A 138,589-nucleotide genomic window follows, 5' to 3' on the forward strand; every position below is an offset into this window, starting at 1 on the left:
CATGCCCACATTTCTCCTCTCCCCGCCCTTGCTGCAGAGCTGGGCTGCAGCCAGCACTTCTATTTTAAGCTCCACTGTGTGTATGAGGAGGCGAGGGGTGTGCATGGCCAAGCCTTGCAGCCTGCCACAGAGAGGCCCTGCCACCCACAGCCCCACAAACTTCCCCTTCTGGTGCCTGCCTGGGGGCAGGTTGGACTAGCTGCTTTTCCCTTCCCAGCACAGGCAGGAACTGGGGCAGCTGAAGCCGGTGCAGCCTGGTGCACCATGAAGTTATCGTAAAATATCTAGGATACAGGAAGCCCTGGGGGTCCAGCCACACTCCACCACCTGCCGTGACCCAGGTGGGTGGCCAGCCTGCAAGAGAGGAAGGCAGGGCTGCGCCGGCAGAAGGATTTGCTCTGCAGGCAGCAGCTTCCCTGCCAAGCTCCCTCCACAGAGAAAAGGGGCCCAGATGCCCTATGGGATGAGCTGGGCTGGGTGCAGGCACAGAAGAACCACAGGTGCCTTGTGAGAAGCACCAGACACTTCAGGCTCCCTGAGCAGGACCAAAGCCTGCTGCAGGGGTCCCCCTCATCTGAAGTTCTTCCCCCTCTTAGCAGGGACCACCTTGCAGAGTCCTTCTCATGTAACGGCAGGCACTGCTCAAGGAAGAAGCTCCCAGACTAAGCATCTGTTTGTTTTTTAATAAAAACAACCACCTCCCCACCCCTGCTTGTGCTGTGTGTCAGTGAGACGCCTGCGGAGCCAGCAGCACCCAGGGAGAGCACCCAGAGGGGCAGGAGGGGTGCTCAGTGCCAGGCTGAGGCCGGGGCTTTGGTGGCTGGGGCATGGGGCAGCCCCAGGGCTGGCTGGAGTGGAGCCACTTGCCACAGCCTTTCTCTCCCCCGGAGAGGCAGCAAGCAGTGAGCTGGTGCTGGGAGCAGAGGCTGTGCCAGGACAGCACCTGAGAGGAGGATAAAAAGCAGGCTGAGGCTTTTCTCTCCCTCAGCTGAGGCTCACTCCTTCTTCCCAAAGAACTTCTTGAAGACGGATTTGTTCTTAGGACGAGGGGGACCAGAGGTCTTCTCCCCCAGTGTGTCCCGTGGGCTCGCCGGCTGGGCCACGAAGGAGTGGCAGCGTGCCCGGGGCATGGCTGGTGCCTGCTCCCCAATGTACAGCGTGACTGAGTAGCTGCTCCCGGCCTCCACTGGCTCCTTGGGCACGGGCACTGGGGTGATCTTCTGGTAGGTGGCTGCAAGAGGGAGCAGTCAGTGGGGAGGGCAAGGTGCCAGCAGGCACTGCCAGCCCTCCCCAAATGCGGGGCTGCAAGTCAAAGATGCAGGAATGTGGGACTGGGTGGGTGCTGGAGCACCATTGCGCCTGCCCTCAGGGTCAGTGGTGCCACCTCCTGGCAGTGACAGTGAAACCAGGGCTGTACCTGAGGTGAAAGAGTAGGATCTCCTCTTGTTGGCCACCAGCCCATAGTCCTCTTCTTGGCAGCTGTTGTCCCACAGCCCAGGAGATCCCCTGGGTGGCCACTGCTGCTCCCTGTGCCCAGCCCCACGAGCATCCTCTGAAGCAGAATGGAGACATGTCACAAGGCAAGGCCACCACAGAACACCACCCACTTGAAGAGGACAGGGAAATGTGTGGTTATCCCAGTATCCCAGGAAATGAAGGGAAGTAACTGCTCCTTCCCCCAGTCTCATTCCCAGGCATGGGGCCCCTGGGACGCCTGGCCCAGAAACCACTGAGTTCAAGATTGACCAACGGCCTTCAGCTTCCCCCAGTCGGCTCCCGTGCACCTCTCTGGGCTGGGGAGAGGAGCTGGGGGTCAGCAGGAGCCCAGTCAGGCAGAAAAGTCACCTGCTGCTGCCACAGCCCCATCGGCTGGGCCATCTTGGCTGCCCAGAGGCTGCTGCAGCTGGGCATTCAAGCAAGGTAGCACCATGATCTCCTGGCTCTTGGGGGTTGTGACCTGATGATGTCCTTGGAGGGAGCTCCCAGGGCTGGGGACCTTGCTGAAACTGGAAAGTAGGAGAGGTTTAGCAAACTACACTGGCCCAACAATGCCCTGCTTGACTGGCTGGCAACAGCAAGCATGGGAGAGACCCAGGTGGCTGGCTCTTGGCTACTTACCCCCCAGCACTGCCCTTGACACACTGTGCTGCTGCCTGGAAGTAATCCACCTCGGGGAAACCTGAGGGCACAGCAAACAACCCACAAGGTGCTGACAGCACCCAAAACCATCCCACTGAGTCAGCCCCAGCTCTGGGCACCTGTGCTTCAGGGCTGGCCCCTCTGACCTCCTGCTGTAGCACCTGCTCTTGGTCCTGCCAACCAGCCCAGGATCTCATGTTGGGTCCTGAGCCCCCTTGGGTATGGGTACAGCAGCAGGAAGAACTCAGTATTATAGATCTCCTCGCCTGGAGGGCAGACAAGGGGCTTCCAGTCTCCACACAGGAGAAGAAGGAAGATTGAGGCACAATTATAATTTTCCTGTCACTGGCTTTTTGCTGCTGAGGCTCTGCTGACGTCAGTCGTGCTATTCCTGATTTATAACTGTGTATGCAGTGTTAAAACAAAGCTTCCAAATCCTGCCTGGCAGAGAACTGCTGTTCCCAAGGCAGATTAGGAACATGCATAAATCAGAAGACAACACTGTGCTGCTGCTCTTCTGACACTCTGTGTATCTGAGGGCTTGGCAGGGGCTATATGCCCATGGTAACCACATACAGCCAGGTCCCTGCTTTGCCAGCAAGGGCTACTCACCTGAGTTTTGCTGCAGCTTGGAGACCCATTCACTCATGAGGGGCTGGGACGGGGCCCTCAGGAGGTACTCAGAGCCATCCCGCAGCCTGCGGAGGGGAGAAAAAGTCAGCAATGAGACAGACATGGAGTACAGATACCACAGCCCACACCAGGCTGGGAAAGAAGGGAAGCAGATGAGAAAGAAAGGAAGAAATCCTAATCTAGGCACCGGACTGTGCTGGACCTGACTGGAGGTGTTGGTGTGTACCTACCCAGCAGTGCAAAGCCCCTTCCACCTACGGTGGGGGGGTGTAGCTATGAGACCCCAGCTGCCTTGGGTTGGGGTGACTTACTGTAGCCTGAAGCAGTTGGTCTTCTTGGTGTACTCAGCATCTGGGGTGCAGATCGCCCCAGAGAGGTTCAAGGGAAGGGCCACCACAGAGCTCTACAACATAGAGAACAGAAAGAGCAACAGCAGAGTTGGCAGGCGCTTCCCTCCCCAGCTGCAGAGGCAAGGACACCCCACTTCCATCCTCCTCACGCCACTGCCATCCCCCTCCAGTGTTCCCTTTGCTCCTGCGGGGCTGTGCCACCCCACTTGCCCCCACCACACCTTGAGGCTGTCCCTGCGGTCCTGGTAGAAGCACAGCGTCTGTCTCATCAGCACGGCGTGGAAGAGGCCCCAGGCCCGGCAGTTGGCCTGCGGAACACAAGCAGGGGACAGCTGTGATGCCAACAAGTTCGGGAGAAGACAAGCGGTCCCCTGCCACTCAAAATGCCCCCCAGCCCTGATGGGTTCTGCCCTCCCTCTGTGGCCAGCAGCACTACCATGGTAGTACCAGGAACATCCCTGGATTCTCTCCCACCCCAAAACCTGGGCCACCCCACCACATCCCAGCACCCCAGTTCCAAAGGAGCCCCACAGCCATGCCCGTACCTTCCTCCCTCCTGTCTGCAACACATGCTTCCTTTCCAGTGTCCCTTCCATCATCTGAAACTCCATTTTACCAGGGGCAGCCTGCAAGAGGACAGAGGGTAAGTAAAGTGCTGGGGCCAGCGGTGCCAGCTCAGCCCCTGAGTGCATGGGGTGTGTCTGACCCACCCCTGGCAGGCAATGCCAAGGTGGGAATGGGACAACAGGAACCATTTTCTGGCCTGGGCAGTGGCTGTGTTGTTTGTAGGCTTCTGGGGTGAAGCAAAGGGGTCACCTGAGTCAGGGAGTCTCCAAACACAGGTCACATTTGCTGGAGCAGGTAACCCCAGCTACTGCCCCGGCGTGTCCCCTGACCCCTTGCCTGTCCCTGAGAGAGAGCCCCTGACCCACAGCTCTCACCTTGCTGGTCTCTCTCTCTTCCCCATGCCTCTGCCGATTCCAGGCACCTGGGCTGTCCAGGGGGGCTGTGGACACCAGCTCTTCTGTGCGCGGGGACTCCCTGTGCCTGCTGGGGCTGCCACTGCTGCTGTGCCCCACGTTGGGGCTCTTCTCTCCCCCTGGGCTGTGGAGGAGCCGGGCAGCGGTGGGAAGTGTGAACTTGGCCACCAGGACATTGTTGGCTGCCGAGAGGATGAGGGGCCCGCCAGCAGTGGTGTCAGGGCTGGGTAGGCTGTCTGCTCCACTCCCCCGCCGACAACGGGCACGGCTGCCTGCTGGTGGGCTGGGTGCGTGCTGCTCGCCTGCCCCATCCCAGATGGCCTGCAGCTCTTCCTCCTCTTCCTCAAATTGCCCATGGGCTGGGTGGCAAACCTCCCCAGAGCCCAGCACAGGGCTGGGGGGCTGTGGGGACCCCAGCGCCCACTTGAAGACAGAGAGTTGGGTGGAGGCAGCAGGGGAAGCCGGGCACTCCTGGGGCTGGCCACTTCCAGCTGGCTGCTGTGTGCAGGCAGCACTGAGGATGGCTCCTGCCCTGCCTGGGGTGCTGGCCAGGGATGGCCCAAGCTCCAGACGAGTGGCTTCATGATGTCTGGCCCTGCTGGTGGTGCTGGGGCTGCCGACTCGGCCCAGTCGGGCAGCCAGCTCATCACCCTCCTGGTCAACACACTGATGCAGCACACCGACACGGGATGGCCTGCTCGGCCTCAAGTCCAGGTCTCCACTGGTGCTGCCAGGGCGCTGCGGGCTCCAGCACCCCTCCCTGGCACGGTGTGCCCTGTGCTGGCTGTAGCTGGGGTTGAAGCTCACCTCCTCGAACCACGTTCCTCCCTCGCCTTTGGGGGACATCCCCAGGCCCTCATCAGGCCCCTGGGGTCTGTGCCCATCCACATCCACCTCCTCCTGCCATCCAGCCCCATGCCTGCCCACAGGATCCCACTGCCTCACTCCCTCACCCTGCCTCTGCTCCTGCCCCTCTGCCTCCTCTCGCTGCACCACCACCCCTCGGTGGCACCCCAGGACTGCCACATCCCTGGGCAGCTCCAGGCTGAGCACAGAGCCCAGGGAAACATGTGGGCATGTGGGTTTTGGGGTGGAGAGGCAGGGGTTCCCAGGGCCCGCTGCACACTCGGCCTCAATGTCCCTCACCAGTGGGTTCCTGACGTAGAGCAGCAGCTCCCCAAGCTGGGGTCCAGGAGCAGCCGCCCCTGGGCCCCCCTTCCTCCGGCCGCACTTCTGAGGCCATGTGTTGCTGGGGCCGTGGCACTCTTCAGGCGCAGGCTGCAGGGAGCTGGAGCCCATGATGCCCTGCAGAGTCAGCAGCCGAGCCTGCTCAGCCCTTGCCCGCTCCCGCCGCTGCAGGCTGTTGAAGAGGGATCCGGCCCCAGCCTTGGGCAGGGTGTGAGAGGTGGCGGGCGTCCCACTGCTGGATGCCGGAGCGTGGCGGGTGATGGCTGGCGGCCGCTTCAAGATGGAGGTTTTCCCAGTCTCCACCTGTGCCTGTGGATACAGAGAAGGAGAGGGGGGTGACCCCCATGCCCAGAGCCTCGCCACCCTGAGCTGGGAGTGGCATGGCTCCACCTCAGCCCCCCGAGGCTGCTCCCACCTCAGTGCAGACAAAGATGAGGCAGGCAGGGGAACCTCTGCCAATGACGGAGGCCCCCAGGTGTGGTACAGCAGGTGCTACTTTACTCCAAAAGCCTACAGCTCTCCCCTGTCACTGCTGCCGTCCAATCCACCACTTTTGGGTGGCTACTGAGACATAGCAGTCACTGCTACCCATCCCTGCCATCCCTGTGTGCGCCCAAGCAGCAGAACAGGTGAATGCAAGGGCAGGGGCTTATCATATTACTTTCCCCTCCTCTTGCCTGCAGACACCCTCTCCAGCCCAGCTGCAGCCCCTCTCCTGAGTTTCCACAGCTGCAAGGATGAAAGCAAAGTGTTCTGACTGCAGGAGCTGGAGCAGTGTCCCCCCTGTATCCCTTAGGCTGGAGGGTGCCCATTACCAAAACCCTCCTGGCAGTCCAGCAGCCCCTTGCCCTACCTCGATACCCTCTGGCCTCTCCAGCCCCCTACCCTGCCCCTCAGGCTACCCAGCTCAGCTGCAGAAGGGGTCCAGCAATGGCTGCCCTCCGGACTCCTCACACACAGCCCTTTGTGTGGGCTCCAGAGCAATGAATGGATGCAAGCCCCAAAAAAATACCAGGCTCCCAGCCCTGGGGTTACAAGCCATGCAACCCAGAGCAAGCACCCCTCAAAACATGCAACCCTCACATGGTCTCATCCACACTTGCCTCCTAAAGCCAGCTGCACAAGGGGCTGCTGCTGCTCCCAGCAATGGAGCTGCCAGCTTGCTCTGTGTCTCATGGTCACCAAAACCACTTACTTAGGAGGGTAAAACTGCAGCCAGCCCCATCTGAGTCCCTTCACTACATGTCCTGGCACCCACACTCTGTAGCCTGTGGCACTGGGAGGGTTTCCCCTCTCCCAAGTGACCACCAGCGGCAGGGTACAGTGGCACGGCCAGGAGGGTTGGTAGCAGCGGGTTCACGTCATGCAGCCACTCTGCCCGGCATGCAGCCTCCCTGGGGACATTACCTCTTCCACAAGCTGGCGAGGCGGCTCTCTTTTTCTCTTTAAACTACCCCAAGTGTTTCCTAAAAGCCCCTGGCAACGCTTCCAAAAGGTTTTACAGCTTGAGGGTTTAGTGGCATGGAGCTGAGCGGCAGGAGAGAGAGACACGGAGTTGAGGACAGAGCAGGCGAGGAGCCACAGCAGGACAGTGCAGGCAGAGGAGATGGTGCAAGCTGGTCCTCAGCCCTTGGGCATCACTTGGCATTGGCAGAGCCAAAGGTACCTTTCCTGGGACTGACACAGCCCCAACAGCTTGCTTGGAAACAGTCCAAGGGGGTCCCAGCATGGGGGCTACCCTGCAGCCCTCAAAGCCTCCCAGCCTGCGAGGGTACACAGCTGTGGGGAGCTGCCCTGGCGGCATGGCGGTGGCCAGCCATGGGACAGGAGCGCTGTGTGCTCAACCATGGTTCTGCTGAAGCCACCTACCAATCCCCCACGTACCGTCCACAGTGCCTCCTCCCCCAGCCGCTCACTGCCGGCCACTGGCCGTGCCTTTTTCTTCTCGCCCTTTTTGCCGATGCTGAGGATGAGGTTGACAGTCCCCCCAAGCCCACCAGGGCCCCGTGGCGGCAGCAGCAGCGTGGAGGTCTCGGTGGGATCCCAGATGACAGCCTCCTTGGGGGGTCCTGCACTGTGGGGTGTTGAGCTGCTGCGCTCCCCACAGCTCTGCTCCACTCCTGATGGCGCACCTGAGAGGGGCGATGCCGGTGGGGAGACAGCCATTCCCTCTGGCAGCCATGGCTTCGATCTTTGCAAGGGCTTTAGGAGGGAGCAGGGTTTGAACTCCACTGGGCTAAGGATGCCCTCTGGCCGAGGCTCAGCACAAGGGACATGCTGCTCCTGGGAAGAAAGGCAAGAGACACAATGTTGAGGAAGGGTTGCCAAGGCCCAGCATCTTCTCAAGGCAATTTTCTCTTTTGCCCTGTCTGAACCACAGAGAGTCCCAGAGGTAATGGCACACATCCCTCCCCTACTTCTGCATCACCCACTCGGTCTGGTGCCTCTGCTACCCTCAGCCTTGAGGCTGGTCCTTCTCCCCGACAGTCTCAACACAGCTGGGTACTCACGTGGCCAGTGGGGGACATGCCAGAGGGGCTCTCCTGGTCCCTTCTGTCCTCCTGCTTGCTCCCTGGGTCCCGCTGATGCCTCTGTGCTCGCCAGCGCACCAGCACCCAGCCCAGCATGCTCTGCAGCTCCTCCAAGCGCTCCTTTATCTGAAGGGAGGAGAGATGCTGGGCAACCTGCAGGACCCCTGGCCCAGGGACATTTGGCCTACCAGGACACCTCACTATGGAGCAGTTTAGGAAGTGTTTGTGAGTGAGATATAGTCACATCACCTCAGGTCTCAGCATCAACTGCTAGTCAAAATGCCTCTCTGGCTTGAGCAGCCCCTGGGATGTGGGGCTGGTCCCATACTGCTCACTGAGGCTCTGCACCCACACCTTGCTCTCTCCTCCAAGGACTGCCCCCAGAGGATTCTGGGGGCTGCTAAGGGTTTCCCCGACCCCATTTTCCCCATCCTTACTGTCGCACTCAGGTAGTGCTCCTCAGACACCAGCTGCTGCCCCGATGCTGCCAGCACCTCAAACTCTTTTAGCTTCCCTTCAATCCTCCTCTCCAGCTCCTCACATGGAGTCTCCTGGACGCCATGGCCGCTTGGGCTTTCAGAGAAGATCTGAGCCCGCGTGTCCTCCGTCCAGGAGCTGTGTGCACGTGAAAGATGGGTTGAGGGGGGCTGAGGAATGACCCAGCCTCTCCTCAGCCCTGCAGGGCTCCGGGAAGCCATTCCCATGCTCAGAGATGGCTGGAAGCAGCTCGCTGGGGTAGTGACAAGCCTGGTGGGAAAGGGCAAGATGCCATGGGGCCGCCCCACAGCAGGCAGGCCGTACCAGCACCCCGTACTCCGGCAATGCCATACTCTCACCAGCTCCCCCCAACTATCGCAGAAGCAATCCCAATGGCTCGTGGCCACTTACATCATGGCTAAGTAGTCCTTGAAGAAGTGTCGCAGACGGCCTGCCTGCTGCACCCGAGCCCGGGTTTCCTGCAGCAGTTCCCGCAGCTGTGTCCAGGCCTGCAGTGTCCCCTCCACCTCCCGGCTGATGGGGCACAGCCGAGCAGGGCAGAGCTCTTGCAAGTGGGCAGCTGCCCTCTCCAGCTCCTCCAGCTGCCCCTGCAGGGTTTCTGACACCACACGCTAAAGGCAGAAAATGTTCAGGATGCATCCAACCCCTCTGTGCCCAGTCTGGATTTCCCTGCACCCCAGGATGCAGGGAGGGAGGGGAGGACGCTGGCACAGGGGCTGTGGGGAATGGGCAGAGCCACCCTTGGTGGGGAGGATGGGCAGAGCAGAGGGCTGCCTGCTTTCCCCACTCTGCCCATCTGATTCACCTCGCCATCAGTGGGAAGATGAGCAAGTTGCTGGCAGCCATGTGCTGGCACACAGGAGCTTGCACAGGCTCCATCCTCTTGCCTGGCCCACGCTGGCAGAGGGCAGTGGAGTGCGGTAGGGCTTGGCTCCACTAGAAAACTCCAGCCCAGGCCACTGCCATGTGCCAAGGCTTACAACACCTGGGCCCCAGGAGGTCCAGCACCTCCCTGGGACAGCCCTAACCAGCTGTGACACCTCCCTGCCATGGGCACAGCTGGACACAGTGCTCCCCGAGTCTCACCTCCATCTCCTGCTGCTGGCTCAGCAAGCCCTGCAGCCCCTGCAGGTCCTTCTCGCTCTTCACCGCAGTGAAGCCACTCTCTGCTTGGGCAGTGTCGCGAGCCAGCGCCTCGGCTCTGCATCGAAGGGCCTCCAGGCATGGGGAAACCTCTGCCACCTGGATGGGAAGTGTGGGAGAAAGAGAGATGAGCCCTGGCATAGGATCCCCTATGCCACTACTCACCATGTGGCTCCAGCCCACCCCAGCCTGGGGGCACTCTGCTACGTGCATGCAAAAGGGCAGGGAGCACCAGCCACGGGAGGGATGGGGATATCCGCCTTTCACAGAGCAGTCCTAATGCATCCCAATACCTTTGTGTCCCACTGGGGCCAGCCAAGGTGTGTGCCCCGTCCCAACTAGCCAGCATGTCCAGTTGCAGGCAGACCACACAGCTGCCAGACCCCCTGCCTCCAGCTCCTACCAGGCGCCCCAGGTTCTCCGTCTCCGCTGCCACTTCCATGACCCGCTCCCGCTCCTTCGCTGCATCATTCAGCATCTGCACAGCCTCCTGCAGGTCTCCCAAGGGGTGGCTCATGTCCTTGTTGCTTGACGGCTGCCTGGCCTGGGCCGAGAGCAGGGGAAAAGACCCCTGCGAGCCACAATGCCCGCTCCCTGGCTGAAGCCAACAGAAACACTGGGCGTGAGGGAACTGGGGAACGACCCCAGGCAGCTGGGCCAGAGGGAGGCATCAATGGGGTCCTTCTGCCAGCCACAGACCAACCCCTGGGCCAGTCCCAGGTGCTGGCTGATCTCAAGGGACATCTGGCCCCTTTGCTCACCGCTGTAGGTCCCTGTTGGCTCCGTGCCTCCTCCTCTTGGAGGTCCTGGAGGAACTCAGACAGCACCAGGGAGTCACGCAGGTCTGCCGCCCGGCGTCGCAGGGCTGCCTGCACGTGTGCCAACCTGCAAGGACAGGTGCCTGTCACAAGTGCCAGCAGCCTCTTCACCTTGTTGGGGTGAGCATTCTCCTGTCTGCCCTTCCCAGAGACCAAAGAGGAGGCACCTTCCCCTGGGACTCACTTCTCCTCCACCATCTCCACCTTCCTCTGCATCTTCCTTGCCCCGTCATGCTCGGTGGGTGGCTCTCCCACCGCCTCCTCCCGCAGTGCCTGGAGCTTGAAGCCACAGAGCACAAGCTGCCTCTCCAACTGGCCCGTTTCCTCCAGGTCCTGGCGCAGCTCTGCTGGGCTTCTCATGGTGGCTGGCTCTGAGAGGGACCCAGCCACAGACTGCAGCCACCGCTCAGCCTGGTCCAGCTCGCCCACCAGCCTCAATGCCTGCAGGGAGAGTGGGGAGTCCATCAGCCTGGCTCTGAGCCATGGAGGGGAAGTAAAAGCCACACTGCCATCGCACTGCATGTACCCTGGGTGCTGGCAGCTCGGGTGGCACAGTTGGAGCAGTGCATAGGCTGTAAGCCTGGCCAGAGATGGCGGTGCCAACACTGCAGATCCTGTCCTCATGGGCACCAGCCTCACTTGCCAAGCCCCAGCAAGCTACTGCAACCAGGGTATGCCCCTGTTCCCACCCCAGCCCTGCCTCCACGTACCTTATCGATTTCCCGCAGCATGGTGCCATTCTCCTGGTGTTTCCTCTGCAGGTCCTCCCACAGCTCTCCCAGTTCCTGCAGCATGGCCTCCACCTGTGGGCTCCCTGGGGGCCCCCCTGGTGCCTGCCCCTCCTAGGAGGCAGGGAGGCTGTTGAGGATGTGCCCTGCCTGGTGTGCATCCCACATCCCACACTCGAGGGTGCTCACCAGGACCACAGCTCCAGGGCTAGAACTGGAGTTCAGGAGCTCCCGCTGTGTCTGAGCTGCCTCCAGGCTCTCTACATTCCCCACTGGACATGGGGGGATGCTGGGACCCGTGTTCTTCTTGTGCGGTGACACCATCTGCTGAGAAGTGGGGAGACATGGTGCATTAGTGCCCAGAACAGGGCCACAAGTGTGCATGCCCACAAGCAGCCAGAGGGGGTCAGGGCAGGGGGTTCTCCCTGCAACACTGGCTCCCCAGACCGGGCTGGAAGCAAAGGGGACTCTTAGGGAGCATTACCACATTCACTGCCGGGCAGATGTCCTGCACCTGGGCCTCCAGCTGCTGCATCCCCCATTCAGCCTCAGCCTCTCTCCTCCTCCTGCAGAGATGGGGACTGTCAGGCCAGCTTGCCCCTTGTATGGAGGAACCCCATCCCTCCCAGCTCCATCCTGCTCCCCACAGCCACTTCCACAAGCCAGTACCTTTTGCTGTCCCCTCCATGAGGGGGCTGCCCCATTGCTGGAGAGACAGGGCTGCCCTCCTCACCTCTCCCACGCTCTGCCACCTTCTCTGGCACATTCTTCAGCACCTACGGCACAAAGGCTTCCATTCCTCCTTTGCCAGTACGAAGTGTGCAACACGTTCCCACAAGCTCCCACACCTTCCCATGGTGGAGGTGCTGGAAGAAGGCTGACATCCATGCTCACCATGCTCCCAGGGCCTCTTGCCCATTTGTCTCCTGCTTCCTTCCCCATGATCCCATGACTGTGACCATCTGCTCGGGGCTCCGTGCTTGGAGCCACAGCTTCACGCCTCGGGGAACTGCTCACCAGTGCTGGAGCCTTCTCCGTCCTGGGAAAGGGGCACAAGAGAGGCCCAGGGGAGCAGAGAATGGAGAAAAGAGAGACCTTAAGTGGAGCTGGTGCCCCAGAGAGCCTTCCAGGGGTTAACCCAAGTCTTTCCCCAAGGATTGAGGCCCTGGGGCTCCTGCCAGGCTCTGCCCTACCTCAGCGCCTGCTGGAGCTGTGTCCAGCTCTCCTTGACATCTCGGTGCTTTGGGACCACTCGGGCTGCCAGGCTGGGCTGCAGGCTGAGGAGCTGAGACACAGTCACATCCAGCATCTGGAGGAGAGAGCAGCCAGGGAGCGATGGCAAGGCTGGTGAGGGACAAGCCACCGCAGCTGCAGTGTGAGTGCGTGATGGCAACCCACCACTAGCCCTGCAGGAGAGGTGGTAGATACCATGCCCGGTGCCCTGCTGCCCCTGAGGCAGCTTCTGCGTCCATCACACAGCCCTAGCCACCCCACATGGCCACAGGGTATCCATTGGGCCCCCAGCCCCGCTGGTGTCGATGCTGACCCGGGAAGGCACACATCTCCCCCTCCATCAGGATGCTCCCCAGGGCTCTGAGGACGAGGCAGAGCCTTGGACTTACCATCACTTGGCTGGCTATGTCCCTGACGTCCCGATCCCGACCTGGCTCACCCTCCCCTGGATTCCCCGTACCGCAGACATTCCTCTGCTGTAAGGAGAAGCTGCAGTAAGTGGCGGAAGGAGGATGGGGCCCTGCCATCAGCTCCGGGAGAAAGGACACTGCAAAGCTGAGCTTGCTGCTCTGGCTCGCCATCTTACATCAGGCTCCATTCCCCAGTTCTCTCCCTGAGCCCCAGGCTGAGGGCGCTGGGACCACAGCAACTCCCATGCAGGGGACTAGAGCGAGGTGCTGCCCGCTCAGTTTCACTATGGCCTTGTAATAGCCCTGCACCAGGCTGACCCCAGGTCTAGTGCCAGTACCTTGGCATGGATGGCCCCCAGCAGGGTATCTGCTTGCTGGAGGAAGGCAGCCACCTCCAGGGCCAGCTGCAGAGCCTCGTGATGCTCTTTCAGGGTCCCCTGCAGCCGCAGCCACCTGCATGGGTGCAGAGGAAGAGATGAAGGGTTCCCCCTGGGGAGCCATGCAGAGCTGGGTTGAGTGGAGGCAGGCAAGAGATTTGTGGGAGATCCTGCCTCCCAGTACATCAGCTCCTGCTGCCCAGCTCATCCCTGCTTAGCCTCTGTGTCCTCCACTCACATTTTGTTGAGGTGCTTGCGCCGGGCTGAGATGCTCCTGCTCTCACTTTTGCCTTGTTTCTCCAGCTTCTGGGCCAAGCTGTTCAGCTCCTCATGCAGGTTCTGGAACTGCTGCTCCTCCTGGCCCAAGCAGAGACAGACATCAGCATCTCCTGGCTGTCCCTCCAACCCCCATCTCAGAGACCTGTACCCCAGCATTGGGACCCCAAGGCTGGCAGGGTTCAGGGCTCCCCAGAATGCCAGCAGCCTCCCAGCAGCCTCTCACCTGCTTCAAGTCGAGGATGCGGCGGGTGAGCTGGATCTTGTCCGGGCTTTCCTGCAGAAGGGCTGCCAGGGAGGGCTTCTCCTCCTGGGCCAGGGAAGGGTGTGAGAAGGTGGGGAGCAGCCAGGCTGTTCCCCTCCCCAGACTGGGCTCCCCACGCCCCGCACCTTGTGCCTGATCCACGCCTCCAGCTGCTCAGCTTTCCTGTTGAAGTTCTGCAGGCTCCGCAGCCCCCCCAGGGCTTTGCTCTGGCTGGCAGCTGTTTGCTTCAGGAGCTGCCACTGGTCTCGCAGGGCCAGCAGCTGCCTCCGCACTCCCTCGGTGCTGGGGCTCGCCCGCCACATCAGCTGCTCGCCCATCTGTGGCACCAAGGGACGTGCTCAGCATCATGGGCTCACAAGCACCCCCCACTGTGGAGAGCCCTGGGACATGGGTGCTGAGGGGAATGGGAGCTGTGCCACCACCTGGCCTGACCTGGTTGAGCTTTATCAGTGTGTTCTCAAAATCCTTCATGTCCCGCTGCAGGGTCTGAGCCACCTCCTCCCAGTCCCGGAGGTCGCAGCCATCCTTCAGGTCCCGCAGCTTGCTGCGCACCCAGCCCTCTGCCTGCAAGGTGGCAAAAGCCACGTGGCTGGATGTTTCTGCCAAAGCCCCAAGGACGAGGCTTTGGGGACGCAAGCCCAAACCCCTCCAAAGCCACAACATGGACCGGAGGTCACCCTTTCAGCTCGCAACCCGTTCGCTCTGAGCAAGAACAGACCAGCAAAGAGGCTCAGTATGGCAAGAGTGGTGACGAAGACAGGAAGACAAGCGGCATCTCGCCTCTTTCCAGCATCTGCCTGCCCCAGCCCAGCAGAAGCAGCTGGGCCCCTCGCTGCAGGTCAGACTGCTGGTCTCTGTATGGGACACCCCTGCATGTAGCATCTCCTCTTCTCATGCTCATCTCCCCTGTATAAGCACCCATGTACCCTACCGAGCATGCATGATAGCAGCCTCCCTGCACCATCCCCATTCCCATGCTGCGAGGAAGGACAGGGGCTGGGAGGAGGAGGAGGAGGAGGGATGGGAGGAGCATGCGCACGTGGGGAGGAAGCAGGGCCCTGATGCAGGCTGACCCCCTCTCCCTGGGGCTGACAGCCAGGGAGAGGCGGCCAAACATGATCTCATGCCACAACCACGGCTTCGCTCGGGGCCGGGAGTTCAGCCCTCCCCAGCGCGCACCCCACCCCGCAGCTCACATGAAAGGCTCCCCGCACAGCCCCTCGGGCAGGTGCCCCAGCTGGCCTCACCTGCAGCATCTCCCGGTTGAACTGGGCTACCAGAGGGCTCGGGTCTAGGAGGGGGGATGCTCTTGCGCTGCTTTGCACAGTGCATCTCAGTGCGGCTGTGAGCTCCTTGCCCTTGGGGCTCTCTTTCCGGGGTGATGATAACAAAGGTCCTGCCAGCTGGGATAGGCAGAGGTGGAGGGAGTCAGTGTGCTGCCCCAGTGACCCCTCCCCATCACCTCCTAGGAGTGTTTCGGAAAACCAAATGAAGTATGTCAGCCAGCCTCATCCCTAATCCCACTCCTCCACTGACATATTTGGGGTTCTCTCCCAGGACCCCAAGGCATGGGTCCCCCGAGGCCATGCTGATGGCTTTTGCAGCCCCAGCAGTAGGTCACCAGGCTGTCCCTAGGTGCTGGACTACTCCAGGCTGGTGGGATGGCACCCAGCACCCAGGCTGGTCCCCACACCCACTTTTGAGGCAGACGTGGCACTTGTTGCCCACCCAGCCTGAGGCTGCACACCCCTGCGAGAAGCATCTGTGTCTGCAGCACCCTTTCGGTGTCATCCCAGGAGACACTGCCAGGTGATGGGATGGGAGGACCATGGGGCAGGTCCCTGACAAGCTCAGCCCACCGCTCCTTCAGGGGCACCCGGAGAACCCCATCCCAAGACAGCAGTGGCAAGGGGACAGGAAGCGCCGCATCTGCCTCTTGGGCTTGGCCTCCCAAGCAGCCAGCGCTGACAAAACCCTCTGTCAGGACTCCAGTTCTGCCAGAGGTGATGGCAAAGGTCAGCCAGCAAAAGTGCTGGCCCCACTCCAAACTCAGCCCCAGGCCCAGCTGCACACAGCCCAGGGGACAGCACAGCCACCCGGGGAACTCAGTTCCCACCCTGCTGCCCAGGGACAGGGACCTGACTGCACACTAATTGGTGGCAAAGAGGAGCCTGAGCATCTTCAAGAGAAACCTGAAGGCACAGAGCTCACTGCCTCCTGTCACTTGGTAGAAGTTGCTCCTGGGAAGGGGCTGGGATAGCCCTCTCTCCCCGAGTGACCTTGGTGCAAGCTGCCCCGTGGTGTCCCAGCTGCCCCTGAGCCCATCAGGGTGCAATCTCCCAGGAGCCTGCAGAGCAGCAAGCAGGGTTTGGGCAACTTTCAGGCTCTCTAAGCACTCTGGCATGTGCTGCCCCGTTGACGGCACAGGAATCGCTTTTCAAAGCCTTTCTGCCTAACCACAAGAATTAGAGAAATCCTCTTTTTTTTTTTTTTTTTTTTTTTTAAATAGCAACAGAGATTCTCAGGCCCTCCTGTGACTCCAGGATCTTCCATCTCCTGACATGTCCAGGGCTGAAGGAACCCATAACCCAGTTTCTCTTGGATGTGATAAAATCTCTGGGTGCTGGCCTGGGGGTTGTTCCCTTGCCCATGCCCAGCTTGTCCTGTTGCTCATTTAGAGCAGCAAGGCTGCATCAAAATCCACACCCAGGCAATGATCAGTGGCCACTCTTGCTTGCTCAGCCCCAAGCCGCACCCTTGGGGTCAGACTCTCTAATAGGTGAGGGCAGTGGGACATACCGCATGGAAGGGAGAACCTCTGTCCACTGGAGAGCAGAAACCATCGGCCCGGGGACTCCCGGTCTCCTGCTGCTCATCCTCCACATCCACATCCTTCCTGAGGAAAACCTAGAGAGGAGAAGGCACAGCCATGAGCCTGGAAGTGCTTTACTGTCCCAGCAGCCAAGGGGACAAAGGAGCGTGCCCCTGCCTGCCCCTGCCCTGATCAGAGGAGGCTGCCAGCGGTACACAGACACTGCTTGGCCGTCCTTCCTTAGGCATCCAGGACAGGTTCCTCCAGGCAGCCCCTGTGGTTCCTACCACACATTGAGCACACGGCAAGAGCTCCTAAGCTTGCTTTGCTCAGCGCCTTCTCCACCTTCACTCACACACACGCACCCATTTTCCCCTTGAATTGACTTCAAAGACAGCAGAAACCCATTCAGTGGTCACCCCAGGTCACCTAAGGACGCTCAAGGTCAGCCCCACCACTCATCTCTAGGAAAGCAGGGTAGAGGCACAAGGGTACAGAAGGACAATAACCCCACGGGCAGGAATCTGAGTCCTCTCAGCTGCTGATCCCTGACCTTGGCCTGTCTGGGAAGCAAGAGTTAAGGGGGCGGCTGACTCGCAGGGAAGGGCTCCCTCAGGACCAGGAACAGGAGAAGCAGGAGGAAGGAAGTTCAGGAGTTGCAGCCAGGCACAAAGAGGAGGTCCAGGATGAACTCCACGTTACCTTATCCTTAACAGAACCCAACGCCAGGAGGAGAGGTGCGTGGGATTGTCTGGATCATGCACAAGGGCAGTCACTCTCATCCTCTATGGGTGGATCTTTTCTTGGGCCGCTGAATATTGCAGGCCAATTTCAGGACCTCCTTCCAGTCCCACCCAAGGGCCACCTTGTTGTCTCTATAACAGCCATCCAAGCGTGCACAGGGCAGCACAAGGTAGAAGGCAACATGTGATCCCCCCCTTCCTGGTTTTCTCTGAGACCACAACAAATGGGGTCATAGGTCACACAGAGCTGGACCCAGCCCACCACTGCTCGAACCATTCCAGACTAGTGACAGTGTGCAAGGGGAACCAACCCAAGTGAAGCAGGACTCCCACACCTGCACAGAAAGTGGCTTCCTACCATCTCTGCAGGACTGAAGGAGAATTCAAACATAGATGGCATTACCCCCCACACTAGAGCTGCTACAACCAGAAGGTCTCAGAGCCCATCAAACAGACCAACAACCCTGGGAGACCAGCACCACTGGACCTTTCAAGGGGGCTGCAGAGTCTGGTTGGTGGATGCAGAGGACAGGGCACAGGACTACCCCACAACACCCCAACCAGAGCTGGAAGAGAGGGCAGGGAGCGAGGCTGAATCACAGCCCAGCTGGCACAGCAAGAGCTCAGCACCTCTGGCAGGTGGGTGCCAGAAAGAGAAGGCATCTTCTTGACCAACCATGAGGCCAGGAGGTTTGGATGTCTGTTTAGGGAATGGCAGGGAGCTAAACGTGAAGTGCTTACAGAGCATAAGACCCCAGGAAGCCCTTCTTCTAGACAGCAGCTCCCACACCAGCTGTAGCTCATGAGTCCCCTCAGGGCTTAGCCGTGGGAAAGAAGCCTGCAGGTGAGGCGGGAGCTTTATTTAAAGTCCCCATCTTGCAATCCGTCAGCCACAGGAAAACAGGGCTGCCGGCACAAGGATGACTTCATCCTTCCCACAGAGCTACTCCACTGGGACTGCCCCTCCTCCGTGGTCCCTTTGGCCAGAGCTGGGTCCTTGCTCCAACAAAACAACAAACTCTGGCAGCAACCAAAGGCCTTCCTCACTATCCGTGAGGTGCTGTCCTAACCGCTCCCCAGCAGGACCCCAGAATTCGAAACATGAACAAAGCCACATGTGAAATGAGTGCAACAGCCTCAGCTGCCTCCTCTGTGAACAAAATTAACACAGCACGTATGCTCGCCGTACTCCTATAGAAGAGAACATGCCAGTGACTTCCCACAAGCAAGACAAGTGGGAACAGACCCTCTCAGGCTGTATTGTGCTCATCCCAGAGGAGTCCCCCATTCCTACAGGGCAGGAGTGAAGGAGAGAGCCATGAACCAGGGGATGCGCTTGGGAAAGCCCTAACATGACCCGTGCAGGGGACAGTGTTCTCTTCCCTCCTCCAGCTGTCATCCTGCCTAATGCATGCTTCCCCTTGTGCTCTGGCTCTGTCTCTCCCTCCAAAAGCTCCATCTTGTAGCCTGTCCTCCCCTCCCAGCTCCACCCCCCCAGGCCGGACAGGGAAGAGGGGCCAATCCTGGCACCCTCTCAAGAGTCCTGCACCACACCACTGTTCTGAGCGTATGTTGCTACCTTATATGAAAGAGGGGAGCCCTTGTGCTGATGCCCCTTGGGCTGCGCAGACTCCGCTGCCCAGCGAGGAGCTGTCTGCGTGCCGGAGGAAGCAGCAGCTCTTATGAGGCCATGCCTGGCCTTTATTGGCAATGAAGACAAGGGTTTTGGCAGTGGGCTGTACAGCTCTCCCTAGCGCTATCCTGCCGGGAAACCAGCTGTTGCAGGTCAGGGTTAAATCCCATGGAGTTCCTGCTTGCTCTTGCCAGTGATGGTCTCCAAACCACCTTCCGCCCCATCCCAGCCACACAGGGGGTCTCCTGGGCTCTGGCACTGACTAATTCAGATCTCCATGCCTGCTAGCACTCAGACCTGAAGGGTGGGGTGCTGGGAACCCTGTGTCTTGCTCCTAGAGTTGTCTCAGCTCTGCCTGGCTGTGTGGCCCTTCGTGAGTCACTTCCCATCTCCCAGTCTCTGTTTCCCCTCCAGTGAATGGGAAAGCGAGTTCCCAGCTCCCCACACATAACTGCATCATCACGGGCATCCCGCGAGCTGAGCCCTCCATAGCCACGCTCTGGGGCAGAGCTCTTCTGGGTCATCTTAGCCCTAGGGAAAGCTCATCTTCAGCTCATCCACAAAGACTTCCTGCCCTCCAGCCTACAGTACAGAGAAGTGCATGGAGGGGATGTGGGAGAAAAGCAGCTACCCCAGGAGACCTGTAGTGAGTGCTGCCGGGAGGGCGTGGGGACAGGGCAGCAAGGATCGCCTACCAGGACACAGCCTCCCCAGGACCTATCTGTGCCTTGGCAGCCAGGAACTGGGAACCGCAGGGAAATGAGAGAGCAGAGAGCAGGGTATGGAGAGCACTTACCTTGAACTGAGATTTCCCTGGCCTGCTGTTGTTGTTGTTGTGGTTCCTTTCGCTGCCAGTCCGGCCAGGGTCCCCGGGTCCCCCTGCATTCCCCACACCAGCCTCCCCGTGCCAGTTGGACAGTGTGATCTTCTTAATGGAGCGGGTGAGGGAGTTGCGGTTCAGTCGCTCCTCGTCGGTCCCCCCTTCCTCGCCGGGGCTGGGGTTGTGGGGCTGGCTCTGGGGGACGGCGGGGCTGGCCCGGGCTTGGGCCAGGTAGAGGGAGATGCGCTCGTTGAGGCTGCGGCGGAGGCCATGGTGGTTGTCCAGAGCGGAGGCGAGGGCGATGCCGGAGCAGGCGTCCCCGGGGAAGTCGGCGGCACACTTGGGCAGCGAGAGCTTGGTGCTGATGGTGAAGGGCTGGACCTTCCTCGCCGTGCTACCGGACATCCTCGCCCTCCCTGCCGCCGCCGGCGGGCAGGGGGGCAGCCGCGGGGCCCGGCCCGGGCACCGCGGAGCGCAGCGGCAGCGCGGGACCCCGGCGGCCCGGGAGCGCCGGTGATGGAGACCGCCCGGGCGGCGCCGGCTCCTTCCCCGGGGCGGGCGGCGCCGGGGCCGCCCCTTCCCTCGGGGGCGCTCAGCGGGGCGGCCCCGCGGCGGGGGGCAGCGGCGCGGGGGGCGGCCCGGCTCCCATGGCCGGAGCGGCAAAGGCGCGGGCGACCGTCCAGCCTCGGCTGCCTGGGCGGACCCTCCGCCCCCGCCGGGGCGCGTTCCCTCCCCTCCCCGGGTCCCTCCTTCCTCGGCGGGCAGGGGAGGCGGGAGGGAGCCGCCGCGCCCTGCCCTGCCCTGCCCTTCGCCGTCCGGCTTCTGTCAGTCGTCCACCTTCTTGCGCAGGTTGAGGAGGCAGAGCAGGCAGGTGAGCAGGGCCTGGCGGCTCTCCCGGGAGCGCAACCGGCGCCCCAGGCGGCGGAGCTGCGGCAGGAGGCGCTTGCGGGCCAGCGGCAGCAGGCGGGCGAGCAGGGCGCTCAGCAGCGGGGCGGCCAGCGGCGGGACGGGCATGCTGCCCCCCGGGCCTGCGGGCGCACCGGCAGCTCCCTCTGCTCCCCGCCCCACGAGGTGCCTTGGTGGGTCGGGGGAAGCCAAGGAACTCTTCACCCTTCAGAACTTCCGACCCAAACGGGACCTGGGAGCCCGAGCGTGGTGCTCAGAGGATCTGCACCTCTCTGGGAGCAGGGTGCTGCTTGGGGGAGAAGCACTGTAAGGAACCGCTCTCCTCCTCGCCTCTTCCCCTGGTCACTCTTACCCTCCTTGGGGTCCTTCCCGCTCTGAGACACACTGCTCAGCCCTTTCTCCTTGAAGAGTCTGTACTGCTCATCTCCCCCCACGTGGAGCTTCCACCAGTCCAAGTGGCAGGAACAGCTCCAGAGCAAGGGACAACAACAGCAAAAAAATCAGCTGCCCATTTAAATCCTCCCTCCTCCCAGGCCAGACACATGCTCCCTGAGCCCAGGACCCCATTTGTCAGGGTGGCAGTGCTGTGGGAATAAGGGGGGTGAGGGAGGAACATCTGCCCACTGCAGAAATGTGGGCTGACAGGACCAGGTCCTATTTCACTACGAGGCTTTGCTGAAGCCCCTGAGCAGGCAGCTGGGTCCAAAATATGCTTGCCTGTCATTCTCTTCGAGCACCGGCAGTTGCCACCCACAAGGGCCAGGAATGCAGACCACGCGGAATGCCCCAGGGCACGAAACACTAAGGAGCAGATGGGGCGCTCCAGTGGGGAAGAGCTGTGATCTGGCTTCACACAGGGCTCCAGAGCAGGCTGGCAACCAGTGTCCTGTGCTTTCCAGCTGTGCTTCCAAGCTAAGCCTGCTTAGAGCAAGCGGCCAGGGCCCTGCAGTCCAGGGAAGCGCGAGCTAGCCAAGGTGAGGGTGCAGGCAGGAAGGTCCAGGCCTGAAGTCTGTGCCCTTCATCTTCCCTCCTGTGCCTAAACTTTGTTTTGTTCCTGGTGGCTGTCTGGCTTCATTTCCTCCCCTTGTTGTCCCCTTCAAAAACCCTGCCAAGGCCCTACTCTTGGCTCCCACTCAAGCAGAATTTAGGAGAATGAACAGACACAAGGGACCGAAAGCTACTGCTCCATCTCCCAGCCTGCCTCATGCAAGCTGTCCCTTGCCCAGCAAGTCTGATCCAAGGGTGGTTAGTTCAGCCAGGGTGACCTTTCCCAGCCCTGCGGATTCCTCTTGGGGAGCCAGCCATGGATGAGGAAAGCGGACTGGCCATGCCTCAGCACAGAGACACCATGTGCTGAAACCAGAAACAGCTTCCCGACGGCTCAGCTCCAGGGCTGGGAGCTGCAAGGACCGGGGCTGACGTCAGGCCCTTGGGACTGGCCTCCTGGAGGCTCCCGGAGCCTTCTGGGCTATGGGTCTGCTGTGGTCAGAGAGCTCCAGCGCAGGCGCACCGCTCTGCTGTGTGCTGGCACCGGCCCCGCACCGCTGTGTTATGGGGAATGGGAAGAGCCCGGGCGAAGGAAGCAGGAGCCAAAACTTTGCTGCAGCTGTGTCAGGATTTATGCCTCCCTGGGAGGCAGCTTCTCCCCTTTTATCAGGGAGACAGTGAGTGTGGTGCTTGGCCTGCTCTTGTGTCTCCTGGGTTCACTGTGCTGTAACTGACCCCAGCTTAAGTCTTTGCCTTGCTCAGTGCCTCGATTTCTCCAGCAGTAGAGCCCCAGTGGGACTATCCCTTCCCTGTGCAGAAGGCCCTTGCAGCATCCTGCATCTGAACAAGCTGGGGACCACTGGGATGAAAAGTGCAGTGACCCTGACCAGCAGTAGTGACTGCAGTGATGGAGGGGAATGGAGATCTTATTCCCCAGGGAGCCTTACCTACTCCAAGGAAAAGCTGTGCCTGAGCTGGGGGAACCGCCCGTCCTTCCCTGCCTGCTGGGATAATCCTGTCCTTTGGTGCCACAGGGAAAGGGAGGTGCTGGCCAGGTGCAGAGGTGTTGCAGCAGAAGTGTTGCAGCACATTCCTGGGGGCATTGTGTGTGAGGCTTATGTGGCAGAGACACACAAGCGGAGGGGATGGAAAATCCCTGGGAAACAAAGGGGCTTCAGTGCGTGGTCTCTGCAGAAACCTGCTCCTTCCCAGGGATCCAGCACAGGTTACAGCAGGAGGAGTTATCCTGGTGTAAGAGCCAGGTGCTTGCAACATCCCGGCACTGAGCGGAAAGTGGGGCAGGGCTTGTTTGCCAAGCTCTTGGGACTCGTAAAGAGGCAGATTTTTGTCTCTTGCCAAAATGTAGAGATGTTGCCAAGCTGCTTTCCCCATCTGGAAGGTCAGGGGCTTTAGCCTATCCTCCACAGCTGGGCAAAAGCATAGCCCAGGGAGGTGAAGGGACTTAACCCTGTTCCTTTGCTGAGTCAGACACAGAGCTGGGATGAGAATGCAACCTCCAAAGAAAATTAAATCCTGCCAGTATCTACTTCCAAGCACAAGATTTAGGCCACCAGAGTCCTGTGCCTGTGTGTTTCCTGGATCAAGGCGTGTAGAGCCTTGCTGTAACTTCTCTGATCCACAGAGGATGTTTTGCTCCTGCAGCCACTGCTCTGTCTCTCAATGCTTTTTATTGTCTATCCTTTGTCACTGTTCACCAAGGAGCTCAAAATCCCTCACTAGGTGGCTGGCTCCTTTTTTGCCAGGTACACATCAAGGCCACTTCCTTTCATGCATCCATTCCCTTTATCATACCAATCTCACAACCAAGTATCCCCTATTTAATTGCCAGGGAGGGCTAGGATCCACTTCCTGAGCCCAAACAGGGACCGTGTACCCCTCCGTAGCACTTATTTCTCTCAGATGGTCAGCAGGCAGCTGGACATCAGCAAACAAGCAGCAGGAGATGCCCCTGGGTGGCACAAGGCAAGTGTGGGGTCGTTGGAAGCCTGCGATGAAGCAGTGCTGGTGATGGGAGAAGAGGGCTGGAAGCATGGAAGCAGCCCAGCTGCAAGGGCTGTCCTCAGAATAGTGACAGAACTGTGAAAAGCTGCCCTCCTGTCTTCTCCTCCTTGCTGTTCCAAAGTCCTAGGGATCTGATTTGCTTCATGGGGAGCGAGACCCTTGTGCCGCCTCAGGGGCAGGCACAGGGGACAGAGCAACCATCAGCACTTGCCAGTGCTCAAAGTGGCTGACACATGGTGAAGGCTCTAGAGGATTTCGCAGGGAGCAGGGGTGCTGGAAAGAAGGGTATGGGCTTTGGGCATCTCCTCATGAGGTGTGTGAGATATGCTGCAAATCTTGCCCTGGGTCTGGCACTGGGAGCTAACAGAAATGGGGAAAAGAAGCTGAGAGGCAGCCGAGAGTCCTTTCTCTGAGGAGACCTCACCCTTCTGGCAGGGACCTGAGAAAGTGTTGGGGACACCAGTGGCACCCAAGCACCCAGCCCTATGCAGGAGGAATGTGTGCCATTCCTTCTGGGGAGCAACATGAGCGCTATAAATAGTTTGTTTAATGCACCATGGCCAGGCCGTGGAAAGCCCCAGCCCATGCACATTCCCTGCTGCTGGTGTTGAGACGGCAGCTGTTGAAAAAGGCCGAATCCAGCAGCTGCTGCCTGGTGCTCTCGGCCCCCACCCCATGCTCGCCCTGTGGGGTGGCTGAGCCCACAGTGTCCCTTGGCATGGACACCGAGGCTCGCCAGGGAGGTGCCAGCTCTGTGCTGGTGTTGGCACTGCTCTCAAGCTGGCAGTGGCTGCAGGATGCTCCCGCCACCCAGCTGCTGGTGCCGGAGGGGCGAGGGGGATCGGAAGAGGGCTTTCTTCCCTGACAGCCCTTGCGGCAGCAGGGACACCGCAGAGCCTGGCTGGGAGCTGTGACACCATGCTGGTGTCAGCTGCTGCCCACACGTGTGCCCTCAGCTGTGTCCCTCCACAGCCCCGGCTGGGGATGCTGGGCTGGGCCACAGCCCCCGACTTGCACAAAGGCCCCTTGTGCCCACAGGACTGACATTCCTGCAGGCCCGGGACAGAGCAAAGTGCAGCCGAGGAGGAGACAGAGCCAGAGCCCAGCTGCCAGGGCAGCTGGTGGGGCCAGGTGGGGACAAGCCGTGGTCTTGTCCCCCCACGCCGTGCCTGAAGGATGGACGTGAGCAGCTGGTGGTGAGAGAGAGGGACCCTCAGGATGGGCAGGCAGCTCTGGGCTGCAGGAGGCAGAGACACAGGGCATGGGGTGCAGGAGGAGATGCCGTGATGGTGGGGAGCAGGAGCAGTAGTGCTGTGCACCCATGGGTGCTGCCTGCCCACCTTGTGCACTCCCACCCAACATAGACCTGGGGACAGGTGTGGGACAGGTGGGACTGGGCTGGCTCTTGCTGCCTAGTGCCCACTAAGCACTGCTAAGAGCAGTTTTGGCCACATTTAGCCCCCAGCCGCTCTTGCTCTTCACCTTATGCCAGCACTTAAGGACTCCGCTGGGCCTCCTCTTTATCCCCCTTTGCAAGGAGGGGGATGAGCCAGGCTACTCTTTGTGGCATTAGCTGGCAGCTGGGGAGCCCCCGGCTGCCAACCCCCACAGATAGTTGGCTGTCAGCTGCGGGGGCCAGGGAGGGAAGGGATCTGCCAGCTGGCGCCTGAGGGAGGGAGGGAGGGTGGGGGCTTCTGGTAAGGCTATGCTGGGGGCACCTGTCATTCCAAAGCCACAGCAGCACCATGCCCTACAATCAGGTCTCTGTGTGCACAACGAGGCCCTGCAGCTGGGACAGTGATGGCAGCTCTGCCTGTTTGCCCCTGTGTCTCATCCCCCCCGAGCCCTTGTTTCCCAGAGGCTTTGGGGTTGCAAGGAGGAGTGGGGGAGCCCAAGCTGGCAAGCCTCAATGTACCCCCACCCCATCCAGGGCAGGTCAGCTCACAGGTAGCCACGAGCCAAGTGCAAGTAGCCCATGGCCACCCAGCCCTGGGGAGCCTCTGGAGGAGCAGGCAGGCTGAGGATATGCTCCCTCCTGCTGTCACACCTTGTCTCCCTTCTGTGCTCTGAGCCAGGTTGGCTCACCCCAGGGCTGGGTGCTGCCCCACCATGAGGACAGTGGTCCCAGGGACCTGGGCTGGCACAAAGGGCACCCACACAAGGGATATTGAGATGCCAGTGGCGGGGATAAAGCGCACAAGGGCAGTCTGCTTCCAAATGCTGAGCACCCCTGGGGCCATGTGGGCTGTGATGCCTCTCCGAGGTGTCAGCAAGGGGCAGGATGCACACGGGGAGGAGTCCTGCTCTGAGTCACATCGTGGAAAGCCCCACCACGCAGCCCTCCACAGCAGTTTTCCAGGAAAACTTTTGCCTCCAGCTGTAGCCTGCATGGCCAAGGGAAAACACCAGCCTCCTACAGCCCCTACCCAGTGTCACATACCTGGTGTGGTCCCTTTCCAGGGTCCAGAGCTCCAGGCTGCCCTCCACTCCCAGCCACTCCACAGTTAACTCCATCCTACCAAAGCAGACCCTCTTTCCCCTCCCCTGCTCCCCCTTCCTTTAAGAGCAGCCCGAGCTCTGCCCCCAGCAGAAAGGACCCGGGCAAGGGACAGGCCAGGGCAGCAAACCATGACCAACATTCATCCACTCCAGCACAAAGTCTGCCAGGTCAAACCCAGCCTGACTGGCTGCTTCCAGCCACTGCCAAGCCACTGGTGAGGCAGGAGGAAGGTGAGATTAAACTGCTCCAGCAGCTCCCATGGCAGAGGCACATGGCAGTACCCTAGGGAGCCATTTGGGACACTGTGGCCAGACCCAGGGCTACCCTAGGTGAGCAGGAGAGTGGCTGCACCACATCCCTGGGGCAGAGACTGAGGTGAAGCTGTCCCGGCCTCCCATCTCAGCCCGGCACTGACACACTCCTCTTCCCATCCGCACCAGAGAGCAAGCACTGGCTTTTCCTCCACTTGAAAAATCCCTAGGATAACCAAACAGCCCTGGTAACAGCACGCTGCTTGCTCTCACTTTGAAGAGCAGTGCTCCATTACACCTCCTACATGATGCTGCCGCTCTGTATCAGCATTAAGACCCACCCACAAAGGAAGAGGTGAATTTAGAAAAAAATCGTAGGGGCTATAGACCCCCACATCCCCATGACAAGACCTGTACTTGGTGATGCCCTTTCACCCATGGCCCAGGCTGGGCAAACAGTGTGCTTTGGGCTTGGCCCTGCATCTCATCCCCCCAGCCCAGGGCCGTGGCGAGGGGAGGGTGGATGCGACACCCAGGCCACACGTCCAACAGGTCTCGGTTTATTCCCGGAGTGCGCAGTGAGCGGGGTGAGGAAGCGGAGCTGCCGGGCGGGCAGCAGTGGTTAGTTATTGCTGCAGGTACATCCTCCAGTGACGACAGGGGTCTGAGGAAGCCAGCTGCCTGCCTGCCTCTACAGGGCAAAGGATGGGCTGTTGCCCACCGCCAAGCTGGAGCCACCCCATTACCCCAGAAAAAGGTGAAGGGGAGTGGAGGAGCACAGAGAAGTGCAAATATGTTGGCACTGGAGCCCATCCACACTGGGCAAAGGAGCCCAAGGTAAGAGGAGAGTGCAACAGTGTGGGAGGGTAAAGGAGGGAAAAAACCCAACTGTGTGCAGGAGAACACCCCCAAGCCACCACCCCCCTTCTCTCATGGGTGCTACCCACCCCCCCCGCCCTGTTGTGTGAGCCGTAAAAAGGGACAGCGGATGCCCCAGGAGCCCCCAGGGTTGGGAGGGGAGGCCAAACCGCTGTGATGGTGGTGGCATTGCTGTGCCCAAGTGGAAGATAAGCTTCTGCTGCACTAGAGGGTGGCACATGTTCCTGTGGCAAGGGAGCCCCCAAACATTCAGTGCTTGAATTGCAGGGCTTGACCCACTGATGGGCCAAAGGCAGGGGCATGGAGGTGGGAGTGATGTGTTGAAGGCCACGCAGAAAGAGCCAGCAGGCTCCATGCTTTGGTCGTGCTTAGTGGTGATGAGTGCAGTGCAAGGGCTTCAAGAAGAAGAGTATGGCCTTTCCTCCTCCCAGAAGGCCACTCTGGCTCCTCAGGAACATGCTGCCTCTGCCTGAGCAAGGCAGTAGCTGCTGATGCTCCCAGGCGTGTGCAGAGACAGGCAACACGTGCCAGCGGGGTTGGGACAGAACTAGAGCAAGCGGTATGAGTTCCCCCTCTCTTCCCCCTGCAGCTCCTGTCTCTCCCTGCTCTGCAGCCACTCCCCAGCCTGCTCCTTCACTCCCGCCAAGCTTGGTGCAGGGGTGCACAGGTACCCCATGCTGCTTGCCCTCATCCTGTTCTGGGGTGGGGAGAGAGGAGGGGGGAGTGGAAAGAAGTCCAGCCCAGAAGAGAAGAAGGACATCCCCTGCCTGCCTTGACCCCTGGTCCACCAGAGAGGGTGGCGTGAGGCTTGCTGAGAGGCAGGGCTGGTGGCTCAGCATGGGATGGAGCGAGGGAGAAGAGTATCCTGTGTCCACAGATCCAAGGGGAGGCACTTGGAGGGGGCCTGGCTCGCTGGGGTGTCCCAGCTGCAGCGTATCTGTTGTGGCTCCTAGCCGCACATTGTCAGCAGCAGCCACTAGGAAAGAAAGGGAGAAGGGATGAGCAGGGGCTCGTGCATTTTTGATGTGCCCTCATGTGTCAACTTTTGACAGCCTTCCAAGAAACACAGAATGACAAAATGTTTGGAATTGGAAGGGACCTCTGGAGATCATTTAGTACAACCCACCTGCTAAAGCAGGTATGCCCAGAGCAGATTGCACAGGAATGTGTCCAGGCAGGTTTTGAATGTCTCCAGAGAAGGAGACTCCACAACCTCTCTGGGCAGCCTGTTCCAGTCCTTTCACCCTTAAAGTAAAGAAGTTTCTCTTCATAGTCAGAGGGAACCTCCTGTGCTTCAGTCTGTCCCCATTGCCCCTCATCCTGTTGTTTAGGCATCACTGAAAAAAGTTTGGTCCCATCCTCTTGACAACCACCCTAAGCACGGAGCCTTCAGCAATTGCGTTTTCTCATCCCGATCTTTTATGGGTTCTTTGCCTACCCAAGGGGTTGGAGGGCTTTCTACCACCCACCCCAGGTGCTCCATTCACCCTAATGCCTTGTCACCTTGTCTCCCACCCCACCTCCCACTAGGCTGAGCTCTCACCTCAGTTAGGTTCATGACGGCAGTACCAGTGCCTTCACGGTCCATGCTGTGGAAGAACCCTGCAGGGGCACAAAAGCAAAGTGAGCAACACATCCCTCTGTCCCTGCCCTCCCTGCCCTAAAGCCACCACTCACTGAACATGGCCTCCAGCTTCACAAGGCAGCAGACAAAGTTGTCGAAGTCCACACCCATGTCAGTGTCTGCATAGCGGGCCACCACAACCTGGTGCAGCCTGTTGTTCAGCTTGAAACCTGCAAGGCAGAGAGCGATCAGCACCCCAAGAAGGCAGAAGAGGCGGGTGTAGCTATGGAAGTGCATGCCCCCACCCAAAGGGGCACCTTGTTCAGCCTCAGCAGGGAGAAGAGATGCTCTCCCTGGAGCCATATGACTAGTTATCTCACTGATCCTTCTCAGGCCTCTGCTGTGCCAGGATGGGACCCTGCAGGTCAGAGGAGGACAGAGGCTGGGACCACCTTGCGTGTGTCACTAACTCTGAGGCTGCAGCACTTGGCACAGCTGGGATGGAGAGAGCCTACTGCAGACAGGCACCACATCTCACTACCATGACAGGTTGGCTCCAAGCAAGTAGCAAAGGCTGGTTTCACTCTTCTCCAGCTACCTGGGACTGGGCTCAGACAGCAGAAGCACCCTCCCCAGCTCCCAGCCCAGCCTCATCCTTCTCCAGACCTACCCGCTGACTCCAGAGCCAGGCGCATCTCATAAGAGCTCATGGTGCCCGACTTATCCAGGTCATGCTGGCGGAAGATCATCTGCAAAAACATCACAGAGGAGGTCAAGTGCAGGCTCTCCTGTGGCTTCCAGCCTGGCTGTCCCCTCACCTTGCTGCAGTGCACCATGCCCCCTGCTCCTCCTCACCAGCCAGCTCCGGATCTTGTTCCACAGGATCTGGAACTCCACCAGCCCAAGGCGGGCACTGCCATCTTTCTGAGGAACGGAGGGTCAAGGAGAAAACAGCCAGCAAGGGGGGTGGCATAAAGGAAAAGCCATCAGATCGCAGCCATCTGACATGAGAAAAGCCTGGCCACACTTGACCTACTCAATTTTCCCCCCAACCTCCTGTCTGCTCTGCAGCATCAGCAAGATCAGAGCCTGCAACCTGGCAGGGAAAAGTGCAACACTTAGCCTAGTTGCTGTGCCACCCCCTGGGAACAGCTGTGCTGCTGCTCTAGGAAGCACATCACTGTGGTGTCCTCAGAGCAAAGCTGGGCTGGCCTGCAGCAACAGGAGATGCTGCAGGGCCAGGACAGAGTAAGGCTTGGAGGTGCTCCTCTACCCTTGCCTGACCCATCAACTGCATGTCCTTGTACAAGCAGGAACACGAGCCATGGCACCTCTTGCTTCACACCTCTCATCCTAAACTGCTGGACAGGATGGTTTGAGGGGAAAGAAGTTCAACAGCCCTCATTCACTTCCAGAAGTGCCTTGAAAACTGGATGGCATCACGTCACATCAGGCTGGGGAGCCTGGAGGAAAGGGAAGCACAGGGCACTTATTCTTGGAAGGGAAGATTGAAGGCACCGGTGGGGCTGGGCTGTGCTTCTGGTGGCAGAGCCAGGGTGCAGAGCAAGCAAGGGAACTGATGGCCCTTTCCAAAGAACCTGCTGCTAAAGTCCAGGGGTGTAGGGCAGGTGGCCCTGAAGCAACAAGGATCCCTCCCTGCCTCCCTGCACCAGCATGCCTCAGCATGGTTGGAGAGCCAAGCCTCAGCTCCTGTGGAGAAGTCTTGCTGCTGGCAGGCTGAGTACCAGGGAAGCTGGTCCCTGCCCACAGCACAAAGAAGATACATCCATCAGGTTGACCATGTTGCGGCAGGAGTCCAGGCTGAACCCATCTGTCTTCAGATCTTTGTCTGAGGAGGAAGGAGAAGGTTGAGCACATGCATCAAAACCCAACCTGCTGAGCAGGCCTGGGCTGTGAGGAGCAAGGGGCAGGAAGGGTAGCGCTTACGTCTAGCAATGACTCTGTTCAGAATAGTCCGGAGCTCGAAGACACTGATTTCCATGTCCTGCAGCAGGAGCAGAGTTAGCAGCACCCCTTGCCTGCTCTCTACCCAACTAGTGGCCATCCCCCCGCTCCTGTTTAAACATCTCTGCCTTAGTCACAAAACATCAGGGTGCCATTGCATTTTCTGCATGCCCAGAAGAGTTTGGGCCACAGCTGGATGCCTCTTCCCCAGATCTGCTCCCATCACATCACCCCTGGGGGCAGCTGGGCTGAGTCATGGCAGAGATGGACCTGTTGCAGGATTGGACTAAGCAAGCATGGGGTGGACTGGAGCTCTCCTGGCCACAGGTCCCATCCCTTCCCAAGCTAGGGCCCCCCAGAGCTCAGCACAGCTGTACCCACCTCTCCTGCCAGCTGCTGGAACATGTTCTTGAAGCCATCCTCTATGTCATCCTCAGTTATTTCCTCCTGGGGTGATGCGGGCCAGAAAGAAGAGATTAGTGGTCAAATCTGGGCTCTGCCCTGCCTCCCAGGCTCAGCAAACCCATACTGTAAGGAAAGCTCTTCTTTGTTCTTCTCACCTTTGTTACTTCCCACATCCCTATCACCGTGACCCTGACAGCCCCTCTCCAGCCACAGTGACATCCCAAACACAGGCAGCCATCTCCTGCCTGCAGCTCCCCCTCCCAAGCCCCAGCACCAACCCAACCAAAGCAGCAGCTCTTACCTCATCTGCCAGATCTGCCGAGATCTCCTCGTCCAGCTCCCTGGGGGCAGAAAGGAGGAAACCAAAGTGATGAGCAGGATTCCCAGCCAGCAAGCTCGCTGCGGTGGGGAAATGTCCCCCCGCTCAGAGACACAGGGTGTCCCCTGGCCAGGCAGGGACTCACGCTGTGTCCGACTGCTTCTCGGTGAAGACTCGCAAGATGAAGTCAGCCTCCTTGTGTGGCTCAAAGGTAGAAGGCACAACGATGTACTCGCCAGGGGGCAGCCGGATCTGGTTGCTCACTTCCCGCAGGTTGATGAAGGTCTCCGACCGTGCCCGCGACTGGTTTCGCAGGAAGAAGTCCTTCTTCAAGTGCACATGCTGGCTGCCCTGGGCCTGGGGGAATGAACTCGCTTGTGGACCACAGCCCCGCAATGGGGGAGACCCACAGGGCATAGTGGGACCAGAGCCAGCCCCATTGGACAGGACATCCCTGCCCATCCCAGCAGGAGCCATCCCTCCTGCAGGGAGATGCCCAGCACCCATTAGTGCCCTTGTCACTGTCACAAGGTGCACATGCGTGCGTGCGTGTGCCTTAACCCATTCCTGCCCACTCTTGTGCTCCCCTCCAAGACGGGGTAGGCTCTGGTGTCTCAGCAATTACCTCCTCAGGAACCTGCAGGAAGGAGAGAAAAGGGGAAACAAAACCAAGAAAAATCAGAATCCCAGTACCTGCCCCCATCCTTTACAGCGTGGAGAGCATGGGACAGCGGACATTAGCCCACAGACCAAACAAAGCAGGCGGGAAAGGTTTCCTTGAGGACTGGGATGCCAGGTCCAGGCAGCACTGGCAAGGCTGAGCTGGTCCCAAGGAAGCAGCATTGGGGTGGGGGTTACCTCGTAGACAGCGAAGCCGATGGTGTGCATGTCGCCCCCCACTCGCCGCTCCCGCCGCCGGTCCTTCTGCATCAGAGCCACCAGGAAGCTGCAGGCCACCTCATCATCCCCAGGGTCATCATCCTCTTCCAGCAGCTTGATCTTAAACTGGGGGTTGATCCAGAATGTGGCTGGGAGAAAGAGGATGTGTGGATGAGACACCCAGCTCAATTGTGCTGCCAAGAGCAGAGATACAGGGGGAAGAGGTACCTGGGTGATTCCTGCAGCCCCCGGCAGTGCTCCCCCGGCGCCATGTGCCCTCAAACACCTGTGTGTGCCACCTGCTGAGCTCGTCCTTGGTGAGGGCATCTGGGGTCAGGTTGCAGATCTCCAGCCTGGAGAACTCCCTCATGAAGTCCCGGAAAGACATCCTGTGGGAAGCAGGCAGGGGCTGGGGCCAGGGCACTGCTGGGGGGCAGGGAGGAGGGCACAAGTGCCTCTGGACCCAGACAACATTTTGGAAGAATTGAGTGACAGCAAGATCTTTTACCCTGAGCAGTTACAGCTCATTTAAAGCTGGGTTTGGGGAAGAAGGTATGTTTACCCTTCCTAGATGTTTATTGTGGATTTAGTTGGGCTCCCCCGAAGGGAGGAAAATTATTAACTAGATCAGGTGAGAAACTGCCAGCAGGCTCTCCAGTGCTGGAAGTCCAATTCATAAAGGCAGGTCATGTGTTTCAGGTGAAGCAGAACCGTGGGGTCCCCGCTTCCCTGCTCCTTGCCAGGCTGGCTGCTGAAGAAGAGCAGCACTTTGCTCTGGCACTCACCAGAACTCTCCATCCTCCATCTTCAGCTGCATCTCTTCCCTCTCATCAGGGTCAATGCTGTTCCACTCAGAGGAGCTGCATTAGCAGAAGATAGACAATTAGATGAGGACTACTAAAGGTGAATCAAGAACACTTCAGAGCAGGCCCTCAGCTGGCCCCCTCACCAATGGGAAGGGCACTGCATGCTGCAAATATACCCACAGCAGTGCTGTGCACTTGACTGATGTGCGTGCAGTGCCTGCTGGCCTGCCCATGGTGGGACTAATGTCCCATCTGTCGAACTCACCCATCGCTCCAGGCTCCAGTCCACTCCACCTGACCCCAGGGGTTCCTGATGCGGATGAGCTGTTCCTGCTGACCCCGGTAATTCACCTGTAGACCAGACACAGGAGGTTGAGCCAACGGCACTGGCCAGGCTATTTTATTGCTATTAAAGTCTCACATAGCTGACTCACATCTCTGAAGCCTGTGACAGAATAGGCATGGCCCTTCACCAGCTTCTTGAAGGTCACTGCTTCCATATCAAATGCACTTGTGATCTGAGGAGAACGTGCAAAGCTCAAGTGAATATGATTAAATTCCTGTAATGCTATCCCTACCCCTTCCCGGCACCATGTGGAGAAATCCCCTTGCTTTGTGGTGCTCCAGCCACGTGAAGCAGCAGGTACCAGCACCCTCTGCTCAAAGGCTGCTGGCTGAGGACAATGTAAAGAGATTTTCCCAGCCTGAAGACCCTGAAGATCCATCAGGGAACCACCCAAACTCCAGAAAGCAAGAAAAGGATTTCACAAGAGGCAACGGATGGAAAACCCCACTCCAGGTAACTCTCAGATGCTGATGTAAGACATGGTGGGAGTTATAGGCAGACTCTTGTTCAACAGCCCATGCTCAAGATGGACATTCCCACTCCACCCAAAGGAGCCTGTTCCCAGCAGCTGGGCTGCAGCCCCACACACTGTGCCCCCAGGCTGCTATGTTGCCTCTGGAAAGGGGGCTCTGGTAAGAGGGGAAAGAAGTAACCTCCCGCCTGGTGTCCTAGAGAAGCGACTGTTGACACAATTTCAGGCTGTGAGACCATTGCTGTGGCAGAGCCCCTGGCTCTCCCAGCACACCACTTACGTCGATGGAGCAGCCTAGCAGGGACCCCCTCTCCAGCGCCTTGCGGATGATGTGGGCCATGTTGCGTGGTGGCCGCTTGAGGTCATACATCTCTGCCACACCACCGGTGAAGTCCTCGAAGCCCTCGGTGGTGCTGCCCCCCGAGAGTGCCTCATAGCAGCCGTTCAGCCTGCGCACCAGGAAGCAAGAGGGGCACGTGAAGTGACAAGGACGTAACACACTGCTGCTCCCCAGGCATGCCGCACAAGCAGGGCCAGGGAGAGAAATTACTATCTCTGCTCTGCCTCATGCAGTGAGGCGCCCTGTCCCCCACCCACCCACATGCCCGCCACGGGGGTACCCACTTGGCATAGGCCTTCTCTAGCAGAGCACTCCAGAACTCAGTGCACTCCGCTGAGTGCACAAACAGGAGCTCCCCGTCCTTGGTGGGCAGCTGGTCATCCACCACCACGTCCACCCACTCACCAAACTGCCAGATCTAGGGGGTCAGGAGAGAGTGGGGTGAGCTTGGAGCATCACACAACTTGCTTATCCCTACCACTGAGGGATTACCTCAACCCACCGCCCTCCCTCCCACCCCAGCCCACCAGCTGTGGAGGGCCAGGAGTTCCTAGCCCACCTGGAAGTGGAAGATGCCGGCATAGTCCTCCTGGAAGCTCTGCCCATGGGGCACCACGCGGTGCAGGAGCTCCTCATTGAGCGTGAGGGAGCCGATGGCAGCCAGCAGCCAGCAGTCCCCTGGGGATGGAGAGGAGCCACTGTGAGCACCCATCACCTCCCTAGCTGGGGGGCAGGCAGTGGCTTTGCAGGAGGCTGTGGCATGCCCTCCTTGCAAATGTCTGGGGCTTCCCAGCTCAAAAAGCATGTGGAAAAATCAGAGTGTCCAGCAGACAAACGGAGCTCAGGGAGCCAGGCTCGTTCAGCCCGCCTTGGAGAGCAGCGTTAGTTCAAGGCAACTGGGAACAATCCTCCCTGACCTGGAGCCTGTATCCAGACCACCACATACAGTCAGCACCAACAGCCCCCTCCTGCAGCTGTTTATCTAGATTCTCCTGGAACTCATTTGTATGATTGCCTTCCACATCTCAGACAGCGAGTTCTGCAGAGGAACTACACTGCAATTTTCAAATTGCATTTGAAAAAGCATTTTATCAAGCTGGATGGTTAATGCTGCTGCCATGGCTTCTCAAACTGTGAGCAACATCACCGCACCTTTCCTTCCAAGTGCTCTTAACCACAAATGCTGCCCCAGGCTAGCACTGCACTTTAAATTCTTTGCCTTCATTCCCCTTTCTCTTTTGACTTTGAAGCCTGTCACACCTTAGCCTGAGTCTGGATAACCTGTACTGGGCTGTGGTTTGACAAAATGGCATTTCAGACTTTTTAATGACTAACTGAACACTGCTGCAGTGCTCTGGGCTGTTACGTGCTCCAGTCAACACCTCAAATTTGTCCTAATTACTGGATGGATTAAATGTGGTCAGCCCTGAAACCAGCGTGCTATGTGTGCTCAGGTACATGATACTCCCAGTCAAGTGCCCAACCTGACCCAGGACGACAGTCTTGGTGGTACCCAGATCTGGTTCCAATTATCACGAAATCCCAGTTGCCAGCCCTGCCAGCCTACCCAGCTCGTTAACACTGCTCTCCTTGTGTCAGTGCCTTTGCCTTGGGAGACACCCCTGGAGAAATTACAAACCACCCCTTGTACTCCACAGCTCAACTTTCAATTCCTTTCTGCCATACCACATTGCTTTGCAAGCACTTTGTCCTGACCAGCACATCCCCACTTCAGCTTGTTACTGTTATCAAGCTACCCTCCCTCACCATTTACCAAAGCACGGAGCTTTTTGGAGCAGCTCCTGGTGGTGTTGTCAGCATGTGTTCAGACATGGATCCACTCAACATCTCCCCTGATCTTAGCATGGTCAAGCTATGCACACACCAACTCAATTTTCTGAAGCCTTAACCCAGAGCCACCAGGAGGCACAGGGTGACCCCTGCCTTCCAGTTTCCACCATACTAAATGGTAAGGGAGCCCAACAGAAATGTTTGTGCAGTGGCTGGCATGAAAATGCACTGCACGGGCCTGGGGAAAGGTGCTGTAAACCACTCCACTCTCAACTTCACACAATTACGTCTTCTCCCACCGCAGAAACCCTGCCCAGCCACTGCTCTCCAGACCAGGGTCCGGGGACAGAGGTCCAGCACTCACCCAGAGCCCCCTGGCAGATGTCTGTCCTGGTTGCACCACCAACAATGAACTGAGGATCACCCACTAATTCCTGCAGGAGGAGAGAAGAATCAGATGCTGGTGCTGGATCTTGGCAGGGCCTGGGCTTCTAGGGGGCTGGCACCCACTGCAGCTCTGACTTGGGAGGGTGTATGGTCTCCAAGAGACACTCCCCATCTGCCCTCTGCCAGAGAAAATGGCTTGACTGCAACCCTGAGCCCATCACAGTAAGGGAGGGCAAGATCTGCTGCAGCCATGAGAGGACATGGCTAGATAGGCTAATGGCATTCCCCTTACACTCGTGGCAGCAGGGGATATACACTCTCAAAAGCCCCAGTCACCAAGGATGACGCATCAGTACCATGATACCCAGAAGCACTGACGTAGCCCACCCATTTTAAAACCCATTCTCTGCTGCCCCATGGAAGCAGGGCCTGCCAGAAATGATGCTTTTCTGAGCAGACACTCACGGGCCATTGCTCTAGGCCCTTGGGAAAGAAGGCTGTGAAGCACTCGAGGGAATTTGAGAACTGAGAGGAGCCAGGCCGCAGCTTGGCAAACCACATCACTGCAGGCATTGCAGGGCAGATGTCGCAGCCCAGCCCGAGAAGAAGCAAGCCCAGCACTTACCGATGGACGCTTCCACTCCACCCCCCGTGTCTTGCTGGAGTGAGGCCCAAGCTCCTTGAATCCAAGGGCAGAGGGGCCAGCTGGGAATTGGGGGTCCCTAAAGAGGGTGCCGCTCTCAAGGCACTCCTGTTTGAGGGCCTCATAGTCCTGGTTGAGGTACTTGATGGCGTTGTTGTGTTGGCCGAGCCCCTCGGCCCTCAGGCGGTCTCTCTGCAGACGGGCAGCCATCCCACCAAAGGGCATCATAGCCGGGCACCGGCAGTGCTACCTTCAGCTCCTCTCCCTGCAATGAAACAGGCACGGGTGGCATGAGGCAGGGCTCAGCACCCGTGCGATCCCCTCGGGACATCAGCCATTTCACAAGGTGCCAGGCTGGGCAGACAGATCCCAATTTCCCCACCAGCCCCCACATCAGGGACCTTCACTGTCAGCATTGCTCCAGGGTAGTGAGCAGAACTGGCACACAGAGCATCCTTGGGCTGGGTTCATGTACCAGGAGTACCTCCCCAAATCCCATCCTTGGCAGCAGACCCATTCTGAGCCATGGCCTCCAACCCAGCTATCGCAGCCGTGCTGTCTTGAGGGGACGCGGAAGGGGCAGAGCGGCTTTGAGGGACGATGGGGAGGAAGCAGCCCCTTGGCAGCCCAAACACGGCTCTCCAGTTGCTGCCGCACAGAAAGGCTGAGCCTGGAGGAATTTCAGCCGCTTTCCGCCCCCAACAGCCTCTCCTCCCAGCGCAGTTTTCCGGGACCTTCCCTCATCCCGGCTCCTCCTCGCCTGTCGCAGCCAGGAGGGCGTCACAGCTGCCCCGCAGCTTCTCCCAGCCCTGGGCGCCTCTCCCTCGAAAGCCGCCCCGGCTGCCTGAGCACTGAGTCAATAGGGTCGGGCCGGGAGGAGCCCAGCACGCAGAGACAGCTCTATCTATGGGGCCAGGGAAGGACGAGGGAAGGAAGAGGCGGGACGGCCCTTCCCAGCGCACACAGCCAGGGTGACTCAGGCTCCGGGGAAGGGACACAGTGTGCAGCAGGGCACCCCAGCACCAGGAGACTGAGGCAGGGCAGATCCCGGCCCCCCACTCTGGGAAAAGGCTTGCCGCAGGCTTTCTGCCTGGAGGGTTTAACCAGCAGCTCATGGTTGAGCACTTCAAACTGACATGACACAGCTGTCGGGCATGCCTGGCCCTGCAGCCCTGCCCCGCTGCTGTGGGGCAAGCCCCAGCTCCCCTCCCTGCACCAGCTGCCCTCGGCCCTGCTCAGGCACCCATGGCAGGAGCTGGCACTCGTGTCCACCGCAGCGCCCAAGCAGGAACGGGCCTCCGGGGGCTGTGTGGTCCAAGCCCCCATGCAAGCATGGTCATCTGCAGAAGGGCTGTGGGGCAGGTGCCACCACCATGGGCCCACCAGCATTTGCAGCTTACCCCAGCCCACTCCCCAGCCATCTCAGCTCTTGCTAGGCAGGGTTGGTGCTGAATAATCCAGAGGTTTCTCCATGTGAAGCAGTAGAGCAGTCCTCGGGTAAATAACCCAGGAGCCAGCAACCCACTCAGAGCAGTGGGCTAAGGTGCCAGTGCTGGCCTGCTGCCTCCCCATCCATTGCGTCACCTGCCCTGGGATGCTCTAAACCCACTATCCTTCTCTCAGCCCTTTTCCATCACCTCCTCCCTCTGACACCTGCTCTGCAGCCAGTACCCTGGCAACCTCTCCCAGGAGCGAGGCACTCGCTGCCCGCAGAGCTGGTGGGACAGTTCCTTTGGTCAGAGCCGCTGCCCAGCACCCAGGGCGGGTGTGGGAGGAAGAATTTCAAACGCAGCCACCCGCTCAGCCTCCAGCTCCCACCTCACCACCTCCCCAGCACCCACACCACAGCCTGCCAAGGGCTGGGCAACTTCCCCTGCCCGGCTCCGCGCACCCTCTCCTGCCCAGCCTACCGGCACTGGACATGGCTGCGGACACGGAGAGCTGCGTGCAGACCAGACATGGGCACCATGAGAGTTATTCTTAGCTCTATGGCTCAAAATACTCGGGGAAGGTTGGGCTCAGTGGCAGACGTAGGTCACGCAAGCGCAGAGCGAGAAAAAACATTTGAGACCCCAAGATGGGACAGGAACCACGTGGGGCTTCAGGCAATGGGGTCAGTTACTGACACCCCCCCACGCTGATGCTGATGGAGACTGCAGGTGGAGACACAGGGAGGAAAGGGCATGCAGAGACAAGACAAGCCCCCAGGGCACTTCTCCACACCAGGCAATATCCAACCACAATATCATACTTCCCAGTATCAGAAGCACCTCTGATCCCTCATAGGTGAGAGCAGAAATACATACTGGTCCCCACAGGGTCCCTGATAGCTCGTGTAGCTTAGCACACACTGAAAAACCCTTGGACAGTATCAATGCTGAAGTCCAGCCAAAAATCTCTGCAGACCTCTGATTCGTCAGCTGCTCTGGGAGATCGAAAGAAAGGGGGAGCTCCCTTCCTCAAAACCAACCAGGCCGAGCCCAGACACCGCATCCTGCCGCATACTCAGCTCAGGGCAAGGAGCCGCAGCCGCCCATAGAGTCCTACAGTGAGCAGGCAACAATCAGCCCCTTCCCGGGTCTCCGGGTGCAAAAGGTCCTAATTTCCTACAAGTTCCCCTTTATGTTCCCGCATCCCCTCGATGAGATGCGGCGTTGGCTTGGGGTCAGCATCGCATCTCGGGTCGCTGCGGTACCCAGTTTACACGCCGCCCTGATTGCGATGCCTCCAGGTCTCTGCGGCTGTGTTACCTAATGCAAAAATCCCCGCGGATAAAAAGGGAGGGGATAGGCAAGCCCGGAGCAGTTCAGAGCTCGGTGAGCGCAGCCGGACGGGCCCCCGCCGTCGGGCGGGTGGGGCTCCCCCACCGCGGGGCTCCGCTAAGGACTCCTGCCCGCCTGGCGGCGGGGGTCCCCCCGGTGCTAACCCCGACCTGGGGGTCGGAAAAGGGTGAGGATAGGGATGGGGGGATGGACTTACGGAAGCTGCCGCCGCCACCGCCCTGCCCGCTGCAGCCCAGCCCAGCCCGGCTCGGCCCCGCGGAAGGTGGGGTTTGGGCGGGCAGGATGTACGAGCAAAGGCGGGAGGGCGGTGGGAGGGGGAATTAAAGGCGCAGCGACCGTTCACAACTACCGGGTGGGGATTGACTGGGCCTGCTGATGCGGTCCTGGCTGCTGTCACCACCTCCCAGCTCCTGGGGATGCGGGGGGTACAGCCGGGCTGGGCGCGCTTCTCCACCTTTGCTGCAAACAAAGGGCTCAATGCACTTGGAAACTGGGGCTGGAAGGATCAGAGGAAGCAACTTTCACCTGGGAAAAGGTTTGGGGGTGACATGGCACTGGCTGGTGCTGGGGGTGACATGGCACTGGAGGTGCTGCTGGCCCCTCAGCTTTGCTAGGTGAAGCTCTGCACTGGACCTTGTCCAAGGGTTTGTTGACCTGGTGGTCCCAAGGGGTGTCACCCAACCACTGAGGTCCCTTCTCTGCCCCTTGTGTCAGGGGAGGCTATACTGGCACCACCTCACTCCTGCAAGCCCTGTCTGCCATTGCCAGCATCCACCCCACCAGCTGCCCCTTGATGCTGGGTGCCGGCAGAGCCCATCCCAAGCAGGTCCCACTGCCCTGGGGCTTCCCACAGCAGGGCTGCTGGTGCATGCCCTCCGTGACTCACAGTGTGGGTATGCTGGGTGGTGCCATTGCCAACAGAAATGCTTACAGCAGGGCCTAGCACTGCCCCATGCAACCCAGTGAGGTGCAATGTTGGTTATGTCTGGCCTAACGTGGCCCAGCATGGACAGGCACAGCTTAGCCTGGTGTGGCTTAGCCCAGCATAGACAACATGGCTCAGCACAGTGTGGTGTGGTCTGGCATGTTCAGCTCAGCTCAGTTTGGTATGGCATGGCCCAGCCTCACCTACCCCAGCCTAGGCACTGCACTGCCATCCTTTTGGTGCCAGGGCTGAACTCAGTGATCCCAACGGGTGCCACCAAACGTGGGGGTCCTTCTCCAACGCTCATGCCTGGCTGCAGCTGGGGAGGCTGTGCCTGTACCACCTCACTGCAGCACCCAGCTGCCCCCTCAGGCTTCACAGAGTGCCTGCTTTCTAACCCACCCCACTTTGCTCCAGGAGGGCAAAATCTTGCTAGGCAGGGAGCAGGTTGCACATGAAGGCAAGAGCTGTGTCCTTTGCCCAAGGGAAGGGCAACCAGGCCATTCAAATCCAGCTGTAGCATGGTCCTGCTGCCACACCTACACAGGAACGCTCCAGCCTGCGCCAGGACCCTTTCCCACTTAGGAGAGCCTGGCACAGGCAGCTTGCTCTGCCCACCCCGGTACAGAAGAGGCTTTGGGGTGCCCTGCTCTGGGGTGCCGCAGCATCCACTCCATCTTATTCTCAGGCAGAACACAGCTGCATCACTGCCTGCAGGCTGGAAGCATAAGGGGGGCCCTGGTGGGGTCCCCAGCCAGCTCTGCACCAAGCTACAGGCAGCAGTGTGCTTTCAGAAAATCAGAGATCTGCAATGCCAGGGCTTATTCCTGCTTTGGGCTTGTGCCTGGACAGCTCTGCCAGCTTTTTCTCTGGCCATGAACCCTGCCCGCTCAGATCCACCCAGGACAGTGCCCACCCTTCTTGTGACTCCATTCTCCTCCTGCTCATGTTTTGCTTCTTTACCCCTTCGTGGCCTTTAAAGCTGCTTTCACAGCTGACTGTCCTGGGGTAGGAGAGAGCTCCTGTATAATCGAGCACGCAGGCTGTACTGTGTCTTGCCCCTTGTGCTTGGGTGCAGCTTCCATCAAGCACCTGCACCATTACCTGTGAAATTTCCTTTTTCTCTTCCCTTAAGCTTCCCTTTGGAGAGATGCCTGCAGAGACTTGGCAGTGAGCACCATTCTTCTTTTGGTCTTTGGTTCTCTTTGTGCCCAGGCGTTGCCTCACCCCAGTCCTTTGGCTGCAGGCTGCCAGGGGAAGGAGAGCTCTTTTTGCCTTCACTTACACCATGCTGCTGGCACATGAAGCCACAGAACCTGAATGCAGCGAGGTGGGAACGGAACTGAGGTCACTCATCCGTCCCTCAGAGGCCTGCTCCACACCTTGCCTCTCCATTGTACCGTGCTCCAAGCAACCGCCACTGTACACAAATTAATGAACATGCAGCAGCTGCTTGGGAACCACTCCAGCCCCAGGCAGCATGGAGAGCAGCAGGGCGCAGTCCTGGGGGCCAGCTGCTTGCTGCCTGCCCCTGTGCTTTGGAGATGGCTGAGCTACAAGCAGCTTTGCATGGCCAGAAGGCACTCCCAGCCAAGCTGAGCTCCAGGGCTCTGGCACCCCTCACCCTTTCCCAAAAGCTATAGCTGCCCACCCAAGCCAGGCAAGGAGACAGGCTCCTGGATGCAGATGGCAACATACATTGCTATTGGGACCATAAGGTTGGGCTGACATCTGTCACCGAGGCTACTCCCCTCCCACACCATTCCCAAAGCATTCCAGCCCCACTTGCATGCAGCTCCTCATCCACCTGCTTTTATCAGCAAACCTTTGACACCTCTGCAAGATGGATGGAGAGCCTGCTTGGGCTGGGAGAGCCCGTGAACAGCAGCTGGGCTCCTGGCAGCCAGGCAGGGCTTGTGCTCGCACGGAGGGAGTGCACAAACCCCCCACTCCTCCTTTTGCACCACGCATGCTCCTGCATCCCTCCCGCAGCTGGGGTCCTCTCCTCCCAGGTCCCAGCCCCCAACCCGCTCCACAAAGAAAAGACTGCAAGAACAATAGCTCTTTTTTTTCCCGTTTTTCTTTTGTACACAAATATATACAGGGTATAATACACATCTCTACACAGACAGTGCCACTCGGAACATACCGCTCTCCACAGGCAAAGCCCCTCCCCAGCCACAGAGGCAGCCCCAGGCCACGGCCGTACCTACAGAGACTGGACCATCCCAGCCTGGCTGCTGGACTGGAGGCAAAGGTGGTAGGTGGGTGGAAGAGAAGCAGGATCAACATCCTCCCCGCCCCAGGCTGGGAGCAGACCAGGAGCTCCCAGCTCACATGTCCATTTCATCTCCAGCCCATCCCTGGAGGGGATAGGTGACACTCACCATGCCCGTCTGCACCCGCATGTGCTCCAGCCCCTGCAGAGCCCTGGGAGGTGGGGTGGCCTGCCCTTCCCACGCATCAAAGACCCACATCTCTTCCGCTCCATCCCCCCTTTCCTCCAGGCCTGGGATTCCTATAGAGAGGTGTACAGGAAAGTCAGCTATATCCTCCCCAGAGCAGCTCCCACTTGGCTCTGTGGGTCAAGCTCCCCTCCTCTACTGGGAGGCGAAGGGGAGAAAAGCCATGGGATGTGACCCCCCTTCCCCACAGCAGAGCTGGGCAGGGCTGACGCTTCACTTGTTCAGGTCTATTAAGGTGCTTGGAGCTCCAGGGCCAGCACAGGTGATTGAACAGGGAAATTACTGTTCCCTTCCACCCAGCCCCAGCAGATCCTGGAGGGCACTGAGCTTGGCCCCAATGAGCCAGAGCATTGCCTGCAGATGACAGGCAAATGGATGGGTGGTAGTGTCTGCAATGAGCACCAAACAGGATGGTGGCAGGGGTTGAGGGAAATAAATATAGCTCAATAGCAGGGAGATTTATAATTTTCCTTTATATTTTACACAAGGAGAAGGGGGAAGCAATTGAGGGAAACTGATCCTGCCAGAAACCTCCTCACAAAGAGCCTTTTAAACAGGGTCAGACCTCCTTGCAGGTGCTAGGGGCTCCAGTCCACCTCTCCCATCCATCCTGTCCCCTGCCTGCCTCTGAGACACAGCTATCACCAGGGAGGGGGAAAGGGCAGAGGTAGGGGAGGAAGAGCCCCCCTCTCAGGCTGGGCAATGCCAGGGGAGCCTCCACCCAGACAGGGCAGGTGATGAAAGCCAGCACAGCCCCACAAGGCTTTTGTGCTTTTGAAGGTGGTGGTGTTGCTTGCAGAGGGCTCCCAGGGGCTGCTCTTCCAGGGCTCCCTCCCTCTCCAACCACTTCAGCTGGGGGAAGATCCCACAGCAGCTCAGGGAAGGCAGCCCATGGGGTCCTGTCACAACCAGGCAGTGATGACCCCACAGGGTGCCCAGGGCTTGCAGTCCAGGACCCTTTCTCTCCTCTTCTTAGCACCCAGGAGAACTCCAGCACAGCCCCCCCCCCCCATTCCCAGGCCTGACTCTGCTGTGCAGACACGGGGCAGCAAAGGGGGCCACAGTACCACACAGGAGGCAGGTTGATTTGTTTGAAAAGGGAGAAATATGTGCAAAAAAAATGCCGCTTAAAATGATGCTGCAATCCCCCACCTGTGCCCCTGAGGGAGGAGGGGACAGGACCCGGGGCAGAGGCTGCCTGCGCCTCCTCCTGCCCACCAGAAATGCTCTCAGCGACCCTCACCCTGCGAGGGGTGGCCCAGCTCACACTAACCCTTCCCCGGCGTGATGTCACCCTGACCATAGGGCCAGGCTGTCACCTGGGGGAGGTCTCTGTCACCAACCCCTGTGCCTAGGCCTGCTCCTGGCATGTCCCACCAACGGGATGCTGCAAGGGGTTGAGAAAGGGCACAGAGGGGCATGGGGAGAAGGTGCAACAAAAGCCACCCCCCTACCTAGGGGCCACTTCCAATACATCAACTAAAGCTTTTTGTTTGTCACCTTCTTGCAAATCTAATAAATTATTAGTGTTTCTTGCCAGGAGGATGGGGAAGAGAAGGGGCCCTCAAAGGTTCTGCTTGTGCCCCTCCCCACAAAGCACCCAGCCTTCCCCCTCCCTGTGGGTCCAGAACAGCACTGCAAGGATCACAGTCCCCCTCTGCCCGAGCCCTTGGGGTTTTGGGGTCCAGGGACACCTTGAAGAAGGTAGCTAGTAATGAGCATGCCTGCCGAGCTGCTGCGCTGGTACAGGGCTGGAGGGGCAGGGGAACAGAGAGCTTGTTGAAGGCAGCAGCCATGGGGCATGGGTGGGCAAGGACAGCGGCCAGCACCCTCAGTGCCTCTTCCCGAATTCTCCATGCGCACAGCCTGCCCCACTCCTGGGCCTCTTTTCCCTTCCCTCCCTCCCTCCGAGGTCCCTACTGGTGGATCTCGTTCTCTATCAGGCTGTCCTCACACGATTGGAAATCCGTGTCGTTCATGCCATCCGCGTTGATGAGCTCCTCATCCTGTGACCCCTGCTCCTCCGACTCTGTTGCTTCGCCCTCCGGCGAGGAGTCCTGCAGCACTTGGGCAATGTACTTCTGCTGGGGTGGGTGAGGGGAGAGCAGAAACACACATGAGCCTGGGGGGCTTCTTGTGGCAGCAGAGTACAACCCGCAAAGCACCGTGAGAAAGGCTGAGCATGGGGATACGCTGGGAGGGCAAGGGAGTGTCCAGACTCCATGGGATGTACCGAGAGAGACGGTAAAAGCAAGGCTGGCCTGGCCGTGCAACAGCGCACGTGCCAAACCCTAGCATCCTGGGACAGGCAGCACCTCCAGGAAGCCAAGGCTGGGACACCACAAGGCTTTTCAGCTCTTTGGAGCCCATGTAGACTGGGAAGCTGTACTTGCCTCCTATAGGAGAGATGTCACCACCCTTAGGGATGTGAAGACTGGGAAGGAACTTGGATTCCACGTGCACACCCCAGCCCTGCTCTCCTGAAGAAGCAGGAGGCTCTGCTTTACCCCAAATCTCCGTGTACCCCCTGAACAGCTCTGCACATACTCCAACTAGAAAAATCTCATGGTGGAAGGAAGCAGCTGGAATGAACCAGTGAACCAAGGAGAAGTTCAGATAACTAACTCTGGGATCTCAGAGTTGGGCAGGGGAGGGGAGAGCCCTCAGAGCACTTTCATGGCCTTCAAGGCAAGGCCCACAGAGATCCCTGTGTGTTGGCAATAGGACCAGCCAGGTGGGTGACAACTGCTTCTGACAGGCAAGAGTGCAAAGATGCAGAATGAGAAGGGAGACTGACCCGGGTGGTTTCACTGTCCCAGCTGAGAGCGGGGCAGAGAGTAAATGCACAATGCCTGAGGAGCAGGAGGAAAAGGTTGTGCATCTGTGTGTGTAGGGGTTACACCTCATCATCCAGCTCAAGTGAGGGGCACAGTGCCCAACACTTGCCTCCCATCCTCACTGGGAGACTCAGAGGGGTGAGGAGAGAGATACTCAGACAGGGACTTCCCTCGCCCTTCCCAAACCTGGGTAAGGAGCACACCAGGGCATGGAGTTTGGGACAGGGACTCACAGCTGATTTGGGAGCTGGCAGACTGGTGGCAGGTCTTCCATTCCGCCTGTTTTCTATGGTGTCCACCTCCGTGTGGTCAATCTGGAGAGGAAAAGAGAAACTGAGAGGCTGCTGAGGGGAACACATTTGCTGTCCCACCACAGAAGCAGTATCCAGGCAGTTTGGACAGCCTTGTGACTGTCTCTTCCCTGAAGCCAGGTTTAAGAAGCTCTGCCAGGGAGCAGGCTGGGACCTCCCCCAGAGCCCCTGCTGTTTTGTGGCTGAGCTGTGCAGCAAAGGAGAAGGGTCCCGTACTCACAACCCATCACTCCCCCTCACCTTGTAGTTGTGAGCGCTGAGGTATTTGAAGTGCCCGAAGCAGACGTGACACAGGCAGATCACAATCGTGATCACGAGGACCACAAAGGTGAACATGGAAGTGGGGGCCAGGAACCCTGGGGCAAAGGAAAACCAAGGTGGTGGTGTGTCAGAGAGACCCTGACTGTGCTGCCAGGACCACAGCCTGGTCAGGGAAGCAGCTCTGCAGGAGACCGGGGACTGGCAGTCCAGCCCAAAGCTCACCTGTGCGCATGGTGGAGAAGAAGAGAAGCCAGAAGAGGCAGAGGATGGGGGCTGCCACCACCTGGTTCACAGCCCCTGAATGGATCTTCTTGTCCAGCTTGGCAGGCAGGTAAGCATAATACAGGTTGTATCGGTCCACCAGGTGCTTAAGCAGCATGTACATGAGCCCTGGGAGAAAGGGAGGGATGCCGGCAAAGTGGGGAATCATCCGCTTTCCCAGTGACTCTGACTGACAGGGAGTATCTCCCCAAAACCACACTTCTTGCCTCCTTGCCTTGAGCTCTCCCCAGTCTCTGACACAGGGAGGTGGAGGGGTATCACTTACCAAAAGGGACGATGATGGGGCAGGTGATGCTGTATGTCATGACCACAGTGAAGACGCACATCATCCAGGCGTAAGCAGCCCCAAACTGGAACTCGTAGGCCTGGTGCTGCAAGAAGGAACCGGGATCCGTCAACGTGGCCCTGAGAGCTGAGCAGGGGTGAGCAGCACACCCTGCCATACACACGGCATCGGGCCAGCCCCAACGGGACCTCACGACAGCACTCTCATTGCCCATGGAGGCCACAACCCAGCCCTCAGCCCCGCTACGTACGCGTTTGACGTTCCTCCGCTCGGCGGCCGAGCGGGCCAGGCAGAGGCGAATCATGTACATGAGCAAGCCAGGGATGCGCAGCAGGTCCATGGCGTTCCCAATGAAGGCAGAGGCGATGACGTAGTTGACGAAGAAGGCCCCGTTGTCTGGCAGGAACACGCACCTGGGGAGGTATGAGGAGAGCGGACTGCAGGGGCTGCTCCCTCCTTGCAGGGCAGCATCTGGGAGACCCCAGAACCTTTGGATGCCAACAAGAACCTCCCCCTGTTAAAAGAAGGGCCTTCTGCCCAACTCCACTTACTCAAATCGCACGGCAGCTTCGGCAAGGAATTTTTTGTCAAATAACCAGCGGAAAAACACATCCAAGCTATGAGGGAGAAGGCAAGAAGAAAAGAGGAACAGTCAGAAGCAGCAATACACAGACATGCACATGCAACTATGTGGAAGCTGCTCTAGGAGGACCCACAGCTCTGACCAGAGGCTGCTTTGTTCCCTCCTGGGACGTGCCACCAGCAACTATGTAAATCAGACACTGGGAAAATCAGTGCAGCATCCAAAAAGGGATGGAAAGCTTTGCACTCTCATATGTATTCTTATCCCCTTTCCCTTTACTATCAGTGAAGTATTTTCCTCTTCTCTCTGGGCACAACGTCCATGCAAGGAACAGGTGACTGACTCTACTGAAGAAACAGCTCAGGTACAAGGTACCCTTCAACACAGAGTAAAACAAAAAACAAAAGAACAAACAAACCCCCCAAAAAAACCCAAAACAACAACAAAAAAAACCCCAACCAACCCACCACAAACCCTTAGGAGAAACTCCCATTTTCCTCAATTCTGATTTTTTGATATGAAATCATCCAATCCTCTGGCACCTCAGGTATTGGTAGACAGATCTCCAGAGGCAACAGCAGGGGGACCAAGTCCAAGGAAATGTGGTGTGTTTAACGGTATCTGGTCAAAAAGCAAACCTTCCAAGAGCATTCCCCCGCCTAGGCCGTATTTTATATACAACCAGGGATTTTTAATCTGGCTGGGAAATGTTGCTGTAGTCACCCCCACTTAGACAGAGGACTATTCTTCTGCCTCTATCAGAGGGTTTGTCTATGCTCAGGAGCTGCCCAACTTCACCACTGAGGGGTTGTATCCCAAATCCTGAATTTAGGGGGGTATAGATCCTCCACCCTACAATGTGTAAGTAACTCCCTACCACAGTGAGAACCCCCCATCCCACCCCCCAATTTTTCCTTTCTCACACTGTTTCCCTACTCGGCCACTGTTCAGTGCTGGAAGCCCATGCTGATGGCTGGCACGTCTGTGTGCCACCAGGCATTTCTGTAACCCCTGCAGGAAGATTTGGGGCTCACATCCAAATAGCTGAGCATTGCTGCAGCTTACACATAACTAGCCCAGCCAGCCAAGCAGTGCAACTGACTCAGTTCTGGCTCAAACAGGGAAATCACAAGTTTTATGCAAAATTCAGAGTATGTACCGAACATAGAGGCGGAAAGTGCCTCGTTCACCAGCAGACCTTGACCAGATTTTTCATATGTGTCCATCAACTGTGCCAATTTTTGCTGCATTATACATAACACCATGGCACATGTCAATGTGTCTGCCGATTGATTCTATAAGCTCCTATAGACCCAGACAGATATGGTCTGGCCTGTCCCCCCAACCAGAACTAAATGCCACGTTCCCAAAGGGATGGTGGCCAGGGCACTTGTGCAGTGGGGAAAGGATGTAATGGAGGAGAACAACCAGGGTGCATCTCAACCCTCCCCATTTTCCAGGTCTCTGCACTTGCTATCCCTTTCCACCACCCCTACCTGCTCAGGCCCAGCGATGGCAGCAGCAAGACCATGAAGATGAGAAAGGTGTAACACTTGTGCATGGTTGTCCTGTTCTCTCCAGACCTGTGGGCAGATATAATGCTGTTAACCTTTCACTCTCGCCCCACCAGCCCCAGGAACAGTGTGCCCTCTCAGAGAGCACTTCCCAGTATCTAATTGGAATCCCACCCTGTCCACTACTGGTACATGAATATGTGTCCTTTCCCTTTGGTGTGCCTGAGGTCTAGTTCTCAAGTCCCAGATCCTCTCTCCTTGTCTCATAGGCCCTCCCACCCCCCTCACATCTTTAGTGGAGACTCTGCAGTCGCCTCTCTTGACCTGCAATTCTCAGAGCTGGTGACATCCTCCCCACCAGTCTTTGCAACACAGAGCAGAAAACAAACCTTACATCGCTTGTTCTGTGGGGAATGTGCCTCACAAGCATCACGTTTCTAGTGCTATGCACTTTAAATGCCTTCCCTATGGCCAGAAGCCATGGTGACAAAGGCGATTTTTCCCTTGGAAAAGCTATGACTTGCATCGGTACAGGCACACCACCCTGCCTGCATACTGGAGGCAAGGCTTCCCTCACTACTAGCACTTCTCACAGTGACCAGCTCCAGCTCCTCCCAGCTTTCTTCTTCTTGTAGACCTACAGACTCTGCTCACACAACCACACTGCACAACAACAGCTAAGGACTGGCAGAACAGCTGTCCACAGCAGACCCCAGATGTCCAAGAGGTGCAACATAACATCATGCTTGGAGTGGGAGACAGAAGTTCAAGCAAAAGGACCCAGCCAGGAGCTGGAGAAGTGTCTAGTGGCCAGACAGCATGCTGGCGTGACTAAGAACAGGCGCTGGCTGTCCTTACCTGGTCCAGTGCGCTTCGAAGAAGGCAGAGTAATACACGATGGTGGGCAGCAGAGCAGAGAAGCACCACAGCAGCAGGGTGGGGAAGAACTGGGTGATGATGGGGTTCTGCAACGAGGCAGAGAGTGTGTTACAGGGTGCAGCAGCTCTTGCGCCACAGGTTCAGCTGCCTTTGCTGACGCCAGGTCCCCAGCACCATGGCTGCCACTGCACTCTGGCCAGGCTCAGCACCTCCTCACGGTCAGGCTGACAGGACCTGAGAAATGCTGACAGCCTCTTTCCCTACCCTCTCCTTTGCAGGGACTGTTGTGCCTTGGGGTGGTTCCCGTGCTACTTATCCTGCACCCATCTCCCAAAGCCTTACATTGAGGTACTCCACAGGCTTGGTGACATTGAACTTGTCCATAGTGGTGATGATGATAGCAGGGGTGGTGAGGAAGAAGAGGAGGATGAAGAGGACCACATTGATCACGAGGCAGCGGATCCACCAGATGAAGCCCCGGATAGAGAGGTGCTCCCTGGGAGAGGGGAAGGCAGGCATCAGGAGGGCTGCGTGGGAGGAAAAGGGCAGGTCCGGGGCCTCACATACACACCATGGCCCCACCTGCACAAACAGCACTTGGGGTACCAGCTCAAGGCTCTGACCCTCCAAGCCAGATCAGACCTCTGGCTCAGACAGGCTGGGCTTCAGCAGAAGCAACTTAGTTACCAGAGGAGCAGATGGGAAGGAAGACGGGGAGGGTGCACCCCTTTCCCATCAGCAGGGCCTGCTGAGCCCAACAGAGCTGCTCACCAGTAGATGTTCTGTGGGTCAGGGGCGTAGCTGACGGTCCAGTTGGAGACATGAAGGGACTCGCTGCAGGAGGAGGCCCTGGGCTCCCCACGGCATGCACAGCCCTGGCACTTACAAGCGTTGAAATCTTTGAGGATTCTGGAGAAGAGCAAGAGGGAGACACTGACATAGAGGGCTGGCAGGGACAAGGTGAGTGGGATGCTTTAGTGCTGGCATTCCTCTTATTTAAGGCAAGAGCTGGGACAGGTCAGCTTCTTGGGGAGGACAGGACCCTTTTCACTCACATGGCTGTGATGGTTTCATTGTGGAAGGTGACAAAGGCCATCCCCAGAGGCTTTTCGTTCACCTTCTCCTTCTCCCGCTTGTAGTCATCTTTGAGTTTCTCCTCCAGCTTGGTATAGTACTCAATGGCCTCCACCTGGGCAGGGGGACAGGGGTCAGAGCGGAGACCTGGGGACTCAAGCACCCATATGCCCTGCCACCCAACACCTCCAGCTCTTTCCCCACCTCCTCACAGCCCCTGATGACACAGCAGCACAGGTGGCCACAGGGCTTGGGGTTAATCATGGATGGGGTGTTCTCCTTGCTCTGCAGGTTGGTGAAGTAGATTCGCCCACGCTCAGCTTTCTTCCTGAAATGAGAGAGCGGAAGAGGCAGAAGGGAAGAAAAAGAAAGAGGGTGGCTCAGAAACGCTTCTGTGGCACCAGACTCGAGGGGGGGACCATGGCAACAGTTCCCCCTGTCTTCTCTCTGCCAAACCAGGGCTTACCTCTCCGCGTCAAGGAACATCAGCCGGGCCACATCATAGCAGGGACGGGCCTCCAGAACAGTGCAGTTGGCGTAGGCCTCCCTGAGGACGGGAACCACCAGCTCATCATACCAGTACCAAAGGCTGTACCCTCAAGCAAAGCCCATGCTCCCAGGACTACTTTCCTGCCCTGGGCTAAGTGTCATGATGCACAGCAAGAGCTTGCTGGGGGCAGCAGGGGAGCCTGCAGGCTCTGTTCCTTATAGTGGAAACCCCACATGGGGAAAAGGCCATATCTTCTGGGCTCTGGTATGAGGAGCCTCTTTGGACTTTTGTCTTGTGGTAGCATGGCAACCCTCTGACCCCACACCCCCTCTCTGCCTTCACGGATCACAGGACTTGGGATCAGATACAGGCAGAAGGGTTCACAAAGGGTACAAAGTATTTCTCCTCTCCTCACAGTCCCTCTGAACACGGCCCTGACAGTGTGTTCACTGAAGTCCTGATGGAAGAGGAATTTAATTTTTTCCTTAAAAAGAAAAATATACTTCTCTACAAGCACTGCAATCAGGGCAAACGCAGCAGCACAACATCCCATAGTCACTGCTTGAGCGCCTCCTGCCTGCATCTCATGTCTGAGCTTGACTACATCTCAAGACATGCCCTGTCCACTATTTAACATGCTGACCCCCTATGGCTCTGCAAGAGGTAGATGAGCAACATTCCAAGGCACAAAACCAAGGACACCACACTCTCAGATAAAAGTTTGTGCATAAAAATAAGAGCAAGATGCCCAAAATAAACACATTCAGGGATTTTAACTAGCTTTCTGCTCTCAATGTATTATTGCCATTCCAGGTAACACTAGCACTATCCCAATTAAAGTCTGCCCTATAACAGGGATGTTTTTAATTGGGGACACAGTGAGGCTCACTCAAAATGCTTCTTGATTTTCTCTGGCTCAGCATATTTTGAGATCCCATTGATGAAGAGAGTTCGCTTAACCTGGAAGGAAGGAAATAAAAAAGGAGATGGCAGGTGAAAGACCAGACTGCAGCAACACCGCCCCCAGCGCCTGAGTCAGTGATGGGAAAGGGCAGCCCCATGACTTCTAGCACCCAGGGCTGCCCTTCTCCTCTGCTTCCACTACCTGCCGCCATCCTAGTGCACTGCAGATTGACAGGCTAGGGGCTTACACTCCAGTGTCTCAAGAGAAATAGGGGGTACCCTTAAGAAATAAAGAAAGCAAAAGCAGCTGGAGCAACCCCTGAGGAAGGTATGGGGTCCCCCTGATATGTTCACACAGCGCAGGCCTCTCCTGCTTCCCCACATGCACCCAGGGCTGCTGCTCTGGAGATCTGCCTTTGGCCAGGTGGAATAAAAGAACAGCCAAAACAATACAGCCCCAAATTGCTGTGGGAAGCGGGGTGCTCAGCACTGGCTCCGAGGCCACCTGACTTGATGGAAGGGCACAGGAAAATGTGCCTGGGAGAGTGGCCAGATCCTGCTCACCAAGTCATCCTCTTTGTAGCGCATCTTGGAGGTGTGCCGGCGCATGCTGTACACCGTCAGCAGCAGGTACAGGAAGGCAAAAGATGTGTGCAGCCACAGCAGGTTATTCCTGTGACAAGGGAGACCATAGAGGTCAAGGCAAGGTTGACGCTACAAGTCTGCATATAGCTGGTCAGGCCCTGAGGGCAACAGGGCCATGAGCAATGTAACCTGTGTAGCACCCACATGCCCTACAACCAACTTGCAGCAGCTCAGCCTGGAAATTGGAGTAGGGACAGTAACCTCACAGTGAGGGCAGAAATGCAACCCCCAAGGAGCTGAGGCTCCACAGCAAGTGGATATTTTAAAAATACCCCCCTGAGGCCCTCAATTACCATCTCACCCGTGCCCACACATACCCAGAATTCAAGTTAGCGATAGTTGTCCTCCCAAAGCTGTAGGCGTTGTTTTCTAGGGAGAAAAAGGCAGACATGAGCATGTTCAGTTACACTGACTGGCACAGAGCACCACTCGGGTGCAGAGCACTCCAAAACCCAAGCTTGCTTAGGATGACCCTCTGGATGCACCGTGCTCAAAATGGGACAGCCGTCAGGATTTGTCTGTATCAGTCCTGTCCTGCCCTCCGCTGGTCCCCAGTGGCCTGGGACACGGTGTTGAAAGCAGCTCCCCCAGCCCAGCCAGAAGCTCCCTGCTCTCACCTAGTAGGTCCCCTGAGAAGTTGACAGGCAACACGATGCCCACAGAGAGCACACCCACGGCCACCAGCAGCCCAATGATGTGCCTCTGGAAGGACAGGTAGTGCACCGCATCACCCCCGCACTTGTCCCGGATCTCATCATCCCTGCCAGGAAGAAAAAGGCCATCAGACAACCTTCTGTATTTCCTCAAGTGCTGGACAGAAGAGCAGGGTCACAGCTACCCTCCTGGATTGAGGCCACACAGCACCCCTGGTTCTGCCCTACAGAGCTGTGGCCAGGCCCTTGGGTAGGGAGCCCAGCACTCAGACTTGAACCAGCCTGGGCAGAAAACTGCCCCTGCAATGCTTACTGCAGCCCCACTGCCCACAGCCCTGCCCTCTGCACCCTCATCCCCCCCTCCCCGCCCCCAGGCAGCTGGACACACATATACCCCACCTCACACCCTTCTGGGGCACCTTGCCTCCCCTGCTGAGATATAGGATGGCTGACACTATCCCACAGTGCTCTGAAAACAAGGAATGCCTAGGAGACCAGTAATAAGCACCATCAGATTGCGGGTGTCTCCCTGCATCCTCTAGTCCCCATTCGTAGCCATTCCATGGACAGCAGTGCCCCTAGCAAGAGTCCAAGGCAGAGAAGCATCTCTGCAGAGCAGCAGACAGTGTTTCTGAGATGGGACTGAGGCAGGGGAGACCTGGGCTGGGTGCTCTCCTCTGTCACAGACCTGCTGTGTGACCTTAGTTCTGGCTTTAGGACTCCTCATCTAGTCCCATCTCTGCTTGTCCTCTCCAGGGGACACTTTGCTTGTGCTCTTCAGAAAAGAGGCTGCAGCAAGGGCAGCACCTTCACACAGTTGTACTGCGCTGTGTGTCCCACTGCCCTGCACTAGCTCTTCTTCTTCCCACATGGGTCCCCTCTGCAGGTCCTGGGGCACTTACTTTATCCTGAAGATGGCTGTCAGCCAGGAGCAGAAACCCTGTGCAGAAACAAGACAAAAGGGTCTCCCATCACGCTGTGTTTCTTCATCCCTGCTCTCTCTTTCAAAGGCTCAGGGGTTAGGCTGGTGTCCTTGCACCTCCACAGACATGGCTCAGGGGAGACAGACCATGAGCACACAGAACACGCAGAGCCGTGGATGGGCCAAGGAGATGACAGTGCTACTCCATGGGGCACAACATAGGCTGGACTCTGCCATGTGGCTGTTCCCTGCCAACCATCAGCTCAACCTCCCAGGTGATCTACAGGCTCCTGGCTAGCATGGAAGCTCTCCACAGCCTAGGGACACCCAGAAAATTCGCCATACAGGTACTTTAGCCATCATCCTGGCTAAGAGGAGCTCTGCAGGGACTGGGAAGGTGGGCTGGGTTGAGCCAGTGCTCCTCAAAGGACAACTCAAGCAGGAATATTTCCTGAGAGCTTCACCTTACTACCCAACCATCACACCCCATTATCCTCCTGAACCGTGATTCCACTTTAGAGAGGAAAACAGCAGCAGAGGTAGACAGCAGTGTGAGGGGGAGCTGGCAAGTATTGTTTGTAATGCAGAGATGACAGGTTGGACAGATGTCCATTAAGTCACAGAGGTGTATAGCCTACTTATTTAAGCACATGTCTAGAAGCTATGTAGTTATATCTCCTTGAGTTCTATACCACGCTGACACACTACAAAGTCTAGGACCTAAGGCCCGGGGATGGGCAAACAGTGTTTCTTCTGAAGAGCCCTTGTTTCAGGCAAGCTGTGGGCTCCTGGCCACTCAAAGGCAAGGTGTTTGACTCCTGCTGTTACTCACGTTATCCCTCTGGTCAAAGTCCACAGAGCTGGAGACGGAGGTGAGGCGCTCATAGCGGTCGTGGTTGTCGGAGTGCAGGGCGGAGGCTACGCTATAATGACAAGTGGGAGGTGAGGGAGAAAGTTAGAAGATGCAAGGAGGCAGCCCAGCCAGGGAACCAAGAGCACTCAGAAGATCAGTGGTTAATTCAGGTCAGTTTGCCCCAGGTGAGATGGAGAGAGGTGAGACCAGAGAGCAGAGGTAGCAGTAAGCAGAGACTCCCTCCTCAGATGGCACCCAGAGCCCAGCAGCCCCCATGGCCTTGGCTGTGGATGCAGGGAAACTCAGGAGGAGGAAGGCAGGTGAGCCCCAGCGGCTGTGCTGCCCAGAGCCAGGCTCAGCCCAACCTGTTCCACAGCTGCAGCTGGGGCTCCTGCCTGTAAATCCCTCCAGCAGGAGCAGGGCAGGCAGCTGGAAGTGAACAACTGCAGGCTAAAAGACAGGAAAGAAAGAGAGGTGAATATTCCAGACCACTTTAATTCAGGCACAGCCAGGTACCTAGATGAAGAACCTGCAGCTGAAGCATCCAAGGCAGACAATGCCCACTACAAATGGCGATGGAGGGCAGCTGGCAAAGGAAATGGGTTTGGTCCAGAGACCTAAATTAAACAGTACTTGCAAGATGACAACAGCAGGTCGGGACCCCGGAGGTACAAGAAGAGATAGGGCTGATCTGAAGGATCAGAAAAGGAAGAAACCAGACGAAAACATTGTCTCCTTATAGCCAGCACGGGCTCAAGAAGGATCAGATGGACAAGAACCCAGAGAAAAAGTAGCTAAGAGACAAGTTCCAGAGACAAGGTGGATGACACTATAGGAAAGAGAACAAGCAAAGACCCTGCTGAAAGAAAGAGGACAGGACATGTGGCCTCCCTCAGAGCAGAGCAGCACCTGGTGAGTCCCTAGCTGGGAGTAATGGAGAAAGGGAAAGGAGATTAGGTGAAGGTCATGGGACTACAGCAGTGCAGATTAGACAGCGATAAGCAGCCTTGCAACTGCACAGCCCAGCACCCTGCTAAGCTGGAGAGACAGCTTCAACCAAGCTCTCAGTCCTTCAGCCCTTTAAAAATCCCAGAGGCCGTGCAGGTGGGTGCAAGGAGTGAGGATGAATTTCTGCTGTCTGCAGCCCCAAGGAGAGCCCAGACATCATGACAGGGTGCACTTCTGGCTTCTTGGTACTGGAAAAGCAGAGGGCAGAGCAGAAGCAGCACTGGAGGGAACTACTAAGAAGAGTGCCATGTCAGCTTCATTCAAGAGGATGCACAGAAGATCATCAACATGACCAGCAGTAGTGAGAAGACAGAGGAAGCCAAACCTTGCCAAAGATGAGAAGCTGACAGAGGGAGCTCCAACTGTACCTGTACCCAGCTGAAGGCTTTTTAAAGCAAAGCACTAACAAATCAAGTGGGTGGAAGCAAGATTGCCCTAAACAGCAAGAAGATTAAGGTGAGACCCTGTCTGCTGCCCCAGGTTTGGTGCCAGCCCTGCCAGGGAAGGAGAAGGATGGGGTTCGAGGCACGGCTAGCCTCAGCCCAAGGCAATCGCTGGCTCTGGGCAGTGAGGCCAGGCATGTCATGGAAAAAGCTTGCTGTGGTGGGAGGCAGGAGGGGACTGTGAGGGTGGCAAGCCCCACAGGGCTCTGTGATCACTACCCTTATACACAGAGGTGCAGGTAGGTTGCCATGAGCTCCTGGTGCATATTGAGTCACCATTTCAGAATGCTGATGGCTAACGCAAGCCCTGGCGAGGGGCGGGACAAGGGCACTATGCCAGTTCTCAGTCAAAGGGACAAGTCTGAGGAGGATGCCTTCCCCCACCAAGATGGATGGTGCACAGTCAAGGGCTGGGAGCAGCAGGTGGCATACACATGTCCTTAACCTGCCATCACCTGCCACCATGCTCCAGCACAGAGAAAAGCTGGGATGGGAAGGTGCCACCAGCCTTGGAGGAGCACAGCCAGGACAAGGTTTCCTTGCTTAGCTCCACAGGCTTTTGGAAATTTCTGGCTATCAACATTGTCCCAACTCAAGCAGCAGATTTTAAGCAGAGTGAGATGGGTGGGGAGGTGCGTCAGCAGAGGGCTCCAGCAAGCTCAGATGAAGAATGGGAGCAGGAAGAAGCAGCACCCTGGTGAGACAAGAACTTGTGAGGATAACTGAAGTGGCCACCCTAAAAAGTCTCAGAGCACAATGGCTCTGCTACATCTGCCTTAATTCCCCCACAAAGTGTTAGCAGTGAAAAGTTGCCAGACACACCTGAAGCAAGGCCAATCACTAGTGCAGCATTCAAGCATGAGTGAGAGGTCCCCTCTATGCCAGATACCTAAGCTAACATCACCTCTGTTTTCACAGCTCCAATGGCTCTGATCTTTTGGGGACAAGAACAACCACAAAAATAGGAGCACTCCTGTACCCTTTCAAGGCAGTAGCAGTGGCAGGCCCCAGCTTTGCAAGTGATGGAGTATGAGAAGTGAGGCTGCAGCTTGCTGCCCTGGCCTCAGACACATGTCTCCTGGTTGGAGAGACCATTGCAGGCTCTGCACCACCAGCTGGTCATCTCCTCTGCAGCATGTACCACCCAGCCAGTCAGCAAGACTCAGGGATGCTCTTTTCTTAGGCATAAAAGCAGCAAGGAGTGAAGAGCAGGGAGAGAGGGTCCATGGCAGCGCTTAATGGGCAATGTCAGGCCAAGGTGCTGGAGGATGCTCTCAGCAGTGCTGAGGAATGAAGTTTGCTTCTGCAGTTGGAGACAAAGGAGAAGTATGCTGCCTTGCTGGATGTGCTGCCAGCCAGGGGCAGGTGGCAAGGGATAAGGGCCAACACTTGCCCTGGTGCCAGCAGCCTCATGGGGTAAAGGAAAAAGAGAAGTCTTGCAAACTGGTGACAACCTCTGCACCTGGGTGACCTGAGCACGCTGTGGGCTCAGGCAACCAGGTTTGTTTTCTCTGTTGTAAGGCAGGACAGCTGGACACAGGCAAGTAGAGCAGCGTAGGTGATGTGGCACCTTTTGCCTTGGCTGGGCCTGGGAGCTCCTTGGCATTACTGCCCTCAGGGAGCATTTAAGAGCTACTAGGGGAAAACCAGTATGCATTCACTCATAGTAGTGGCTGACACAAAGGAAAGGGAAAGAGAAGAGGATAAATCCACCGAGAGGCACAAATCCCAGCCTGAATTCCCAACCACTTAAATTAGTTCAGAAGCGAGACAGAAAACTGGAAAAGAAAAGGAGAAAGAGAGTGCAAGCAAGAAAGAGAGATGAAACAAGACCCTGAAAAAACAACATACTATTCCCGCTCCTCTCGCTCCGTCTGCCAGTGTCGGCGCCTGGGGGCACAGAAACAGAAAAGGAGAGGTTACAACCATATGAGCAGGTGCTGGGTCTCCTCCATCGCAGGGAGCTATGCACCCAACAGGGCTCCACATGTCCTGAGGAAGAGAAACCTGCTGATGGTCAGGCTGGAGAAGAACCTCCTTCCAAAGCCCACTGCCCCTCTAAGCCACAACAACCCAGAGCCCCCACGGCTTTGCTGCCAGCTCAAGGCAAGCTAGTCTGACTCCACAATGTGGGCACCCAGGGAGCTCCTGAGGGACAAGGCTAGGCAGGACAGCCTGCCAGGCCTGCTCAGCTGCCATCTGAGCTCCCCTTCCATGTCCCTCTGTCCCACCCAGGCAACCAACATGCTTGCATTCCACCCTCCCACAACACTCACATCCCAGGCTGCAGCCAGGCCAAGCAGCAGGGACTTTTCCCCTGGGAACCCAGTCCTGGTGATCTGCAGCCCTTACCACAGCCATGCTGTCCCCCTCTCTGTGCTTACCAACTCTCCCTCACCAAACAGCTGGCACCTCTGCCTACAAGCACTGCTCCCACTCCCTTGCACCCAGGGAGCTCAGGCACTGCCTCTGAGAAGGGCCAGCCCTCGCACCAGGTGGCAGGTCAGAGCTGTGCAGCCCCTGTGGCCACCAGCCAGTGCCTGGGTCCAGAGAGCCTCACCCCAGGAAGCTGCTGCCCTCTCCCCAGTGAGGTTTCAAACGGCTGTTCTCTTCTCCTCACATTCCCCAGTGCCTCTGCATTGCTGATTTCCCCAGCCAGGCCAGAAAAGGAGTGGCAGAGGAGCCACTGGGACACAGCTGCTTATCTAAGACTACCCAGGACGGCTTATCTAAATGAGAAGAGTTCCTGGTTCAACGATGGAAGAAAACAACCCTTTCCACTGCTGTGTAGGGAAGTGCTCAAGAGCAGCCTGCTGGAATCTGTATTGCCAAAGGAACCAAAGAGGCCACAGCTCAGCCCCATCCAAGCCTTTGGGCACAATGAGCTTGTGGAACTGATCAAGGGCAAGATGAACCTACCACAGCCAGCCTTCAAAAGCCACACGTTGCCTCCAGCACTTGACAAAGAACCACAGGCACAGCAAATCACCCTTGGAGTGAGGTGAACTAGCTGTACAACCTCTCTAGCTTTATCAAGGAGAGCTCGTTGTTCTGAACTGGTAGAAAATAATCTTTGTCCTTCCTGCTGCTGACAGCAGAAACAAGAAGAGCATTTCACTCTGGTGTGGAGCTGCTATCCCTGATGGGCCCTGGCTTTTGCCAACAGACACTGTAGCCCACAAATGCATTGGGCAAGAAGGATCCATACCCAGACCAACTCATGACTACTTGGGATGCCAGCTAAACTCACATTAGCACAGCAGTGCCGCACCTAGAAACAGAGCCTACAGCTTTCAAGTGTTCTTAACAAGAACTGCATCCAGCAGAGCCACAAAGACACCCTCAGAAGCTTAACAAAGCCTTCACTGTGGTAGCCTTCACCTTCCCTGTGACCTCTTTTCCTCTCTCTCCTCCCGGCATCTGCTGTTCCTCTGTAAGGGCCCCTGCACACCTCTGTCACTGTATGGACCATAAGCGATTTGGAGCCAGCAGGGACCATTTCTTGTTTTGGAAGAAGAATGCTGTAACAAAAAAGCTGGTAAGCGGGGATTTTTCCTGTTCCTGGAGCTCAGAGGATGCAACTGGCATGCTTGCCTCTCCTCCCCAGCTGCCTCTGTCACAAGCATGGGGATTTATCCCTTCTTCCCCACAGCAAAGAAGGGTACCACTCATGTCTTGTTTTCCTGGTCTGCTCCCAGGCTTACCTGTCAGCATCAGTCACCAGGGCCAGGCGTCCATAGTCCCAAGCAACTTTACGCAAAATTGAAAAGACAAACAACAGTGCCTGGAAGAGAGCAAAGGAAGAGCTGTGAGATGAGGCATTGTCCCGCTCTGTCCTTGTCCTCTGTGTGCAGAGCCAGAGCAACAGGGAGGGCAGCTAAAGGCACACAGAGGCCATGGGACAGCACAAGTTTCCCAGGGCTGTTCAAGATCAGATTGTTTGGATGGCCGTGGGAGGTAGAGGTCCAGGATGCAGCACACAGCAACTAAGTCAGCCACAAGATCAAAAGGCCCCCTGGTCCCAAGGAGGTGAAATTATGGCTATAGTATCTGTGGTCCTGCAGTTCCTAAGGAGGAACAAGCAAAGACTTTGGGTGGATAAAGATGCACGGACTTGGCACCACAAGCAGGAGTTTTGGGATGTAGGACTGCCCTAATCTGACCCATGTTCTCAGGAAAATTTGCAAAACCCTTCCATGGGCTCAGTGTGGTGGTACTGGCGTCAAGTCAGTAGTGGCTAAGGGGCATGATCAGCACTATAAAATCAGCCAGCAGCAAAGTCTGGGATGGCATCTGGGGCCCTCAACTCTAACCACCCGACCATAGTCCTCCTTTCACAGCTAAATAGGGGAGAAGGTGCTGAAGGAATAGCAGGTAGACTTACGAGAAAGCACATAAAGTCAAGGGCTAGGACGGTGGGCACCCCACCGAAGGGCAGCCCCTGCAGCACAGTGCTGCGGATGCGGGCGCTGTAGCAGTAGTCCTTGGTGCTGTTGCTGCATGTGGAGGCTTTGCAGGTGGCCCCTGCCGAGCCCAGGGTGGCAATCACGTAGGGAAGCATCTCTACAGCTTCATCGTCTTCCCTGAGAAAAGGAGAGAAAGGCCTGGTTAGACACACACCAGCTGGACAACAGTGTAGCCCTGTTGGAGTCAGGGGCCAACTTTGCCTGCTCTCTCAGGGTCCTCTGCACTACAGGATTTCCCTGGGAAACAGTGTCCAGGGACAAGATCATCTGGAGAAGCCTGCTGAGTTTGGAGAGTGCTGGAAGAGCGCAGGTGCTCAGCAGCTGTGGTCACACCACGCACAGTCCCAGAGCTCTCTTCCTTGTTACCCCATGCTGACACCATTTAGGTGCACCTCCTTCTCACCAACTACTCCTCTTCGTGAGGACCTGGTGTCTCAGCTCCTGCCCCTCAGAGAGAACATTTAGGTACAGGAAAGAACAAAGGGATGGGGTGGTGAGGACATGAGGTCACGTCTGGATGATAGAAACAAACCGCTATGGGACAGTTGCTGCATCATGATCCCACACTTTCCTTTGCCTGGCTGCATGCCACCAGCTTTGTTAGGCTGAATCACCACCTTCTGCAAGCCTCAGCCCCCAGCTCCCAGGGCACCCATCAGGGCCTGGTTACATCCCCTGCTTGTTTTCTTTCCTCCCTCTGACTTCAATGCATTGAGATGCAACCACACAGAGGGCAGGGAGGAGGTTGAGGCTTTACTATTTAGGCGGTCAAATATTTTTATTTCAGTGCCCTCCCCAGATTGCTATGAAACTTGCAGCTGGGGGCAGGTCAGCCTCACTGTAGCATCACCGCTTGGACATGGGGAGACATCCCTCCTGTGCAGAGCAGCTCCATGGGAAACATGAAGATGACCACAGTAACAATGGATAAATGCAAATTGAGCATCACAGCAAATCAACAGCAGAATCACAACTGCTTTGTGGAAGAGGGGAGAGAAAACCCCATCAGCTGCAGAAGGAAGCAGCGATAACAGATGGGAACATCTAATCAGGCTGCCAATCTATGATCCAGCACCCACCAACCACCTCAAATCCTTCCCTACCACTACATTCCATGCAGAAAGGCTGGCACAGCATCACTGCTGGGCAATACTCGGGGCTGCTTACCCAAGCCCAGAAACACTGTCCTGGTGGGCTGGGCAAAAGAGCAGCCACTCACCCAAAGCATGAGGAAGCCACCACCACTGCCCTCTTCTGGTTTCAGTCTCTTGTCCCAGAGATGTCCCCTGCCACCAGCCCTACCCTTCTAAGCTCTGTGTTGGATGGTAACATCAGCAGCAAGGGTGCAGGGTTTTTCCCTGTAGCTCACAGGCATATCCTGGCAATCTCCCACCTGGCTGCAGAGATTGATCAGCATCACAGCACAATGCTGGCTGGATAATCATCACCAAACCCTTCACTGCGGTGTCCTAGAGAGCTCAGTTCAACACGATCCCTCCCAGATCAGCTGGTACGGATGCACTGCTGCAAACCAGCTGAAGCACAGTGACAAAGGACACCGCGACGTGCAAAGGTCCAGCTGTGTACAGGCACTGAGTGGGGTCAGCCAAATTGGAAAAGCCAACGAGCAAGAGATATTCGCAGGTACAGTACTGGAGCAGGGCTGCCAAGAGGGGAAAAAGGGAATGGAAAAGCAGGAGAACAAAGCCAAGCCATGGGATCACAGTTTGGAACCAAACAAGGAGCGAAGCAAAATAATTCACCTGGTAGAATTAATGAGACGCTCAAAGCTACAGGGGAGGGGTGGGAAGAAATGATGGTAGGAGACTCACCAAAGGGAAGTCACACACTCTGGAGGCGGAACGGTTTCACCCCTCTGTTTTTACCACTGAAGTGCTAGTCTAGATGGGCTCATTGGCAAGAGAAATGCCTCTCATTCCTCTTTTTGGGAATCCTAGAAACTTTTAGGTTGTAAATGGTATCTTGCAGCAATAAATTCCAGCTGTTGAGTAAAAGACTACAATCCCACTGCAACTCCATAGCCTTCAGTTCTCCTTGCATAGTGAGAAAAGGCAAAGAATAAATGCCTTTGCTTTTCTAGACCTACTAAGCTCATCACTTTTAAGTGACCCCTCCTTCCCATGACACAAGATGTCTCCCAGCTCTGCCTCTCTCATCATACACCCCCAACGTAGTCTGCTCTCTTTTGACCCTACAGAAAGGTGACCAGAACCTCATATGATATTCTGGGTAGGGAAATGACCTTGACTCCCAGAACAGCATCCTGATGCTCTCAGCATCTCTCCTTATGCTACCCTGCATGTGGCTGAACATGATTTACTCCTCTGATGGCAACTTGGAAGAAAAACATCTCTGCAACCAATGCTGCTGCCCCAAGTAGCCACAGTAATTTAGAAGCCAGCCACGTCCCAGAACAAATCATTCCTTCCAATACACCCGGCTGCATGCTTTTCAGTACTCACTTTCTCCTCACCTCACACCAGTTTGCTTCACATGGTGTCACTCTGGAGTTGCTTCATCTTGACAAATCTGAACAACCACAGGATATTCAGAGACTGTGTACCTCACTGTGCGTCATCTTTTCCAGGTCATTAATAGCAAAGGATCTCATACCTCTGCTCCTCACACTGAAATGCCTCATTCACTCCTACTCTTTTTTTGTGGACCCTCACTCAGTTTTTTGATATAGGACTCTATATATGCTCAGGTAGACAGTTATCTTAATGGTGTTTTGTGAGGAATTTCAGAGGTTTTCTGAACATCCAAGCAAATCACACAAGCTGGCTAAGTATTACCCATTATTTTACTGAAGTACTGAAAGACTTGCAACAGATCAGGGAAGTATGATTTTCTTCCACAGAGAACAAACTGTTTACCTCATTCCTGCATGTTTTATAGCCCCATTTTCCAGCTGTCTTTCTAAAAGAAACAAGGCTCATATGCTCACATTGCCCATCACCCTATCATAATAATTATTTATATAGACCATTAGCCGTTCAAGACAAACTTTGCAAGCCTATAGGTAATCCAAGCCACATTTCACAGGGACAGGTCCCAGAGATATATTTGTTTTCCTAAAGCCTACAGGACAGACTGGAAAAGACTGGAGATAAACCTTCCTAGTCTCTTCAGTAACCCACACTGGACATCCAGCAATGGAAAAGCTGTGGTATAAGCCCAAGGCTTACACGGCATTTTCATCAGCCCAGCCAGGTGGCACAGTGGCAGTCAGCACCATCCCTAGGGTACGCAGCCTCCTGCCTGGCTAGTGAGCACAAGAAGGGGCTCCCCATGGAGACAGAGGTGCTTCAGGTGTGTGGAAAGGCTGGGAGAGCTGGCAAGGGATGTCCAGAGCAGTTCTGTCCTTCCAGCTCCCCCAGTTGCAAGCACACCTGGCAGCAGGCTGGAGGTGACCTGCCATTCAGGTCAGCCAAGGTGCCCAACTTCTTCTGGTGTTAACACACAAACCAGTCAACTAAGAAAAAGCTCCATGACCATCTCTGCAGGCTTGATAGTGCCTACCTAGTATCCTGCATCCAAAGACCTTCCCCAGGAGCCTCTATCAGCTGAGCAGGAGGCTGGTTGGTCCTGCCAGGCATAATGCAACCTGTGGGCCTGGGAATACCTCTGTCCTCATTCTCAGTTTGCACCTTGGTCTCAGATGGCTGCTCCAGAGGACCCTCTGTCCTCATCCTCAACTGGCCAGGACAGGTGGCACCATGTCCTGTGCTGCAAGGTGGAGGGCTGGTCCCGGAGGAAGTCAATGTCAAGTGTTTTAAGTAAATCACTAGTGGGGAGGAAAGGCAGTGCTCACAGCAAGTGCGGCCCTGTGGCACAGCCAGCATGCTTCCCAGCGACAGAAAGGATATCTCCTCCAGCAGTGCAGGAGGGAGAAGGTGGCTGTTCCAGCAACAACTGCCCTCCTCCCCAAACACACACCTGATGCCCTGACTCCTCCCGTGATACATATGGTTTTGCCAAGCTTTCTATTCAGATCCCACTGCCTGCCTCTTCATATCAATGTTGACACCACAGGTAAGGCAGCCCATGACCATGCAGGCTGTGCTGTACCAGGAAGGGAATGAGGTTGAAGGTGCCTTTCCCAGTCCCTCCGTCCCCTTGCAGGCTGTAGGACAGGGTGAGCTTGGCTTTGCTTGGTCTGGGATGCCAACATCAGCTTGAACTCCTGCCCATCAAAAGAACCAGGGCACTGGGAGCTGGTGAGAAGCTGTTGGTGAGGGCTAGTATGGTAGGAACCAGCCCCAGGCATCCAAGCCCTTTCTTGACCACAAGCACAGCTTCCTACCACTGCAAAGAGCAGGGCCAAGGAGGTGGTAACAGCAGGACGAGGTCCCACAGAAGCCTCAGAAGCCTTCCTCTCCAGAAACCTGCATGTGTAATGCTGACTTCCTCAAAACAGCAAGGACAGCACAGGAAGAATTGCCAAAAGGCTCTTATTCAGCAATATTGGGCTCCATCCCCTTCTCTATGAGCAGCAGGAAGGGGGAGGGAGGAATGGCAGGGAGCAGGCCTCCCCCATCCCCAGAGAAGCCTGCTCCTCGCCACACATCACAGCCTCTACAACCCCAGCAGGATCAGCGTGTCCACACTGCTTCATGTTTCTACCAGCATGTGTCAGGAGTGGGGCATCCCACTTCCTAGCTGAAGTCCCTAAAGCACAGCCATCCCCTCGTGTGCTGCAGGGCATGTAGTTTTCAAGCACAGGCCCTTGGCAGACACAGCAGGGCAGGGGCTGTCCTCATCCTTTTCCTGGTCTTTGTCCTTGGCCTGCAGGTCAGCACAGCCCGCTGGGTCTACCTCTTGGATGTGCACCTGTGTAGGAGCCAAGCAAGCCTCCACGCTCCTGCCTGTCCATCGCAAAGACAGAAGAAGGTGGCATGAGGCTAGCATGAGGCCATAATGACATGCCTTGGCCCTTGCAGGCTGAGACACAGCTATGGATAGTGCTCACCAGGATGCTCACAGAGTCATCTCCCACTCTGGGCAAGGGGTGACACCCAGCAGAGCCCCAAAGAGCTCTTGCGGGGCAACTGAACATGACATGCCCATGTGAGGAGGCTGCCTGCCCTATGCTGAACTCTGCCACAGCACAGCATGGCTGGGGCACACAAAAACAGCACTGCAGGCCATCCCCAAATGCAGCTTTTCCCATCCTCCTTGCCAGCTCATCCTGGGGTCTCTGCTCCTCAAGCCCAGTGCTTGCATCCCCTGCCAAACCCATGGCACCAGGAAGAAAGAAGCAAGAGAAAGCACATTGCTAGGACTCAGGCAAGACTGATGCAGAAGCTGGACAGCTGGCTCGCAAGCAGACAGAGGCACTGACACGGGCAAGTGTCTGGCTGTGTTCTTCCAGCCACACCACTGATGTCAGCCAGACATGAGGAGGTGGCCCGAGAAACGCTTGCAGGAAAACATAAATCAAGAGAGCGTATGCCTGTGCTTGCAGCCAGAATGATGTAAGCACACAAGCCACGTTCATTTGTTTTCTCACCAGTAAACATTAATATCTCCATCTGTAATTAGAACAGTGATATTGTGCTCTGGTAGAGACGCATTAGTTTACGGAAATGTGACAGTCTCAAAACAGGCTGGGGACATAGAGACAGGCAGTCGGATACCAGCAGGTCTGGGGTTAGAAGACTAGAGATCTCCAGAGTCAAAAATCCCAAAACAACACCACCCCCTCCTTCACCAAAACCAAACCAAACACACAAACCCACATCCCACAAAACCCCCCAAAACTCAAACCAACCCAACAAAAACCCCGTGACAATTCCAAACTTCACAACATTCAGGGAGGTGAGGTAGATTTTGGTTCCTGGCTCCAGAGGGTGCTGGGGGCATGGCCTGTCCCTTGCAGACCTGCACCTTTGGGGTCCCCTTGGTCTCCCAAGCACCACGGGTGGTCCAGGCTGTGACAGGAGGATCTGAGCCCAGAGGTTGTGCCACCCTAAGCCCCTGCCTGGGGAACACAGACCTGCCTGTACTGAGCACTTGGGGACCCTCAGCAGCTGGCACCCAGGGCTGAGGAAGCCTTTTCACCCCCCAAACAGCTATAGAGGTTACCTGCACCTCAGTGGCAAAGCCCAGCAGAGCTCTGGACAAAAAGACATGAAGAACAGTCTGATTCTTGGTGAGCAAGTAGGGAAAAGCCTCAGGAGAGATGCATAGACAGGGGCTTGTGAATTAGCTGAAAGCCTTTCCCAGAGTACAGCAGCAAAGAAAAGGGGTAAAGAGCACTCTTGGTGCAGACGGGGCAGTGGTGAATCTGCCTCGTGCCATGCTGCAGACCTGGCACAGGACTTTCAGGCAGCTGAGGGCCAGAGAAGTGCTGATGTGCTGGATGCAGCGAGGAGGAACATGATCTGCAAGCCAAGGGGGGGGGGGGGGAAAAAAAAAAAAAAAAATCAAGAAGCAAATATGCTACCGGTGCATTTCAAACAAGCCTGGGCAAAGCACCAACAAGCATACAACAGCAATCAGTCCTGTATCACCAGGAAGGAGGAGGGCCTGCCAAAGCCCTGCATTTCTCTGCCTCCTCTCCATCTCTTCCTGTCAACATAGAAAGCTCCCTGCATGCTCACTGTCTGTATGAGCTAGCCAAGCAGACACCGGGCCTCCAACGCTTTGATCAGGCAGGCTCCACTGCTTCAAAGCAAAAACTAAGCGCACCCTCGCCCTGGGTCCAAAGTCCTTGCAGCTGGCTTTGCATCAGGCCTCCAGTATCTACCAGCAAAGGGCGTGACACCTTTCTTTGTGTGTATCAGCTCACAGCCCCAGTGCTGGAAGGTACCTTCAGTGTCATGGCCAGCTGCTGGCCCCAGGCTGCTCAGAGCAATGCTTTGCAGCAGCTTGCAAACTGCTGGCTGCACACTTTCACTGCTTGGGAACCCCTGGTCCTGTCCCCGGCACAGCTGACCACACAAGTGGCTCATCCGCATTGGGATGGTGCCTGGCAGGGGTAGAAGGAGACTCTAACAGCAAAGAGCCTTTGGATCCACAAGAAACTTGTGCTTGATTTTCTCCTAAAGGCAACCAACACCTATAGAGCTCACTACATGAGCAAAACAGGAAGGAAGCTTGGGTTTCTCACCTGGAAGGAGGGGAACTCCTCCCCATATTTTGTCCTGAACCTGCTAGAGGGTGATCCTGAAGGGATACAGATGTCCTGGAGGCTCCTGCTTACTTCCCCTGGCTCAGTATTGCAGCTCATTCATTTCAAAGGCTTGAAACAGGGTTGTTTCAAGAATTCCCTTCCCTGGGAAGAACCATTCAGCAAGCTGGGTAATCTCAGCATCAGGGAAATCCTCAAGTTTCAGGTGAAACCAAGCCATTTTATTTCCACAACTTCATCATGACAGTCCTCCCTTGATCAGGCCACATAATCTCTCTTCTTTCTTGGAGGTAATTCTCTCATCCATGTTTTTCAACACAGAGATTTGGGGTGCTAACTTGCACCAAGGTCAGGGAACCTGTCTATCTCATGCCTCTGTTGTTTCAAAGGTCACCCAGGACAGGCAATCACGAAACCTTGTCTTTGAACAGCAGCAAAACCCTTCATGCTGCCTTTGCCCATTGGAAACCATCTGCCTTGCCAAGCAATACGGATTTAGCTCCAGACAGCTAGGTCTTGTTTATGCCCCTTTTTTACAGGAACTCCCTCCAATCTGTTGGTAGCACTTTCAAGTCATATGGTGCCCTGAACATAACGTACCATGCCAAGAGGGGCTGTACCATGGCTCAAAACCCTAGTATGCTGCAGTTCATGCTCCTCTCAGCTGGCTAACCTGCCCTCAGCTTAAAGGTTCTTTGGTCAGGTGGAAGAGCGGCACCCACGCAACACCGTGTTGCATCTCTGCTGTGAGGAAGACAGCCCGACTGCCTCCATCCAGCTACAAGGAACCAATGCAGACCCACCTTGTTTGACTCCTGACAAAGAGTACAGAGTCTCAATGCCACCGGGACACCCCCAGGGTCCCATCCATATGTCCACGGCAAGGGCCCATCTCCTCCTCTGCTATCAAGAGGAAGCCCAAACTTATCCAACAGTTCTTCACATCAATCAGCTCTCAGTCTGCATGGCAGAGTCACAGCCAACCTGATTTGCATTAAATTTTGAGTGTTAGATTTCATGAGTCACCAAATCAAACACTTAAGTTCCAAATATATCTACCTGTCACCTTCCCTTCAAACTCCTGGGCTGTAAATCTACAAGAAAAAATCAAGTTTGTCTGCCAGCTTGTACTTTATAAAGAAATACCGCTTACTGTTTGGCTTCCCTTGTTTCCTGTAGGCATATGCTGGTAGTGATACAGCAAACGCAACGTGTTAATACATTATTTAGGTGGCAAGGCACTGGACTTCATGCTGTATATTCTGCAGAGCAGTAGCCATATGACAACCAAGTCCTGGTTGGGAGTAAGTCCCAAGAAAGAGGGCTTCCTCATCTATCACCTAATACCTCGGCAGCAGCAACTCTCCCAATTCCCATGGACATGTACCCAAGGATGGAGACCACACCATCTCTCAACTCCAGTGCTTTTCAGCCTGTGCCTTACAGATCCCAGTAGCACATGGGCTGTTCCTCGGGGGCTGCCTTCTTGCTCATCTCCTGAAAGTCTGTTATCAGCACTCATGTTACTTGCACATGTTTTGCACTTTCCTTGCAAAATATCTATGGGCCTGCCCAAGGTTAGCCCTCCCATACTTCATTCTTTAGGTGAGAGTGACCATACAGGATCTTTACTGTACAAATACTTCAGCTTTCAAGCGCTGTTAAGGAGAGCTGTTCAGGTGCATGACATCTGGCTTGGCTGAAACATGGACCCATCTCCCTGGTGATCCCTTATTTACTCTGATTTTTCACATCTTCCCCTCTTTTTCTTAAGTGACCAAATACCATCTTGCCTGTTTTGTGCAGGTACACATTTTTATCAGCAGCTTTGCACCTCTCCCAGCTTTCGTCCCTTTTTCCTTTATCAGCATGCTCATCTTAGAGCTTCTTGTTTATCTCCAGTCTTAATCCTCTTGTGCATAGGGAGTATTAACATACTTGCCTCCCCTCATGCCTCTGTCCCCTACCAGTCATCACAGACTTTTCATTTGCACCTTGCTTTTCCTCTTGAGTGAAACAAATGTGTGTGTCTCATAAAAAAAATTTTTTGAGTTAGTCTCTCAAAGTCACATTGACTGTTTCATCCTCCTCACTCCTGCATGACAGGAGTCTTTACCTCCTTACAGCAAAGCACTCAAAGACACAGGAACTTTTTCCACTGGGCATGATTACAATCGCTTATCTATGCAGTGTGATCAGCACTTTCCACGAAGAAAACCCCAGGTAATGAAAGTCACCAAGCAATAGCATGGAGCATCTCTCAAAGCCATCTAAGCCATCTCTCAGGGCTCCACAGCTGGTTCCTCACCAGACGGTCTCAGGATATCCTCTGTCAGCCCTGGGAGCATCCCTGCTCCTTACCCTGCAGCATGCAAGTTGCTCACTCAGAGGGTATTGGGGGAAAGCTTCTCCCTTGCCACCAGCCCTAAGCACAGACACCACCAAACTCAGTATGCACAGGGTTGGGGCAGTATCTCTCTTGGATGGTACTGTAGAAAAGCCTCATGCCCCTGCTTTTAGCAATTGCTCTACAGAGACCCAGGAAAATTGAAACTCTGCGTCAGGTGTTGGAACAGGCTGTCCAGGGAAGTGGTGGCACAGTCACCATCCCTGGAAGTGTTTAAAAGGTTTTTAGACGAGGTTCTTAGGGACATGGTTTAGTGCTAGAGTCAGGTTATGGTTGGACTTGATGATCCTGAGGGTCTCTTCCAACTATGATTCTATAATTCAGGAACAGTGGCAAAGCAGATTCATGGGTTGCTTAGAACAGAAAAGATGTTTAGGAGCACAGGGTCCACCAGCCTGGCTCTCTCATCCAGCAGCAAACACATGGGATATAAAACTGGGAAGCCAACAGGGAAACTCCTTCCCTTGCAGGCACCACAGGGCAGAAAGCCAAAATGCTGCATGACATGCAGCAGGAGCAACTTCACAGTGTTGCTCCTACAACAAGAGGAACATCCACTTCAAACCCTAGCACCTGCGCCCCTCCTGTAACAAATAAAGGCTAATCCTTTTCAAAGGTCCTTAAGCAGACCGCAGCTCCAAGTGTTCGCATTTTGCAGGCTGAGTCCTTTTCCTCACCTTTCTTACAGCACTGCTAGAGTAGTGCTTGCCTTGCAGGGTTAGTCTACAAAGGACTCACAGCACAGGCAAGCAACAAAGGTCGAGGTAATCTCCACCCTGCAGCAGGGAGAATCCAGTTCCCTTTACGACTCCATGCTGAGAAGAGATTCAGCAGCCACAGCAGGAGAAAGAAAGAAGTCAATTGTTCCTCAGTGACAGCAGACATCAGCAAAGGACTCTCGCGGTAAGAAGTCTGGATGCGGCCAGCAAGCCAGGACAGTCATAGAAGAACATCTAGGAATCGGCATCCTGCATCTGCTGGGGAAATCACGACAGGAGCCAGAGTTCTGGCAACAGCAGCACAGCCCAAGCCACAGCACAGCACCAGGGCACTGTGCACGGGGCTGGCACAGCACCCAGTACAGTCAAGAACAGCAGGACAGACTTTGCCACAAGGGTGTCCGAACTAGGACACTGCGATGCTGGAAAAACCTTCAGGCTTTATGGCACACCATTCCCCTTATTCACTCTGTCCCAGCAACTACTGAACTCCAACAATGGAGACAAAGGCTGCATGAGACCAGTTTTGAGCTCCTGCTGAGCACTGAATAAATAACAAAGGTCACAGCAGAGCGAGACGGACATTAAACACAGCTTTGAGACTGTCCTTGTCCCTGAGCCCTCATCTACACTACAGAGAACCACTGGAACCCACTTGTCATATCAGTGCTCAAAGATGTCCAAATCCCTCTTCTGCAAGATGTTTGCTCTGATTCTGCCAAAGGCATCTACCCTAGAGACAGCTCCCCAGAAACCTTCACCTGCTGGGAAGAATGAGGGTTGAACACCTCTTCTTGAGTTTCTAGGGCAGCTCTGCCTGCCTTGGACTGCTGGGGCTGGGGTCTGAGGGTAGGAATCACTCACACGCACCAGGCTGGGGACACCGGGCTCTCCGCCAGCCACCGGCACTTCAGAGATGCTGACCAGGCTCTTCTTTTCAATGGTCTCTCTCCACCCCGTGGGGCTTGGCAAGAGGAGCTGGGCTGGGCTTGGAAACACAGGGAACAAAGCACTGGTGGGGCTCTGGGCACACAGATGACAGCGCCCAGCCAAGACCAAGGAACACTCAAGTGGCACTCCAAGGCAAGCACCCCAGCTCCCAGACCCCCAGATAAGGGTGTCAGAGAGAATGTGGCTGCTTGTACTTGGAGGAGCGCACCAAGTTTCCAGTAAGACACGGCAGCGCAAGCCTCGTGTCATCAGGACTCTATCTCAACGTTAAGACAAGCAAAGAAACAGTACTTTAAGTGGGCAAAGTTGCTCTGAGTCACTGTTTATCCACAGAGCACAGCTCCACAAGAGCAAACACCAAGCCTATGAAAGTCCACTAAAGACTTGCAGTTGGTAACCTGGGCTCCTCTTGCCTGCAGCCCCAGCTGAAGCCAGAGTGCTCACACCTACTAAGGTCACTGAAATCCTGCCTTGACATAAAGCAGATGGCTTGACAATCACCCAGAAGCAATGTGGAGCACACCAAATACTGTGCACCAAGGGCTGCTGGAACTGAAATCAGGAAGGGCCCTTCTGCTCAGATGGACCAGCATCACACAGAAGACCTGGCAGCCCTCTCAGGCATGCTTGCCAGGCAGCCATGGCATCTCCTGGGATCTGCTCCTCCAGTCTGGGGCACTGAAAGGAAAACACAGCAGGTGCTTTCCATGGCCTGAGCCTGGAGAACACCCAGGAGCAGGGAAGCATCATGGCCTGGGGCTGCTCTAAGGCAGCCTGAATACCTGGAGGCTGCTGTCTATGGAAAGTCCTGCCCTAAACAGAGCGCAAATCAGTGGGGAACTGTCTGACTGAAGCCACAGCAGCAGCCCTGAGAGGGACAACGCTCAGAACTATGTTGCTCCCATCCCACCACCTCTGCTGTCTGCACTTAAGCCTTGATCCTTATGTGTCAGTGGGAGCCAAGATCCACTACTTTTTCCAGCCATGTTTCCCAAGACCACCTCTCCCCTCCCAAAGCCACCCCTTGTACCCTGTGCTTCCACATACAACTTCTAATGCCAAAAGCAAACAGCATGATGGCACTGATGGCTGAGGTCCAGGTGCCCCAAGCCTGGGGTGAATCTCATCTCTGACTTTTTGTCTCCATCCTTGCGTGAAGCCTTGAAGTTTCAAGGTCACTCTGTACCCCCGACCCTAACTCTCCCCTGAACAGCGGTAGCAGCACACAGCACAACAGTGGAAGGATGTGCCAAAAAAATGCCATAGGTTTCCACCAAGAAATCACACTTCTGGCTGTTCCCCTTCCATGGAAGAAGCATCTGGCTGTATGGACCAATGTGAAGTGCAGCATCACAGTGGTGGGCAGGAAGGGCAGTACATCCAAATAAAAAGGAGCCAGTGGACCCCAAAGACAATCAGGGTACCTTCAGACAACAAAACTGTTTTTTGGTGGTTCACAGGCTGGAAAGGGGGAACATGCTGTTCCATACCTCATTTCTGGATCACGACAACATACCACATGTATTGCACAAAAAAGACAAATAATTTGTTAAAGCTATGGCTGACATCTCTGATAAAACATGACAGAACAGCAAGCAGTTCCTCCAGAATTTCCCTTCTAGGTGTGAAGTTTGCCTGGCCTTCCCAAACGTATCACAGGAGCAGGAGTATAAAAATAATTAGTAGATTATGGCATTCCAAGATTAATCACTAATTAATAACCCAGATGGGGTTACCATCTAGTATTTCTCCCAATGCAAATCTAGCTTTGGCAGCTGTATTGTAATGCTTGTTAAGGTATTTTTCCAAGGATCTTCATGCAAAAAGAAATCACCCCTACTCAAGAAAGCGCCTATGTACAAACTTATCTTGAAATGCTCTCATTGAAGTCATAATAACTTAAGTGGATGGCTAAATTAAAGTGTTTACCTAAAAAGGGACAGACTTGAGCACTGTGCTCTGCTTCAAGCACCAGCTGTTTTCCAAGACCATTCTCTGAACGCTGGCTATGTGCACTGGTTATCAACCCAGCCCCAGTTTAGCATCTCAGGGTGGAGGCAGCAAAGGTCAAGTAGCTTAACCAAGAATTTTTCTTTGCTGATGAGAAACAGGTTCCTGCAGTACACTCTACAATGACTGGTTAAATAAATGATCCTAGACTGGAAAGCGTTCTTCTCTTCATGGGGAAATGGTTCTGGCAGGATTGAAAGGCATGCCATTCCTCCTGATTCTGTTTCTAAATCTCAATACTTCTGCTTCCGGCTGCTCCTCCAAAAATACTGCTCACCCTTCTTAGCAAGGGGACTGAAGATCCCTTGTTGTCGGGGACATCTCAGCTGCCTCTGCTCTCCTTAAGCTATGCTCTGTGTACCTGGCATCTTTCTGAGCACATCTTTCCAGCCTCTGTTTCCATGGCTAATGTCTACCTGTATGGTCAGCATCTTTCTAGCTTCATTGTGCCTGCATGTCCCCAGCATGGATACGGACAGAAGCAGAGGGAGAATGGTACTGTGTTCTCCTTGCTTGGCAGCACAACTCCTGTGCATTCATAGCCTGAGAAGCCAAGGAGTTCTCTTTCAGTCACATCATGGCCAAATATTTAAAACCCTATACCCTGTCATTCTAGCTGGTCCTCTCACTTCCCATTTCCTTCCGGCACAGCTGCCTCCCACCATGCCCAAACTGCTCACAGCAGGAAGGGAAAACAAGCTCTTTCAAACAAAACAAAAAACACCGTAGTTTGGCAAGTGACAACTGTTACTTGGTGAACTTCAGTTTTCCCATTTATAACAGCAACCACTCAAACATCCTAGTTGTCCCATTTTTACATAGCGAGACACACCTGAACTTCATTGACAGACTTGCTACCAATCACCAGCATTAGCATCAGGGCTTGTGTGGCTTCTGGCAAATGCCTTTGTGTGTCCATTGCTGTTATGGGGTATTTTGAAAAGCTCTCCTGCACTAAAGCACTCTAGTACCTCAGAGTTTCCCCAAGCAGCTGTATGATTTCTGGTCTCCTGCACCCTCACTGGGGTAGGTGATCTACAGAAAAACCAGGGGTAGAGGCAAACTCAATTACCACATGACAGAGAAGAGGCTTCCTAACATTTGCTTTTTGGTTCATGGTGTGGAAAGATGTGCTACACATTGGAGATAAGGCAGGAGGCTCTTACAGGGCATTTAGCTTTTTATCAATGAAGAAAGTGCAAACACACTGCCTCATCTCACACACCGGTCAGGCTGTTCCTGGGATACCTTTTGCATGGCTCTTCCAGAGCATCCCAGTCGGCTCTGAGGAGCCAGCTTGATACTTCACAGGAAAGCACCAGGCAGCATTTGGTTTACATGGCTTAAAACACGACTTGGACAACACAGAGTAAGGCCAGATAACGCTGCTTATCTGAGCAGCGGATCAAGCCAAGCCTCCACTCCTCAAACTGCAAGAGCTTTCAGGTTCAGTTTGCCCTTTGCAAGTCACTGCCACCCTCCAAAGAGCTCCCATGCAAGCCCAGCTGCTCCTTCCTCCCAGTCACCCTCCCCTGTTTGATGGGGGCGGTGGGAGGGCTGCAAAAATCAGCAGTCACCTGCTTCAGCATCACCCTAGCAGGAGGTGGATCGCAGGCATGCCAACTCACAGCTCCTCCTTGCATCAGAGCCGGCTGTGATGGGGATATCCCCTCTCTGCCCTGCACTGTGGGGCTGGGAGCACACCCCCCAGGCCAGCCTCCAGAGGGGAAGGTGCCTGGCTGCTCCCAGAGCAAACCTGGCAGCCAAGCTTAGCTCCTGCAGGGCCTGAAATGGGAAAGTACAGGGACACAGGAGGGCAGTACCTCCTCTAGCCTCTTCTCCAGGGTCAGCCCTGCCACTGCTGCCCTGCCTGCCTGTTTACACCCAAGCATTGCCACAGCAGTCCTACCACAGCCTTGTAAATTTGCAGGAAGGCTGGAATTTCACCCCTGGCACCCTGCCCTCTGCTTACACCACCTGATCGGCATCCCAGTCAAAGCCTGTGAGGAATCCCCACACACAGAATTTAGGCCTCTGCTGAAACTGCAGTGCCAGGCATGGCTGCTGGGGATCAACTGCCAGGTCTGGTGGCAAGAGGACATGTCCTATCAGGGTCAGTGCTGGGACCTCCAAAATCAACCCATCTGCAAGCAGCTCTGCTGAGCTCCGTGTCACACACACACCCGAAGGCTGACTGATTTACTGCAGCCCCAGCAGCGCTTTCGGGTCAACACTTGCTCTCCAAGTGGCACAGGGACATGCATGTGTGTGACCAGGCAGCAACCAAAGAGATATCCCTCACTCGGTATCTTCCACCTTGAACTCCAGTAGCACTGCAGAGAAGCCCAGGGCAGTTACCCACTCATCGCGAGTCTCACCCAGATGCTGGCTACATATCTTCTCCTGAGCCAGCAATCATTTCATACTGATTTTTGTCCCTACATGAAACACCTGTAGCCTTATACAGATAAGCTCAACACAACCACATGCATCTCGCTCCTTCCTCCTGGATCCCAGCTGCTTTCAAGCCTCTTCTCCAATGCCCCCACCATTCACATGTCAGTAGGGGTGGGAGGTTGTGGATGGCCTCCCAGGGCCAGGGGACAGAGCTGGTGCCCAGGCAGCCTCCTTAAACTGTGGTCAGAGCAGCCCCTTGATGAGGGGCCACCAGTGCCCCTACATGCCCGCCAGCTGAGCTCACAGCTTCCAGGCCCAGGCCCCACTATGCCTGTGCTCACCAGCAGAGGAAACTCCTCCCAGTGTAGCATCAGTTGCGTATTTATAACATGCTATTTACCAACACCAAGTGCAGTCTTGTTGGAAGCAGAGGAAGAGATGAGTCAAAGGAGCATGAGCAAGGGACCTTTGTCCTCTCATGAGAAGATGAGGGGACTGTGGGAGGGTTACTTAGGGCTGGGTGCTGCAGCATGGCTCATCATCTATAGCTCCCTTGCCAATACAAGTGTACTCGAGGGCATGCTCAGAATTATTTTTTCTTCTATGTCAGACCCTTAAGCTCTGGGAAGATCTTCCCGTGAAAGGGTGAGATCACATCCAGCACAAAGGAGTGCGCCAGCATCCCCTTGCAGCCTGCTCCGGGCTCAGGAAGCACCGACTGCCAGCAGGTATTGAAGAACAGATTTAACATAAGGTCTCCAAAAAGCCTACTGACAGCTCCTGGGACCCTCTTCCAGTGGCTCAATGAAGGGCTGCTGGTTGCTACACTTTGACAGGGCTTCTTCAGGCAGTTCCCATCTCCGGGGGAACCACAACCCTGCCAGATGGTGTTCCTCTGGTGGGAGGGTGGGAAGGTAGCTTCTACTGCTCACCCTCACCCAGCCTCCCCTTCGGATGGTCACTCCGTCCATTTGCTCAGCACTCCTGGGAGAAGTCAGTTTTAGGGGGCAGCATAAAGCAGGGACATCCAACTGCTAGGGCAAGCTATGGGTCTCAAGCGGTATTAAGGGGAAAGAAGTTACAACCCCAGGCTTCCTTAGCAGTGTCTCATGTTCAGGATACTGTCCGGGGATATGCTCCTGAGCAACAGAAGGCAAGACATGAGTACCTCCTAGGGCTCCTTAAATTTTGCAGACTTTCTCCAGTGTCCAAGCCATACCCCCTCCTGGGTGGCTGGAAACAGACCCCACGTGATGTTATTGAGCTGCACACCCATATGGTGGCAGATCAGAGTCTTGAAGCCCATCCAGGCAAAAGAGCGGGTGCCAGCCCTTGGCTCCTCCCAAAGCCACCACCGCTTTTTCCATTCCTCCCTCCCATCTGCACCCAACCTCCTCCTGGTGCCAGGCTCACTTCTATAGCCTCACATTTTCCTCTCTGTCTTCAAGAAAGTTATTGCTTTCCTCCCCTCAAATAGCCAACAGTACTTCTACCCTACCAAACTGGTAACGGACCTCCTGGCCCTGTTCCCCTCCATCATTTCACAGATCCATCTCCTACACCATTGTACTTACCAACCCCACACGGGCTGGCAAGGTTGTGCACTTACATTAAGAGTCGGGATCAATTTCTGAGTTTTTAACCTTTCCTAACAGGTATGGGGATGGTTGTCTTAGGGATTTTACCAGAAAGCCTCATCTGGAGCTTGGTGTTTGTTCAGCCAAAGCTTGTGGTCCAGAGGTGTGCCTGGAGCATATCATCTTAGAGACAGCAACACGGGACATTCTCATCACACACAGGGCCCAGGAACTGCTGGTCAACTGAACAATGAGTTTTGACTATAAGCTGTCCACTCAGCTTGCCCTCATGTGCCATCCCTTCGGCATGGCTCCTCCCCACTGAAGAGCCGTGGGCTCTGTGTGGGTGCAGGTTTCTCCACTCCATGTGCCAGAAGAGGCACCAATGGTGCTGCCTGTGCCCAAGATGACCCTTTGCTCTCTTCATCCTCCCAGCTAACCCTGGTACCCACTGCTGGACTCCTGCTCTCTGCCAGCTTCCCACTCATCCATGTGGCAGCTCCCGGCCATCCCTACCCATGCCCCATCCCACTCCCTTCTCCTGGCACCAATTCACCCGCCCCCGGTGCTGACTCACTCCCCGCTGCTCAGGACCACGCATCCAGCTCACCTGCGGTGTCCCTGCCACCCCAAGTCACAGGGTGAGGCATCAGCACTCTGTTTTAGAAAGTGGCAGAGAAGCAGCGTGGACTCACGGCACAGGACAGCCTGGCTCTGCTCTGCATCCCACCCTGACCTGCTGCATGCCCCATGCCTCCACTTCTGTTCATCAGAATCACACACAGCTCCTCCCAGGGAAGTCACATTGTTAATTCACCAGCACTAGAAAGACACTGCGCTTTCCAGATTACATGTACCAGCAGCACACAAGTACTTCTTGCTGTTTGTACCCTCACCTACAGTCAGCTGAAATCCCGGTTGAGTTACTAGGAGTGAAGGGTACATCCTGGAGCTATGGTCCTCTGCTCCCATTGGTAAGGTCCAGGGAAGCAGCAGGATTCTATCACTGCCCTGGTGCCCCTTCCTCTGCTGGGGCTTTTGGATTTACCTGTTTCCTGGGTGAACAACACCTGTCCTGTCCCTACTTGAGAGCATCACCAGCCACAGGATTAAAATCAAAGAGCTTTTGGATGATTTCCCAGCTGCTTGCTGGGGTAACTGCAAGAACACAAGCTTCATGCCACCTCCACCAGCTCAGGTCAGCTTCCAGCAGCCTGGGAGATGCCCCAGCAGGCAGCAGTGCACCTTATGAAGTTTTGCCACTGCTAGTTTAATATTCCATCCAAGGTCAACGCTTAGGCTCTTCAGGACCAGGTACGCTCCCTGCCCTCAATGGAGGGGACAGTGGACTTAGCAGCGAGTTTGTCTCAAGGAACAAGAAAGAAGGAATAAACCACTCTCCCCTCCACCTGTGGCCTGAGTCATGGGCCTCCCGCCAATCCCCAGCCTTACGAGGGGATCCCAACAGGGACAGCACATATGCCTGACCGCTTTTGGTGGTCCACTCCTCCTGCAGCATCCGCAGTCACTGGATTAGGTGTGTAGAAGCCACATCTCAGCTATTCCCTTTGTTTGTTTTGGTACCACGGCACTGGGAAAGGAGCAGGAGGTTCCTCCCCCAGCATGGGAGGCAGCAGTGTGTGCCAGCGTCCTCCTGGACCTTCTCACCTGCTGGATTACCAAGGGCTGGAGGAGATGTTCTTGTCCCACCATCCCCAATACACATGGCTTAAGGAGGAGAAGGGGCAGATCAAAAAAACCCAAAGAACTATCCAAGCCCAAACCACTCCCCCTCCAGCCACGTTGAAGTCTCCAACCCTCATTGATCCTGAAATCCACCCAGCATGAGGCTCCTGCAGGCAAAATAGGGCACTAAAAGGCACACATCTCTAAGTGGGGAGGCAGAGCAGGAATAACAAGGCAGTCGAGCCCCAGCACTGGGGTAGGAAGAGAGGGTGTTGTCCTAGAGCTCTGCTTGGAGCCTCCAGAGCCAGCTCTGCAAGGAAGGAGTTGGTAGGAAGGGCAGGCTTCACAATCAGCTTGCAAGTCAAAGGATGCTCTAGAATGCTGGGGTGGGCTGGGCAGCAATTAGCGGTTGATCACCATACTTGACAGGCTGGGAACAGCCAGGGGCCAGGGAGGGAAGCAGAAGGAAGAGAAGGCGGGTGGGCTTGCTATGGGCCAGACAGGATCACCACCCTGCAGTAGCTTTCCAGGAGTAGGCTGGGAGTTTCCAGTCAATGCATACATTCAGCCACATTGCACAGCTCCACCTGCACCACTGCTCAGATGGGCAGGAGCCTACTTTCACTAAATGAGCTTAAAATTCCCTTTTCTTGCAGCGCAAACAAGAGACAGAGCTGCAGTCCAAACAGCAAAGCCCCCTTTCTCCAAGCTGTCCAAAACCTGCTTTGTTCTCTGTTTACCAGCCACACACTTCAGCACTGCTTTCGTACCCAGACATCAGTCACTCCCATGTATTTTGAAAACAGGCTCCTTAAAACCACACACCTCCCCTACTTTGATTGCCCCACCTCTTCCCTAGATTTCTGAGCTCCAACTAGAGGTCCTATTTGATCCAGCCAGCCTCACAGATATCTGCAAGCACAGCTGTGACAGACAAAGGCAAAGACCCAAGCGATCAACGTGTCTCCACAGGCATGAGTCTGCTGATGGAGGTGCAGTTATACTGGAAAAACTGCTTCTGGGTCTTTTGAGGTAGCGGAATAAAACCAGACTGGGAAGCAGGAGCATTTTTGCCAAAACAACGTATCAGCAGAGCAATCAAAGCAGGCAATCCTATACTTCAAGCAGACAAGAGGTTGCAGGTGTTTCGAAGGAGGCACTTTATGCACCCTAGAGACATGGCCCAGACCATGCTCAAATACTGCCATAATACTGTGTTTCTATGCCTTTGATTTGCAAAGGTGCATCCCTCACCTCATCTATCCAGCAGAGGAGCACTGAGCTATGGCTGCTACTCCATAAGACTCTTTGGGAATAACTCGGGCCCCTTCACCACATAGCACTTGACTCCCCAGAGGAAGACACAAACACTGACCAGGGTTATTACCTACAAACCAAAGCTCTGCTCCCATCAAATGGGACAAAGCTTGAGATAAAACAAAATAAAGGAGTGAAACACTGCAAGTTTTTCACCGCTTCTCTCTTAAGCACATCAAAGCCTTAGCTTTCCCCTGACTCACAACCACAGTCAGGAGCTATCTCCTAGCTTTGAAATCCCCCTCCTACCCCAGGCGATGACAAAACGTGAAGATATGAGAGCGTGAGGTTCCAGGAGCACCAGGCAGTAGGGATTTACACGGGATACATCCTGTCAGGCACAGTGGATCATCTTTATTTTTAACAGCACTATAGAGTTAGTGGGTGAAAGGGAAGTCGTGGATCTAGCAAGATTTTAGCAAGCCATCTGCTGCAGCATCTCACCCAATCTCTCATCTCAAGGTTTGTTCAGTGGGCTAAAGCAGAAACATCACCTTGTGAACTGAAAATGGGTGTAATGATCCTAAATAAACCAGCAGCTATAAGTGACAGAATGCTGGACTGCATGCTGGCAAAAACCAATGGCCAGGGTGACATTTGGTTTCATTCACCATTTTCATCAGCTAGGGTGCTGAGTTTGGAGAGGTGGTAGGTGCTGTCTGCTCCCAGGTACCTATTTGGCCAAGAAGCCAGGTGCCACAGGGGAAGGGATGGTGTAAATCACTCAGAAGCAGATGACAGACTGGGGCAAGGAGAGGCAGGGAACAATTTCAGAGGCATGCGAATGGAGGGTGGGCTTAGGTTTGTCAGGGCACCACTCTACACTAGTTGGGGCCAGGCTAGTGCTTTCTTCTACTGGAGATGCCTCCTCATAAGGTGGAGGAGTCTCAAGGAAAGGGCTTAGATACCAAGGCAGGAACAACATACAAAGAGAGCTTTGAAACCCAGAGAACAGGGATGCACTGAGAAAGTGACAAGGGGCAAAGACAGGGACCTCCACTTGTGTAAGAGGAGAAGGCAGAGCTGCCTGCACAGCTCTGAAGGTGACCACAGTCCCAGCATCTCACCACAGGTTTTTCTTGCCACTCTTCATGGCCTGGCATTTCTACTCTACCAAGCTAATGATATGTTATGCTTACAGAGGATAACTAAGTCTCACCCTAATCTTTTCCTTGATCAGACAAACAGATTGATCTCCTTATGTTTCTCACTGTAAAGCTTTCTCTCCAGCCCTCAGATTATCTTGTAACTCTTCTGCATTCTCTTTATTTTTTCAGCATCCTTTTCTGAGCACTGACACTGGATTTAGACAGCATATTTTAGTACCAGTCTCCCCAGCACCTCCTACAGCAGTAAAGTCTCAATCCTAGGGCTGCTCGCTATTGCCTTTCCAGGTGTCAAATGTTTCACAAAACTGCCAGGCTTGACGGGCCCTTAATAGGTAATCTGGTGAAATTATTTGCTTGAGGCACAGCCAGCTGCAACTCATCTATATCTACAGACTTTTGGCTAATTTGTTCTAAAACAAACTACCCCCAGCCCCCAAAAAAACAAACAAAAACCAAAAAGCCCCTTCAAGATAGCCTCGTCTCCTACTTCCCTATTCCAAATGATATTATGGAGAACCATAAATTCTGAACTCCCTTATCACAGATAGAGTGAGTTCCTGCCCTGTCCATCACAACTACAGTCTTCTAGAAGTACTTTGCTGTATATCCTTGAAGATCATGAAGTTCCCTCTTTCGTCTTTTCTTCCTCAGGCTACACAGTCCTAGTTCTTCTCATCCTCCCTCCCACACCGCATTTCTAAAGAACTTAATCATTTCTATTGCTTTCCTGGATACTCTCTTGTTTGCGCACATCCTTCTCCAAGGGTTGCATCTACATCTAAGCCTGGCTCTTCAGCAACACTTCTCCTGTGTTGAGGAGAACACTAATTGCTCCTGCATCTTAGAAGTGTTGCTCTTCATACAGCTTGTCACAAGGTTTACCTTGTGTTTTCCTCCTCCCCAGCAGAGCACTAACTCATCCTACTCCTGAAGTTCAGTAATACCAACATTTTCCCCTGCTCTGCGTAGTCAGGGTCTCCTTATCAGATAGAACCCTTTGAATACAGCTTCTCAACTGGTTATGGGTCAACCTGAGGGATGCTTCCTACCTCCTACCCCTTTCTTGTTTGTTTATGAGGCTGACACTTGGGTCAGTGACACAGGTTTAAGTCAAGATCTATTACCTCCCTCGCCCCCGCTCAGCCACTTGGCAAGCGATCTTCTCAGGCAAAGGGATTGACCTACTTGACATGGTACGTTCCAGATAAAATCACACTAGCGGATTTTTCATCAGAGGATTCTCCCACCTCCTTAACAGGATAAACACTAACTACTTAACTGTTCATTCCAGATTATTTAGACGGGCTGGTTGTAGTCCCATTCTTTCTCCCTGTACTTCTATTCTTTAAGTACTTCCATGGAAGTTTTGTAAGGCTTTGCCCACATGACCACATCTAAATTACCTAAATAGTCTTGTCACCTGTTTTGACTTGTGCTTGGATTCACTTTTTAAAATTAACTCCTTTAAGTACCTTGTCACCCTGATCTTCTTTGCAAGGTAAAGACACAAGTTGTTACTATCACATATTATTTGTTCCTCTTTTCCAAGCAGCCTCCTTCTATCCAATAGCTGCACCAGCTGCTTTTGCCGTAGCTGAGAGTTCACACTGAGTTTCTCATTCACTGCAGATCCGGTTCCTTCCTCCCCGCTTTATAACTTCGCGACTGATGCCAACTCAAGCTGCCTTTTCTCTGTTGTGAGTAATAGTGAGCCCCTGGACAGCTACCACAGTTCAGCAGAAAATAATTCATCTCCAGGTCTATGCTTCAAGCATAGACAAAAGCCCAGCGAAACCAAACCACCAACTTGCATACAGTCATCCTGGAGAAGATGTCAGCTTTACCAGCATCACTTGAGAGCCTCCAGAGTCCAACAGTTTCACACAAAGGGAGTCTAGACCATTTGCACAGGGAGTTGAAGAATGAATCCCTTTCAAGATCTTCCTTGGGACCCAAAGGCACTAAATTTTTGGCTCAAGAGCCCAAGGTCAGCTTGGAGACCTTCCCCAGCCTGTGTCACTGCCTCTGACTTCCAAGTAGAAGACATCAGATGCTGATAATAATTTCAAGAAGGAAACAAGGCCTGCTGCCATCTGAGTTTCCTTTAAGTACAAGATCATGCCAAGACTGTCCCATTCCCTGGCTTTGAAGGGACCTGAGAGCATACTAAAGGCCACTGTTTAATTAGCAAAAGCAAGCCAGGCCAACACACAACTCTCCTACTAAATGCACTCTTGTGAGAAAATACATTCGTAGGGAGTAGCACCTTCCCCCTGACACATGTCAGCAACACATTGTGAGACAGCTGGATGCTCCAAGGGAACCCGTCAGAGCTGCTCTTCCATGCAGGTCAACAGGAGAGAGCACAACACCTCCCCAAGAGTAGCACTACATGGCCTCCTTGTTGGCGTGACAGAGCCAGAGGTCACAGCTGGTGCCATAGAGGTGGCAGCTGGCTGTCTGCAGGGCGATGCTCTGCACTGAGCCAGGAGCCAAGACCTGCATGGAAACCAGAAGGAATATCCCAAGGGTAAAGGGAAGGGGGTGTCAAAGCAAGTGACTGCTCCGCACACAGAATTACAGGGGTACCAAGGGGACAAGCACGCCCAACACAGGGACTCGTAGGAGTAGCTCTGGAACATACAGTCCTTCTAGGGAGTGACAGGCAATGGCCAGGTAAGAAAGGTCCACAGCAGCCACTCTTTCAGGCAGACAAAGAGAGGGAGGTTCTTTTGGCTTGCTGCTCAGAGGCAGCACGGTTGTGGTGCTTCATGAAAGCAATTGCAGAACATACTGAAAACAGCCAGACGTTAATCCTGCCTGCAACTGCTTTCTCCTGGTGCTGATGCAATGTGCCGCCTTTCAAATACACAGTCCCTTAAGAGACCCAGTCCCTTTCTTTAATGCAATAGCACAAACAATTTCCCTGATCAGGCAACGCAAACAGGAATCTTCAGAACTTCCCTTTAAGCCAAACCCATACAACCAACTGCCAGTTTCTCTGGGGAAAAACAGCATGAATAAAACAAGACCACTCTTTCTTCCCACCACAATAACCACGTGGGCAGAAGCTGCTGGCATCGATAATTAGACAAAAGCACATCAAGAACAGCAGACCCTGCTCAAAAGATGCTGTGGGCTATGCCAGCAGGATCACCATATTGCCCATACAAGCTGCATAGCCACTATAAGAGCTTGGCCTAAGGGGAGCACTGGAATGCCGGGAAAGCATTTCCGCTCCCTCACTTGGCTTTATGAGGGTTGGAGAGGAAGGGACCTTAAAGCAGAAGAGGGAGAACGGCAAGCAGGCAACATCAACGTGCAAGAGCCACAGAGAGAACTGATGCATTTCCAGCACCACTTACCAATCACATGCGGGGAACATGTAACAAGCATGCAAAGATAACCCTGTGAACTGCAGTAAGAGCTGCACAGAGAAGCACAGGGGAAAATGTTCTGCATCTCACACTTAGCAAGGAAGGACTTCCCACATCTAATCTGTATTTGGAGCAGAGGGCAGACACCCAGCTCTATGCTGGAAGGACATGAAGCGAGAAGGCAGTGCCAACTGCAGGCCTGCAGGCACAGAGAAAAGCCATTTCATACTGCAAACCTTTGCTCTATGAGCTTGGCATCGACTTCATGAATCTCGCCCTCTCTCTGTTCCAGAGTGCGCACACACAGGCGCTTTTCTTTTTAATTCCTCGATTCTTGTTTTTCTCCTTTTAACCAACTTTCTACCCCATGCATGGGGCCTGTCCCCCCAAACTCACTCCCCTGAGCGAGCTGGAGAACTGCCAACAGGACAAGGGCTTCAGGCAGAAGAGGTGCCTCCTTAGGAGGTCAAGCTTAAGGTAGTTCCTGCACACACCAGCTTCCCATATGGCTGGCAAGATGAGGAGTCCTTCCCAGCAAGAACCTGAGCTGCACAGGCATGGAAGAGAAGTCAAGGGCTGCAGTTCCAGGCAACACACAGGCCTACAATGAACACAGAGCTACTTTCAGAGAGGTCAGCTGCCCTGTGTCATGGTCCTTCAAAGTTAGAGCATCAGGACTAGTAAGGCACTTGTGAAGATCAAAGTGGCAGAGGGACACAGGGACTCTCTTCCTCTCTGCCTGTTGAAAACCTGCATTTTGGTTTCCAGTCCAGGCTGCAAGCAAGCTCAGAGTTCCCCAGGCTAGTTTCCAGAGCCGGGAGGAGCAGGAGACAGCTCTGCCGAGACCAGCTACAGGCAAACCTTCCTCTGACTCACACAGCATCCCAGAGGCCATACCCCATTGGAGGCTCCGCTGCTCCCCAAACAATGGCTCCTGAGCCATCAGGTAAGGCCTGGGGCCCTGCAGAGCCAGTTCAGGTGGTAGCAAATCTGCCCTTTTGCTACAGACTCCAAGCAGGGCCTCTGCCTCCTTGTGCGAGACACAGCACGGAGAACAAGCAGCGGGCTGGCACACTGGCTGCTTGCCGCAGAAGCCACCCGCCCTGGTGACAGCTGCTGGAGGGCAGTGTGGGGCTGCTGGGGTCTGCACACAGTGGGCTGCCCTGCAAGCTGTCGCTGGCTGGAAGGAGGTAGGGCAGGAGCAGCCCAAGGGACTGCCACCAAGGACTGCTCCCTTTCTCCTTGGTTCCCACCCCCTGGAAAGCAGCTGCTAGATTTAAAAAGTCTTAACGGTGCTGTCATTCAAGGTCATGTAGACAATCTCAATTTTCAAAACATCTCCACCATCTTGTCTCATCTACATCCTACAAAAAGCCCCAGGGAAGATCTGGCCCCAGCTTCCAGCAAGCCCTATCATCCCTGCCTCCATTACCCACCACAGAGCTCTCAGATACTTTGATATGCAAATCAGCCACCAGATCCATAACCAGCACTGTCTCTAATTAATGGCAAACTGAACAGAGTATCCTATACCCAGGGCCTCCTCCAGCACAAGAGCAGGCACCCTGTGGCTTCACATCAGACAGCACAGGTCCCAGCTGTCTTTCCTGGGAGCAGGAGGTGCTGCCTGCAGAACCCCCAGCACACAGTGTCACCCTGGCCACACGGATGGAGATGGGGCGCCCACAAAAAGGATGCAGGCTGGCCTTGCACCTTGGCATGGATGGGGACGGTGGCAGAGGAGCTGGTGGCAGGATGTTGTGGGGCTCCCCATGATCCGAGGCACTCCCGCTACCCCCAGCTCAAGGAAAGCACAATTAGCAACAGAATAAAAGCAGGCTCTTGGCACTGCCAGCTCACAGGCTTTTATTGCACATCTCATGCTACCTGAGCTTTTTGTAAAGTCCTAGCTCCCAGAATGAAGCTATTGCGTGAGGATATTTTTTAACGTAAAAATTTATTGGGAAAAAAAAACAAAACAAAAACAAGCAAGTTTCTAGCCCATTTTATTGCTGAAGAAAGCTAAAAAATACGACAAGGATATTTCAAAAGCCCAGAAGGGAAAACAAAAAACAAACAACAAGCAAAGCACTCAGTATTTTTCTTTTTTTGGCTCAGCTCATGACTTCAGGACATTTCAGGATAGTTGCACCATGCTCAGGTCAAAGGGGAAGAGAACGGAGCATTGCAAAGCCTCATGGCAATGCCTTCTTGACAAGAAAACCGACACCCTCAGAAAATACAGTAGCTTCAGTTCCTTCCAAGGTTACTGAAGACAGGAACAGACAAAAATAGAGCAAACTTAGTGCAACAAAACATATTCATGAGCCAAACCAGAGTCTCTTCCCAACCCCCTCAAAGGCATCTTCTTTCATGTTTATCTTGCTCCTATGATATCCAGGTAAAGACTGCAGAAAGGACTTCTGTCCCTGTAAAGACAGTGTATTCCTACTGCTAAAAGGCTCAAGATGAGAAAGGCCTTTCCTAGGTAGATACCAGCTAATTGTCGTCATTAGAAGCAACATCCTTAATGCTTTGCTATTTCTGGTTTCAATGGAGTTCTCCAGTTAAGAGCTGAGTGGTTTGCTTTCCGCTCTCTCAGAAGCATTAAGAGAATAAAAGGCTATTAGGGACCGCACAGCACAGGTGTTTGGATGGGAAGGGTACTGGTCCCTGCAATGCACTTGCAAAGTCTTTGTCCCATGCCTGGGTGGGGCAACTGCAGGACCATCCAAGAGGTACTTGTGCTGCACGACTCTTCAGTGACTCTGTGACCGCTGCTAATAGGATGCTTCTGCCCTTCAGCCTGTGGCTTTCCAGGTGTGCTTACTCCAGAGGAGAACACAATGGAGCAGGACACTTCTAGGGTAACAGACAAATGGAGGGGGGGGGGCTTCTCGTGAACAATGCACAACCAAATTAGCCATGCAGTGATAGGCCTTTTGCTTACAATGCCTGCTATCGAGGGAAGAGCAAGGGAGGTGCCCAAAATCCCAAATTCCCCAAACACCTGGTCTCCATCCAGCTGGGAGCTCTCAAACCTGCTATGGGCACCGGGCTGACTGCAACCACGTCACAGATTTTTGGCACAATGCCTTCAGAAGGTAGCTACATACAGACATCCAGGGTGCACTCTAGGACAAGAGGAAAAACCATGGTTTGCTGATTTGGAGGGGCTGGTGATCAAGCCAAGAGCAGAAAGGGACTGCCTGGCTGCATGAGCACGGACACAAGCCCCATCTGACAGCTCTTAGTTAAGCCCTCCAGGGAACCAAAGGCAGGGCAATATTAGAAATTTAAGGGCGATATTAGAAATTTGCCAGCTGTTCCCACCCTTGAAACATCCCTCCTGCCTCCCTGCAACTCGCGGTCACAGCGGTGCCTGGAGAAGAGACGCAGGGAGGAGGAGGACAGGCAGCTTTCCAAGACCGAGCACACACAAAAGCTGCCTCAGCACACCCGACGGCGATCGCAGGTGATAAGGTCGCCGGTGCCACCCCGCAGAAACGGGTCCACCGACCCCCGTAGTGTAGAAACCCCATTGCCCAGCAGCGGAGGAGCCGAGGGACGGCGGACGACGGGCACCCGGGAGGCGGCCGAGAAGCCCCATACCTTCGAGCCGCCCCGCTGCCACACAGCCCTGGGAGGAGGAACACGACCCGCTCCGCAGCCGCCGCGCCCCCCGCCCCGCTCCGCGCCGCCCCAAGATGGCAGGCGGCGCCCCCCCGCCCCAGGCCGCCCCCGCTGCTGGGCTCCGCGCCACGGCCACGCCGCCCGGCCCGGCCCGCTCCACCCTCCGGAGGCCCGAGGCGCGGATGTTGACCCCCCAAGCCGACAACCACCGAGGCGGCGGGTTGCGGCCCCGGGCCCTCCTGGCCTCAAGAAGCCGGAGCCGCAACCGCGGCGCGCCGCACCCCACCGCAGCAGCAGCTTGCTTACCCCTTGTCAGGTGCGGGCTGGGTCCCCCGGGGCTGCCGCTCCGCTTGGCCCCACCGGGCCAGGCGCTGCGGTACCGCGCTGCGCTGCGCCGCGCAAGAGAGGCAGCAGCGACCGCCCGGCTGAGCTCGGCTCGGCTCGGTTCGGCTGGGCTCGGCGCGGGGCGGGGCCCCGGGTGGGCGGGGCGAGGAAGCGCCGGTCCCGCACGGCGGTGGGCGGGGCCGGCGGCGCGTGCGCGCGGGCCGGCGGGCGGAGGGCTCGCGTTCCCCTCGGAGGTGCGCGGTGGGGGGCGTGGGGAGCTCGGGGGCTGCGTTCTGTGTGGGTGGGGGACGTAGGCGGCCCTGGGAACGGCGGCGGGCCGGGGCGGTGGGGAGCGGGCGGTGAGTCGGGCAGCCGTGCGGCAGCGGGCGTCCCGCCCCTGAGCTGCGGCGCCGGCGTCGCGGGGCCTCAGGCCTCCCGGGCGGGGCAGGCCGCGGCCTGCGGACCCGGCGGCTTGTGGGTGGCCATGACCCGCCGCCGGGCCGGGCTGCTCCTGGGGTACTGGCTGTCGCTCGGAGCTGCTCGGGGCGCAGGCCGGTCCCTCTTCAGTCCCCGGGCGCTGGGCGAGAGCGGACCGTGGCTACCATGCTCGGGGTGGGCCCTGCGGCGACCGCGCTGTCCGGGTCCTCCCTTCCCCCGGGCACCGGCCCTGCTGCCCGTCCCTCATAAGGAACCGTTTGCAGGCGTTGCTGCTGCTCTGTGCAAAGGGCCTGAAACCTCTGAACCTTGAGCATGCTCTAAAAAGACTGAGAAATGCTGGCCCTGAAGATGGCATGTGGGTTGAGCAGCACACGACAGGGCAGATAGTTGTGACATTTTGTATAAGCAGCTGGGAGCCAGAGCCTGGAGCCTGTGTGTCACCTGCACACATGGCACTGCTGATGAGCTGATCTTGCCACTCTGGCAGACAGCGGCCTCTGTTCCCGTGAGGTTCAGCCTGTGCACCAGCCTGGCCTGGAGGAGGAGGAAAGCACTCTCTGGCATTCCTGCACATGTGTACTTCAGAGCCTTTCTTAGTTTCAGAAATCATGGGGGGTTGTGCTGTGGGGATTATCCTTGTGTGGGTATGAGTAGTCATGCAGCAAAGTTGGACCAAAATTCCTGCGTCCTGACAAATGCAACATTTACTGGTGTGTGTCACAGGGACTCAGGAAGTGTGGGCGCTAGTCTGTACTTTGCTGGTTATTCTCCAAAAAACTCTTTTGGAGGTCTGGTGAGTAAGGGGAGACAATTTGGGGAAGCAGACTGCGTGACAGGTTTCTTATAAGGGTGAAAGACTTGCTCCTTGTAGTAAAAGCAGACGTGCAGCCAGCCCTTATAAAACCAGGACATGGATGCTCATCTGAGCTGCAATCGCTTGCCTGGTTCAAAAGCTTCTCAAGCTGACATGAAACGGTCTTGTTTGGAAGAAAAGAAACTGATTTAAGGGAAGTTTTTGAGTGAAAAGCAAGGCTTATTCCAACAAAGCTGCAGGTAGCCTTTGTGTGCCTTTATCTCTGGGTTAGGTTTCTCTTAGACCTGAGTTCTGTCTGTATTGGGCATCCTTTTCTGGTGTAGCTTTATCAGGAAAGCCTAGAGCCACTATTGTTCTTTGTTCTGTGAATGACTAGCCTAGGTCAGTGGTTCCTGAGTTTTTTTATCGTTGAGCCACAGTTCTCCACCTTCTCTTCCTTCTTGTTTATGTCCTTCTCCCTGCCACAACTCCCCCTGGCATGGTTACTGCTGTCTGGTTTGTGATCACAACTTGGTGCTTGGGACCTGGTCACCCAGGTCACGGCTGGGAACTGATTGTGGTCTTGTGGCTTGCCACCTATTGGCCTGTTACTGAGACCTTGGTACTTTTAGGAATAGTAAAGATACACTTTGAGAGGTGATAGCAGCACAAAGTTATGGTAATGTGGGCAGTTCTCTGAATTCACGTGTGATTCTAGAAGACAGAAGCGGGGAGGGCCCTTGCTGCACTTCAGTCCCACAGACTGTACCAGAACAGAGCTTTGGGGGTTAGGTACCTTCTCTACTGCTCCTTTCCTTTCACCTCACACAGGAAGTTTTCCTCTCTGTAGCTTAATTTCCTGGTGGTGCACTGGGAATAATCCCTTCCTATATTATTACAGTGCTGTGAATATGAATATATGGATAGTTTAAGGTGCTCGGATACTAGAATGATAAGAGCCATAAGTACCTTGGAGTTTGGACTTGTGGATACTTAAAATGTCCAAAGTAAGTTTTCCATTAAAGGTATTAAGCTCTTTTTTTTTTTTTTTTAATCTGCCTTTCCTGATTTTGATCTGGAAAATGTGGTTAGTGTTTTTTCCTTCAAAATTGTTAACAGATGTACCTGTAATGAGTTTCTGTTGGTGACATAGATCAATAAATATCCTGTTTAATAGCTAATCCTATTCATAAATGGAATTTGAAAAGACTTAATTCGTCTTGTGAATCCTAGCCTTTCTGGCTGTCATTAATGTAAAACCAATTATGTCCTGGTAATGAATATCTTGTGTATTTTTAACACACACAAGCTCTTAATCACATTGTTTCCTTTATGAGGAGAGCTGTGAATGGATTGAGTCCTGTAGTTCACAGTTGGCTCTTGCAGCTCACCCTGGCAGACGGTCTATAAATAAACCTGCAGTGGCAGAGTAGGGGTTTAGGTATTTGCATTGTGCATGTTGACTTCGATTTATTTCCTGTGTTTTAATGATAGATGACAGATGCAGTTCAAATCTTTGTGGTGCCTAGAGCATGGCTGTTCCGTTCTCTTAGAAGGATAGAGGAGATATTTGCCTCTGCTGTTTGACTCTGCAGATCAGGTTACAACTATTAAAGTGAATCATATTTTGCCGTTTTTATTTGGTATGTTTGGCAGCAAGCTTTGGGTAGTAGGCCTCAGCATTTGTCGTCCAACATCCACTGGTTTTCCCTGGTGCCTGTTTGTGTGGATGAGTTACTAGCAGAAAGAAGGAAAAGAAAGAGCCGCATGGTTGTGGAACTGCAGATAGGGAGCAGGTGTTATTTCCAAAACTTTTGATTAAAAAGGAAAGTACTACTGGATTGCTAGGTAACAACAATATTTAAAAGTACTCTAGGATGCAGGCAGGCTAAGAATGGCATCTTGACTGTTTTTTAGGGTGTAAACCACTGCTAAAAACCTGGTCAGAGCCATTGCACTGGCCTCTTGAGTGTCCAGGCACAGACCTTTTTAGTGCTCCCATGGCTGCGTTTATAGTGCAGATTAACAGACACCATTCTTGTGGAGCACATCAGTATTTTTGCTGAAATGAAAGAGGTGCTTTCATGTCCAAATCCCCTGGTGTTTCTCTGGGGATGCAAGTCTGGGTTGGCAGTGAAAGGAGAAGTCCTGGTCTTGTGTTTTGACATATTCCCTCACACCAGCATTTGTGCTACCACGGGATGAGTTGGATCAGAGAACTGATCTAGCTGAAAACTGTGACTGATTAGCGTGAATGCTGGAGCCAGCATAAGGGAGGTGATGGAAATGTGTGTTGGGGGGACACAGGGCTTCCTTTCTTGGTACAGTGTGCCCTGATGTGGCTTCAAAGTGAGCATGTAATCCTGTTCTCTTTATCTGGAAGATGTCCTTGCTTTGTGTCAGCTCCTTGAGGTGGTCTACTTACATGTTTGCATGCATTTGAGTAAAATATTCTATGTCGCTCGCTTCTGTTAGCTGGGATGAAATTTTCCAGAACTCCTCCTTTCAAAAACCACTCAAGATTGCAGTAAATACATTAGTATTTTGATCTCAAGGAAAAATGGTGAAGGTGGTAGCTTTAGTATGGCACTTGAAAATGGTGCAATAGGTAAATAACTTCCAGAGGTTTATAACTGTTGAAGAGTTCCTTTGTTGTATGGTGTTGGAATTTGATGTCGGTCTGTTGCATTGAATGGGGTATGACTGAAGGGCCCTTGAGAAGGGAGTGTTTGCTGCAGCAGCCTATTGCATGCTCAGGCTTATTCAGTGAAGTAGAAATTGGGTCATTTTTACGAATATTTGATTAACAGTCTCCTTCACCCTTTCTGAATCTTACTCTGAACTCAGTCTGAGACCTGGGCTAACTTTTAACTGATATGGGGAGCAGAGAGAAGCGAAGAGTCTCTACAATTCTGGTTTTAAGAAATTAGTTTCTAATCATGAGAGAGAGCCACTGCTAGAATTTAGGGGCAGCAGGGCAGGAGTTGCACAGAGGTTACTCTGCATGGTTCTTTATCATTGTTTTGGTGCAGCTACCTGTTATCTATGCTATATCAATAGTTGTATTTGTGTTGGGCCTTTCATTTTAGGACAGTGTTTGTTTAAATACTGCTCTTGCCTGGCATGAAGAACTTGGAAATTAATCCTCCTTGAGGGGGAGATTGGAATAGATGACCTCCAGAAGTCCCTTCCAAGATAATTCCTTGGTCAGGAGTGTATTAGTGACTAAGTACTAAGCAGCGACAGTGTTTTGGCTGTCCAAGGTATTGCAGGGTGCACTCCTATCAGTTGGGCAATACCGACAGCAGATGTCTGGGAACTCCCACAAATCTTCCTGTGTTTGAGGGTTATGGGGTTACTCTTCCCACAGGCATCTGAGCACTGCAAGCTGCTCAGGGACAACCCTGGGAGAGCCACCTTCAGAAGCAAACTCGGGTCACTTGCGTTCCCTGTGCCAGTGCTATGTGCAGCCTCCTTGGGAGCCTTTTCAAAGCCTCCTGGTGTGAGGCAGCATCAGTACTGGGAAGGAGAGAGGTGCTGGCTGTGCTGGAGCCGATGGCTTTCTTTGCTTTATAGCGGCTCTTCAGCTTTGGCACCAACCCGGAGCGTTCGTGTGGCAGCACCAAGTGTGGCAGAGTGAGTGGCTTCTCTGCCCTTTGGAGTCTAGTTTAGTAATTACCTGCTCCCCAGAGGGGAAAACTGAGGGTGGAGGAGATGAAGTGCCCTGTTTACAGCCACAGAGGGAGCAAGTTGAGACTGGGTCTGGTTGAGGAGCACCTGGAGACAGACCCAAACTATTGGGTATGTGTTTCCAGGAGGGAAGCTGGCATGTTACAGCAGCTGAAGGTGTGATTCACTCTAGGTGAACCCACTTGCACCCTTGCATGCTCCATGCCACAGATGCATTCTTCTCTTCCCTCCACCCCAAACCGTCCTGCTAATTGAAAGCATCCCCCCTGTTTACTCCGTTCCTAACAGGATGTTTCATACCAAGTAATCAATCATACAAAGTTTCTTAGCTTGTGACACATCTTAATGTGCTGAGGAATAATTCTTAGCCAAGAAGGGGGTACTGAGTCATCTGGAAAAATAAACAGTCCTTGGATGCTTAACGCTGTTGGTGCTTCTGCCGGTAGTTTTGTGACTTCAAACCTTCACTGCTGCCACAGGGCAGAAACAAACAGTGACTCCTCTCCGGAGTGGGGAGTGAGCTCAGAGTTCAGGCAGCGCTGTAGGTCTCTGACGCATGGGCTTACGCACAGCCAGCTGTGCTGGTCGTGGCCTTGATGTCCCTCTGTCCCTGTGCCCGTCCCTGCCTCCAGCCAGCAGACCTCTCCTATCGGTCTTCTGTAGTGGTGAGGATGAGCAGGCTGTCCTTTCCTGCCATCAAGACCACCACGCCTGCTAGGGGAACAGAGGCAGGGGCGTTGGTGGCAGATGGATTCCCTGAGAAGCGTCCATCGAAGACAACAGGAAGGCCAATTTGCTGCTGCTGGTTTGGGTTTTCTAGAGGGATCCAAAGCCTCTGGAGGAAGTCAGAGCAGTGTTACCCACTGGGTTTGAGTTTCATACGGGAAACAGTAGACCCAAGTGTAAAAACGGGACAGAGGCTGTCCTCCCTGCCAGCACGGGCTGTGGGCTTACAGCATGGCAGAGTGGTTGAACTTGTTTAGAAACCCCAGCAGTAGCAAGGCCTGGGTAACTGGACCTTGATTGCCAGCAGCACTGTAAACACGCAGGGCCTTGTTCTTGTGTGGGTCGCACAGCTAGGTGAGGAACTGTGGCAAAACCACAGCCTTCTTGGAATTGCATTTCAGAGAGGGAACAGTGCAGGCAGGCTCTGAAGGAAAGCTCCAAATTCATTTGGACATCTTCTGCCTCATGGAAAAGTGGCTTTGTTTAGCAACAAATGCAAGCTTTGGCTATTGCTGATCTCTTCCAAACCTGTGTGACAGGTGAGACAGTTTGCCACATGTTGTGTGCTTTGCTCAGGGAGCACTGCTACAAAATTGCCGTGGTGCACATCTCCAGAGTTTCTTGTCCTGCTATCAGGTAATGCTTGCTCTGTAGAACAACTGCAAGTCCTAAAAAAATACGTCTCCAAGTAAGCAAACACACTGGGGAGAAAAAAAAACCAACCAAACAATAAAGAGTGAATATTTAGCCAGGGCTTTACTTGGTTGTAGTAAGTACAGCTATGGCATTGCCTGTCAAAGGCTCTGTGGGCATTTTTTTCTTCCTGGAGAAGTTAGGTCAGCTTTGGTTTTAAAATAAAAGTTAAGAAAATGGCTTTACAATGTGCTGCTACAGTTTGGCCCTGAGCTCATCAGAACTGGCGAAGGGAGATAGAAGGTCAATGTATTTTTATTGTTTACTCTAGAAGGAAGTAGAGCACAAGTTGCTTACACTGCCAAGGCCTAAGGAAGCAATGTCACATCATGGTAGTTGTAGTCTGATGGAAAATCTTAGTTCTACCTTAGCTGACCTGAAAGAGGACTGGCTCTAGGTCCACGCTGTTTTATCCCTTCACTTGGATCTGCTGGCATGGCTGCCTGGGTCATTGCTCCCTCACTGATGTCTGGCAAGAGGATCTGGGTTCAGCAAAGCCTTTGCAATTGTGCGTGCAAGCTGTTCCCCATTGGTCTGACAGAATGAGGTGAGGGAAACCCCATAGATGTAGTCAGGGAAGAGGAGGTGGTGAACTCGCTCAGAGGTTGCCCTGTAACCCAGCGCTGCTGCAGGTTGGGGGTGGTTCGTGTTGGGTTGAGCGAACATCACAAAGGTACAGGGAATTGCTTCATCTGGGTGGCCTTAACAGGGCAGGGTTGGCATAGGTGTGATTCTGGTCTCTAAACACAGGCTGCCGAACACCTTGTGTATGCTGAAGGGGAACATGCCCTCACCAGTGGTGTTTGGTTTTGTCTCTCGCCTGGCAAATTGTTTCCTGAAGCTCTGATGCCAGTCTGCAGAGTGTCTCTGGCTTTTTCTTGGTTTTATAGGTAATGTCGGTACGTTTTACAAGTAACTATGGTAGCTTTTACTGGTCACTGTGGCCTCTAAATTAGAAACTCAGTTCACATCCAGGATTCTCAAACCTGCTGGGTGTTACATGGTTCGCAGTGCCTGCAGAAGGGCCCTTACCTCTGTGCACAGGAAACTGCAGTGCAGCAGTACTGAATCCAGCTTTGTAGTATATGCATCTGAATTATGTTGTCTGCTGAATTCAGGCAGGGGTTGTTGACCTGCTTGTAGCATGCCACGGATGCTGCTACCACTCTGTGTGCTGTGCATTGTGACTTCTAAAGAGGTGCTGAAGCTCCAGTGTGTGATTCATGTAAGGGAAAGGAAGCAAAAAAATTTTGTCCATTTTCCAGAGTTCATAGTTTTCTTGTTTTATTTGCAGAGTGGGTTACCAGAATCCAAATGGCTCTCTTGACTCAGCAATTGGGTTTATCCTTAACCCATCTAAGCGGCGCGGTGATTCAGCGACACTTCAGGTAATTTTCAAATCCTGCTTTTGCTTTTGTCTTCTGAGAGAATTTCCAGATTGAAAGAGATGTTGTTAAGTAGGTCAAGTGTAAGATACAGTATTTTTCATTCAAAAAGGACAATATAATACAACAAAATTTTGTAGTTGTCTCTTCACAGGTTGTAAAGTCAGCCCGAATGCAACAACGTATTTCCTGGCAGTCTGAGTGCGGTCTGAACTCTGCATTTTTGTATGCTTGTAAGGAGACTTTTAGGCCTTTGAGGGTGCTGCAAGGGTCTGCAAGCAGAAGTTTAAAGTGACTGTGTTTCCCAGCCAAGTCCAAAAAGCAGCAGCCAACCCCTGATGATGTAAAGCCAATTACATGTTTAGAATTGTTCCAGAGTTTATAATTTCAGCTATTTAGAGCAAAAGTAACCTGGAAAAAATATTGCTTTCTGCCTTAACAGTGTCTGTTTTGTTATTTTTCTTTAGGTCCTTGTTCCAGGCTCAAGGCTTTTAAAGCTTCTTAAATTTATGGACCTCATGTTTTACAATGCCTTGCACAAAGCTTAGAGCCTAATCCCACGGTACACTCGGTGCGGGTATGGGGAATCTCTAGCATACAGCTCTTTGAAGGGTCAGGGCTTCAGTTTATAGGGTGAGAATAGTAATTCACATGATTGTGGTCTAGAGAGGGAATTAAAAAAATGCTTAGGGCTATGTTGTGTGATAGTCCCACGAGCTATCTCAAGGAGTTATCTAAGTCTTACTGGCTTTTTTTGCAAGTGGACTGCACAAGGGCGTTGCCAAGTAGACATTTAAAGGATTTATATACATGGAGAGCGAAAGGAAGGCCAGGTCCACAGAGGGGAGCAGTGTTACTGGAGGACATCAGCAGTCTTAATGGGGAAACCTTTCCTTTGTGGTGGGCCTGCTTTGGATGTGGTGGGTTTTTTTTGCAGAGGTGAGTGACTTCTGAGAGAGAAGAGAGGTGTCTGCTTATAGGGGAAGGCTGGCATAGGCCCCTGCTGTGGGAAATAAATCTTGAAAGTCAAAACTGGGCCTCTAGAGCAGTTAAGAATAACGTGGACTGATGTAGCCAGCCTTCCCTGATTACATGTAAAAATGTCTGCTGCAACTGATGTCCATCCATGCTGTGTTTGATACACAGGGGGTGCCTTGCTCTTGTTTTAGGCAGCATTGCAAATACAGGTCCTTTGTTTTCAAGAAGGGCTGCTGGTCCCCATTGGTCTGTATTTACTGTATGTTGCTGCTCTGCAAAACAAGGTGAATGGTTAGGTTGACTCCATGTGCTGTCTGTTTGAGTAGTTCAGCTGACAGCAGCTTGGCATTCCTGCAGCTGTCTGGCCAGCAGGTTTCTAGTATCTTAGTGCAAAACAGTTTTTTACCAGTAGAAAGGATCTTCCTGCTTTTCCAGTTGTCTGTGTTTGGGTGTCCTTTGAAGAGAAGCGACAAATCACTTGAATTTGAGCTTACTGGATGAAAGAATAGCCTTTCCTGAAAGGGAGGTTGAATTTCTTCTCAGTTTTTTCCTGCTGTTACCAGGCATATTCAGAGTCACATCTAACAACTTGCAGTTTATTTCTGTTGTTTCTTGCAATTGATAATCGCATAGAGCAAACAGATACAGAAGAGACTGCGTCTCTCTGGGTTCCTCCCACATGGGGAAGTTGATGATCTGTTAGATTGCAGTTGGTGGCAGCTTATCACAGCCACAGCAGGACCTCAGAGGTCTCACTGAGAGCAGAATAAGACAGGAGACCCTCATAGACTTCACTGATGATTGATCAGAAAAGTCCTTACTGCTGGGGACTGTGTAAAATGTTGAAAGAACCTGACTTGAGTCTCAGCTTCCTGTAGGCTGCTTGTAGCAGAAGCAAGCACTTTTTTTTTTGCTTGTAAATTGAAGTTGAATAGCATCATCTGCAGTTGCTAAAAAGCCCAGTAAATGCAAGCCAGTCTTCACGCCATCTTCTAGTTGTGTTCCAGAGTAGAATGGTGGTCTTATGTTTCACATTTAGTAAAGAGTGTGCAAAGCCCAGCGTCACATCTGGCTTTCAAAGAGCACATTGAATGCAGTCAATGTGCCACCCATATGATTTGTATTTGTTGCTGGCGCCTTCTGAGTGGTTTGTGTAATGACAAGATCTTATGCTGGGTTTGCCCTTGCTCTCCAAGGATTATTGAGAAGATCTGTCTCATTCTTTCCTGTCTTTTGCTAGTATCACTGGAGCATCCCTAGCAATACAGAAGCTCACCCGCGTGCGAGTGGTGGACAACAGTGCCTTGGGGAACACGCCGTACCACCGACCACCAAAATGTATCCACGTGTATAACAAGACTGGAGTTGGCAAAGTAGGAGATAAGATTCTTCTGGCTATCAAAGGAGAAAAGAAGAAGGCTTTGATTGTAGGGCACAAGATGCCTGGCCCCACCATGACACCTAGATTTGATTCCAACAATGTGGTACTCATAGAAGACAATGGAAATCCAATAGGGACTAGAATAAAAACACCAATACCCTATATCCTGCGGCAGAGGGAAGGAGAATTCTCCAAAGTATTGGCCATTGCCCGCAACTTTGTATGAAGGTTAAGACAGGTTTCTGGCAATCCTGTTTATATCCTTTCATACAGTAGCTGTTCCTTGGTCGTTTTCTAGGATGTGGTGAAAAGCGAAAAAGTTGAGGTTTATCAAGAGTCTCTCTTCCTGTTTAAGAATTACAAACAACTAGTTTAAATATTGATGTATCTTGTTTTTCTCCTAAGTAAGGCTGATTTGTTTCGCAGAACTTCTGCAGTGTGCTAGGGAAATGCTCCTTCACTCTTACTGCTGTGATGTTAATTTGGCCTCTAATCATTAAATGAGAACATGAAAATCCTTCTTGATTTGTGCTGCTTATGCTTTCTTTTCCATAGGTTTGCCTTTTCCAGTTCCCAGGAGCAAGACACAAAGCGCAGTCCCTGGCCCAATGACGCTGGGGTCTACAAAATGGATTCGCATGTAATGGAGTGGGAGAGAGATATAATGAGCTATTGGTGCCTTGGACGTATTCAGCAAAAGGATTACTTTCTACATCTTTACCTTGGAAAAGTCTTAAGGAGCAATATGAGCCAGCAGTGTGCCCAGGTGGCTAAAAAGGCCAACAGCATCCTGACTTGTATCAGGAATAGTGTGGCCAGCAGGACTTAGGGAAGTGATTTTGCCACTGTACTCAGTGCTGGTGAGGCCCCACCTGGAATCCTGTGTTCAGTTTTGGGCCCCTCGCTACAAGAAAGACATTGAGATGCTGGAGAGAGTTCACAGGAGGGTGACCAGGCTGGTGAGGGGCCTGGAGCACAAGTCTGATGAGGAGCAGCTGAGGGAACTGGGGCTGTTTAGCCTGGAGAAAAGGAGGCTGAGGGGAGACCTGATCGCTGTCTACAACTGCCTGAAAGGAGGTTGTAACATGGAGGGTGTTGGTCTCTTCTCCCAAGTAGCAAGTGATAGGACAAGAGGAAGTGGCCTCAAGTTGCACCAGGGAAGGTTTAGGTTGGATATTAGGAAAAATTTCTTCACAGAAAGGGTTGTGAAGCACTGGAACAAGCTGCCCAGGGAAGTGATGGAGTCACCATCCCTGGAGGTGTTTAAAAGGTGTTTAGATGAGGCTTTTAGCGATATGATTTAGTGCCAGAGTTAGGTTAATGATTGGACTTGATGATCTTGAGGGTCTCTTCCAACCAAAATGATTCTATGAATCTGTGAACCAGAATTAGAAGAGCATAATGGCATAAAACTTTGGGAGTGTGGTTGAACAGTGTGCCAGAGATGCGGAAGCAGAGGCAGGAAGGAGAGGTGAATGGTGAAGGGTTGAGATGCAGCCTGTGCTTTCCACCTGACCAGCCTCAGGAAATCATGTTCTTCAAGTAGTGCAGGGGCTGGGTTCAGACTGAAAGCTCCACAGAAGTCCTTCTGGACTGCTCTTTGGGACTGTGTCAGACATTGTCTGTGATGTTGCTTGTTTGGTTAGACTGGCAGTTCTCCAGCAGTGCTTCCTAAGTTGAGGCACAATCATGGGGAATGCTACTGTGTTACTTTCAGGGCCAGCTGTGGTCCAGGAGCCAAACAGCTGCATGGAGCTGAGCAGTGGAACTTCATGTCTGTGTCAGATAAAGGGACATCGGGGCAGGGCACTCCTGCAAATAGTGCTGGGGAAGATGCTGCAGGGCAGGCAGCCACTGGGAGTCTGGCCAGCTTCAGGCCCCTGAGCCCAGTCCTCACAGATCTAGTGGCAGTGGCAGCTGGCTTTGCCTTGTCCTTCCATGTCCTTGTGCTGGGAAAGCTCCTCGCCTTGGCCCTGCATTGTCCCTGTGGAAAGATCTGAAGACTGCAGTGCTGAGCTGTCTCACACTTTACCTAGTTATTCCCGGCAGATATAGCTGCCCCATGCTCCCCACTGGGAAATCCGCATTCCCCAGGGAAAAGGTGAGCCCTGGATCCCCTTGTACCCCATTACTCCAGGTAACGCAGATAAGATGATACTTCAAATTTAAATTCAGTGTCAACCTTTAAGTAATGGCACTGTCCCCATTGGTAAAACTTCCCTGTGAACTGGAGGTGCCCAAGCCTGTGTGCTGCCCAGTTCAGTGGGAAAGCAGAATTGACCACTGCTGGCAGCACATTCCATGTTTGTTGTTGTCCATGGGCCAATGGACACTGAGTCTGCTGCTCTGAATCTTCCTGAACCCCGTGGCCGTTGCCGTTAAGCCGTCAGCCTGTTTACTTCTTGGGCTTCTGCCCACTGGCGAAGCGGATGCTCGTCTGGCTGATGTCAATCTTTCCAGTCTATCCGACTGGAGTAGATTTCCAGGAGGAACTTGCTGTGCTCAGAGGTGATGTTGATGCCACTTTGCAAAGCAGGACAGTGAACAAACTGCGTGCTGGTCACAGTGATGAGTTCTGTCCTGCACCAGCACCCTCCAGTGGGACAGCAGGGCCCTCTGGCTGCAACCCTGGCTTCAGGAGCAGAGTCAGGCTGGGGACGTGGGACTAGCTTGGCTCTGCACAAGGTCGAGGAGCTTCAGCGAGTGCTGGATGCACAGGTCAGATCCCGGCACCAGGGAGGTGTTTTGCAGGGCTGCAGGGTGCTGATCTACTTGAGTTTGGCTAAGGGGTGGAAAAGTCAGCATTGTGCCCTAATGTTGGCAGATAAATCTTCGTAGCTCAGATTAGGTGTGTTTTTTAGCTTTTTCGAAGTTCATTCCAGTAGCAGGCTAAAGTATTTCAAGTAAAAAAAGGGTGTATGTTTTTATGTGTATTTAGGGAAAGTGTTTACACCACTGAACAGCTCTGTGCTTTTCCTTTGAAAACCTTCTGCAGCCTTTGAAGTCCCCCAATCCCGATGTGCATATAAACAAATCCTAAGCCAATTGACATGTCTGTCATGCTCTTCCTGCAGACAGGAGGACCTCAGACTTCCTCAATGTAAATCCTTTTGAGAACAGAATAGGGAGATGGCTTCCTCCAATGTAAGGCTGAAAAATATACTTTTGAATATCACTTGTATGGGATATTTTGTTTCTGTGCAAAAGCTTTGGGCATGATAGAAGCGGGGTCCATCCCAAGCTGGAATGGCTTATTCCCAGGCAGCCTGGTTTATAATTCATCTAAAGGGCTGCTTTACTGTGAGGTTTCTGCTTGGCAACAACTCCAGCCTCCAAGTGTCTCCCAGTAGGACCTGGGAGCCTGCAAACAATCCTTGTTTTTCTTCTCCTGAGCATAAGGGCCATGAGTCCCTCATGGGATGCATGGATCCTGCTGTTTGGATATTAAATATTTCACAGAATATCTGCTAATAACTTTCCAGCATTTTGCTGGAGAAGAGGTCGTGGGGAGAGGGCATGAGAGGAAGCAGGCAAGACAATGCAGCATACTTGAGATTATAATGTGAAGAGACGCTTTATTTCCAAGTAAACTGATATGTGGAACTAAATCTTTAACCTCAGAGCTTAATAAGCAGACATGCAGACAGCTAAGCTAAGGATATCCTGTAGAGTGTCTCCTGCAGTTTTTACCCGTCTTTGCCTAATGAGGAACGTAGCCTCAGCAGAAATTCCCGGCTCGCGGTGACAGCTCTGTGCTTGGCAAATTCCAGGCGCTGCCTGTAGCAGCATCTCTCTGAGGGGAAGGGGCCTGGCTCCTGGACGAGCCCTTAGCTGGCTCCCACCCATCCTGCTGAATTTGCCTGTGTTTGCAGGGTGGTCAGATCCTGACTGCTCCAGCACTGCTCCAGCAGTGGAGCCTGCACAGGCAGGAGCAGATAGATGTCACCTTGCCAGCATCACAGGGTGATGTGGGTTCTCCAGGGTCTCTCTCTTTTCCTTTTCAGCAGGCACCACATTCCAGGTCCTCTCTTTTGTTTCAGCACTGGGGATTATACCTGCTTGTTCTCACTTCCAGGCTGGCCACCGCTATGTCCTGACTGTGCCAGAGCCTTCTGAGCAGTAAGGTGGTGGTGTCCCGGGAACAGCTGCTGGGTTTCCTGGGCTCCAGCTTGAGGGATCCGTCTTTGGGAGACTCTGCTCTCTCCAAATAGGAGGCTTTCCCTTGTGCGTCCATCCTGCTGGGAAATCAGATGTTTTTTCATCTGTGGGTTGCAATTCTTGCAGGTCCTTTTCTTGAAGGATGACTGCAGGCAGGTGCGATGTCTCCATAAGGGGAGGGAAAGAGAAACCAAGCTAGCACCTACCTCAGCTGTTGCCAGAAGGTCATTCTGTTCCCTGCTCCCTATTTATGTTTATTATTCTGCCATTAGCGTGATTTTATATGGTAAATGGGAAAATTTCCCAGCATGAGATGATGCTTAGGAAGAATCCTCTCACCTCCTAAGCAGCCTCTGGGCGAGCTGTCACCTGCTGCAGAAGGAAGGAGAAGCCAAAGACAGAGTCCTCTTGACCCATTACAAATGTGCCTCCCTGGTCAGCTCCAACTGGGTCCCTGGATTAGTGTCCATGTGTTTTCATGGGGGGTTTCTGTCAGATTAAGCTGCCAAGAGATTGCCAGTTCCCCTGGTGACAGTGGGGACTTTGTGCCCAAGCATTCTTCCATGGGAGGTTGGGGAGAGCAGTCTTTTTTTGTGGCATCCTGCAATGGGGAGGGAGAGATGGCCTTTGGGAAGATGCTCACCCAGAAAAGACACATGACAGGGCTCTCTGGCAAGGGCCAGGGTCTGGAAAAAGCCAAGCGAGCCCTGGGGATTAGCTGGCTGTGAGAAGGGGTGTCCCCGAAAGGAAGCAGGCAAGACAGATTATCATGGAGGGATGCAGCAGGGAGCTGATGTCTTCCATCTGCTTGGAGACCAAGGCTGGGAGACAGGAGGCCCCATTTCGTGGCTCTGTGCCAGCAGGGTGGATGGACCGCAGAGCTGGGGGAGGCAGCTAGTAACTTTGGGGGCTGGGAGGAGGGGGAGACAGCCAAAACCACAGCCAGAGGCCAGACGTTGGTCCAAAGTGAGCATCGCTGGGTTGGCCGGGGTGAGGGCGGTGAGCTGCACATCCCAGAGCAGGAGGCTAGATGGCAATGTGGCTGTGACAGTGTGCTCAGCAGCCTGCCCCCGCAGCCCCCGCACTGCTTGATGGGCCCCTAAGCCTGACTGACGTGCTAAAGCTGAAATCTCCCTCCGTCAGCACGTTCCCCAGCCACCAGACCCCAGCAGGGCAGTGGAGCCATTGCTGGCAAGGAGGAGGAGGATGGAGACTTTGGGGCAACTGAGCCTGCCCCAGTCCCTTGAGGAAAGACTCAGTGACAGCCAGTGGGCTCTGAACAAGGCTGAGCCCTGTCTCCAAGCAAGGGTGTTAAGTGCCTGGGGGTGGCAGGGTCACATCTAACCCCCATCCCATTTTGCTGAGGGCAAGCTGGGCTAGAGAAATCAATGGAAAGATGGGTATCGGAGTGGTGCTGTGACTCCCACAGGACTTGGAGTGGGGATACCAGGTACACAATGCCCTGCTCAGTGGTGGGATTCTGGCTTGTGTGACAGGGGGCTGCAAAGTAGGGGACAGGGCTGGGCAGTTGGGAGGTGCAGCCTGGCTCCCTTGGGAAACCCTGAGCTGGGCCGCTTTCCTGTTGCACAACATCCATTCAAACCACATTGAAACCCCCTGTCAGTGCCTGTCACCGAGAGGCAAATGCCAAATCCCCTTCCCTCAGGGAGAGGCTTGCCAAGCCTCAGGCAGTGTGCAGGGTTTGCATCCTGAGCAGTGTTTTCCACCTGGCCACTGGTGGGGAGGCGGAGGACCCTGCTGAGCTCTTCTGATGAGGGTTATCATTTTTTTAAAACATTTTTTAAGCCGTCTGCTTGTCTTTTGGATGTAGCTGTGCTGTTTAGCATCTGCGTGACCCAGGGATTGAAAAGAGGACTGGGAAACAGCTGGGTCTGGGGCCTCTCTTGTTTATATCCTGCAGCTACTGTTTGAGATAGATAGACAAGGGCAAGGGGGGAGTATCCATCAGGGAGACCTGGTATGGGGCAGACACTTGTACTGGGAAAGCCCGAGGGGTGAAGAACCAGGAGCAGGGAAAGGCTGGGGCTGGCACCACTGCTAGGGCAGAGTCCCAGGGTCAAAGCTTGTGTGATCGCTGCCCGAAGGGCTCTACCGTGAATGAGTTAGCACTGACTGCAGCCTCGCAAACTTCTTTTCTGAGTAGTTTCTCCCATTCTCCAGCATAAGGAATGAGGTGGTGAATGATACTGAATCTGTTCTTAATGGTGTTGTGTAATTTGGTGGTGGAGCCTCAAGTGAGCTGGAGCATGCCAGGCTGGTCAGCTTATCTCAGAAGCTGTCAGGGGTAGAGGATGGGAATTTTCCTAGGCCTCTCACAGATACACCCTCTAACAAGAAAACAGAATTGGAAAGCTCAGGAGCATCTAGCCTGGAGAGAAAGAAGATTAATGAGGGCTCATGACAGAAGGATAAAAAGAAGGATGTAGAGGAAGCACATCAGGCACATCCATTCACACTGCCTGAGAGTGCAGTAGAGGTGACATTCAATCAAACAGGCTGGTGGAGGAAATAAAATTAGTTTTTTTCATTTTTCCTGTCACCCAGAGCACAAATTGTCCCATGAAATTTGTTGCTCCAGGACATCAGTGAGCTTCACTAGTTCTACAGGTCAAAATGAACCTGGACGCTTACCTCTGTGCCAGTTACAGTGAGTGTGCTCAGTATGGGTACTACACACGTCCTCCCCAAAAATGTTGAGAAGTGATATGCCCAGTTATTGTGGCATAGATACCAAAGACAGGCTGTCACTTGGGCATCTGAAATATGAACATACTTTGAAAATGTCTGAAGGCTGTAAACTACATGAACATGATGTGGTTCTTTAAAAATAAACATGTGAGCCCCAAGATAAAACACTGACCAAGTGTCCTGTGCCTGTGAAGAAAATCCAAGTTCATATGGTATAAGATTGTACCCCAGACCTTGCTCTCTCTTTATCTCAAATGAGCTGCTCTTCATATTTATGACCTTGTAGCACTTGAGCATGGAGCTGAGCAGTGAGGGGAACACTGGTGAAAGTTCCTCAGGACCAAGGCCAGGATGTGATGGTCCCACAGCTCCTGTATGGTGAGGCTAGCCCCCTGCTTGCCCCAAAGCATGTCAGGGTGAGCTCTGCTGGCATCCCAGCCTGCTGAAGGACTGTAGCTCTGAGAAGGGCTCTGTGGGCATCCTGTTGCAGGTACTGGGGTGCTTCCAGCAGTGACCTGCAGCAGCTGTACTGGCATTCAGAGCCCACCAGCTGTTCTTTCTGCTGGAATCTACCAGGGCAGAGCAGGAGGAGGAATGAGCCACCGCAGGGAAATTCTCATCTCCTACCCCTTCTATAGTGAGCCCTCCAGTTGGGGCTGTTGTACCAAAACCAAGAGCAATGTTTTGATGGGCTTCCTGACTGCTGCTGTAGCTCCCCCATATGTATGTGGATGGTGGCTGACCTTCAGCCCTTGAGAGCTGAAAATCCCCAGGTCCAGTAACCTCACCCTGTGATATCCACCCCTGGCCATAGAGGGCCATCATGGACCTCACAACCACAGCCTTTCAGCCCAGACTCTGAACCAAACCTTCTCCTCTGATGGGACCCTATTTGTGACCATGGCAACCCAATATGGCTCCTCTGGTTTCCTGTATTAGATGCACCTCTTAGAATCAAAGGATTTGTTGCTCTTGCTAGCGAGACTGGGGTGTGACCCCAGAGGAGGTAAAAAAGCCCTTCCTCTCATTTCTGGGATGGCATAATGGAGGGATTGGAAATCATAGTGGTGCCTTCTGGGCTCTGAAACAAGGAATGATTTGTGGGTTGGGAAAGCAGCAGTCAAGCACTAGGGGCAGCATGTACTGCTGGGGAGCATGTTCCACCTCCTGTGTCTGAGATGCAGGAAGAGCTCATGTGTTCCTTGATGTTGCTTCTGCCAAGCCTGGTCCTGCTAACCCAAACAGGCTCCGTGTGCTGGGATGGGGGGTGAGATACAGAGGTGTGAGGGATGCCCAAGCCACACTGCTGGCCCAGCAGCAGCTCCCTGGAGGCACTGATGACCCCAGACCACTCTTTGTTCACAGGGGCTAGCGGAAGCCAAACAGGCCAAAGTGCTTATCACTTCTTATCACTGTGGCTGGTGCTTTCCAGTGCTGCTGAAAGTCCTTCAGACCATCCCTAGGGGAGCCCTGGCTGGAGGCCCTCAGGTGCTGTTTTTGTCCTGGCTCTCATACTTTGCCCCATGGCCTGGTCCAAGCTGTCTGGGATGCACAGCAGGGTCAGGGAGAGCTGGGTGGCCTCAGTCTCCAGTGCAGGAGGGCCTATTGCTGCTGCGTGACAAGCTTTTGGGCTTTTGTGCTCATGCATGCCTGGAGAAGAGAAAATGGTTGTGTGCTGTGCTGTGAGATGAGCTTTGCTCCTAACCTTGTTCCTCTCTAGGACAAGGCCCAAGATCCCCTGCATGTATCTGGAGGGGGGTGGGAAAGGCTCCAGTTCACTGATAGCACAAAACTCATTGCTGGGAGAGGTAAATAAAGTGAGGACAGGAGGTGGTAGAATGGTAGATGTTATCTTTGCTCTTATTTCCTGAGGTTGATGCTCCGCTCTTGGCCATTCTCCCAGAGTCCCTAGACAGCTCTAGGAAGCCTTGAATCTACTTTTCATGATGCTAAGAGCAGTAAATGGCTGGTTTAACTGGCTTCTCAGGTCTGTCACTTTGCCCTTGATGTGCCTCTGCTCTGCCGTGTGGAGGAGGGTCAGGTCCCAGGAGACCTCACCAGCAGCAGGGTGAGATGAGGACATGGGGACCTCCGGGGCAACAAACCAGGACCCACAGAGGCTTTTGCTTCCTGGAAGGCACTGGGATCAGTGGAGAGGGAAGCCAGGCCAGCCTCCTGCCTATGAGAGAGGGTCTCCAAACACCTGTCAGGCTCTGCGGGGGAAGATCCATCCTCCCCCTGCTCCCTGGGCTCCCTTGATGGCTGGTGTCTCCACTCAGTGTCCTCAGAGCCACCCGCATCGCTTGCTGGCAAGCTCAATGGCAAAGGTCTCTGCCACTGTAGAGTGGTGGCTGGCAGGTGGTATCTTGTGTTTCTACAGAAAGTTGGGCAAACTTTAAGACTAAAGTATGGGGAAATGCAGAGGTAATGGGCTGTCCTGTGCAATATCAGGCCACCTGATGCTGGGCTGACCTCCTTTCTACAACCTCCAGCTCCTTCTATGCGGAGTGGTTGAAGGATGGGGAAGAACCCTGAGAGATCCTTGCCACCCATCACATGGGTGGGAGAGAGGCTGTAGGGAGGAGTGTTGCAAGTCAAAAGCAAAGGGGCTGCATAGCCTTGGAGGCACATACTGTAGTTTTAGGGTAGGTGTAAACTGCTCTGGCTCTGCTGAAAGGCCAGGTGCTGCTGAGAAACAGAGAGGGTGCCATCCCAAGGGAGAATGTGAGTTGGTGTGTGAGGTCTGTGTTTACTGCACTTAGGAAGCTGGGTTTTTACTGAGAGGATAGCAGATCCCACCTGAATTCTGCCATAGCTTTTTCCTACGTGTGCTATGTGGGGTGGGTAGGGACTGTTTATCATGTCTGGGGATTATAGTTTTGTAGTTTACAGTAGGGTTGCTACTGTGACCCTTTAAATTGTGCTGTGCAGAACTGGACCAAGGATTTGTGTGGTCCTTGGGGAATGTCTGAAGTACAGGCTTGCTAAGAGAGATGGAGATCCAAAGCAGGCTGCATTTACAGCTTCACAATCCACCACTTTGTTATGGGGAGGTTAGTGGATTTTAGTGCGTGAGGGCTGGTGTTTGCCTTTCTTTCTCCTAGCCCTTCCCCTGGTTGCTCTCTTGTGCTTCAGCAAAGAATACAATCAAACCAGGCTCTGACACTAGTGGGACAACCAGCCCATATGATTAACCTGTCCTTCCTATACATCCCTCTCACACCTGCTTTCACCAGGCTGTGCCTCCAGCCCACCCCATTCTCTTTCCCTCCAAATCAGCTGTATCTAAGGGACTGTTCAGTCAAATAAGCCAAGTCTGATGGGTCCTATGCCCTCATCCTGAGATGCACTGCATTTCAAGTCAAGCTGAGGAAGGAGGTATATTTCAGAGCATGATAAAGCATATACTTTAACCATGGCTTTCTGTTAACAGGAAGGGTGGAGGGAGCTCTGTGCTGTGGTTTGTGATCCTGCTGGTGTTGCAGACCTGGAGCAAGGCTCTCTGGGGTTAGCTGATTCCATTTCACACATGCCTGGCACTGAGTATGTGGGGTGGACAACTTAGCTGGGGCCAGCAATCTTCTCAGTCTGGGGGCTGAGTTTGTTGGCCCAGAACCTGTAGGGTCAAGTGCTTACCTGAGGGTGCTAATGCAACACCACCTCACTGACAACACAGCCCCCAGCCCTGCCTGGGCTCTGCCTCCAAGAACTACTGACTGGCCTGTCTTTTTAATGAAGAGGTGTTCTCCCCACCCAGGTGTTTGAATGGGCTTTGGGTTGACTTTCTGCCAAGTATCAACCTGGCTTGGGTGCAGGCCACAAGGTGCTGAGATCTGGTGGAGCTGTGGCAGCCTGTGGCTCCACTGCATTGAGACATCAAACTTGTGCTGAAAACCCCTGGTGCCGTGCAGAAGGGTTAACAGTCCGCTCTGTCTCTCTCTGCTTTGGGGAGCTTTGTTCATTGGAGTATTAAATTCCACAGCTGTAAATAATCTGCAGCAGAAGAGATTATCAAGGCCTTGGGAAGAAGCAGCTTTTATTAATAATATCAGTTCTCCCTGCGAAGCATCACGTAGTCGCTCTCCACCCTTTCCTCGCTGTCTCACTGAGCATTGCTGAGGACCAGTGGCATAGCTTACCCACCTCCATCCTGTGCCACCCATCCTCCTGCCACGCTCCCTCCATCTCGCTGATGCTAGTCGGCAAATACATCTCTTCACAGTGACTGGCGACATGGGCTAGAAATGCTCCCCACACTGCCTGCAATGTAATTGTGGTTTCATGTGGCCTGGCTGCTGCTAACCAAGGTGGAGAGGTGTCAGAACACATCCTTGCTGGGACAGGACCATGGTGCTGGTCACCGTCACAGCACCGCCTGTGTGCGGGGCTGGGGGCTGCTCCAGCTCTGACTGCTGCTGGGATGTGGCTGCAGACAGGCACGGCATGGAGGGCCCTGACATTGCTTCCTGCAACTGTCTTCGAAGCAGAAAATGGGCCTGGAGGGTGTGTGGAGGGAAACACATTATTGGTGATTCAGAGCCATGTGGTTTGGTGTCTGGGAGCTTTTTTCCAGAGCATCTCGGGAGCATCGGGTGAAGGTGGGAGGATCACAGCTGCCCAGGAAGGACTAGGCTGAGCTCAGGGCCAGCCCGAGAGATGCTCTTTAGGATGGACACCAGGGCTTGGCTCTCTTTCAAGTCTCCCAGTCCCTGGGGACCCTACACTTACACATGAGGAAAAATCCCTTTGCTTGATTCGTCTTCAAACCCTACTGCCCCTCACAATTTGTTTCTGGTCTTCTTAGCATGGCACTGGCAGAAAGGGATCCCATCTGCTGCCTAAGCAGAGTGCACAGCAGGACTTAGCAGCTCACCAGGAAGGACATCAGATCTAGTGGTTGTTCCCACCTCTGGGAGGTGGCTGTGGTGGCTCCCCACCGTGCTGCAATAACCCCTCTGGTGCAGGGGCCTCCTGAGCTTTTAGCTTTCTTTTCTGGCACAGATGGAGAGACAGCGTGAAGCCGCCATAAACACAAACATCCATAAGCAGGGCAGAGATATCCTCCTTCTCTGCTGGGGGAGTGATTGGTATCTGGAAGCAGTAAGTGCTTCGAGTTTGGGGCAGGGTGTCCCTCAGTTTGAACTGGGCTTTCAGGGCACTGTGAGCATTGCCAGGAGCACCAGCCCCATGGTGAGGCCACCGGGAAGTGAGGACCAGCTCATCCTGCTGCGTTCTCTCTTCCTTGCAAAGCTGTTGAGTCCAGAAGCTAACCCTGGACAGTCATGTCTTCCCCCCATGTCACTCACCCAGCTCACTTCTCCTCCCCATATCCCCAAGGAAGCCTGTGCCCTGCTGATGAGAGCATCACTTCTAATTACAATGGTTCTCCTGTGATGTGCCGTCTCAATGTCTCTGGTTCTCCCTGCTGGGCTCTGGCCAGAGGGACGTGCTGGGGCAGAATATCATGTTAAAATCTCTCTGAGCCACAGCCAGTTTGGAGAAACTGAAGTTGGAGCAGAGAACGCAAACGCATAGCTGCACCACCACGCTGCCGGCCGTCTTTACAGCGGGGGCGAGCTCTGCCCTAAGCATGCCTGGGAAAGAGAAGTGGTCTCTGTCCCTGCAGAGGTGTGCAGAGCTGGGGATGCCTGGGGGAGGCTGTGGATGCTGTGAGCAGTGTGGCAGGGTTAGGGGTCACCGGCTCCCTGGGCACAGGTGATGTACCTGCAGGACAACCAAGCTAGTGGCCATCAGATGATCAGTGCTTGGAGGGATTTGGAGGTCTTCCCCACAGCCCTGGGAGGAGTAAGGGTGAGACATCCATTGGGATTTGTAAAATTGAGAAGGAAGGCAGGTAAGAATCCCCTCCTAAATGGAGACAAGCTTTTCCATGAAGGTTGCAGGGCTTCGCTCAGGTACTTGGGAGAGTACCTGGAGCAAGGGCTGCCTGCTCCAAGCCAGTAGGCTCTTAAAGCCCACTCAGCAAACATCTACACCTCCCCTTGCCCCCAGCATCCTGGCAGCTTTTCCAAGGATGAGGTTGGTTAGCATCGGTAACTCCCCTGGGATGCTGCATGGAGCCATGCCTCCTGCTTCCCCACGAATTGTGAGTGCCAGCCCCAGCCCAGCTGGAGCTTCCCTGGGCCTTGCAGTGTTGTAGCTGCTGGTGGTGCCTTAGGTGTGTTGTAGGGTCAGCTCCAAGCAGTGGGAAATTGCTGAGGTGTTTTATCTCTTGCGGGGGTGTGTGACACTTGGCACAGGTACCATGATATGTGTTGGACATGCACCTTACAGGGTCCACTCTGACCCTTCACAGGTGGGCACAGCAAACAGGCACCACATGAGGTTGGTGGGGTGCAGATGACTGGGTTTTGCTCTTGTGCAGTCCCTGCAGAGATGCCAGCCTTTGTGCTCCAGGAAGTGGAAATTCAGCCTCCTTGCAGGAGGTAAGCAAAGCTGTGGAAGGGCAGGGGAAAGGCCCTGTGGTGCAATGTGGAGGACTCTCTGACAGGCTTGAAACCCATACAGCTGTTCTTAAAGGCCTCTCATCTGTTGAGGCATTATCATAGCAGCTCCTGCTGTCACTTGCTGCCCCTAGGTCTTGTGTGCTTATATGAATCTGTGGCATCGGCTAGCAGTAAATTGAAATTCTTTTCCTCCTGGACATGCTGGACTGAACCCATGGGCACCTATGGAAACTGCTGGGACACACGTGCATCAGTTTATTGAAGTATGTAGCATTTTATCCCGGGATGGCGGGTGGCAGGAACCAGGCATGTGCTCGATCTGCGATTTCCCCCTTCTCTTCGCTTTGCTCTGCTAAGAGTCATTCGGAGCGAGACCCTGTGTGCCCACTGCCTCGCAGCCTCCCCTCCCTCCTTCCCTCCCTCCCTTCCCACCGTCCCAGTCCCCGGGCTGGCTCCGACCCCCTCCCCGCGTCCCTGCAAGGCGGGCGGCGGCCACACGGTGTCAGGCGGGAGCCGGCCTTGCCACCGAGCACCGGGCGCGAACACCCGGGGGACCGGCAAACCCCGTGAGCCTGGGGAGGAACCCGTGGAAAATGGCAAATAATTGGTTTTGCTATAATCTATACCCCTGAGTGCTCCTAGCTATAGGGAAAGACAGCTTCTGCTCTTTGTCCTACAGCACGCTGGAAGGGCGCTACGTTTTTCAGGCGCTGTGTGAATTTTGCCAGGTCTTTCACAGCAGGGGGGAGGACGGGAGGTGGTCTCCTGCCTGGAGCAGCCCAGGAGAGATGAGTTGTGCTGGGCCTCAGCCTCTTGCTGCAAAACGCAGAGGAAGGCTGCCCTGCAAGGGGAACAAAGGGACTTGGATAGTGAGAGAGACACTTGCAAGCAGGGAGTGTTGGCAACAAGGCTGCTGTTGCTCGGGGGAGAAAGCGCCTGAGTAGGGGCGTGGGGAGAGGCTGAACTTGGGGGTGTGTGGGTTGTCAGCAGGAAAAGGGGATCAGGAGGTTTGTGCTGCTGAATGCCTTCTGGAACTGGGGCAGGCATGAGCTGGACCTTGAATCAAGTTCAGTTGTGCCTTTCTCAGCTCTCTGCTTTGTGGCTGCACTGGGGAGGAACTGAGGGGAACCCATTTTTCCCGCTGCATTTTCGTGGCGAAGGCGGGGGAGCCGGTGCAGAGAGAGGGCAGGCTGGGGAGGATGCATCAGTAAGTGACGTGTGATGCCAGAACGAACAGTGGCCCAGCCTCGCTCAGGTGCAGCTCTCCGTGCCGTGCCTCACGTACAGAGACGCTGTCTATCCTCCAGCTATTTACCGCCAGCTCATTTTGCAAACGCTGCGCTCACAAGATTTTTTTTCCCTCTCTCCCTCTCTCTCTCTCTCTTCCCTGTAGAGATGCTCAGACAGTGCTGCCCATTCAGCTTTAAGCACGAGGTCTCCCACCTGCACATGCATTGCACACGCTGACCACCCTGCAGGTTGTTCTGTTTGACTGGACCAAATTCACCACCTTCCCCTTCTCCTGCTCCTCCGAGGCTTCAGTCCTGGGGAGGGAGCTGCAGTGAACAAAGAGGGAGGCTGGTGAGAGCTGAGATGCTGCTGGGGGGGACACTTGGCCAGGGAGCCTGCTGCTCCTGCTCACCCAGCGATGAGCCCGGAGGTCTGGCCTTGGCCATGCTGCAGGGCTGCTCGCTTCCCAGTGTGGTGTGGGGTGGGGTGGGGTTGCCATCTTTGCTGCCCGGGGATAACCCTCCCTAGCGAGGGGAAGGAAGGAAGGCAAGGAAGGGCATGGGGGATTGGAAGGGATTCCCTGATGTGAAGGGTAGAGCAGGACTTAATTCCTGTGGGTGATAGTAAAGAAAGGGACGTGGAATAGGACCCAGCCTGGGATTGCCCCATTACATGCTGAGAGGGAGAATAAAATGCTGTAAGCAGAGGGGGGCAGGACCCCACACCCTCGTCAGTGGGGAATTGGAAAGGGGTGGCTGAGGGAAAAGGAGTGCCCCTCATTGTCTCCTCATGGAGGGGGCTGCTTAGGCCTGGAAAGGTTTCTTCCCAAGCAGGGACTATGGCTGATGGCTAAGTCTCACCCTTCTTCTGACAGGCACATGTTGCTACTTTCATCTTCTTTTGCAAAGCCTCAGGCCCATGGCTCCTTACAAGAGAAGCTGGTCTTTTATCTTCCCTATCTCCCTGTGCTGAGAGCGGACTTTGTGGTTTTTAAGGAGGTGCTTGGAAACAGGAGCTGAGGGTTTTCCTAAGGGTGGGACACCAGACACCATAGGTAGGAGACCACTGTCTCTGCTGCCTCCTGATTTCTTGCTGCTTGGTTGGCAGCGATGGGGCTGACTGCTCAGCTTTTGGCTGTGCTGCCCCAGAGGGTGGCGAGGAGACCTCCCCCCAAAATACAGCTGGGGTAGGTGTGAGGCGCTGGACAGAGAGACCCCAACTTGGCATATGGGCAAGGACGGGATTGCCTTGCTGCCCCATGGGAAGTCTCGGGGGGGGCTTTGGGAGCGCTGCTGGGAGGAGGGCTGGCGATGGGGCTGGGACCCACGGGCAGGGGTCAGGGGCACAGGCAGGGGTGCCGGTGGGGCGGTGGGCTTTGGGGGCTGCCCGGTGGGCCGAGCGGGGCGGTGGGGCTGGCCGTCACACGCTACAGTAGATGGCAGTGCCGCCCGGATTTTATGAATGGAGGAGGAGAAGGAGGAGGGGAGGCAGATGGATGCGGGGAGGTGGTGATGGAGAAGGGGAGGGCTGTGTGGGGGAAATTTGCTGGCTGGGCTCCGGCCTCCACCTCCGTTCTCCCTCGCCGCTGAGCCAGGCGCCCTCCCCCAGCCATTAGCATAGGCCTGCCCGGGTTTACATGTCAGGCTGCACGTTGCAGCGGCCGGATCCAGCAGCCAGCAGCGCTGGCAGCCGCCCCGAGTCAGCTGCTTCCCAGCGAGGAGCGGCGAGGAGCGGAGCGGGGCGGCGGGAGGCAGCCCGCAGGCACCGGCTTTAAGGTGTCCTCGTGGAGATGCCGCCTGCACCCCCTCCTTCCCGCCTGACACCCCGCCGCACCGGGGTCCCTGCTTGCCCCTCGAGCGGAGCCTGGCTTAGGTTGACTGCGCCCTGATGGGTTTTACACCGGGCTGCTGCTGTGACCTTGGGGCCTGGTGTGGCCAATGGTGCTGTTCACGTGCCCCTTGGAGAGCTTTCAGCAGCCCCGGGTGGGGGGTCTGGGAGCAGGGTGGGCATTTTGGGGTACAGCTGCCTTTTGCTGTGAACAAACTCCCATTTGCATGCCTGGCCTTACAAGGCACTCTTCCCTTCAGCTTTTTCATGCCCTGGGGGATGTTTACAGACCCCATCCTGCTCTCCCATGATCTCCCACTCTCACTAGCGGCCCCCTTTGGTGGGGAAAGCCAGAAGCAGCAGCTAACTCTGCAATTTCCTGGCGAAAAAGCTGGGTGTGATGAGTGCTCAGTGCTTTGAGATAAGGAGAGGAAAAGCTCTTTTTTCTTCTCTTTGGGGCCTCTGAGGCATCCCCTGGGGTTGCATGTGCCAGTCACTTCCAGCTGCACCTGGGATTGCGCACTGTGGGGACTGGAACCAGTTAGGTAGGATTGCTGTGTGCTGGGAGGTGGTTACTGCTTGCCATCCTAAAGGAGTCCATGCTTCAGTGGCGTCCTGGATCCTGCAGAATCCCTCATCCAGAGGGTAGATGAGGAGGAAATCTTCATCCAGTGGAGTGAAGTGCCCTCAGGGCCATGAGGTGATGCATGGGGAAGACAGGAGATCCTGCAGTAGCATGGGTGCTTCCACTCTGTGGTTGGCAAGAAGTCCCTGCCTGGCCCAGTACCTTGCGGCATCTCAAAGCCACCAGCAGCACAGACCTCGATGGGGCACAAGCCTAGGGAGGACTGGGCCACTCTGGGTCAGCCTGGCTTGAGCACAGGAGAACAGCTAAACTGCAGAGTGAGCGTGAAGCAGAGCCCAGCCCCCAGTGCTCAACTGGGCCTGCAGTTTCTCACCTCCACCTATGACCAGCGCTGGCTATAGGGGCTCAGCTGCCACAGCTCCCCCCCACCCTGCATGTTTGCCAAGCACTTGGATGGTCCCTTGCTTGGAAGAGCTGACAGTCCAGGGATTTTTGTTTGCATATTAAACTAGCTAAGTATTCAGAATCGGCTCCAGCTACCGCCATGGGGAAAGCAGCTCCAAGATACATATTTCCCTGCCAAACCTGCCTGCGGTACCTCCGAGGCAGCAGAGCTGCTGCCCTCCGATGCTGCTGGGAGTGGGTGTGTGGCTGGGCTCAGACCCACCAGCAGTGCTCACGCAGTGTCCAGCTGAGCTCGTGGGGAGAGCACCTCTCTGCAAAGCTGCCAGCAAGCTCGCGGGGAGCTCACCCCGCTACTGTTGTGTTGACAGGCTTCCAAACACAGTCCCAGCTCTCCATCCTTGGGAAGCGGTCAGAAAGGAGCAGGTCATGCCTGCCTACACCCCAGGCTCAGGGGAGCAGGATAGGGGAACTGGTGTGCACCACACCATCCTAATTCCCAGTCCCTGTGGCTGTGGGTAGGAGAGACCCACTCCACATCCATGCATGGGGCAGGATGAGACCTCACCATGTAGGACAGTCACGCTCAGGCCATTTGCTGCGTGCCTGGCACTTTGTCTTGCTGTTTTTTCCCCATGTGGTTTGCGGGCCCTGGAGCTGGTTGGCCTGCTGGGCACAGCAGACAGCGTGTCCTTTTCCAGGGCAAGCTGGTCTGGTTCTCCTGGTCCCGTTTTGGGAAGCAGGGATCAGGGAAGTACACCCTGCCCGTCACGTAGACCATCCTTGGGTAATGACTGTGAGTGTTTGGCCAGTCTGATGCAATGAACTAATTAGAAATTTGCTGTCACCACAGCTGGACTCACCTGGCTTGTACACTGCAGGCAGCTGATTCTTGCTCCATGTGACAGTCCTCCAGCCTCCCTGGGGACCAGGAATAGCAGCGAGGGGATCACATGGCCACCCTGGCTGTCCTCCCCTGTACCACGCCGGCATCCTGGCAGCCATGCGTGCAAGTGTCATGAGGTGGCTCCAGTGGCCCTGGGGGAACGTGCTCCTCTTCACCAGCCCTGGGGATAGGCAGGTGACAAGTCTCCTGATGTGCCGGTGGCACACGTGGCCAGGGTGCAGCTCTGGAAGGACGGAACAGTGGTTGTGACACCCCTGGTCTCTGGGATTTAGCCAAGATATCCAGGGGTGTTGGTGTGACCTGATGCCTTTGGAAACGTCTCCCCAGAGGTTTGCAAAGACCCTCCTGCCAGGCAAAAAGCTTGAGCAGAGCAGACCTGTGCTCCTTGTGTTGGGGAAGGCTCTTGCTGCCTGGTCGGGCATGGCACTTCATTTGTGCTGGCCCAGTGGTGGGTGCCCAGCAGATGTGAGGCGAGCTAGGTGCAACATACAAGGACTCCACAGCGCGAGTCTGCCCCAGGTAATACACAATACAGGGAATCTGTCAAAGCCAATGGATAATTTTAGTACCTACCCAGGTGGCATGGGTTGGCCGCTTGGTCTTCAGTGTTGATGCTACCTCAGGGCACCCCAGCATCACTGGGTTTTCCCATAGGGAACCACTGGAAAGAGCCCACTCCCAGCATGTCCCAAGGGTTGTGTTCCGTGAATGGACACACTGAGAACCACCTTGGTGACTGTGAAAGTGGGGGTCATACTGAGGGAGACATGCTAGGTACAAGCAGAAACCAGTTACAGCTGCTGGAAGAGGCTCTGAGAGGAAAACTCTGCAGCCCACAGAAAATGAGTTAGTGTTGACATTCATAGAACATTTGTTTAGATTAAGCAATGTGGCTCAAAGCTGCTCAGCTGTGGGGAGCTGAGCACTTACTAGATTACTTTTGGTGTTGCTGTTCATGGCACTGGCCAAGTAGCTGGGTGGTGGTGGGGAGAGCTGGCCCCATCCTCATGAGCCTCTTCCTCTGCTCTCTCCCTGGTTGTTCCTCGTAGCCAGAGAGCTGAGCAAATTGTGGTTTTCCTTCCCAGAAGTGGAAGCTCTGGGTGATGCCCTCTCCCAAAAGATGTTTTCTCTTGCAGTATTTGCAAGGAGGTTGTCATGGGGCCATCTGGTGCAAGGACCTGCTGAACTTTCCCTTGGATGTGGGTTCTGGAGATCAGGAGGTGACAGGCAGCCTTGCCCTGGTTCTGCTGGGCTGGTCACGCTCGGGTCCCTGCAGTCATCAGGGCATCAACTCTTTTACCAGCTTCCAAATGCAGAGTTCAGGAAAAGCTGTGGCCAGGGAGCGTGGGCTGTGCAGGGCTGGCGCCAACACCTTGTAGCTGCATGTGTGCATGGCTCTACTGGCTGGGGATGGGTACGCACAAAATACCTCAGAGGCACGGAAAAAAATATTGATTTCCTGGAAACCTATATAAATTGGAACCATCTTCCAATGACAAGCGCTGAGTTTGGTTTCCTGATGTAAAGTGGCAGCTACAATGAAGAAAAAGACAAAAAGGAAGGCTGGACCACCCACCGTCTGGAGAGGGAGCACCCTGGGCCCCTGGGGTGCTTGGAGGGGGAACCGGCCAAGCCCTGGGGTCTCTGCAGGTGGGATGCTTGCTGCCTGCAAATGTGGGGAAAGCCCCCCTGCAGCCCTCCCCAAACCCAAGGGAGCCACCTTAAGAGCTCTCCCTCCATAGGACCAAACGGGATCCGCCAGGCGTTTCATATACCATATTCTATAGCCAAGGAAACCTTAACAAAGAGCTGTACGCTCTCACGTTTCGCTTCAGGCTTCTCCCTGCTGCAGCTGGGGCTGAGTTTTTTAAAATCTTTGTGTCATTATTTCGTTCCTCTTTTGATTCAGCCATCGAGGGACAAGGAGATGCCAAACGAAAAGAATGGGCATTTAAACAGAACTAGATTGAAGAGGCAGTGTGTGAGCTGAACAACAAGTCTTTTTACATTTCATATGATCTTATACATGGGCTCCATTCAGTATATTTCCCCTCTGTTTCATCTGAATGTACAGAATTAGCCATTCACATCCTCTGGAATTACGGCTCTTTAACATTTCCATTCTGAGCTGCCTCCATATTTTGGGGGTTGGGAGCATTATTAGCTCAGCTGGGGAAGCACAGGCTGAGGTCAGAGTTGGTCTTGCAGGCTGGAAATGAGCTTTTTCTTTTTTTTGGAAAGTGCAAGATTTGATGCTTGATGACTGTGGTCAGAAAAATATACGAATGCACACAAATATAAATATGTGCTGGAGCGTGTGTGTATCTGGTTTCAGAGGAGGGGGGGTCTTTTTCATGCAATCTTGGTGGAGATATTTCTTCAGATAGAAAAATGAGCCTCAGTTTTCCGATGTGTGGTGTGCTCCGTGATCACCCGAGGCCGTACGCATGGCCGTGTCCTTGTGTGTGGCTGCGTGGCTGCTGCCTCATTGTCTTTTTGAAAGACAAATATTGAAAACAAATATTTACTGTGTTATTTACTAAAGCTCCCTGGATACTTGCACAAATTTAGAAGAGTTGGCCCAGAAAACTCAAGTCGAACTGAGCTGGGAGTCACAAGAGGAAAACCAGGAGGGACGTGTGCATGCAGCTGATCCTGCTGAGGAGCTCGGGAGCCAGCACCACTGTCCCAAGCAAGCATGGGGCTGTGTGGTGGCACTGGTGCATCTCACAGCCTGCACTGCCTGACCTGAGAGTCCTGCAGCATTCCCATGGTGTTACTCCTCGTGCCCATCAGCACAAGGAAGGAGGCTGGTGTGGGAATGTTTTGCTTGTGAATCCACCTTCCTTTTCCTGTCTTTGCTTGTCTGCTGATGCAGCCAAGCCAGTGTCCTGCTAGGGGGTGTCCTGCCTTTCCCTAGCATCTAGGTGCAGGAGAGTTTCTTTGCCAGACAGCCAGGACATGGAAGTGATGGCAACCTGCAGGGAGGGGCGAGTGAGACCTGCCGTGTCTCTCTTCCCAAGACCTGCATGCTGCAGAGAGGTGCTTCCCTCAGAGGACCCTGGGGTTGTGGATGGCCAGTGTTCCCAGAAGTCTCTGCCTCCTCTGCCACTCTCTATTTGTTGCATTTTGAACTTTTTCTGTCTATGGCTTCTGCATCATCATTTCCTCAGGCAACCTCATCTGGTTGTTGTGGAAATGGGGGCAAGGTGGCAAAAAACAAATATGGGTCCCCAACAGGGCAGATAAATCCAGCGAGGTTGACCGTGGCTCAGAAGGCATCAAGGCTCCCATTTTCCTCCTCACCTGGCTTTCTGTAAGCTTGCCTTACAGAAATGAGCTTGCAGGAGCACAGACCTGGGGGCTGGGACATCACGCTCTGCACGTGATCACAGCTGGCTGACTTTGCTTTAATACACAGCCTCTGCTGGAGAGGACTCACCTGGGCCAGGCACAAACCCCAGGTCCCTGATCGACCACCCCTGAACCAGTCATACACAATCAGGCTGCAGGCTTTCCCGGAGATCCCTTCGGTCACAGCCCCCTGCCTTAATTTAACCTGGTTATTTATACCCTTTCCTCTGTGTGTTTAATTATAGTAGAACCTGGCAATACCGCTGTGCTTAACGGTCTGTTGGTGTTTCCATTATAAGCCCAGACTGGAAGGGATTATATAGCCTGAGTGTTTGAACTCAGCCTCAGACGGAGACTTGGCATAGACTTGCAGCCCAAATACAAAGATTTTCAACCGGCTAATGGCAGTTTCGAAAAGGGAACATTTTTCACATGCTTAGGCGCTTCCGTTTGCTTAAGCTGCCTTCCTCTGTTTTAAACTCAGCAAGCAAGGAGTCGTAATTCAGCCTGTTGCAGCAGTGACTCACGTTCGTTGCACAGCGATGCGGTAACCGGCCAAGGCAAGGCCTTCTGCCTTAAGAGGAATTATGCTCAGAAAGATGGCTGAGGAAAGTCATCTTTTTTCACTCACTGGGATCACACCATCTGTGCATCTAAACTGCAGCTGCTGTGGCCAGCACGAGTTGTGTGACCACGTCTCAGGCTCTGCAGTGGAGACATCTAATGTGATCAAGATGTCCTGGGCTTCATGGGCAGCCAGCAGCACTTAGAAGGCATCAGTTGTTTCATCCTCAAGTAGACAACCCAAATAGGTTAGCTTGATCAAGTCCTAAAGATGCCTTTTGCTTCCCACCAGCTATATGGGGAGCCTGGGGTAATTAGCTCAGTCAGCACCATCCATACTGGGGATAATCTGGTGGGACCAGTCCCACTTCGAGGGAGTCTAGAGTAGCTCCCGTGGTGGGGTGTGGTGTGTACATCTGTCTCCACAAGATTTTTCTCTAACAGCATGGAAGGCAGAGAAAAAGTAATGGAAAAGCTATGTCTTTTTTTTAATGCATAGGAATCTTTGGCACAGAAGGATCAAGTGATTTGCCTATGGTCTCACAGCAGGTCAAAGGGAAGCTTTCCTTGGGAGCAAACCTAGATCTGCATTGCCTCTGATGCCTCTGCAATGAGCCTTCCCCCACTGGAATGCATTAAATAAGCAAATTGATAAAACAAGCAAGGGAATATCATGTGCTGGGAAGAGTTGTAAGTCAAGTTGGCCAGGCACCAGCAAATAAAAGTAGCTAGTGAATTCAAGAGGAACTTATAGCAAAAATCTTGGGTTGCAAACAGCCTTTCTCTCCAGAAAGCTTGCATTTGGCTTTGGTGGTAGGTGTTCTGTGTCTGTGTCCCAGGGAGAACTGCTCCATCCACTGCTGTTGTCACTGAGCTTTTGCTTTTGGAGCCTGAGTGGAAGTGAATATCAAACCTTGCACTCAGATGAATGAAAAGCAGAAAACTCCAAAGCTGCGGCATTTGCAGCCTGCCCTCAGAGGGATGCTGTGCAAGGTGCCCTGGCTGTTGCTCCCCTGGAGCTGGGGCTGCACTTTGTTCCCCATCTCAGGGGGTATTGGAGCTGTTGTTCTCACCCAGGCTGCACCAGGCAGCTGCACCCTCTAACCTGGGAAGGGCTGGTGGGGACGGGGCAGAAGACACAGGTTGGTTCCCAGCAGGGCTGTCACCATGGGAACTTTAGGGACTGAGGCCATTTACGGCTGGTTGTGAACCCTGAGTCTGACAGCAAAAGCTTTCTTCGCCTCTTCCTCTGAGCTCGGCCCTGGCTGCCTCAGAGAAATCAAGCTCACATTTTACCTCCGTCTGGCTCTGCACACACATCCCCTGGCACCGAGTGCTGGCGTGCTGCATGGGAGCAGCTTGCGCCCAGGGAAGCGCCCTGGCCGTCTCTCCCAGAAAAAGTGGAGCAGATGCCCGAGGTCACTGAGCACCACAGGTCTGATGGCTCTGCAGACACCTGTGGATGCAGTGGGAGAGAAATGGTGGGCCATTTCTTCCGTGGTGCCGTTGCCCCTTGGAGGAGCTCTCAGAACAATTTGCAAGGCTAAGGATCTCTGCTAAGGTCTGTCTCCCCTCCGCAGGCTCCTCGCTTTGAGTCTGGAAAGACTCATCTCTCGGCTTGGTCAAAGCTGGCACTGCTGTGGCAAAGAGATGGAAGAACAGCTGGCAGGAGCCAGCCTGCAGAGGAGAAGTTGAGGGCAGAAGGACTTCAGCAGCCAAATCTCATCTGGTCCTTCTTCCTGTGCCAAATAGTCCTGTGAAGCCACTTCTTCGGTGCAGATTCTGAGGACTACCCTGTTTTGGATGCCCGCCTGCCCCTCCTCTAGGGAGGAAGGTTAAAATGTGGAGCTGGTCAAGAATCGCCCCTTCTCCAGCTGCTCAGCTCCTGTCAAAAGTCACACTCACAACTCCTTGGTGCTGCTCTGTCTCCTGGGAGCTGCAAGCCCTCTTGCCCCTTCAAAGACCCAGCACCCTAGCTGGACTGCTGATCCCACCGTGCGCCAGGATGCCCTGCTAACAAAAGGTGGTGGCAGGAGCATAGTGCTGAATGGGAGCCCAGCCCAGCAGGACATGGCAGGGTAGGGGACAGCATGGCATGGCAAGGCAGAGCAGCATTTGGCAGGGCAGGGCAGAGCATGGCAAGGCAGGGCATGGGGACCAGGAGGCAGCCCCAGTGCTTTGGGGTGAAGGCCTGGGAGAGGGAGGGCATTTGGCCAAACTGCCTGGCTTCCAGGAGCTCAGGTTTGTGTTAATAAGTAAAAACTCCCTGCAGAATCCAGAGCCCGTTGTTAATACAAGATTCAATACAAAGAAATAGCTCCAATGGATAATGTCCAGCTGTTCCAGAGAGGAAGCATTTAAGTGGAGAGCTGCCCAGAGATGCCCCCTTTCTTGAAGACACTCATATGCACAAACACTCTCTGCTGCAGGTTTCCCCACAGCTTGAGGTCCAGCACTGCCCATCATGTTTGCCAAGGCCCATGACCCCGTCTGCACAAGAAGATACCTCCTGGCAGAGCGACGCACTCGGAATAACATGGACCACTGCTTTCTCCATTCTTCTTCTGCTTCATGCTCCCTGATTTCCATCAGAGATGAGTCACTGTCTGCCACCCGGGCTGTAAGATGGGCAAGTCACCCCTATGCTGCTGACACAGCCTGAATGCAAACTTTCTGCTCTTGCCTAGGTATGAAACAAGGAAGAAGAGATGTGTTTCCTGAGAAAAGATGGAAGGCTTTGTCCTGGGCTTCCTGTGGGATTCTGGAGGAAAAATGAAAAGGTATTGCTGCTTTGTCAGTGTAAGTGCATTATTTTTTCCTGTGTGGTGCTTTTTTGTTTGTTTTCTTTTTCTTTCTTTTTTTTTTTTTTTTTAAGTTAGAAGAATGTTTTTAGAAAATTTTCCTCCTTAAGGGAAAAACAAAGTGAAAGCAGAGACTGGTAGCATCGACTGCTCATCCGTGGAGAACATCGGTCCCATGAAAGGGCAGCTAACGTCCATAGGGAGACTGTTTGCGTTGGTGCCTAGAGCTAATGAAGTATGACCGTGAAGGGGGCTCTTAATGCTAGTGCAAAGCGAGGCTCACAAGCTTCAGATGTTTGCCTGGATGGTCTCCAAACCTTCTGCCCTCCTTTGGGCTGGAACTGAGGTTGGAGACCTCGGAGCTACAAAGATTTTAGTGCGGCTGCTTCCAAGCAAAACCAGAGCATCACAATGAAAATAAATAAACAAATGGAGCTATTCTGAGCCTCAGCCACACTGGAGGTTTTCATTTGCACCATACCAAGCAGTATGTGTCCCTCCTCGTTTGGAGGTAACGTCCTGATTTACAGTTTCTTACTTTGCAATGAATTCTTTCCTCTGTCTTCAGAGTGTGGAGCCTGCATACTTCTATGAGACCCTCAGCTTACAATTGCAGAGCTCTGCTGATCTCCACTTGCAGGGCAGGACCTTGATGTCATGGTGCACACTGATTCATCCCTACTAGGATGAGCATTCATGGTCATATTGCTATTATTTGTAGCTTCTCCTCCATGCCTTGTGTTAAAGAAACCACTTTGCAGATGTGATCTTGGCCTAACACCACCAAGCATCAGCTGTTATGCTCCCTGTGCACCTTCTGGCTGTCACCTCTGCCTGTGATGCTGTCCAAGACCTCTTGGTTTTGCCAAGGCCTCATTTAGTGCTGGTGATACCCAGCAGCTCGCTGCCCCCTTCCTCCCGCCCCACTCCTCATTTCTGGTTCCTGGGATACCCTGGCTTTCTCCAGAGCTGCATCCTGTAAGATCCTCTGCATCCTCATGCTGTGCTCTTGATTGGCCACAGTTCTTCATGCTGAGTCCTCGCAGAGGCTCACTTTCCTTTTCCTTCCTGGATCCCGGCCAGTTTCCCTTCAGCCCCATCCTCATCCCAAATCCTTTCTCCTCCCAGCAGTTTCCATGGTCTCGTCTCTCAGTCCGGTCGGCTCCTTTCCCCACCTGCCTGTGTGTGCGTTGCTCACGCTGCCTGGGCCAGGACAGGGGGTCTGAGGGGGCAGGAGCTGCCTAATCTCAGGGAGAGACTGGACTTGTGCTCTGGATTTCAGTGATCCACAGCTTTGCTTATCTGGAAATCTGGCCTAGCCCCTGGCTGGGGCGCATCCTGAAAGAGGAAAAGTTTCAGGGAATTTAGCCAGTGAGCACTATAAGGCTGACTTAACACAGCACATGTGAAATGGAATATTTCAAAGACTTGGCTACGTTTGGCAGCAGCAAAGGGTGTGTCTGGACTAAACCAAAGGCCTTCCCTGCTTCTCCTTTTGCCAAACTTCTAGTCCACATGCCAAAAACATGTAGCTTCGAGAGCTCTTCAAAGAAAAGGTCATCAGATTTCTCTGTAACAAAAGCAAGACAAACCAAAGTACTTCCCCTTACAATGTTCTTGGAAGCAGATGAATCATTTTGGCTGAAATTATATATTTTATATCTATATTTGTATAGATAGTTCAGCATTAGTCAGCCAAGCAGCGGGACAAAATTCAACCCAAACGGTTTAAGTAAAGCCAAGCTAAAACAGGCTGAAAACCAGCGCTTGGCATGGGAAGAGTGATAGCATGTTGTTGGTGCTTGGCAGGAGCGACCTACCTGCAACGCCTCTCCCTTGCATCTGTGCTTTCACAGAGCTGCTGGAGTGGAGATCATGTTTGGTTGGGCTGAAGGAAGCAGGAAAAACCCCTAAAACTTCCTTCCTTTTCTGCCTTCATGTTCTTTCTCCCCCAAGACAGAATGGCAGTGCCCAGTGTTTAATCTGTGAACTCCAGCCTTGGTTTGGGCATGGTCGCTTATGCACAGTGCCTTCCAGCTTCCTCGAACTTACACCTCACGACAGCTCTGAATGGTGGTGTATCCTCCTGCAACACACCCCACATCAGGAGGAGGCTGTGTGGTCCTCATGGAAAGGTGAGGAGTGGGCCAGAGATGGGAGCCAGACATCACAGAACCATGTGTTGGGAAGCGAGGCTATGCAAGAAGAAATTGCAGCAGATGAGTGCTACAGGGGCAGGCAGGGCTGGGTGAGGCTGTACCACTGCTCAGGTCTGTACAGTATCCTCTCCCATTTTTGTGAAGTGTGAGGAAATGGTGGTTCACTGGCCTCCCTCTTGGTGCTCTGCGGCATGTCTGTGTTCTCTCAAGCTGGGGAGTCAGCGTCCCAAATGAAAGTAATGCTGCCCAGGGCTGGGAGGAACTTGTACTGCAAAGAGACCTGCGCTGGGATGTATAGCCAGGCCATAGCAAATGGCATAATGCTGCACTGCAGCGGTGGAGGCGTTAAAGAGCATGGAAGAAGCCTGAAGGCCCCAGTTAGCAGCACCTGCTGCAGCACCATGCTCTGAGAGGTGGGTATAGATGCTGCATCAGCGCAGGGCCCTTTTCCCTGCCTCTGTCTCCAGCACTGTCGCCATGCCTGGCACAGGCCACTGCTGCCATGGAGCAGCGCTGCCCTTTGCAAAGGTGCTGCATGTCCTCGGACGTGCCAGTTTTTCTCTGCTGTCAGTCTCCCGTAAGGATGCTTATTCCTCTCTGGGAGACTGAATAGCTTCTGAGCAAGGAGAATCTGGCAGTCGTCGCAGGCCCCACTGTGGTGCTGGGGTGTCTTGGGGAGGGGAGAGAATACCCCAAGAGCAGGGGCTTGTGGTGCAGCAGCTGCAGTTTTCACGACAACAGCCTCCTTGCCACCTCTGCCATGGGAAGGGCTCTCCAGGCTGGCACTCAGCTAGCAGCAAGCTGTGCTGTCCTTTCTGTCCATCTGCCGAATCTGTAGCACCAATTGTACTCTCCCATTTAGGCACCTCTTGCCACTGGTGTTATGGGCGCTTTTGGCAAAGGAAGGAGTGAGGAGGGATCTGTCAGAACATGGCAGGACCTGGATGAGGAAACAAATATTTTGACTCAGATCTGCAGAAGATAATGTGGTGCTTTACATCTGGCTGCCACCAAGATATGTTGAGCAGCCTCTGAGGTCAGGACAGTTTGCCTGTCCTTGATTTGAGTGGCTGGTGGGTGCTCAGCACAGCTCCAGCATTGCGGTATCTCCTGCCAGCCTTGGTCATCTGCTGATCTTCCACTGTCCAAAGCTGATGGAGGCCGGGGTATGTGAGTCACCAGCCTCTGCTGGCCTTTGTCCATGCACTCCATTTGGTGCTGCTTTGTGTGTGTGAGAGCGCGCTCTCCTCTCCCAGCTGTGCGTGCTGCCTGCCAGCACCCGGCTGATCGTGTTTGCAGCTGTGCTGGCTTTTGCCTATCTTGTAGCTCTGAGACTTTTCTTGTTCATGGATTAGGGGGAAAGGAGGAGGAGGAAGAAGAGGAGGGAGGCAAAATGAAAAATAAATTAATAAACCAACAGAAAGAGAGATGCCTAGTAGAAGGGGATGTCCACTTTCAGAGCTGTTTTCCCCAGGCAGTGTGGTGCGCCGTCACCGCCACTGTGCCTTCACCACCAGAGAGCAGAAGATGCCGCACCCCACACCTTCCTGGAAGATGAACTGGGGTCCCTGTTGGAAGTCCCCTGCTTTGCTTGGAGACTGCTAACTCCTCTGGGCACCATGTTGATTCCCAAGAGAAACCGAGCCACTGTCTCATGGTTTTGCACCCAGTTCTGCTGCTTCTGGGGCTGCTTCTGCTCTCTCCACATGGTGAGAAGGGCCACCTGTCCTGCAGACAGAGGGACTGGACCTTCCTCAGTAGGCACCATCAGCTCTTGGCCACAGGGTATGGCCCATAGAGTACGGAGGTGGCGAATACAGAGCTGGACAGCCCCTCCAGCAGGAGCTGGCTGGCAGCTGCAGAGCTAGGACAACCTCACAACCCCACGCCCAGCAGGCTTCTTCCTTGCAGTAGGTGCACAGGAGGTCTCCAGCTGCGGCATCTTGCAGAGGAACTGTGAGACATCTTAATGGGGAGAGTCCCAGGTGTCAGGAGGTGTTTGGAGGTAAGTTCTGCTCTTTGCAAAAGGTTGGGGAGGGCCTCAGGGTAGTCTGCCCAGGATCCTGATTCCTGTGTCATCCTGCAGACAGCATAACCCCCAGAGGGTCTTGTGGGTCAGGGGGTGAATTCAGACACATTTTTGAGTGCTTGACTGATATCCTCCTCTCTCTACTGGGTGCTGTAGTCTTGGGTGTATCAGCCTGAAAATTTCCTCTGCATATCACAGAAGGCTTTGCCAAATGATGTGTACGCCAGTGTGCAACACCAAAACCTGCAACGGGCCACAGCACCCATCACATGGGGTCTGTCGAGGGTAAGCAGGACTATGAGAAAAGGGGTGGTCCAGCCAAAATAGTATGGGTTGCGCTGCAGAGTCTTGTTTCCCTGCATTTTATGATTGATGAATTTGATGAAGACCCCACAGCCTTCAAAATATTGTGTCCCCACACTAGCTTTTCCTCCACGAGACCCAGTTTCTGAAAGGGGCCATTTGGATTTCCTGTCATTTGGCTGTGTTAATCCTGTCTTTTCCCAGGGAACAGCAACAGCCCAAAGCTTGATTGTGCTTTAGCCAGCATGGATGCAGATCTGCGGACTCCAAGGGTTCCCCACCTGTGGGACACCTGTGCGACACCTGTGCAAACGTAATTAGACAAGGCCCTGGGGATGTGGGTCAAATCAGGACAAAGCAGTGGCTTCCCAGCAAGGGACTGAGAGGGCTGTAACTTCCTCAGCAGCTGGGAGCCTGTAGATATGATGGGGAAGGCGTTCAAGGGGTCTGGGCTGGTGTTTAAGCAGCCTGGAGCGGAAACAGGCTGACTTTACAGTTTATAGCCAAGGTGTACGCTGCAGACAGTGGAAGGTATTTTCCCGGTCTTTCTGGCGGTCCCTGCTCACAGCTGGAGAAATGTTTTGGATGTGGGAGTCTCCTGTTGAGATGTCAAGCCCATGCACTCTGCGGGCTGTGCCGGGCAGGGGCCTGGGCTTAAGAGAGCTGCTGCTGCATCAAAGAGCCCCTTGCTTTTCACTGAGGTGCCCGGGCTGGCAGGGGAAGGATGTCTTGTGTCCTGGTCCCCGGGCTACCCTCTGCCCCAGCCTGACCTTGCTTGTCTTATAGTCCATGGACCTTCCCCAGCTTGCAAAGGCTGGGGGTGATTGTGGCAGACCCTACCTCATCAGGGACTTTGCCTCCTGGTCTGGGTGCAGGATATGATGTGGTACCACTCCCTGGCACAAAGCTCTCCCTGCCCTGGTGAGGCTAGCATGTGGGGTGGCCCCCACCGTGGCACACCTCTGACAGGGACCTTGGGCAGCAGCATCCTTCCCCATCTCCTGCCCCAGCAGAGCAGGCTGCCGGGGAAGAGCAGGAGGAGGCTGCCAGCTGGGAGGAGGCATGGGGGCAGGAGCTACCAGAGACGGTTGGGCAGGAGGTGCAGGGAGGGAACAGGGGCACAGCAGCAGGCAGCTGCCCCGCCGGGCTGGCAGCACCCCGGTGTGCAGAGACCAGAGCTGCAGTCATGGGAAGGGAGTGGGACACTGTAGCTCTTGTCCCACCCACCCTCCCCGCTGTTCAGAGGCAGGCAGGAGGGTGGAAAATTCGTCCTCACCTCCCCTTGTCCTTGTTTTGAGGGGTGAGAGATAGCACACGGTACCCCACGGGGAGGGGGCCGCAGGTCAATATGCAAGACTGGATGCTGAATAAGGAGCCGGTCTCCCGCAGCCCCCGGAGCTGAGCGGGCAGGAGTGGGAGCTCCCGGGCAGCCCCTGCTGCCTCTTCCCGCCGGGCTGCCTCCCTTTAGGCAGAGGCGAAAGCGGGGCGGTGCAGCGAGCACCCAGATTTCCCCCCCCTCCCCGATTCTGCAGCAGCCGGTGGGGAAATCCAGGCAGCGCCCAACCTGGCGCTGCTCCCGAAGCTCTCCTGCAACACACCCTCCCACCTTTGGTGTGTCCCCGGGCACCTGCAGCTCAGCCCGCCACCCCCGTCCCGCGTGGGTGTGGGAGGCACCTTCCTCCTTTCCGCGGATCGGCCGGCAGCCCCTCCTCCCCCTCCCCACCTGGGAAACAGGCTCCCTTCTCTTCCCGGCTGTGCAGACACCCGGCTTTGCACGTAGCAAATGGAGGCGATTTCCTGATTTCCTCCTTAGCGGCAGCACATGGAAAGTATTGAGCCGTGCGTGGTGTGGTTTTTTTTTTTTCTCTTCTCTCCTATTTTTTTTTTCCCCTTCCCTCGCCCGACACGCTGTCAGCATGCTGTTGGATGCAGTGTTAGATCTCCCACTCTTCTCCTCTCATGTACATCTGCTCCTGGTCATCCTGCACAGGGTTGAGTGTCAGGAAATGATTTAATCATACAGCACGCACAGACAGACTGACCGGGCAGGGACAGGGAGGGAGGGAGCAGGGGACACTGGTGGGTATTGGGAAGCGGAGGGGAAGAAGCAGGTTTTTGGGAGCTGCGGCTTGGCTGAGATCTCTTGTGCCACTTCTCTTCCAGAGGGAAGAGCTGTGAGAATCCCCTGTGTCTCTCCTTTCCAGTCTGGCTGGTATCTTTGGGGTAGGTTTGCTGACAGAGGGGACACAGGGATACTTATTCTTTCACTTTTCCAATGGAATATTGTTTCCCAGTAACCAACAAGGGTGAAATCACCAGGCAAACCCTGGAGAAGAACCCTTTGCTCATCCTGCTTACGAGCTGGGGCCAGAACAAAAATAACCAGCGTGAATTGATTGTGTGAAATGCCCATCAGTCAGTGGGACTGGGATGGCCAAGGAAACCTTGTACTGACTGGTGAGGTGTCTCTTTAAATACCCAATGCTTGGCGTAGTCTGCCCTGACAAGGAAAACAAAATGCCAGAGAAGGAATTCCAGAAGGAAAACAAAATGCAGAGCCCAAGGGCTGTTTGTGTGGGAGAATGACTTCGCTCTAGGAAAGGACAGCAGCTAGGTGCATGTAGAACATATATAGATACCTCTGAGCTAGTGGTGCCAATAGTTAGTCACCATAAGGACATGATCCAGGCTCTGTGCTGGGGGTAAATGACTCATATTGAAGTCTGTGGGACCAGACCTTTGTTGCACTTGGCACTCAAGCCAGCTAGGTTTAATGCTAGGCTGGTGCATCCTTTGGGACTGGTAGGGAGTCCTTCTCAGCATACTGTGCCATTTGCAAGGACAGCACATATGCTATCTGGAACAAACATCCTAAGAGCCCATCCTCTCCATCAGTACTCTGCCATGTGTTTGAGGGAAATACCAACGGAGTCAATAAATTTGCCATACATTCTTACACAGAGAGTGGAGAAGTGGTGCGTTTTTGCATGGGGCAGCACACCATTTGTCTCAGTCCCTGTGCCTTGTGTGTGCTCCCTGTATTGCCCACTGCCTGGGCTGCCTATTGTGGCTGTGCTGAGTCCACATGTGGATGTTGCTGGAGGGAAGGGATCCGTGGCAGGCAGGGTACTTTAGGACACGTTCACAAGGCGAGTGCTGTGTGCGTGCAGACCTTGCGCTGTGCCATCCCTTGGAGCACGCTCCCTGTCCTCCCACCAGCTGCTCTCCCTGAGCTGGTTACAAGCTTGCTTTCTTCCTTGAAGTATTTTACATCAAAGTCTGGTCTTTTGTCTCCCAAGATTTTAACACTGTGCAAGTTCTCCTCAAGATCCAGGCCCTCCGCTTCTGCAAGCTGCAGTCCCAGCATGGCCGGTGCCTGCGGAAGTTCGTAGGTGTGCAGAGCATGAGGCGTTTCAGAAAGCTGTGGGGCTCTTTAGCCAGAAGGCATCAGCAATGTACTACATCCTTATTGTTTTTGTTCTGACATAGCCCCTCTGTGAGGTGCTAGAAGGGTAAACACAGGGTGCTGTCTGCAAAATAAGCTGCAAAAAGTAGCTGCATCTCACTTACAAGCCAGAAAGATTTTGCTCTCAGAGCGTGCGGGGGATCTTTGGGCGGTGGTATGAGTTTTTCTTTGTTTCCAGCTCCTCAGTAGCATCCCTGGATGGAACAACCTGGGATGGGCTGATCTGAACAACACCGATGGACTCAGCTCTTGGTGGCCAATGGTGGAAGAGGCGACTGTGGGGTGATGGGAGATGCAGCCCATCAGGAGCCAGGGGAGGGCCCAGGAGATGGGGCTAGCCTGGGGGAGGTAGCCTGCATCCCGGGAGGTCTGGGCTGGGTCCCCCCACCCGGGTCCCCCCCACCCCTCACCACCTCCGCTGCTGCAGGCGCACAGTCCTATTCTGGCACCCACATGCCAGCTCTGCTGTGAGCTAAGGGACATATTGAAGTGGGACTAAAATCTTGGGAGGGAGGAAGCTTCTCTCAGTGTGGCCCTGGCAATCAGAGCAGAGAAAACCCCAAGATTTCCGAGCACCCCTGTCCCTGATGATGTGACTACAGTCCTGTCCCAACACCTGTAGTGCAACAGCACTGCTGAGTCCTTAGGGATCCCTCTGTGCTTTGGTCTCCATCTCAGAAGGGCTGATCCAGCTCCTCTCTCCTCCACATCACTCCTCAAAGACCCACGGTCAGCAAATACCATCCCACTCCTGGAAGCTAACCAGCACTGCCCCAGCACCCCAGCGTCCCCCAGCTCTGCTGGGCCCCGTTAGCCCAGCGAGCTGCATCCCTGATAGTGGCCTGCAAGGAGCTGGCACCAGCTGGGAGCATGTCCCATGCACGCAGGTGAGAGGCACAAGCGGGTGGCTGCCACTCTCCTGCCTGGCTTGCCCCACAGCTCTGCCCTGCCTGCCAAGCTCGGGAGCAAGCGCCCAGCCTGGTGTGGCTGGAGGCAGCCGGGGTGCGGAGATGGGAGTGCGCTGCCCGGGATCCCTCGGCAAGCTTTAGTCAGAGCCCGGCTGCCGTACGTGCAGCCTGGCACTGAGACAGGGTGTGAGCCTCTGTGAGAGGCAGGGAGCTAGAGAGGTGATAAATGAGCCTGGGTAATTAATTCCCACTCCTGATGCATGTTTGCTCTCTAAAATGTGTGTGTTGGCACGATCCCGGGCAGGGCTTGGCCTGGCATCCAACAGACACCTTCTTTTATCTTGGTTATTTCATCAAATCTGTTAATTGTATCTATCTCAAGCCCTGGGCTCAGGATGGAGATTTCACATCAAACAGTGATGGCTCATAAAGTGGATCCTAGCCGGGCACTGAGCTCAGCTCTGAGGCTGCAAAGAGGAGTAAGAGACCTCCCAGACTGCGATTTAATCCTGAGCTCTTTGCAAACATCCCCCTCGGCCCACTGGGGCAGACGGGGTCTGCAGAAGGCTGTCAAACCCTGCATTTGGCAGGCTAAGGAGGGAAGGAGTTCCCCGCACTGATGACCTCTGTTAAAGGATGTCCCAGCCCTGCCTGTGGCAGCTGGGAAAAAGTGGCCACCTGAGGTTTGGAAATAAGTCACATCTGCAGTAGTTTGAAATTGGGAGCAAGTAATCTCTGTCACATCCTTATCTTGAGGTCAGGCAGTGAGTCTTATCCCAAAATATATGGGCTTACTGCCAAAGCTCTTTGCATAGCACTGACACAAGGGTATTACATAGGATGTCCCTCTTGCAGGAGCTGTCTGCCCAGTTCCAGGAGGCTCGCAAGGCTTCCAGCCTGTCCTGCACATGCCCTGCAGACAGCTTATTAATTTCCATTCCACAGACCAATCTCTTCTTCCTCTGACACAATTACTTAAAGTTTCTTTGCAGCCCTTCAGGCATCCCACCCTCTTGCTGGCTTCTTTTTTCACAGCTCCTTCCAACTCATCTACACAGGACTTTGCCCTGAGCCTCTCTTCAGAAGACCTTCATAGCTAGGGCCCAGGGTGGAGATGTATGGGAAGATCGTGGAGGTCTTCCTTGCCTTATAGCCCAGACCCGTAGCTTCAGGCAAAGATGTCAGAAGCCTCTAAAAGTGGCATTAGGGAAAATGGGGGTAGAGACTTGTTCCCAGGAGAAAACAGTTCTGGTCTGTTCTGAGAAAAGGCAGCATCCTAGAGGCCCTCCCAGGACTGCTTTTGGATGAGAGGCTTCAGGCCAATGAGCCAGGTCAGCAAGCACAGGCTTGCTTCTCTTCTGGAGTGCCTGTCTCTTGGTGACATGAATAAAAACAAAAGGCTTTGCTGCCTTTGCTGTCCTGCACCCCTGGGCCACACCTTGTGTCAGGATTGGAGGAGCTGATGGGGCCATTTTTGACCAAGCACCCCTTGTACAAGCAGAGTCTCTGGGGTGCTGCTGAGTCCTGCTGAGCTGCAATACTGTGATGAATGGGTCCTTCCCAAGGGTCTACATCTCCTAGAGCAGACAGCCAAGCAGCAGTCCTGGCCACCAGCCACCAGGGAGGTGGGGAGCACCAGAGAATCCAGCGGGGTGAGTCCCCGCTTGGGATAAAGCAAGTGGTCGGACTCCCTACGCTTTCCAGCACCACAGTGGAGAAAGTGGTTTGTAGGGGGTGTGTGGGAAGCCTCTCCCAGGCACAAGTGGGTGAGAAGGGAAGGAGCATGCAGGCGCTTGTTGGGGAAGCAAGCAAGCAGGCCGTACTGATTGCCTGGTAGGGCTGGAAGAGCAGAGGCAGGACCTGCTCTCTCCCAGGAGTGTGAGAAGGTGGGGAGGGAACATGTGATGCTGGAAGTGGAGGTGCTGCCTGTGATGGATGGGGAGGAAGGTTGGTGTCCAGCAAAGCTGTAACTGCTCACTATCATGAGATGTCCCACAGGACGTCTATGGCTGTCCCATAGGCTCATAAATCACCTCTCAGCTGGCCAGTGCTTGAAGCGCTCCAGCAGCACAGCAATATTCTGCACAGCTTGGTCTCTTCTCTACCCAAACAGAGGCCGTTCTCTTCCCCCAGCTGCCTTGCCCACACTTGCTGAAGGAGAACCAAGCCCTTTAATTCCAATCACAAATTCTGGAAATGATTAGTGGGCTGTCATCACTCAGCCCCACCGGAAATGGGGCATGGGGCACTTCCGTCCCCTGTAATTAATGGTGTGCAGGGCTGCCTGGCTCTGGGGCGGGCAGGGGAGAAGCAAGTGAGAGGTGGGTGTAGGGTTCCCTCCGCCTGCCTCCTTGCCTGGCTGAGAAAACCGCTGGACCAAAAAGTGTGGCGAAAAATAAATTCATTCATGGCTAAAGGTAAGGACAAGGCAAAAGGATTCACAAAAGAATTTGGCCTCTCCTGTCTGGGAAAATAAATGGAAAATAGCGTGGTTGGGGTAGGGAGGACAACGCTGGGGCAGCCCCCTTCACTGATGCGCAGAACTGCACTTTGTGCAACCACTGTCACATCCCACAAGGGGCCTGGGAACTCAGTGGCCTGTTCATCCCCTGTCCCTTCCTGGGTACCCAGAGGCAGCTGCCAGCTCCTGCCTGACGGAGAGGATGTCAGCATCGCACCCGCAGCCTCCCTGCAGCCTTTGTTCCCCCTCTGCCTGCCCCTTTCCCAGGGTGCTCTCTGGCTCCAGGAGCTGCCTGTTTGCCAGCTGCCTAGTGGGAGCTGCTATCTGCCCCGTGTGAATGTTGTGTATCCATCCAGCAGCCTCCCAGCCCTCCACTGAAACGCCTCATTGTGCAGCTGGCCGGACTACGTGAGCCTGGCTACGTGGAGCCTGTTTGGCTTTGAAGCTAACTCTTCCTTTTGAGTCAACAGAGCTCTGTGGTGCAATTGTAAAATTTCCCTTCGTTGGCCAACCTCCTGATGTTAACAAAAGCTCCCTGCTATGTAAACAGGCCAGATGCAGCAGGATGCTGTCTGCAGGCTCACGTACCCTCCTCATGCTGCAGGAGGTGATGGACTCGCACCTGTGGGCTCCCTGAGCTGGGCAGAGACCTTGGAGCGATGTGTCCCCCAGCTGAGGCAGAGTCACCGCTTCCCTCATCCTTTTGCCAGGGACCTCAGATGAGTCTTTCTCTTCCTTTCATATTAGTTAGCCCTGCTGAAATCCTGGCTGAAATGGTCTCAAACGTGGTAGTAATTGTCTTATGAAGACGGGGTGAGGTTCCAGATGGCTAGGGGAAAACGATAGAGGGATAGTACCTGTTCTCAAAGGAGTAAAGAGAATGGATCCATGGGGCAGTGGACCTACCAGGCTGCCTTCAACACCAAAAAGGGCCCTGCAGCAGATGCCCTATTTGAAAGACTGACCATGATAGTAAGGTGAGAAAAGTAACAGCCAACAGAGATTTGGCGATGTACTAATTTCCTTCTGCAGCAGGGTTGGAGGGCAAGGAGAAAAGGAAGGTGTGTCCTGGCTCTAATGCTGTGAACTACTTGCATGCCCAGCCTGGGTGTTGGTTTCAAAGATGTGTATTACATTTGCTGCTGATGATTGGCCACATGGTAGTTACAGGCACTTTGTAGACTGGGATGGGAGTTCAGGCAGATTGTGCCATTGGTGAAATCAATATAAACAGGATGCAATTCATAAGGGCAAATGCAAGCCACAGCTCTTAGCAGGATAATTTGTTGTATGAATATACAAGGGTGCAACAAGGCCTTCAGAAAGGGGCATGGGTGTCATAGTGGTGATGGCTATCATTACTGAGTGACTTGACAACATACAGATGTGAAGAAAAACAAATGTCCCTACTAGGCTGTATAAACAAGAATGCTATAAGCACTATGTGTGCTGCAATCATTCCACTTTACACAGCATTAAGAAAGCCTCATACTTTCTGGATATATCTGGTTTTGGGCAATGCAGTTCAAGAAAGGCTTACACCTATTAGAGTCCATGGAAGATGATCAGCAGCCGAATGGCCATGACCTATGAGTAAAGGTTGAAAGAAATGCATTTGTTTAGTCTGCTTAGGAGAAGAGGAAAGGGAAAAGATTACAACCTTTAGAGTTGTAAAAAGTGTCTGAAAAAAGCAACAGAATGGATTGTTCTCCATCTCCAGGAGACATAAGGGTAGACATCCAGAAATACTTTTCAGCTCCTTAAGCCCTTAAGGGCTCCTGTTCTTGTAGGACACAGTGCCTTGGAGAGACCACACAATCTCCTTCTCTAGAAATTTATAAAATCAAGGTGTTAGTCAGTGGTATCCCTACTTGGCAGAGCTCTCAGGT

The 138,589-nt window shown here is 54.4% G+C and overlaps 4 protein-coding genes across 7 annotated transcripts; 1 reads left to right on the forward strand and 3 right to left on the reverse strand.

Annotated features, from left to right (window-relative positions):
• Positions 1-663: 663 nt before the first annotated feature.
• On the reverse strand, positions 664-20,400 carry LOC136099561 (uncharacterized). Its single transcript, XM_065833905.2, has 33 exons — positions 19,554-20,400; positions 16,369-16,476; positions 14,817-14,972; positions 14,002-14,133; positions 13,695-13,886; positions 13,531-13,614; positions 13,267-13,385; positions 12,990-13,104; positions 12,631-12,717; positions 12,202-12,317; positions 11,903-12,047; positions 11,678-11,784; positions 11,493-11,574; positions 11,198-11,335; positions 10,991-11,122; positions 10,465-10,721; positions 10,224-10,347; positions 9,866-10,060; positions 9,406-9,561; positions 8,710-8,930; positions 8,259-8,436; positions 7,801-7,947; positions 7,175-7,573; positions 6,698-6,817; positions 4,064-5,599; positions 3,668-3,748; positions 3,344-3,430; positions 3,084-3,175; positions 2,752-2,837; positions 2,119-2,179; positions 1,846-2,006; positions 1,418-1,552; positions 664-1,231 (listed from the first exon to the last, which is right to left on the reverse strand). Exons 1-33 carry the CDS (start codon positions 19,980-19,982, stop codon positions 996-998), a joined length of 6,414 nt encoding a protein of 2,137 aa, XP_065689977.2. The 5' UTR covers positions 19,983-20,400; the 3' UTR covers positions 664-995.
• A 6,387-nt stretch (positions 20,401-26,787) lies between these two features.
• CAPN11 (calpain 11) lies at positions 26,788-40,108 on the reverse strand. Its single transcript, XM_065833822.2, has 22 exons — positions 40,019-40,108; positions 37,022-37,304; positions 36,374-36,443; positions 34,778-34,896; positions 34,503-34,636; positions 34,159-34,327; positions 33,495-33,578; positions 33,326-33,411; positions 33,040-33,114; positions 32,483-32,643; positions 32,234-32,403; positions 32,001-32,012; positions 31,521-31,732; positions 31,358-31,397; positions 31,033-31,098; positions 30,634-30,691; positions 30,471-30,535; positions 29,542-29,610; positions 29,357-29,435; positions 28,800-28,916; positions 28,666-28,724; positions 26,788-28,098 (listed from the first exon to the last, which is right to left on the reverse strand). Exons 2-22 carry the CDS (start codon positions 37,265-37,267, stop codon positions 28,072-28,074), a joined length of 2,118 nt encoding a protein of 705 aa, XP_065689894.1. The 5' UTR covers positions 37,268-37,304; positions 40,019-40,108; the 3' UTR covers positions 26,788-28,071.
• A 2,701-nt stretch (positions 40,109-42,809) lies between these two features.
• TMEM63B (transmembrane protein 63B) lies at positions 42,810-90,431 on the reverse strand. 4 transcript variants are annotated; one of them, XM_065835924.2, is made up of 25 exons: positions 90,268-90,398; positions 61,541-61,739; positions 60,861-60,940; positions 59,008-59,046; positions 55,685-55,775; positions 54,833-54,870; positions 53,895-54,037; positions 53,595-53,646; positions 53,197-53,305; positions 52,619-52,689; positions 51,706-51,786; positions 51,444-51,567; positions 51,221-51,354; positions 50,937-51,074; positions 50,508-50,661; positions 50,145-50,251; positions 49,269-49,355; positions 47,741-47,806; positions 47,440-47,602; positions 47,169-47,274; positions 46,844-47,011; positions 46,601-46,716; positions 46,283-46,363; positions 45,167-45,296; positions 42,810-43,265 (listed from the first exon to the last, which is right to left on the reverse strand). In XM_065835924.2, coding segments are annotated over exons 2-25 (2,457 nt in total). In that variant the 5' UTR covers positions 61,718-61,739; positions 90,268-90,398; the 3' UTR covers positions 42,810-43,263. The 4 variants fall into 4 exon arrangements, with proteins under 4 accessions (XP_065691996.1, XP_065691999.1, XP_065691998.1 ...); XM_065835927.2 differs by having other exon boundaries at positions 42,810-45,293; positions 90,268-90,431; XM_065835926.2 differs by having other exon boundaries at positions 42,810-45,296; positions 90,268-90,431.
• On the forward strand, positions 90,429-100,889 carry MRPL14 (mitochondrial ribosomal protein L14). Its single transcript, XM_065835928.2, has 3 exons — positions 90,429-90,539; positions 97,920-98,013; positions 100,229-100,889. The coding sequence occupies exons 2-3, from the start codon at positions 97,940-97,942 to the stop codon at positions 100,593-100,595; spliced, it is 441 nt and encodes a 146-aa protein (XP_065692000.1). The 5' UTR covers positions 90,429-90,539; positions 97,920-97,939; the 3' UTR covers positions 100,596-100,889.
• Positions 100,890-138,589: the final 37,700 nt, after the last annotated feature.

Source organism: Patagioenas fasciata, chromosome 3 (genome assembly GCF_037038585.1).
Source record: "Patagioenas fasciata isolate bPatFas1 chromosome 3, bPatFas1.hap1, whole genome shotgun sequence".
Classification (NCBI taxonomy): Eukaryota; Metazoa; Chordata; class Aves; order Columbiformes; family Columbidae; genus Patagioenas; species Patagioenas fasciata.

Excerpts from the sequence above, each read along its gene's own strand:
- LOC136099561 (XM_065833905.2), bottom strand. The coding sequence starts at position 19,982 with ATGTCCGGTAGCACGGCGAGGAAGGTCCAGCCCTTCACCATCAGCACC. Across the intron at positions 13,887-14,001 it reads CACTGATAAAGCTCAACCAG|ATGGGCGAGCAGCTGATGTG; the intron begins GTCAGGCCAGGT and ends TTGGTGCCACAG. Across the intron at positions 13,386-13,530 it reads GCATCCTCGACTTGAAGCAG|GAGGAGCAGCAGTTCCAGAA; the intron begins GTGAGAGGCTGC and ends TGCTTGGGCCAG.
- CAPN11 (XM_065833822.2), bottom strand. The coding sequence starts at position 37,267 with ATGATGCCCTTTGGTGGGATGGCTGCCCGTCTGCAGAGAGACCGCCTG. Across the intron at positions 32,404-32,482 it reads GGGCTGCAGGAATCACCCAG|CCACATTCTGGATCAACCCC; the intron begins GTACCTCTTCCC and ends TCTTTCTCCCAG. Across the intron at positions 28,725-28,799 it reads GAAGCTGGAGGCCATGTTCA|GGTTCTTCCACAGCATGGAC; the intron begins GTGAGTGGTGGC and ends GTGCCCCTGCAG.
- TMEM63B (XM_065835926.2), bottom strand. The coding sequence starts at position 61,717 with ATGCTTCCCTACGTGATTGCCACCCTGGGCTCGGCAGGGGCCACCTGC. Across the intron at positions 59,047-60,860 it reads CTGGTGACTGATGCTGACAG|GCGCCGACACTGGCAGACGG; the intron begins GTAAGCCTGGGA and ends CTGTGCCCCCAG. Across the intron at positions 47,807-49,268 it reads CCATCGCTGGGCCTGAGCAG|CTTGGATGTGTTTTTCCGCT; the intron begins GTAGGGGTGGTG and ends TCTCCCTCATAG.
- MRPL14 (XM_065835928.2), top strand. The coding sequence starts at position 97,940 with ATGGCTCTCTTGACTCAGCAATTGGGTTTATCCTTAACCCATCTAAGC. Across the intron at positions 98,014-100,228 it reads GTGATTCAGCGACACTTCAG|TATCACTGGAGCATCCCTAG; the intron begins GTAATTTTCAAA and ends GTCTTTTGCTAG.